Genomic DNA, 144179 nt, shown 5'->3' on the forward strand with positions numbered 1-144179 from the left:
TAATATATTATTAATGTTTAATTACGAGGAAATTTTAATTGAAATATAAATAAATTATATTTACATTTCAACTTAGTATTTATTTATATTATATGCTCTACTTATTCATGAATTTTCATTTATTATTTTTTATTTATAATTTATAGGATATATGGACTATTCATCACATTTTTTAAATTCAATTTTATGATGTTAAAACTTGCACACAATTTAAATATTTTTTTTACAATTCTTTAGGTTAATTATTTTTATTATATTGTATTGTTTCGTTTAAAAGGTTTTAAATAAAAGTATTAAAATTATCAAAACTTTATTGATTTCAATTCCATTAAACTTAAGTATTTTAAAAGGTAATAAATTTATTGGTTGGAGGAAAAATATTAGGAATTAATTCTACTATATAAGAATTTTATTTTACATTTGAAAAACTTAAAGAGAAGCAGTGTTGAAGTATCATAGTTTAGATGAGTTATAAAGTTACGAGGGTTGGTATTATAATAAATATTTTAAAATTAAGGTTTAATGTGGATTTACACACTAGCCTAAGAATTTTTTTGTTCTTCAACTCTCTTAGTGCCACAAAGATGACAAATTCTTACAACCTATGATGTTTTAGAAATAGCTTAACACTATGTTTCATTAAGGAACTCTTAATTTAATAATATAATAATAATAATAATATAATTGTTAATGTTATAGATAAGCCAAATACCATGTTGATGTATGAGAGCCCTATGATACATACATAATCTTGGAAATAATTTGGAAGTGGGAGAAATGAACAGTCACTAGATAAAACTATAATTTCTTATAAAATATAAAATGAATAGTCACTTCCTTGTATATATACACCTTTTAGCAAATAAGATAATCTTCAAAGTATTGACTTATTCCTCAATTTGACACCTTTAGGAAATAACATAGTCTTCAAAGTATTTAGTTATTCCTCAATTTGACATGATATCAAAGTTAAACATTTTCCAATAGAACAAATTTTGGTGATGCTATTCTATGTTATGCCATGTCATTCTCTTGGTTGTCAATGATCATTCATCTTGAAGCTTCTTCCTTTGTTTACATTTTTTTTTCATGCTTAAGAAACCCTCGCTTTACATTTGTGTCTATGCTTGGAGTCTATGTGTGCCAAAAAATATAGTTACAGCCAAATATTGTTCAACCATTGTCCAATGTCGCATTGTGACAAAAAATATGCAAATAAACCATGGTTAACCATGGTCAACCATGTGATAAAGATTATCTCATGGTCCAACATCACATTGTGACAACCATGGTCAACCATGTTTGTTTTATGGTTTATAATATTTTTCTTAGGGATTATATACCTTGGTTTCACATATTATTCCCTTGGGTTTAATATTATTCCATTGGGTTTTAGTATTAATCTCTTGGTTTATTAGTGCATTGGGTTTATAATATCAAACACTTGGGTTTATTAATCTAAGGATTCATATTCATATGGTATAATATTATTCATACGATTTATAATATTTATCCTAGTGTTTAGTATAAATCCCTTGGGTTTATAATTCATTTGGTTTATAATATAAATTCATTGGGTTTATTAATCCCTTGGGTTTATAATATTAATATCTTTGATTCTCAATATTAATTCCTTGGGTTTTTAATATTAAACCCTTAGGTTTATTAATTTGTAAGGTTTACAATAATAATCTCTTAGGTCTATCAATCTTAGGGTTTATATTGTTATGGTTTAATATTAATTATATGGTTCAATGTTATTCTCTTGGTTTTATAATTCCTTGGCCTTTTAATATTAATCCATCGGGTTTGCAACAAATATTTTCTCAATATGGAAATCAATCATGGTCAACCACGGTCAATCATTGTCAACAAAGGTCAATAACTGTCAACATTGGTCAAAGATGGTCGACCATGGTCAATTATGGTCAGCCATGGTCCATTGCCACATTGTGACAAAGAGTGTCTCAATATGAAAATCAACCATGGTCAACCATGGTCTAACTTCACATTGAGAAAGATTGTCTCAATATGAAAAATAAACATGGTCAAGCATGCTCAATCATGGTCAAACATGGTCACATTGTGATAAAGGTTGTCTCATGGTCCAACGCCACATTATGACAACCATGGTCAACCATGGTCCAACATCACATTGTGACAAATCTTATCTCAATATGAAAATCAACCATTGTCAACTATGGTCCAACTTCTCATTGTGATAAAAAAATTCTTGATATGAAAATAAATCATGGTCAAACATGGTCCAACATTGCATTGTGACAAAGGCTGTCTCAATATGAAAATAAACCGTGGTAAACCATGGTCAACAATGTCTATTTTAGGGCTTATAATATTTATCTTAGGGTTTACATACCCTGGGTTTATAATGTTAATATTTTGGGTTTAATATTATTCCCATGGCTTTTTAGTATTGATCCATTCGATTTATAATATCAATCCCTTGGGTTTATTAATATAAGGGTTCATATTCCTAGGGTATAATATTATTTATAGTGTTTATAATATTAATTCAAGGGTTTGATATAAATCGCTTCGGTTTATAATCATAGTCAACCATGGCCAACCATGGTCTAATCTCACATTGTGAAAAATATTATCTTAATATGAAAATGAACCATTATTAACCATCATCAACTGATGAGGCTCATTAATAGGTAAATTATATTAACCTTAATGCCACTCTCCAGCTTATTAAAATCAACTTTTCTCACATTTCTTTACATATTTTATTATATTTTTCTTAGTGATAAGGATAAAGATGAAATGTTATGTCATGTGGCCTAATGTGCATTAATTGTAGGATTTGGAGCAATTTTGGCTAATTTAAGTGCAAGAACTTGAAGTAGACAAGAAAGAGAGATTTTAGGAGATTGGATCTCTCTCCTTAACTCCTCAATCACTAGAAGATTCCTCCACCAGATCTCATCAGCTTGGAGTTACAAGAAGCTAAGCCCACCGCGGTCGTTGGAAGCCAAGCGAGTGATATTCAAAGATAAGTTAATCTCGAGTTTGGGAGCTAAATCTCCCTAATTGGAAGGGAGTTGTTGGTAGTTTCAGTTTTTTAAATAAGAAGGCCTTGGGTCTCATTAGGATTCAACTTTTTTTTGTATCCAAGAGACATGTTGGAGCTAAGACATTGCAACTGATAACTCTTATGTATTTTTGACATTTTGATAAGCATGAGAAGCATTCCCTTCATCCAGCACTGAGTTGACTAAGAGGGTTGAATATCTTGTGTTAGGTCCGAACCCTAGCAGTAGAGGTTCCTACTTCTATATATTTATGATTATATTAGATTCATAGTTAGTTGTTGAAGTGATTTTGGTTTTGTTTAATATGCAAGTATTTGGATGATTACTTAGTTTGCTTCCATTTGGGAAAAAGTAGATCAGTGGTACAATAGTGAAAGTAAACGCTTCAAAAAAGCTTGTGGTAGTGGCCTCTGCATCATCTCCCTTATGGGATTGTGGTTTGAGGGTTCCATTCTCACAGCCCAAAAATAGATTTATTGTTTAATCACTACATAAGTTAGGATTTCTTGTTGCATAGATCACTGTTTTAAATTTCTTAGAAGTACCTGCAATTTTCATTTTTGTTTCTTGAGTTTGTTATGGTTTAGAAACACTTACATTCATAAACTTAGCCATTAGCTATTAATCACTCTGTTTTTCCTAAATTTGACTCGTCTTTTCCAGATATAAATGAAGTGGTGCATAAATGAAGAAAATACTGTATGTTCTTGCAGGAGTTTCTAATTTGCAGGGAGATCTCTTCTCGTCATCCTCATCCGAGTCTTCTCCACCTACGGTGTGAAAGTCCACCAAACCTTAATCTGAATTTCTATTTTGTATAAAAGTGGACATTTTCCTTCAGCAAGTCCAACCATCTTGAATACTTGGTGATGGGCCTCTAAATAAGACATAAATTAAGGCCCATGCCTCTAAATTAGACATAAATTAAGGCTCATCTCACCATCCTTCAACACATTAAACCTCTCTTTTTGCATTAGATAATGTATTTTCAACTTTAATATGATCATTAAGAATGTTTATGGATAATTTCATGTGTGCCTAATATTTTTTTTTTTGTGGAATATTGTGAGAATATTGGCCAGTTTATGGACATTTGGAGGAGGAGATAATATAGGGCCCTGCTCCCTACTACAGGGAGATCAATATTAAATAATAAATCAACAAGATATTATGGAATTATGGCATAGATTGTGGAGCTCCAATGATTGAGAAAATCTAGGAATGTGTTCATTTCCATTTAATGCAGATTCCTAGTATTCGGAACTAGATCCACTAATCAAGGGATTTCGGTGGGGGAAGATTCCTTCTTTCATGGGGAATGATTCCTAATCATTTTGTATAGGTACCAAGTCTAATTTACCTCTACGGGTGGATTTTTATTAGTCTTCTTGTGGAGAGAACTCATATTTTTGCAGCTCCACTTTCATTTTCTACAGGGATGTAATTGTATTAATTGGAATAATGAAGATTGGTGACATCTTCAGCTTCTATATCTTGGTCTCCTTCACAGGACTCTGATTTGCCCTGGTCTTGGCTATCCTAGGAGCCTCAGAGACCTTTTGTATCATTTACTTTTCTTCTTTTCACTTTTTATTCACATGCATCTCTTGTTCTTGTCTTTTTTTCTATTTCTGCATTTAGCATTAATGATTTCTTGTTGTAGGATTGGGTTAAATGGTTGAAGTAAGTTCTTTTGCAGGATCAAAAGCATCATTTTGTCCTTGGAACATGTTTGGAAGGTAATATTAATCACTGAGCTACTTGGATTAGTTTTCTTATTCCCAAATCTAGATTTCTAGAAGTCATTTGTGGTAAATAACAATAAATTTATACTATTTTTGAGTGCATACTAATGAGCTTCAATCAAGTTGATTCCACTTGCATTAGATCACAAAAAAAAATAGTTAATAAAAAAAACTACTCCATTGAATTTTCACTTGATTAGGTTAGGCATTTGATAGATTTACTAGCTCAGTAGTTCTCGAATTTCTAGATTTTAGACTAGTAATTTTCTTCCATTTTTTAACATGGGTTAGCAGATGTATTTTTGAGTGATTCCACTTGGAATGGAGACCTAAGACATCATAGTCAATAAAAAAAGTGTCCCATCCAATTTTGATTTTATTTGGTTGGTCATTCGGTGAATTATATCTCCCTATAAAAAATTTGGTGTTTCCTATAGTAAACTATAGGAAACTATGTATTAGCCTTCCAACATGTATATGCTTGCCTAGATTCACTCAAGAAGCTTGGTGATTTTCCCTTAGGGTTGAATCAAGACCCCTAGGATCTAAATCAATTATCAGGGAAGAGTAAATATTGCTTAAGACATTCCTCTTTACCCATGCAAAACATTTCAGCGATTTGGATTAATGAACAAATTTATGAATTGGATAATACAATGATGATTTTATTGATTGCCACATCCAATAAAATTTAGTGTTAATGGATATAAACTCTTTGAAATGTAATGGTGGACATTTATCTATACTTTATGCAATTAGAATAGGTTTCTTTCCTTGTATTTTATTTCTTGCAACAGGTTAAGGTTTCCATTTCAAGCATTTCATTTTTTGCAATTAGTTTAGGATTTGATTTCATTACATGCACTCCATTACATCATGACAACAAAGGAATGAAACATTTTATGCCACACATATAGTTCTAATACTTATTAAGTTTGTATGAAACCTGGGTTGATAAGTAAAGTTGGTAGCCCTTGGAGTTGCAACATTTTTGTTGCAATACCAAGGCTCATCACTTTTTGGTGTCATTGTTGGGGAGGTGTCAAAGTATGCATTGTTTTCTTCCCTAGTTGATTCATTTCTTTTTAATTTTTGTAAAAACAAAAAATATTTGCATTAGGTATATTTCATTTCACAAACAGAGAAGTGAATTACATTAGTGTTTTCATTCAATCATAAAAACAAAAAAAAAAATCCAACACCAACCCACCCCCCCATTTGATCACTTGGTGTAGTAAGAGCCACATCACTATTCATTGTTTTGCAGGGAGAAGAAGAATAGGTGGTAAAGAATGAAGAAGAAATGTACGGAAATGATGAAAATGAAGAAGGTCCTATTGGATTTCTCATTCAAGATATGAGGTCAATGTGCATATGAAGAACATCCCTCCATCGTTTCTTCCAAACTTCCATGGTATGAGGTCAGGGGATACATAAACCTTTCTCTTTGAATTTGAATTTTTTTGTAGATCTTGTGGTTACTTATTAAACACTTAGAAATTGAGATTGTTTCCAATGACATTGAAGGATAGAGCTCTTAAATGTTTCATGAGTTCAAGGACTAATTCAATAAGATCATGGAGTGAGATGAAAATTATATTTCTAGAAAAATATAAAGATCACAATCTTAAATAATAAATCTTTAGAATTAGTAAAAAAGAATATGAGATTCTAGAGGATCTAGTGGAGAGATTCATGTGTAATATTAAGAGGGAAAATTTACATCATTTAGAATTAGACACACTAAAAATCCTTTTACTTAGAACAATTAGGGATGAATGGATTAATCTCCTTAATCTCATGAGTAGAGGTGATGTATACCAATTATCATTTGAAGAAATTTGTGAAACATGCAAACACATATCAAGAGAAAGGGCAAGAGTAATTCAATTAGCATCAAGATCGGTAAGTCAAGTTAAACTTCGAAATTTTCTTAATAACTTTAAAACAGAAATTCTTAGCAATCTAAGTGAACAAGTAGAAATGTTAAGAATACAAAATGATAAAAAATAAGATGTTAATATTTGTGTTGTCCATGAAAAATCACATGATGTTAAATATTGCTCCTCATTACCAAGGTTGAAGGAAGTTTACCAAGAGGATAATGGAGCAATCCAATTTCCAATGCAGTTAGGTTATGTAGCACCAAGAGGATCACAGCAGCCTATTCAACCTGATATGAGACAAGAGCCTAATTCACAATTTTAATCTTATGCAAATCAATCTCAAAGTAATTGGAACACACCCTTTCCTTGGCAACTTTAGCCATCTCAACCCCAAAACCAATCTTGGCAAGGAAATTATTGGAGTCATCCACAATATCCTTAACATTTTATTCAATATCCTCCATACCCAAATAAATGTTATCCCTATCATCCACCTCCACCACAACCACATCCATTCAAATAACCACTCACATGAAACTACCTGTACCACCATTTCCGAACCCACACAATGAAATAGCTCAGCCCACTTACAACGCTGAGATACAACACTTCCAAACATCTCCTCTTGATCTAAATGGTATTCATCTTAACTCAGGAAGAGTATTGCAAAAAAGAGATTATCTTAATATCATTGAATGACCACATCCAGAAGAAGAAGATTCAAATGAGAATACCAAAGGATCATGGGTTGCATTTGATGAAGAGAAGACATCAAAATCAAAGACTGAGAAAGCTCCCTCATGGTTACCATCAAATCTTCCATGTGTTCAAGAGAACAATCAACAAAAAGAGGAATATTTGAAGGTCATGGAAGAAGAAGACATCCAAGATGATCCAACTCAGCAAGTGGACCAGGGTCATCACAACTATATTGAAATATGGTTCGAGAAAAGTGTTAAGTTGTAGCAACACACTCTTCTTCAACAATTCCTAATATCATCTCATTTAAAGCATTTGGTCTCTTACATCCAGGTATATGTCAAAGAATACATTTCATGCCTACACATCAGTTTATTTGTCATCTTGTGTGCACTTCGCTTCATTGGAAGTATTCCGACACTTTAAAATGATTTTGTTTTTTCAAGTAGAGTAGGATAGGAAAATAAATAAAAAAATGAAAAATAAGAGAAAACAAAATAAAATCTCAGGTGAAAACCTCCTTTTAGGCGCCTGAGATTGGCTCATTGATTGAAAAGCTCCATGAGGCAATCAATGTGTTGGAAAAAAGAGAAAAACGAAAAAATCAAAGATCCTAGGTGAAAACCTCCTTTGAGGCTTTTGAATAATGAGTCCATACAGGCAAAGTGTATTGAAAGAGTGTGGAATGACCTGTTAAAGAGTTTTAATAACCCAACGTTTCAGACTACAAAGTGAGTCCATCATCAGGGGAACACTTCATATCTTGAGAAGATATAATGTAAAAGAGGTAATGGTTTATATGTATTTAAGTGAATAATCTTTTACTCGGCTAAATATTAATAGGATTTTTTTTATTAATTAATTTAATCTATAAATGTGTATAGTCATTATATATATATATATATATATATATATATATATATATATATATATATATATATATATATATATATATATAAGTCTATGTAGGAATTTTATTTAGTTAAACGTAGTGAAAAGAAAAATAAAAAATATTAATTAATTTTAGTTAACATGATAAGTATGTTTTTAATAATTAATGATAGTTTTAAATGTAATAGAGATTAATTTACAATTTAGGAATTTATGCTTAGACTATGCTTTGAAAAGATTAAGTATGGGAAAAAAAAATTATCATTTATTATTTCATGTAATAATTATTGTAAATATTAATTATTTCATTTTAATCTAATGATTTATGTTATCTTGGGTAGTTTTATTGATGTTTATGAGGAGATGGATATAATTATAAAGAATGATATTGTTATTTCATTGTACATTTAGCGTTTATAAGGTGTAATGGGAGTAATAATTACATTTTGATTAATCTAAATGTTGTGGGTATATTATATGCTTATTATTTATTGGATTATGTGTTTAGCATGGAATCATTACTTTATGTATTTAAATATTAGTATAAAATCTGATGAATTATTTATGTGGCATATTGATATTCTTAAGGTGTAATGGGCATACGATGAAAAGTTAATTAATGCAATTAATTAGAGAACATAGAAAATGCTTATTATTATTAATTGTTATTAATAAATAATGTAACCTATAAGTATTTGAAAGAGAGAGGAAATCTTTTAATAAAAAATATATAACCTATGAAAATTCAAATGTAATTAATATTAGTAGGAATTAGTTGGATTTAAGATTTGAATGGTTTTTTAATAAAGGTTTCAAGGTATTGCTTATTGTTAAGCCATCATATCGGTTCATGTTGTTTTTTCTCTTTTCAATTTCTATAGCTTTCTTAATTTTCCTTTTTAAATGATGGTCTTATTTTATTATGAGTTTGGATTCTTCTATACAGATGTGGTGTGAGGAAGAGAAAGCATGTTCTGCTAAGGCAGATTTGGAGGCTCTATCTCTGTAAATGTCGGTAGCATGTTCTTTGAGTCTAATGGTGAGGGATTTGCCAGTTTCTCCTATGTATTCTTTTTTGCAGGAGAAGGGGACAATGTATACACCTTTTTGTAAGCTAGGGTTTATACGGTCTTTGATAGAGTCAGTTAGTTTCCTTATTGTGTTGTGGGGAGTGAAGCCCATTGATATTATGTTTTTTTTTAATCTTTGCAATCTTTTTAGTAGTGCCTTTTATGTAAGGGAGGGAGATTTTTGGAGCATCATAAGATATTTTCTTATTTTCTTTTCTTTTTATAGTTTGGTGGATGGTTTTGTTGATGGTGTGTTTGTTGTAACCATTCTCTTCAAATACTTTACGTAGATGGTCAAGTTTAGGATATAGGTGTTCAGAGTTTGATATTCTAGAGGCTCAAGTCATTAGGGTTTTTATGATACCTGGTTTTTTTTTAGGATGGTGATGGGAATTTGCATGCAGGTATCTCTCTGTACGAGTTTTCTTCCTGAAAACTTGGAAGCCAAGTTTCCCATTTTTCTTTTTTAGAAGGATATCAAGAAAAGGGAGTTGATTATCTTTTTTGATCTCAATAGTGAATTTTATATGTTATGAGAGGCTATTAATGTGAGTGAGGAAATCTTCCAAAGTTTCTTTCCCATGGCTCCATTTAGCAAATATGTCGTCATCATATCTTTTCCATGCTTAAGGAGTGTAAGGGAACGAGTTTAAGGAAATTTTCTCAAACTGTTCCATGTAGATGTTGGTTATTATAGGAGATAAGGGAGAACCCATAGCTACACTATGGGTTTGTTCATAAATATTACCTTTAAAGATGAAATAAGAGGATTTCAGGAAAAGATTTAAGAATTATATGGTTACTTCATCAGTGATCTTTCTCATGACATTGATGGCTTTGTCTACAAGGATCATTGTGTACAAATATATAATGTAAAAACTTACTAACAAGTCTTCATCGTTTATTTCTAGGTTTTTAATCCATTTTATGAATGAGGTGGAATTTTTTATGTAGAAGGAAGTGTTTCCGGATAAAGGTCTGAGTTTTCTAGCTAGGTGTTTACCAAGCAGATGGGTAGGAGAACCTATGGTGTTTACTATAGGTCTTAGGGGGATGACATACTTATGGATTTTCGGAGCTCCATAAATTCTAGGGATGATGGAACTATTTGGAGTGATCTTCTTTTTGGTGAATGTGTCAAGCAAAGACTCTTTAATTTTCTTAGTGACTTTATTAAAGATTTTGTTGCTTGGGTCTTTATCAATGATTTTGTAGCATCCACTTTTCTTAAGATGTTCTTCCATTTTTTATCATATTTTGACCTATCCATGATTACCGTTGCATTACCCTTGTCAGCTTTTAAAATGACTATGTCTTTGTTAGATTTGAGAGTATTTAAGGCCCTTTTTTCCTCTTTGGTAATATTGCAGGTAGGAGGTTTAGCATTTCCCAGAATTTGGGCTACGTCTTGTCTAATTACTTCTATTCTATTGCACTGATATATTTTATGGTGACTTCTACGTTGCTTATGACATTTTAAACCAGTATTTTAGTAGGAACTATTGTGAAATTAAGACCTTTTTGAAGAATTTTTTCAGTGCAGTGGTATAATTCGATAGAGGATAAATTATCCACATTAGTTTCTTTAGGGTGGTCATTGTGATTTTCGATGATGAGGGGGTTGTTTTCATCGCTTTTTTCCCTGACTGGTGAATTGATAGGTGAAAATACGTAGTTATTTAATTGAGTCGATGTTGGTTGGATGAGGTGGGAGGGGCGTATGGTGGATGGTGGATTATCCTTGGATTTGATATCTATATCTAATGATGATTGGCAGGCATGGTTGAAGAGACGGGGGTTAGTGGTTGAGTGAGATGGGAGTGAGTTGGTGGAGTTTAAAACATGAGCTGCATGCCAAGGGTGTGCGATAGGAGGGCTGGAAAAATTATGCGTGTGTGGAGCTCGGTGGTAGGCACAAACGATGGTGGTGGAGTGCGATGGGAGTGAATTCACAGAGTTTGGAATAGGATCTATGTGCCTGGAGTGTGCGTTGGGAGGGTTGGAAAAGTAATGCGCATATGGAGCTCGGAAAGCACTGTTGATTGTGGTGGAGTGTAGTGTGAGGGATTTGTTCTGCGTATTGTCAGGGATAGGGATAGAGTCAAATTTACCTCTAACTGTAACATGCTATGCTTGGATGGATATGTCATGGGTGAATAAATGTCATCCGAGCTATTTTGTGAGTCGTTGCTAGATGTTGTATTATGTAATCAATTGTTTATGGATGGGATTGTTATGGATGAAAAGGAAGGTTGTGAGATAGTGAGGTTGATAGGAGAGGGAGAACCAGTAGATTGACCGAGTAAGTTGTTTAATTTTTTAATCTTATTCTTACTATCTTTCTTCAGCTCCTTTGAGGCGTCGAGGTATACCTACTAGTTGAAAACCTCATTGAGGCAGCTAATAGGCGTAGAAGAAAAAAAAAGAAGAAAAAATAAAAATATTTTCTCCATGTATCTCTCTGATGAATGTAGGTTCTCTCCAACATCTGCAAGGAACAAAAACAAGTTGGCACCAAAGAAAAGAAAAAATTGGTCAAAATTCAAGTCAAAGGAAGTCAAACTTGGAATCTATCCTCCTTTGCTCAGATATTCCAGAAGGACCAAGGCCATGCAAATCCATCACCCTCATCTATTTCCACCATCCACTCATCATTCCCAATCTCTTACCTCTCATTTTCCTTTGTGTCCTAAAATACTACAGGAATGGTCTATTTTACTATAGGAAACAAAAATACATGGAGGAGAATTTTTTTTTTTTAATATTCTCAATATTCATTTACCCATTTAAAAAATTGTTTCACAGGAAGATGCATATGGATGATGGTAACATGCCCAAGCACTATTAGTAAATTCTAGTTCATGCTTTCCAAGAAACCAACCTCCATCAACTTCAACCATTTTTATTGTTTCTCGTGATTCATGCATGCATTGGTAAAATTTGTTTTATTGGGAGGTGCATAAGTATGATGGAGACATGCTCAAAAAATTTCAGGTCAATCCATTCTACTGTTTTGGAGATATGGACGAAACAAGGTTGCTACAAGGTCCCCTGTCCTACTATGTCCTAGTTTACTACGGGAAACAGGTTGAAAGCTATAAGAAGGTAGGGAAGGTGAAATGAAGTGTGGGAAAGGTGTATAATGGTGGAATAAGGAAGGTGAACATCACCCATGGCCAAGCCGAGAACACCAAAAAGGTCGAATTTGACTAAGATAGCTTACTCATTGTAACTGTAAGACAAAGGTTTAGAATCACCAAGCTCTCAAGACCTATGAAAAAGAAAACAAAGGAAATTATCACCTCTAGAGAACCATGGATCGATCATCGACTCAATAGCATCATGCATCTATCTCCAACAACCATCAGGTAGGTACATGTATGCAATATTCTTGACCTCTTTTCTTGAGCATATTATAGTTAGAAATTTGTTGTCAATGTATGAGAGATGGGGTTTCATAAGCTAAATATGGGTCAGCAGTCTTGGCCACCTTCAAATAAGTAATTATAACTCACTCCTTCACTCATGCGATGTTGAAAAGCCAAATTATGAAGGGTGATGATTTCGAGGAATGGGGACAACAGTTAAAAGAGGAAATTTGTCACAAGGCTAAGACACCAAAGCATTCCAAACCCTACATCCACTTCATATCTACTATCTATCCATCATTCATACATCACATTTTATGAGAAAAAATAATAATTTTCAAGAACAAACCCTACACTCTATCTCACCTTGAAAATTTCGTGAAAAAACACACAGAGCACATCCTCTCCATTTTCACAAACCTACACTACTCCCTCTGAGCCCTATCATAATCCTCCAAACCTTCTACATCATTTCTCATGACTCCCATACAATTAGAAGACCCTGAAAGAGGAGGAATGACAGCTACAGAAAGGAAAAATGTTAATACAAGGAGGAAAGGAACAAATTTTTCTAAAAACAGAAACGGGAGTGCTTAAGAGAGACCTAATCAAAACAGAGAACTCCAAGGCCATTAGGAAATCATCTAGGCAACAAAAGATAAGAAGGCGACAAAAGCCAAGAAGGAATTCACCATCAAAATAGAACTCAGACTACAGTGATGAAAAGAGGCTTTCCAAGAGGTCTCTAATCTCTTTCTAGCTTTTCTCCAAGACCTAAAAGATGTTTTAGAAAGGGGAGAAAGGCATAGAAGTCAAGTTGAGAGCCTACCCTAGGCTTAGACTATCATTTCTACTCAAAATGGGTTTAAATAGGGTTTCCTATAGTACTAAAGGAACTGCTACAAGGTTTCCTATAATACTATAGGAATAGCTACACAATTTCCTATAGTTTATTACAGGAAACGCAAATTTACTACAAAATGTCCTAGTTCTCATCTAAAGGTGTTTTGAAGGTTTCAGAGGTGTCCAAATGGTGGAAAAAGGTAGCAGGAGGTTGGAAAAGGATGTGGAAGACCTGGCCAAAGTGAAAAATATTTAAGAACTCATCTTGAATAAGGGGAAGAAGGCAGGCTAATGGTTGCAAGAAATAATTATTTTTTTCTATGCACAAACAGTTTTGCAGAAATGAGTGAAAATGGAATCAAGGTTTCAAGGGAGAGGATATGACTGAAATGGATGTACAAGCCAACAGAGTTCACTTGAAAAGAGGAAAGTTATGTTTTTTCTTGAAAGACTGCAAAACAATCATGAAAAGAAGAACTACATTTTTGTGCTTTTCCTTGCAGAACTTATAGCTAAAATTCTTGAGAAAAAGGATTGAGGAATGTATGAGAGAGAGGCCACTAGGGAAATGAATGAGGCAAAATGAGGTTACTAAGTTGCTCAGAGGATGAGAAACATTTTTAGCAAGGGGTATGATGGGCCTCTAAATTAGACATAAATTATGGCCCATATAACCATCCTTCAAGACTTTAAACCTCTATTTTTTCATTAGATAATGTATTTTTAGCTTTAATATGTTCATTGGAAAGGTTTATGGATAATTACATATTTGAGCCTAATATTAATTATTTTGTGGATTATTGTGAGAATATTGGGCAGATTATGGAGATTTGGAGGAGGAGATAATCTAGGGACCTTCTCCCTACTACAGGAGGATCAATATTAAATAATAAATCAACAAGATATTATGGAATTATGGCAAAGATTGTGGAGCTCCAATGATTGGGAAAATCTAGGAATATGTTGTCATTTAATACAGATTCCTAGTATTGGGAAGCAGATCCACTAATCAAAGAATTTTGGTGGGGAAATATTCCTTCTTTCATGGGGAATTATTACTAATCATTTTGTATAAGTACCAAGTCAAATTTACCTCTAGGAGTGGATTTTGATTATTCTTCTTGCAGATATAACTCATATTTTTGCAGCTCCACTTTCATATTCTACAGGGATGTAATTGTATTGATGGAAATAATTAAGATTGGAGACATGACATTCAGCTTCTAGATCTTGGTCTCTTTTATAGGACTTTGAGTTTCATTGGGCTTGGCCATCCCAGGAGCCTTAGAGCCCTTTTGTATCATTTACTTATCTTTTTTTCAGTTCTTATTCAAATGCATCTATTGTTCTTGTCTTTTTTCTATTTATGCATTTAGTGTTAATGATTTCTTGTTGTAGGATTGGGTTATATAGTTGAGGTAAGTTATTTTGTAGGATAACAAGCATCATTTCATCCTTGGAAAATATTTGGAAAGTGTTGAAGCCTCGAAATTTGTTGCGACAACATGGGGGATATCCACATGGTTCGGACCTTAAAAGCAACTCCTTTTCCATTTGGTATAGTGGCTCTGACTGGGAATATGTTGGCATTATGACACATGTTTGGCACTATGACACAGGTGTTGTCCTTGATGGAAACTCACACAGATAATAGATCATAGCGCAGCAGGTTAGAAGCAAAGAATTGACGATGAGACTACAAGGAATGAAGAAAGAAAAGTATATACGTAGGTTCACTATATACCAAGTAGTGTATACATGCATTTTCACACAAGGAAAGGCGCGTACATGTCGGAAAACTAAGTTTTGGGTTCGTGGTATTTGGACCTATGGTTTTGGACCTTGGTATTGCGTCTGAAGTATTGAACCCAGGTATTGGGTCCCTAGTATTGGTTCTAAATGGTTTTGGACCATGGTATTGAGTAAGGCCTAAGACTATAAAAGGGGAAGGAGATCATTGGGCAAAAGCATTGACTCAAGCATTGAATATCTGATGAAGAGCAAGATCTAGAATACTAGTCATTGGGTAATTGTGCATAGCTGGATCTGAATCAAGGAGGAACCTGAGCGCTAGAAGAAGGATAAGTTCTATTGATGGGTCAAGATCTTAAGGCTTGAATAGTAGTATCTTTGTGTTATTTTGATCTGTTATATTTGGCACATGACTTGATCTATAAATCTGATAATCTGGGTTTAACTGATGTCTGAATAAGTGAAAAGGGTAAATTATCTTTTATAGATCTGTATGCAGGTTCGGCACAACAAAGGCGCATATACACGCAGGTTCATTAATTCAAAACAGCATATATGCAGGTTGGCCTTAATACATCACCGTATGTATGTAGGTTCGGCATATTGAAGTAGCGTACGTCTCATGAAATACGTTTTAGCTACTTCTGTTTATAGTTTCAATGTTCTGGGTTCAGGATTGGTTCTGGTTACGATCACTGTATTCTGGTTAGAGCTTTTTGAGAAGTGATTGGGTGATTCAGTATTGGTTTGTACAAAAGAGATAGGTTGATGTAGATATAATTGATGTTTGATTGATGTTATTCATGGATCTAGTCTAAAAATTTATGAAACGTGGTCCCTGGAAGAAAAGAGAAGGTTGTAGCCTTCTGCAGGTAGCAGCCTGCGTACTGGTATAAGACTGCACCAGTATAGAAACATTGTAAAAGAAGTTCCTAATTAAAAGAAGATAGAGACGAATTGCAGCAGGTGGTTTTCACCCACATTGGGTTTCCACCTTATACCTTGTGTTCTTATGTGTGACTGCCTGTTCTGTTTTATTATTCTTGGTTATTTGTTTATATGGTTTGATGCACAGATTAATATCAACATCTAAAGAATAATTTAAATTACAAGTCTGCTCGTTATACGCTGGTTTCCTTAACTGTAGTTGCGTACATACGTGGTTTTCACTAACTGAAGTAACGTATACAAATCTGATTGTGAAATGAAAAATAATTGACTTGATAATACTGATTCACCCCCCCCCCTCTCAGTATTATTTCCAACAATTGGTATCAGAGTAGGTCCTTCAGAAGAAGCTTGATTACTTGAAGGAAGATCTATCATCATGAGCAACTACGAAAAAGAGGAATCTATCAGGCCACCAGCTTTTGATGGGAGCAACTTCGTCTATTTGAAGGTAAGAATCACAGCCTATCTTCAATCTCATTGTACAGAAGTTTGGGATTTGTGGAAACAAGATACACATTTCCATCAACAACTCCTACAGATATGGCTGGTACGAAGCAGTATGAAACAAATGCAGAGGTTGTCAATACTCTATTAGGGAGTTTATCTCAATCAGAATTCGTCAAGGTTATGCAGCTCAAAACCGCGAAAGAAATATGGGATAAGATCGTTCTGAGCTATGAAGGAGATGATCAGGTAAAACGGGAAAAGCTACAAACTCTCAGAATTTAGTATGAAAATCTCATAATGCACAATGATGAAAGTGTGGCTAACTATTTCTTACATATAGATGAGATTGTTAATTGTATGAAAAAATTGGGTGAAGAAATAAAAGAATTTACTTTGGTTGAAAAGGTTCTAAGATCTTTATCTTCTAAGTTTGAATCAAAAGTTTCTGCCATAGAAGAAAAGCAGAATCTACAGAGCATTACCATGTCACAGCTGCACGGAATCCTAACTGCTTTCGAAATGAGAAAAGGGGGGACCATCAAACAGGAGAGAAGTTGCATTCAAAGCCTCAGGAAAAGGAGATTACAATGAGTCAAGACATATGTTAGAAGGAGAGGAAGAATCAAACTTTGTCAATAACCTTCAATGGGGTTCTGGAAGATTCAGAGGCAAGCTACCTTTCAATTTTTTTTTTCTTGTGGAAGAGTCGGTCACTATGCTGCCAAGTGTCCTCATAAAGATAAGCATGACAAAGGTAAGGAACTAGTTAGATGGAACAGAAAACAGAATGAAAGTAAGAAGAGCTATTATGGACATGAAGGCAGTGATGGATTTTCAAATAGTGATGAAGATGAACAATGTAATGATTATAGACTTTTTATGGATTTTGAAGATGATGATTTCTTGGATGCTATAGATGAAGAAGGTCTTTACGAGGAAATTTCTAAACTCAAAATTTATTTAGAAGAAAAGAATATGATTATAAATACTCTGACATTCCAACTTGCTGAAAGGGAAAAACACAATGAAAAGTTAGAATGTAAAATTGTGGGACTTAGAAAAGATATTTAGAAATCAAAAGCTCTTAATCTTAGATTTGCTAAAGGATCTGAAACTTTAGATGAGATTATCAAAGTGCAGTGTTCTCCTATAATCAAGACAGGTCTTGGATATACTGAAGAAGCATCTCAAGCACAGAAGCCATCCACCTCCAAAAGTTATCTTGATGCAGCAAGGAGAAGTGAACAGGTTGACAATCGACAGCAAAGGCATAATGCAGATCACTAGGTAAATCAGGGACAACTTACTTCAAGAATGAATAGAGATCACCAAGTAAATTGGAGGAAATCTAATTCAAGGATGAACATAAGCTACAACCAACCGCAGGTAAATCATTCTCAATTTGCCTCAAGAATGGATGTCAACAGAAACTACAAACATTTGGTCGGTAGGTTTGATAATCGTAGGAATTTCTCTAATGGCCAATGTTTCTCTTGGCATAACTTTCGACACAAAGCTACTCAATGTGTTGCCTACAAGACCACCATGACTAGAGAAGCACAAAAACAAAGGAGTATGACTGGGATCATGAAAAGTACCTACAATAACTTTTCAACTCTTGAAAATGAAATAGAATGCTCTATTTGTAACAACTTCGATCATGAAGATTCTGAATGCAGGAGTAGGTTTCGGCAAACATCTTAGAATGATCAAGATTCATTGAGTCCCAAAACATGGAGAAAGAAAGAACCACAACCAGAAATATGTGGTATAGACTTATATGTGGAAGGGCAGGAAAATCAGTTGTACATCAACAGTGGATGCTCGAAACATATGACAGGTGATAAAGAAAAATTTCAGTCATATAGTGCCTTAGAAAAGGAAAGGAAGGCCTCATTTGGAAATGACACCCCTGCACTCATAAAAGGTAAAGGTTCTATTCTTTTGAAAGAAAAAGTCAAAGATGGAAATTTTATGTATGTTGATGGCTTAAAGCATAATCTATTGAGTGTGAGTCAAATGTGTGATCAAGGAAATGAGGTAATATTTTGATCAAATGGATGTATTGTTTGTGAGCTTGATACAGGAGAAACAGTGATCAAAGGCATAAGAACTCCCAATAATTTAAACATACTTAAGGGAGGACAACAACAATGCTATCTAAGCAAGAATGATGAACATTGGCTATGGAACAGAAGACTGGGGCATCTAAGCTTCTCTCAGGTAAGTGAAGCATGCAAAGATGAATGCTGGGTCAAGGCCATGAATGAAGAACTTGAGAAAATTGAAAAGAATAACACTTGGGAGCTGGTTCCTAGACCAAATGATAAGAATGTCATAGGGACAAAATGGATATTCAAAAACAAGCTGAATGAGAATGGATATGTTATTAGAAACAAGGCCATACTTGTTTACAAAGGGTATGCTCAACAAGAAGGTGTAGACTTTGAAGAAACTTTTTCACCAGTTACCAGACGTGAAGCGATAAGAATGTTTCTTGCTCTTTCTAGCTTTCAGAAGTTAAAAGTATATCAAATGGACATGAAATTTGCATTTCTGAGTGGAGACTTGGAAGAAGAAGTGTATATTGAGCAACCAGATGGGTTTGTCCTTGGAAATGATCCAAAACTTGTATGCAAACTTAAAAAGGCTCTTTATGGCCTTAAACAGGCTCCAAGGGCTTGGTATTATCGTTTGGATAAATACCTCCATCAACAAGGTTTTACAAAAGGATCCACATATATAAATCTATATATAAAAATTGACAATGATAAGTTGCTAATACTTGTTTTGTATGTTGATGATATCATCTTTAGTAGCAATGAAGAAGACATGAGTCAAAACTTTTCCTTGGTGATGCAAAAATAATTTGAAATGTCCCTGCTTGGTGAGCTCACATATTTTCTTGGTTTACAAGTCCAACAAAACAAAGACGGTATTTTTCTATCACAAACCAACTACCTCAAGCAAATCTTGAAGAAATATGGGATGGAGGATTCGACACCAGTATGTACCCCTATGGTAACAGGATGCAACCTCAGCACAAATGATGAATCAACAATAGTACATCAACCAGCCTATAGATCCATGATTGGTAGTCTACTCTATCTAATAGGTACCCGACCAGACATCATGCATGTAGTGTGAATAGTTGGAAGATTTCAGGCAAATCCAAAGGAAACTCATCTTCAGGCAGTTAAGAGAATTTTCAAGTATCTTCAAGGAACTCAAAACTATGGCTTGTGGTATCCTAGAGATACATATATCACACTTCATTCATATACAGATGCAGATTGGGCAGGAAGCGTGGATGACAGAAAAAGCACTATTGGTGGAGCATTCTTTATGGGGTCTAGATTAGTATCTTGGTTCAGCAAGAAATAGAGTTCAATTGCATTATCTACAGCTGAAGCAGAATATGTGGCTGCTGCTTCTTGCTGCACACAACGTCTTTGGATGATGCAAACATTGCAAGACATTCAAATCACTTGTACTCCACCTATCTCCATTTTTTGTGATAATACAAGTGCAATCAGTATTTCAAAGAATCCAGTCATGCATTCAAAGACCAAGCACATACCTATCAAATATCATTTTCTCCGGGAAAAAGTGCATGAACAAAAGGTAAAATTGGAGTATGTCCCCTCCGAAGAACAAGTTGATGACATACTCACCAAACCACTGCCCAGGGATACATTTGAATACTTGAGATAGAATCTGGGAGTAGTTGATGCATCATCTTGCTGTTGAAATTATCTGTTTCAGAGAACAGTGGTTGTACGCGAGTTTAATGAAGTGTATCCGCATATATACACTGATTTCTGTGGGTATAGTCGCGTATATGTTGGTTTGAAGAAAATCAAGGGGAACAGAATCAGGATGAAAAGAGTCTAATATGGGTCTGACAGAGACCATGTGGCACAGGTTCAGGGGGAGCATATACATCTAGTAATGCATTGTTGGCATTATCTTAGAAGATCTTGGTTCAATTTCACAGCTGTTTTTGTTCAGGTGGAACAGGTGCAGAAGAAGATCATGGTTGTCAGTCTAAATGATGATTGATAGATGCTGCTAATGTTAGTTGATGATATTATATTTTTTTGTCTATATGTTGTGTGTTTCCTTTATTATTGAGGTCATGTAATGTCCTATGTTGGTTTCCCCACTATGCCTGGGATGGATGATGTAATGTTCTTGTTTATCTTATGTAAACTTTTGGTATATCCCCACTTGGCTGGGAAATGGTTGTATGTATGAATCTTTGGTGATAGGAAGGTCATGTATGATGTATAAAGTCATGTTTCTTCTTGTAGAACATATTTTTCCAGAGCTTTCCTACTGTCAGGGGGAGCATGGACAGCACAGCAGAGCAGAGATTTCAGCATGTATTTAGGGGGAGCCTAACCATTTACCCTTGATGACAAAGGGGGAGAATGACTTTGAGGAACTTGGGGTTGCCATCAAGTCGAAATGGGGAGATTGTTGGCATTATGACACAAGTTTGGTGCTATGACACAGGTGTTGTCCTTGATGGCAACTCACACAGATGACAGATCATAGTGCAGCAGGTCAAAAGCAAAGAATGAAGAAAGAAAAGTATATACATAGGTTCGCTATATACCAAGTAGTGTATACATGCATTTTCATGCAAGGAAAGGCGCGTACATGTTGGAAAACTAAGTTTTGGGTCCGTGGTATTTGGACCTATGGTTTTGGACCTTGGTATTGCGTCCAAAGTATTGAGCCCAGGTATTGGGTCCCTAGTATTGGTTCTAAATGGTTTTCGACCATGGTATTGAGTAAGGCCTAAGACTACAAAAGGGGAAGGAGATCATTGGGAAAATGCATTGACTCAAGCATTGAATATCTGATGAAGAGCAAGATCTAGAATACTGGTCATTGGGTAATTGTGCATAGCTGGATCTGAATCAAGGAGGAACCTCAGTGCTAGAAGAAGGATAAGTTTTGTTATCACTCAGGTTATTCCCTACCTCCAGAAGGGAATACGGCCGAGGTAACCACTAGCCAATCTTTTAGCTGCAGATTCTAGCCAATCTGCAACCAGAGAGGGCTCTCTCTTTATGATTTAGATTTGTTTTGTTATATGTTAGGCTAGTTATGAAGCATAAGTTTTGTTTGGTGTTTGGAAGATGAAATTCGGTAGAGCAGGGCTGTAATGTGTGAGAAGTTTGGACCATTGGGTTGATGGAGTCTAATGGAAATAAACCTCTGGGTATGGTTTCTTTGGCAATAGGAAAACTACAGAGCAAGATAATTAAGTACAAAACAATTTTCAAGATGGAATAAGATGAAGTGAAGTCAGGGAATGAAAGGCAATCAAGAATCTTTCATTATGCTAACAGAGGGAAATTGTATAAATATTATCAAGGAGCAGTTAAGAATTCCTTGATGATATTTAGAGTGAAAGAACCAGGGAGACAAGATCAGTCAAGAATTCTTGCATATGCTAGTCCTGTAGAAAACATAAAAAATTACAGGAATTAAACATAGAGTACAGCAAAGTAAATTCTGGGTTATCCTTCTTTCCTGTAACTTAGAGCATGATATTTAGATGGTAAATAAACACAGATATAGTAACACAAGAGTAAAGAAGACTTATTGATCCATGTATTAACACGAGAATTCTGCAATATATCCTTTTGCCATTGGTTCCATAACCAACAAATTCACCAGCAAATCATTCTAGCAATCTTTATTTCAGAAGAGTTCTCAAAATATAAAACATAGGTCCAGAATGATATTCACCAACCAACAACAATACATATCTTGAGGAGGTATTTATAAAAGAGTTTACAAAATATCCCGTAGGAAAAAATATCAAGTAATAAATTCATCCATCTACTTTGGCAGAGGCCATAACTGATATGGAAAAACCGCGCAGAAATGAATGAAGGAGTAACTATGCTGTACTGGCCGCCTTAGGTGTTCCGCTATTGTTGACTTTTCGGCTCAACTAGTCGGCTGGTAGCTGCTTCTTTGATTTGCGTCCCTGATGTGCTGTCACTTGCCACCTGTGCCTGAGTTTGCCTTAACGCTTTTTAGCGCAAATTCCCTCCTTTGTCAATTTGATTTTCTGATAGGTGGCTCTTATATTTGAATTTGCTAATGTGTAGCTGACCAAAGGAGAGAATGAAAATTACCTTGGCAAAACCTCAAGCATGCCCTCCCACCATTGATCTGTTGGCAGCTGGTGTCTCTGTAGTTTAATTAGTGTTTCATCAGCTTCAGTATATGTGTAGTAATTTGGCTGGACTTCAAAAAGATGATTTATTTCATGTTCAATATAGAACAAATTTTCTAATTTGTCATATAAACTCTGCCCAGAGGGAGGTATTGTCTCTTCTGTGCTGCTTGATGATGTTGTGATTTGATTGGTGACATAGATATTTACCCTGCGAGCATACTGTTCATGTGTTAACAGTCTTCCATTGCCGGTCAATAAACTGGGTAACCCCTTGCTCTGCAACACTACAAAATTTTGTCTGAAGGAATTTATTTATGTTTGCATATCTTGGCACTTTCTTTCCAAAGTCTGCACAAAATTCCTCATGGTCAGCACCTTTTTCACTAACAAAATTGTGTTTGTTATGTTCCTGATATCTAGAGCTGCTAACTGTTCTCTAGTATGAGTATTCAAAAAATGGATCATCTGGTTTTCCTATTTAGGCTTGTTTGCCAATAATTCTCTAGCCTTTTGAGTCTCAAATTGAGCTATCCCTATCAACTTGATCTGTTCATGAATAGTCTGTATTGATGTCCATTGATCGGTGATGGACTCGCCAATTTTACTCCACAAAATTGTTTTGATTTCTGCCAGAGTTTTGTGAAGAGTAAGGTCCTTCTCCAAGGCTTTTATCTTATTTTCCAGGGCCTTTACTTCTCTTGTCTTCTCAGCCACGGCCATTTTTGATTTGTCATAATTCACCTCAATCTTGGCCAGTTTTTCTTTGCTTCTTTTAATTCTGCCATTTGGAGTTCCAAAGATTTTATTTCTTTCATCAAATCCTTCATGCTCAGGCTGGAATCTTGTCCTGCTACTGCTGTAGTTGTTGCTGAAGTTGAGGTACCTGTCGTTGATGCCGGATCAGTAGAAGGGATTGCTGCTGTAGTTGTATGAAGAGCAGTTGTAAGAATTGGAGATGTTTGAGCTAGCTGAGAGGCCAAACTCTCCCTATTTTCCTTGCAGTGCTGCCTCTAAGGCTTTCTCTGTTTCTAGCAGTCTTTCATTCATCCTCATTAGCAAACTTACTACATCCTCCTCTTCTTTTTGTTGTGCAACTTCTGTGGTCTGAGGGTGCATTGTAATTTGCAGCCTGAGTTTTTTTCTGAGAGCTGCTATGTCTTCCTCTTTCTTTTTTATCAAGGCCTGTATGCCCTTGGGATCCTTGGGATCATGTCCCAGTTCCATGATAATCTCCTCCAAAGATTTAAGTCTATTGTCCTTGGCTAATGAGGAGGCTTTCTCCAATTCTAATTGGGTAGACGTATTATGAAGTGAATTTTGCAATTTGTGGGCCAATATTGCTTTATCTGCCAAGGTGGAGTACACCATTTCTCCGGTTTTCTTATGTAGTTCAATTTGGTCCATTGGGTGGATGTCTTTAGAAAGGACTTCCAGATTGGTTCTGATATAATTAGCAGCTGACTTGGGCTGCTGTACTGTAGCCCTGAAGTGACTAAGGGTCATTTTCCCTTCTTGGATATCATAGGTTGCCATTAGCCTTTGTTGATTGGTGGGAGCCATTCTTAGCAATTGGTTATAGAGCTGATACCTTACTGGCTCATTTCTGGCCTTGATTTCAGTGAATGCTTTCTTGATGTCAGAGCCTTGCTTGCTCTGTTGCCCGGTGGATGTAACCTCCACACCATGTTGCCTCTCTTGCTCTTGCTAAAAGGAGCTAGCTGATGTTTCCAGAATTGGAGGAATCTGATGTTCAGTTGTTTCCTCACCCCTTAAGTTTCTTGTTGTTTCTTCTGTAAATTCTTCCTCAGAGTAGGGGTTCAAACTTTGCCTCTTCTCCCCTTGCTATTCTGTGGATGCCCTTGTGGGTGTCTCTTCCTTCCTGTCCCTTTTCTTGGCTCTTTCCTCATTGAGAGGAGTTTGTAACACGGGGATTTCAATCACCTTTGCTTGTGTTGAAGGGGCTTGCCCTTGACTTTGCTCCTTTGCTGTATCTGGCCAGTCTGCCATTGTCTCCTGCTGCTCTGAGTGCTGAAATTCCTTACCTTTGGATGTCCCTGCAGAAGTAGTACTCTCTTTGGTAGGCTGTTGTGAAGTTGTGGCAGATGATGTGCCCGCTCCAAGGTGTTGAGGCAATGTGAAAGGAACCTGTCCAAAAGAATCCAGGTCAAGTGTTTTTTCAAGCTCTTTCATTTCATTTTTTAATTTCTCGTCATCAATAAGCTCCTCAACTAGTGTTCCTTCTACCCATTCCTGTTGATTAGCATATTGTTCAATCTCAGGGATTTTATGGTGCACATATCCTGTAAGCTTGTTTTTGACTCTTCTAAAACTTATGAAGTGTTCAGGGTCATATGGTGCCCATTGAAAACTTTGTTTCAGCTTAAGTTTCTCTCTCAGAATATTGTCAGCTTCCTTCCATGCTTCTTCCTTTTTATTGAAGATAAAAGGGCCCAATTGATGCCTTACCTTGAGCTGTTATTTTTTCCTAGCACCATAGAAATGAGTCAAATCTGAACTATTGAATTGCTGGTAGTATTCTAGGGCAAAGAGTCTCATAGGGACATATTTTGGCAATCTGTAGGGGGCTAATTCATAGCTATAAATCTTGATTACTGTGTGGTTTTGGTAATAGTACTAGTCACCAATGTTGAATCCCTTTGAGAGATGTAGGATTTTCTGCATTTCAATAGAGAGCCTGGCAGGAGGAGTTATAGACAACAAACAAGTGGCTGGATAAATGAAAAGGTCAATAAACTCACAATATGTATATGGGGAGCTATGAACTTTGTGGAATAGTGAGGTCCAAAATATTACAGACCTTCGCTCCCCCTTAGCATCCAATTTTTGAGGGAAACTGGGAAACTATCAGGTTGATAGTACAGCAACAAATGATATATGTAGGAGGTGTATTTGAACACTCTTTCTCTCTCCAGATTCATGAATTGCTCATGGATTTTATTTGCTATGAAGGTAGCATAATCATACTTGACAGCAGGGGGCTGTCCTGGAGAAAACATGGACATCAAAGCTAAGACAGTCTCATCCACAATTTCACTCGTTCTGAATCCCAGGATGTAGGAAATCATGTCTATGACCATTCTTCCAGGCTCATTAAACCAGCCATGGTGATAGGGAACTGTGTATCTGGAGTAGCAATCTGGTGGCATGAACATCTTGGCAATTCGGTCAACTTCTGCAGAGGACAACTTGGAGGCTTGATCCAACAAATGTTTCATGGAGAGAGGGACCAAAGGCTGAGTTGGCTCGAAGTGCAGCATCTCATTTATAGACTGAGGGGTGATATGAAAGAGGACATTTCCAGAAGGGTCCATTACTGCCCTTTGAGAAGGCTCATAATTAGTACAACATTGATGGATGAGGTTAGGGAAGACATTGATTGAAGGCAGGTAGTATATAGGCATATTAGAGTCCTAGATTCTAAATATGTCAGCTTTATTCCTGTAGCTATTCCTTATTTCAAAAAATCTTGAAGGTGAAGTTTGACACCCTCCATGTCATCAATCTGGAAATCTCTATCAGCAAGAGGTAGCCACTCCAACTCCTTATGTGGTGAATTCAATGGTGCAATATCCAGGGCCACTGGAGCCTCCATTTTCAGTTTGTTAAGTGACCTTTTAACTTGAAGTTAGAGCTTTTGGAACAATAGACAATAGAACACTGGTTTTGGTTTTCCTCAGGAAATCACAGACTGAGTTATAATTCTAGAAATTGTTGCTTTGGGTGAAATTCACAGTGAAAACAGAGTTTGCAGATTTTGATTGGGAAGCTGGGAAAAAGCAGGGGAAAGGGCGCTCCTTTTACAGGTGTCTTTGGGCAGAATTCGCTCAGTATTTGGGCTCTTTCAGTGATTTACAAGTGGAAATGGATTTGAGTTTCAGTTTTAAAGGTTAATTGGCAGAGGAGCAGAATTCACAAGACTTCTTTGAAAAATGGGCTAACAGAGTGATTTGCAATATAAAGATGCATAGGCCACAGTGTAATTCAACTGGAATTCTAACTGTTCGAGTGATTTTAGCAGAGAAAGTCGAAAAACAGGGCTTATCAGTGAGTTTTTTGGTAAATACTTGTTCTATGGGTGCCAGGTACTAAATGCGGGTCGAGGAGCAAGGTGAGGGGCCGAGTTTGCGGATTGAACTCCTCAGGGTGGTGGACTGGAGCTATGATGGTGAATTGGTCGTGCTTTGCATGTGGAGCAGTCATAAATCAATAGGAGGAAATAAGCAAAACTATCGCTTTCGCGACCTTTTAACGAAATTTTGGGTTTTTTCAAGCTTTTGGCGCTTTTTTGGGATGACGTCATCATGACGTAACTTTTTCCTGTAGTGGGGTATGGAGGGTGACGTGGCGGATGACGTGGTCGCTGACATGGACGGATGACATGGCGGACATGGCAGACGAAACAGTTCCGCGAGCGCTGGCGTGGGTGCAGATGTGGTGGATGACGTGAGCAGCAGGAACAAGAGGCAGTTTGTGGTTTCCATCGGACCACTTTTTGTACGGGGGCGGTTTGCGTCAGAATGGGCCCAATGCAATGGAAAGGTGACGTGCTTCCCAGGGTACGGTGGGAAAACCGCTTTCCATCGGGAGCTAACTCTCGTACGTCGGAGCGGCTCCGATATCAACGAGAGCCGTTGGATCTGGAGGGCGCGATCCAACGGTTGACGAGAAGCATAGATGGTGGAGGTTTAAAAGAAAGGGACCCGCGTTAATATTTTAACATTTTTCCAAATACATGCGGGTCAAAACTTTGGCTAAGAGGGTTTGTATGGTTTATGTGGGTGAGTTAGGTGTGGCTATTTATTTAACCGAGTGTTAAATAAATTCCAAAGATGTGGAGGGTTATTATAATGTTTCTAGTAAACGTTATAATTCCCAAAACTTTGTTATATGGCTATAGTTGCCAGGGGTAAAGATATTATATATTTTTTTGGGTTTTTTATGTATTTTTATGTATAATAGGGGAGGGGTAATATAGGTGGGAGTTATATAATAGAGTTAACATGTTAATATGAATATGAGAGGAAGTGCTAGGTGCATGAACTTGAATCACCTAGCCTTGGGGGTGTAGGGAGGAATAAAACTTTACACAAGAAATGTGGCTTTGAGCTTTTAAGTAAACCTGAAGTTTCACTTAAGTTTTTTCTGGAAATGGAGTGAAGTTAAGAGTTTGAGCAGATCCCAATCTCTTTGAGGGATGTTAGTGAATGATATTTTTGAGGGGAGAGAGGGGGAGTTAGACATGCAACATATGATCTGTCATCACACCTTTTCCATGGCACTTGAGATATCCATGAAATAGATCATATTCAAAAAGATGACACTGGTGATAGACCTGTTTCTGCAACTTCACTTTACTTACCCATTCTACAATTCCTAACATTTTTTCTTCATTTTGATTGGGTGCACTTGAACTAGAAAACCCTGATTTTCCTCTTTTCTTTGGCTGCCCTCCTATCTAAATCTATCCTTATTTCTTCCAAGGCTCAGATTAAGTAGTTGGGCCCTTTATTTCTCTATCTATCTAGTGATCTGCCAAGCTTGAACTATTTGGACAGACCTTCATTCTCCATTCTACAATAGGAAATTTAAATATGGACTGGCCCAGATTGAGCTGTTGGGCCATCCATCAAGTGTGATAAGAAACAGTGTTTCCACATTGTGAACTTGCTTTGCACAAATAGGTCAGTAGTGGCATTTTGACTGGCCACTTTCCTGGTCTTTCTTTGGGGTTCATTTTCTTTCTTTCTTGACCAATTCATTTTTCTTGCCCTTTGATTTTTCTTTTAGGGCATACCCTCTTTAAATTTTTTAAATTTTTTCTATTCTTTGGGAAATATGGAACCTTTGCAGCATGGAAAGGATGATCATATTTGGCACTTCCATAGCCAATCATGAAAAATGACACCTATTGGTATAGGAACCTAACAAGTTCTATTGAAGGGTCAAGAGCTTAAGGCTTGAATAGTAGTATCTTTGTGTTATTTTGATCTGTTATATTTGGCACATGACTTGAGCTATAAATATGATAATCTGGGTTTAACTAATGTCTGAATAAGTGAAAACGGTAAATTATCTTTTATAGATTTGTACGGAGGTTCAGCACAGTAGAGGCGCATATACACGCAGGTTCATTAATTCAAAACAACGTATACGTAGGTTGGCCTTAATACATCAGTGTATGCACGCAGCTTATACATATTGAAGTAGCATACGTCTCATGAAATATGTTTTAGCTACTTCTGTTTATTGTTGCAGTGTTATGGGTTCAAGATTGGTTCTGGTTACTGTCACTATATTCTGGTTACAGCTTTCCAAGAAGTGATTGGTTGATTCAGTATTGGTTTGTACAAAGGAGATTGGTTGATGGAGATATAATTGATGTTTGATTGATGTTATTCATGGATCTAGTCTAAAAATTTATGAAACGTGGTCCCTGGAAGAAAAGAGAAGGTTGTAGCCTTCTGTAGGTCAACACCTACATACTAGTACCTCAGCTAGTACAAGAGCTAAGGGGGTTGTAGCTCCCTTCCAGGAGAAGCTGGAGAACGAGAGAAGGTTGTAGCCTTCTGTAGGTAGCAACCTGCGTACTGGTATAAGACTGCACCAGTACAGAAACATTGTAAAAAGAAGTTTCTAATTAAAAGAAGATAGAAACGAATTGCAGCAGGTGGTTTTCACCCACATTGGGTTTCCACCTTATATCTTGTGTTCTTATGTGTGACTTCTTTTTCTGTTTTACTGTTCTTGGTTACTGTTTATATGGTTTGATGCACAAATTAATGATCAACATCTGAAGAATAATTTAAATTACAATTCTGCTGGTTATACGCTGGTTTCCTTAACTGTAGTTGCGTACATACGCAGTTTTCACTAACTAAAGTAGCGTATACAAATCTGATTGTGAAATGAAAAATAATTGACCTGATAATATTGATTCACCACCCCCCCCCCCCCCCCCCTCTCAGTATTATTTCCAACAGAATAATGGGACCAGTTTCCCAGAGAAGATAGATTTGATAATGTTGTTGGGGAGATATAAGATATAACGAGGAATGATTTAACTAAAAATGATCTAATCTAAGTAGTAAACACATGCATCTATTTTATTCTAACATTATCTTATTATAAATATACCTGGGAATAATATAAGTTATGTGATATACAGATGTGTCTTGAAGGAACTGGTAATAAATATTATTCAACTTCCTAAAGAAACGAAATCGTGAATGATAATTGTTTTGGATAAATAGTTAGACAAAAAAATTGAGAAAACTTTATCGCATACAGTAATTGTTCATGTATTCAATAAGGAATCAAAGCTGAAACATCATACAAAGGTGAAATAGTGTAGAACTATAACTCAAATTTTCTTACATAAGACAATCAAACAAAGAGTATTGCTAATGCATAAGTAATACACGATCATAAGATAAAAGTACAATATATGAAAGGTCCTACTCATGGGCTCGGCAATATTGATCCACTTTCATCCATACACTCTAAGAGTACAGAAGTGCAATTTCAGTAGAGGATGCTTCAATATTAAAAAAAATAGATCATGTTCCAATAATTTCATCAAAACCTTCACAAAAATACAAAAGTGTAATGTCTTGTAAAGTGTTTTTGATAAAATCCTGGACCCCTCTCTAAATGCTTGAGAGGGGTTTAAATACTATAATACATGCCTCAAAAATAGATTATTACATAAAAATTTGAGGAGGTTTCAAACAACCTTCCTTAGAATAAGTGAAACAAAAACTAAAAATAAAAATAAATGATGACAAGCTTTTGCAAATTGATGGCCCTATTTAGCTATTCGGTCCTTGAGCTTGCAAATGTCTATCACTAGATTAAACTAGGGAGGTTGGCCAATTCTGGATCTCACCTGTCCCTTGAATACAACATCAGTGAGAGGTGGCACTATCTTTTGAGCATAATTTGTTAAACAACGTAGAGTCATCCAATGACTGTGTGGTTTCACCAAAAAGTGCCAGTATGTTTCTGAATCGATCTTAGTGAGTTGCTTGATTTCTTTTGCATTTGTCTTGGCAGTTTCTTTCCACCATTCTTCCAACTATTTAATGTTTGTGAGAGCTTTTGGACTACATTCTCTGATAAGATTGGCAGTGTGGAGGTTTTCATTGACTTCCTCAATGATGTTGTTTGTTGTACTTGCTGCTCTTGCTGCTGCTCTCTCTGACTATTTTAACTGCATGTCCCAATCTGTAAATAAGATGTCTTTGTGGGACTCCTCAATCTTTGGTAGATCGACCTTCCTTCCTTCTTCAGATTCTTGCAAAGAAATGAATTATGTTATTCTTTTGTGGAGCTCCTCATATTCTAATCCTTGATCAATCACTTGATTGTTTAATTTTTCAATTGATTCAAAATAAGGTTTGATCATTGAAATTCTTTGACAGAATACTTCCTGCTGTTGTACCAAAAGAGAATTTAACTCAAGTTCCTCTTTGATAAATTCATCTACTTGAGGACTTCTTTTGAATTTGACCAATATAGCTTTCATTTGGTGAATCTGTGTGTTCTTCACTACCATGTCTATCTGATGTTGTACTGTCATTTGCTCAAAATTTTGTTGAATTTGTGCCAGTTGTATTTCCACCTTCTTATTGGTTCTTTTCCTTTCTTGCTCGAGTTGTCGTTCAAGTAATTTAAATATTTCTTCCTTTTCCTTTAGTAACAGCCGAACCTCTACTCCCTTATCGATTGCTGCAGTTGTATAATCTCCTGCATACTGTGATAGCTTTGTAAGGTTCTCTGATGGATCCATGGGGGTGTCTTTCCACACTATCTCCATTGGCTCAATTTCAGGAGTTTCTATTGCCAATACATCTAATTTTCTTTTATTTCTTTGCCTTTTTACTATAGCCTTATGTGTAGGACTATAGAATATATCCAAGGGCAGTATTTCTTCAATTTTCAAAACAATTTCAAAAGTTGGATGTGCCAAGATGATCTCAATTTCTTGAGTGGTTACAATTTCTTGTATTATGGCTTTTGGATTTACAACCTATTGAGTGTGTTGTGGAGTCCAGAAACTAGAAGTTCCTTTAAGAACAGTCTCTGTTTGGAGTTTTATATTAAATTTCTCCCACTCCTGTTCCAGATTCATGACTAGAGTCTGTTTTGTTTCAACCTGCGAGGGAGTAGTCTCCATGTCGTGTACAGTTGAGGATTTCTTGATCATTTCTTCACGATTTTCTTCTATATCCTATTCTAGTTCTACCTCAGGGCTTCCTTATTTATTGTTAGATTCATTTTCAGAGTCTTCAGAACCTTGAGTTGACTTCTCTTGCAATTCTTCATCAAAATTGTGTTTGGAACTCTCCTCCCAGCTTACGCTAGGAATAGGTTCTCTTACTTCTTGAATTTGTAATAGGTCCAAAGGGACCTATTTGAGCCTTTTATTTCTATACATGTGGAATTCTCTAAGGTCCTCTCGGTCTGGTTTCAGTGAATTTAAGTGCAAAACTTGTGAAAATCTCTTCGCTTTCTCAAATAAATCATCAAACAGATCTTCTTCATGACTGAATTTCCTGACTTTGACCATGGCAGTAAAATTCTTAGCAACCTGGTTGGGGTCATATTGTCTACCTAGCACGGTAGCTAGGTTTAGGGCCATGATGTTCTATATTTCTTTAGATGCATGCCTGAGATCATGCAACGCGAAAGCACCACATTTTAACGGAAAGGTTGGCCAAATGGCTTTCTTCTGCTCCTTAAGGGTTTTGGTGATTCCATCACCCACTGTCTGATAAGCTATTTCCTGTGCTAGTAGTTTATCCAAAACATAGTATGGGAGAACATGGGGAGCAGTAATACTCTTGAAAACTATGATATAAGTAAACAATTCCTCATTGAACCATATCGCCACTGGCAAGATGTCAATCTTTGATTCCTCTCAAAGCCTGGATGCTTTCTTATAAAAAATGGTTTGATAAGTAGGTAACAGACCCCATGACAAATCTTATAAAAATGGGAGCCAAAATGTGATTTCCACACTATCTTGTCGTAAATATGGATGGGTGTAGGATCTTTTAAGGTCCATTTCCAACTCATGTTTGGAAAACATGAGAAAAAACATACAACATACATGACATAAGCACTCATGAAAAAGGGAGGGATAACCCGAGTGGAGAAAATTCTAAGATGCATGTATTCTCTAATGGCCATGGCTAGATTATCCAAAAAAAATAACACTCCAGTTCAAAATGGTAGCATTTACAATTGCATCAGTCAGGGGTACCCATTTAATTGGAAATTTGGTGGTATCATCTTTTCCGAACAACCTACACAACATTGTAGCTACAAAATTCTATGGGGCTAACAAAGGTGTGATGGGGTATATACCAGTTTTCTCCCGTCTAAACTTGTTGGAGCCAAACCTCCAAACTTGCATAACATCCATTGGATCTTCATTCTCTTTGGTGATATTCTCGATAAAAGCTTTCTCATAGATCTTCTATGTTTGCAGTAGATGGTACATTTGGCTCAAATTGTCTGATTTGAATGATCCCATAACGTCTTGTTTGGAGCTTCTGACATCCACTTTGTCAATAATCAATCTTACCATATATGTATATGGTAATATTTAGGGTCTTATAGCGATCCTATGTAGAAAGGAGCATGCTGCTTTGAAGTAGGAAGCATCAGTTGAAGTCATGCCATCCATTGTTGCCTTAACTTCTAGGGGCCTTGGATTTTCTCCCTCTATTAAATTGTACATCTCTTCCCAAGTCGTAGTTCTGCCATCTTTGTTACAAGTGGTATCAAAGAATAGTGGTAGAATTTTTTATTGCTGAGGGATAGTATCCTCTATGATCTTTTTTCCTTTCTTGACCATTTCTGTGAGTGTTGTGTTCTTCAAAAACTTCCTGTAATTCAGGAAAATGGAGAGAACAAGATAAAAACGCAGAGTGGTAAATGCAAGTGAAAACATGATTATCTTAGTAAATTCAGAAATCACGAAAGGATGGAGCTTTTATTTCAAACACGAATAAGAAATATATCTATCATCTCGTGCCATTAAATGAATAAATTCCTTTAAACCTCATTAACTATACATTAAGGCTCATACAAGATTTTCTTTATGTCTTATCAAAATGCCACATCACATCTTTCAAACTAATATTTCTGATTGATTTGAATGTTTATGTAATATCTACTTTGCAATTGTGATGAATCACAATTCTCGCAAATCATAAATCGCAATTCTTGCAAATCACAATTCTCCCAAATCCCGCAAATCGCAAATAGCAATTCTCAGAGATTTATGAATAGAGTAATTCAAAGTTGCTTTATCATTTTATGATATATGATAAGCAAGATTACGATATGTCGGACTTGAATGTAGTTCTATAATAGTTTTAATGTTTCATCAAGTTTGGATGACATCGCACTTCGCATTTTAACAATGTAAACTTTGAAACAGGAACTGATACTGTTACACGTTTCGTAGAGATAGCAAAAAAATGACCCGATTTTCAAAAGTGGTGATGCAGAATACACATGTTTTATTTAGAACATGGTTTTTGGAACTTTAATTTTTTTTCATGTTCAAGGATGAAATCAAGTTTTAGAATGGTAGTGATTTTCATGCTGATTTTAAAAAGTGAGTATTCTGCATCACACCCTTTTTTTAAAAGACCTATTTTTTGACTTTTAATTTTCTAGTGTGTGAAATGTAAAAAATTATTTTCTAAATTTGATAGTTTTTGAAGTCGTCATTTTATTCATATTTTCTTGTTCTCTATCTTTATTTTTTATTTTTTTTAGGGGGTTTTTATTGTTTTTGCGTTTTTAAATTAGAAAGTCGATAGTTTGAATTTTATATAATCTAAATATTTATACATCCTTAATTAATTTTTCAATCCACATGAAATAATTGTTTCTAAAAAACAACATTTTTTGACAATGGACATAAAAATAACCATTTTTAACATAAATATAACAAAAAAACTAAACGTTTTGATAATTTTTTGCTAGAATTAACATGTCAAAATCACAATTTTTATACAAAAATATTAACTAAAAATGGTCAAATAATAGTTTTTTTTTATGAATTTCATGTCAAAAAAATAATAATAACAACTTTTTTTTTCAAAAAATAATAATTAACTTAAAAATCAATGCGAAAATCACAGTTGTGCTCTCTCTTTCTTTCACATACCAGACTCTTGATGGAAATTTCACCTCTTTTGAACTTTTCCAATCTGAGATTAGCTTCTTATCACTTAAAGCACTTGAAATATTTGTAGGCATGAGCTCAGGTGGAATTCGTTCACCAATGTTTTTTGAAGATACACCTTTAAGACTCTTTGGTCCAGAAAGATTCACAGAAATTTTCCTTGATGCCATTTTCCTAAAAAAAAACACATAAATTAGTAAATAAAAAAACGTATTAACTTAAATTAACAATAAAAATATACCATAAATTTTTTATTTGTATAATCAGAATTGCCCAGCCACCTCTAACGGGCAGGCGGGTCGATGGGCGAGCGGGAGTTCAGGTGAGGGATAATGAGGCTAAGTGCACAATTAGGCAAGTATGGGTGAGCCCCTACCCATGCGCCCCCCACAACCCCCTGACGACTACATTGAAGCCCCGGCCCCATTAACTTATTCCTCTCACGAGAGATCTCTTGTCTGGATTCACTACACATTAATAATTAAAGTAACACGCCTGATCCAATCTCCGAAAATGATGATGATGACAAATCCCTCGATATGATTACCAAGTTATTGTACTCCCTGCATCCATCAAATCCGTGTTTTCTCTTTGTTTCGTTCGCCAACTCTGTATTTCTTCGTGGTCCATCCTTTGCATGCCACGCTAGATGTTTGTTTTCAGCTGAATTTTCTGTTTGAACGAAGCTTCCTAAGCTTCCCCCCCTCCCCGGCCCCCCTCCCCTTCCCTCACCCTACCCCCTACTATCCCTCCACACTCCCGTCCCCGCCCCTGCCTCCCCCCATCCCCCCAAACCCCCTACACCCCCCAACCCCTCCCCGCGGCCGCCCCTCGCCACTGCGCCCACCCCGCCACCCCCCGCCCAACTGTACCCTTCCCCAGCCCCCACCCACCCCTACCCCCGTGCCCTACCCCTACCCCCTCCCCCCCCCAACCCCCCACCCTTATCCCCCCCCTCCCCCTACACCCTACCCTTACCCCCCCCCCCCCAACCCCCTACCCGCGCCCCCCCCCCCCCCCCCCCCTCCCCTTACCCCCCCCAACCCCTCCTCACCCCCGCCGACCCCCTACCCGCTATCTCCCCCCCCCCCCCAACCCCCTACCCCCCCCTCACATAATGTTTAAATAAAAATTGTTTTGGTGTTAGTTTAAGGAATTAAATAAAATCACATAATTCTATTTTATAGTTAGTGAATTGGACATACTTTTTAAAAGATATGTAGTTAAAACTATATTTTATTATTATAATTATTATTACTATTGCAATTATGCCAAAGTGGATATGTTACCAGGAGATATAGGGATTAACCGTTCATCTTTATTACTAAAGAAATTCAACATTCACAAACTACTCATACTCCCATAATTGAGGGTATGTTTCCATTAAGATTTTTGCAAAACAAAACAAATACGGTGTTTATATGGATTATATTAAGTATTCGCACTTCCTTTTTTGGGAAAGTCTAAGTGCTCCAAAGTGGATATGTTACTGAGAGATGTAGGAATTAACCCTTCCATTTGATTACTAGACAAATTCAACAATCACAAGCTACCTATACATCATATACTTATAGTGTCTCTCCATTAATATGTTTTCTAGACAAGTCAAAATTGGTGTTATGCATGCATCATATATGAAGAATATCCACTTCCTTTTGTATCATACTTTATTCTTGATGAAATAGCTTAATATTTGAACCATACCTAAACACATTGATTGTATATCCAAGAATTTTATCAAGATTAAAGGTCATGTTTCCATTGCAATTATTGTTGGACAAATCTAACATATTCAACTCAGTGAGATTTGTAACAAATTAAGGATTAACGCCATGAAGAAAATTATAAGCAACACCTAAAACTCTTAAGTCATGAAAATGCAAGATATCAAAGAATCTCACAAATCAATATATTTTTTTAATCCAAAATTATAATGGACCAAAGATGTACAAGTCCAAGAGATGTTATTAGATTGGAATGCATAAATCCAAAGGTAAAGTTCACAATATTCCACAACTCATGTTTCAAATCAATTAAGAATTTAGGATGAATATCCATCTAATACATATCGAATTACTCCACACTTTAACCCATGATCGAATCCCTAGAAAATAGACATATGGAACAAAGTATCGAATTGCTTATTTACCATGATGCAATGGAAAGAAAACTTTTGTGAATTGTATTCACACGGTCACTGATTACAATAATGATTTTCCTGTATAACATTAACCATAAAATATTTTCATGCTTATATTTCGAGATCCGAGAATATGTCATAAAGATAAAACATATAACTTCTACATAGTAAAACATATAAAGATAAAACATATAACTTCTACATAGTAAAACCTGCGGGTCGATTCCGGGAATCGACCAGCCGCCGGTCGGGCGGGGCGGGGGTGGCCCGGAGGTGGCGCTGCGAAAATCTATTTCGCAATGGGATCTTGAACTTTTATTAAATGATGGGAAATACCATGGAACTTTTTAATAATTCCATTCCAAGTTCTATTTTAATTGCTTATGCATTCGTTGTCTAATAATTACTCTGTGACTTAAATCACTTGCTAGAGGCACGAGCTACTTGGTTGGGATCGCCAAACAAGCTCATTTCCTCCCCCTCTACATTTATTTTCTCATATATGTTTTATATCTATTTTCTGTGATTGACGTTTTAACGTTGATTTGCTCAATCCATGATTAGTACTTTCGGATCTAGATAAAGATAAAACATATAACTTCTACATAGTAAAACCTGCGGGTCGATTCCGGGAATCAACCCGCCGCCGGTCGATTCCCGGAATCGACCCACAGGTTTTACTATGTAGAAGTTATATGTTTTAAGAGCCCATTTTCAATAAATAATAAAAAATAATATTAAAAACTTTACCAAAATCATTAAGATATGAGTTTGATTATAATAATTTTCCCTCGCCCAAAAAATCACAACACTATCGTTCTTAAAAATTCACAACTAAATTACTATAAACTATCGTGCTGAAAAAATTATTATACACTATATCCATTTTCATAAATAAATAAACATAAATATATAAGAAGTGAGAGCAGATTGTAAAAATAAAGTCAAAGTCTCCGAAAATTTGTGATCATTCCAATGTGTTGGGAACGATGCCGAGAGTGATAATGGTTTATCGCCAACCATGGGGAATGGAACGACATTCCATGTGAATGTCGTCCAGTCATTCACAATGGATATTTATGTTTATTTATGTTTATATTGTAAAACAATCTTCTCTCACTTCTTGTGAATTGATGATAAGAATGTGAAACTTCTTGTGAAGCTTGAATTGATTCCGTTTCAGTCATGCAACTTGACAACGACCACATATTGAAAAGTCTTTCATCATCATTTTTAAGGCTTAATTTATTCATGGAGGCTACTCCTAGGTCAATGAAAAAAATTGGGATACTTCTTGGCAGTCCTTTTGGTTGATGGGGTCACCCTGTCGGAGGTAGTAACCATGGTAGATGGAAACAAATTGAGATCGTAGTCGTCAAAATTTCGTCGGTCCATGGCACTGTCAGGTCGTAGTCGTCGAAATTTCTGTGGCGCTAATTAAATTTAGATGTTCCTGCACACTAAGAATAGAATGTCAAGTGGAGAAGCGGACTCTCCAATATTACATCCACTCATCATGAATTCTTATCACTGAGGAGCCAGGGATTCAGCCTTAACCTGTTGGCAATATCATCCGCCAGTGCTTTGTATCATATGGTGTACAGGGCCATGGAGATTAACAAGGGTTGTCATGCAATCATTTTCATCGTTTCCTTAACATTATGGGTGCCGAGTTCAGACGCGTTGGTTACATCCTACAGTCAGGACACGAAAACTATGATGATTCCTAGACAGTCCTACATAATTTACATGGATAAATCCATGATGCCCCACCATTTCAATCTCTACCAACACTGGTACAGTGCGATGATAAATGAAGTTTCAGAATCGAATTCGGATCCCCCTGCAATGCTATATACATACGATACAGTAACGCAGGGGTTCGCCGCCTGTCTGACCAGCACGGAGGCCCAAGCTATGGAGAATATGGACGGATGCCTCGGAGTATTTCAAGACTCTACCTATGGACTCCATACTACGCGAACACCGGAATTTTTGGGGCTGAGCTCCAGTGATGGTCTGTGGCTGAGCTCCAGTGATGGTCTGGGGCTACAATCTGCTCTCACTTCTTATATATTTATGTTTATTTATTTATGAAAATGGATATAGTTTATAATAATTTTTTCAGCACGATAGTTTATAATAATTTAGTTGTGAATTTTTAAGAACGATAGTGTTTTGATTTTTTGGGCGAGGGAAAATTACTATAATCAAACTCATATCTTAATGATTTCGGTAAAGTTTTTAATATTATTTTTTATTATTTATTGAAAATGGGCTCTTAAAACATATAACTTCTACATAGTAAAACCTGTTAATGATTTCGGTAAAGTTTTTAATATTATTTTTTATTATTTATTGAAAATGGGCTCTTAAAACATATAACTTCTACATAGTAAAACCTGCGGGTCGATTCCCGGAATCGACCGGCAGCGGGTCGATTCCCGGAATCGACCCGCAGGTTTTACTATGTAGAAGTTATATGTTTTATCTTTATCTAGATCCGAAAGTAGTAATCATGGATTGAGCAAATCAACGTTAAAACGTCAATCACAGAAAATAGATATAAAACATATATGAGAAAATAAATGTAGAGGGGGAGGAAATGAGCTTGTTTGGCGATCCCAACCAAGTAGCTCGTGCCTCTAGCAAGTGATTTAAGTCACAGAGTAATTATTAGACAACGAATGCATAAGAAATTAAAATAGAACTTGGAATGGAATTATTAAAAAGTTCCATGGTATTTCCCATCATTTAATAAAAGTTCAAGATCCCATTGCGAAATAGATCTTCCCAGCGCCACTTCCGGGCCACCCCCGCCCTGCCCGACCGACGGCGGGAATCGACCCGCAAGTTTTACTATGTAGAAGTTATATGTTTTATCTTTATATGTTTTACTATGTAGGTAGAAGTACCATAGCAAATAATCCGTCTGAATATATAAACTAGAGCTCACAAGCTCCGAAGCCGGTACGGGTCGATTCCCGGAATCGACCCGCCGCCGGTCGGGCTGGGCGGGGCGGGGCGGCGCGGGGGTGCGCAGCGCCACCACCGCGCCGCCCCGCCCCGCCCGACCGGCGGCGGGTCGATTCCGGGAATCGACCCGTACCGGCTTCGGAGCTTGTGAGCTCTAGTTCATCCCACATTTTATATTAATTGGGATCGTACGCATCCGTAGAGATTGTGGCGATTCCTCTTGCCATTAAGAAATCTCCGGTGCCTCCCACTACCGATATATCTCTGTGTTTTGTAAGGATTGGGTCCGCTCCACCGAACGTGATGGTGCCTCTGTGGTCTGTAGAGTTGAGGACAAACGTGAATCCAAGCCAGGCACTGAAAGTGTTCTTCATGTCGTAGAAGTAGAATCCCTGAGCTCTGCCCACAGAAGGGGAGTGGAAATTGTTATCCAAAGTGATGGGATCGTCAAACACCGCCAGATCTCCAAAGTGATTGTCTTTTCCAGTGAGAAGTGTGAGGTTAGCCAATGTAGAGTGCTTTTGAAATTTAGATGACAAGATTCACTGTGCAAAGCCAAAATTGAGTAAAGCAATATCGTGGAGCATGGAGATATGAAGCGGAAGCATGGAGCGTTGAAGCTTGATACCTGGGAATCATGAAGTTTTGCGTTAGCATTGAGGATGTGAACATAATCTAACGAACATGGATTCGTCCTCCCCGCGTGATGAAGGAAGGAAAGTATTCGCAAACAAGAAAAGCAGATCATCTGCATAATGATTCATCATTAGATCTATTGCTAAGGATATTGACCATCAAGTTAAATATAACGAGTTATTCTTGTACTATCACTGCAGAAAATTAGTCTTTAAATATTGACAATCAAGTTAAATATAACGAGTTCTCCCTATTGATCTTGGCGGCGTGATTTTAAGCGCCCCTTCATTCTTTAATAAATTCGAGATTTAAATTATGATTGATCTTTATGGAGTTTCATTTGTTAATTTCTTGCATGATATTATATTTATTGCTGCTGTTTCAATGATATTCTATTTGTGTGTTAACGTTTTTTGTTTGCATTTTATTCCTCCGCATTTGCATCTTAATTCATATGATATCTGTTATTGCCTCAATTTCTTCTGAATATATGTATTGGGGACGTATTTATTTAATATATAGAAAACTGTGTATGCAAAGAATAGAGTACATTGTATCACAAATCAAAGAAGCCTTAATTCAAACTGCAGGGTTTCTTGGTTGGTAACCAATTGGCAAATCGATGAATAAATAGCAAGAATCAGGAGACTTGGAGATTTGATTATTGATATCCTGGTATTTGCATCTTAATTCATATGATATGTGTTCTTGTCTCAATTTGTTCATGAAGAGAAGGTCCAGAGGTCCAGAGGTCTTGTCCGCGAACGCAACAAAACACAACGAAATAAATGAAGAAATAAGTCAATAAAGGAAAAGTTAGAACTATGGATTTTATTTGGCTAATCAAGAGGAGTGTATTCATTGGAATGACTGAATTTATTGGAATGTCCCGGAAGGCAACGAAACACAACGAAATAAATGAAGAAATAAGTCAATAAAGGAAAGGTTAGAACCATGAATTTTATTTGGCTAATCAAGAGGAGTGTATTCATTGGAATGACGGTGAAAAAATCAAGAGGAGTGTATTCGTTGGAATGACGGTGGAAAAAAATTGATATTACTGTAGATGGGTGTCTGCATAAATACGTAACAAAGGATGAATCAATAAGTAACAAGGGATGGTTGTCTAGCTGCTTGCTTTGTTTACATCCTCAAATAAGATTCATCAAATCCATGTTCGTTAGATTATGTTCACATCCTCAATGCTACCGCAAAACTTCATGATTCCCAGGTATCAAGCTTCAACGCTCCATGCTTCCGCTTCATGACTCTTAAAGACTATTGTAATATATTGTATTTTATTATATGATACTGTGAAGGATGCCTCTTAGGTCAGCAATGGTTCAAGTAGCATGTTTTTGAAAAATTAATTGTATATATTAAATTTGTTATTTATTATGTGAATGTTTGAGCAACGATATCTATATTTGGTCGAGCTCTATTATTTTCTCTGTACTCCAATTATATATAGTTAGCATTATAGTTTTGATGAAAATTTTAAGGTGACGTTAGGTTGCCTTCGCATCCCCGACTACAGGTTTCGAGGGTGGACGTCAGCTTGTATGTGCAATACAACGGACAGAGAGACAGTACGCGACAGAGAGACTCGGCAAAGTGAAAAGACGCAGACATTCTCCATTGACGGGCAGCTTGGGTTTTACCAATTCCACGCATCAAATGACGATCCACATTACCAATTCCACGCAGCGGCACCCCCGGGCCGCCCCGCCCCGTCGGACCAGCAGCGGGTCGATTCCAGTATCAACACTTTCGTTCTGAAGCTATATTTTGCAGGAAAATTTCGTAGTCACTGCCATTTTTAAAACAGCCGCAAAATTGACACCTAAAAAAATAAATCATTATTCCAGTATCAACACTTTCGTTCTGAACCTATATTTTGCAGGAAAATTTCGTAGAAAATTTCGTAGTCACTGCCATTTTTAAAACAGCTGCAAAATTGACACCTAAAAAAAAAAAACATCGTTCCAGTATACACACTTTTTGTTTTGAGCAATGTTTTTGTGGTTTTTTGGGGGTTTTTGGGCCAGAGTTCCCGTTTTGAGTTTATAGTTCCCGTTTCAAAGTTTACATTGTTTTTTCTTATGGTTTGTATGTTTGTGTCATTTTAAGAAATGTGATGCGATTGCAATAAATACCTTTGAAGAATAGTTCGAGCCTTAAGTATTATATAAGCTAAGTGCTATTTATGGGTCTTTTATGGGGATTTCATTTATCGTATCTTGTGGATTCTGCCTCATGACTAATCCTTGTTATTATCGGATCCTGTAATTTGCAATAAAGTGGGAATGTGTTATCATGAAAACGAATTTGTTTGATATCTTAGTTTATCCAAAGTTTTCTTCCAACTGCTTTACAAAAGGCAAGATTTTTTTTGCTATTTTTTTTTTGGGAATTTTAAAAGGTTCCCCATTTATTAATATAATAATTAATATTGTATTAATATATGTCGGGGGTGGGGGGTTGTTGAATACTACAACAAAAGGTCAATTTTTAGAGATAAATTTAGACTCATATACTTATTCTCTTCTCTTTCTTTTTTAAATAGTTTATTTTTCTTCTTTCTACTTAAAAGTCATTGTCTTGGTTTGGTGGCCAAATAATGACAATGCCATTCACTAGTTGTAATTTAGTTGAACAAGTTGACTCGTGATGAGACCCTTTGTCTTTTGATTAAAATAATCTCAGGCCATTACCTTGTTTTGATATAGAGTATTGGTAATATCAGTCTTTTATTACCTTATTAACATTGTAAGTCGGCTCTTAATGATACCTCTTATCTTTTAAGTTTTAGTGTATTTTAGAATTATACTCTAAAAAGAGAAAAGTTTACTAGATGGGGAGAATCATTGACTCCTTAAGAGTTTCTAGATGACAATTATAGAGTTAAAGGTGCTTATCTGCAAGGAGTCTTTGCTTTGTTAAAGATACTTTTCTTGACTGATAATAGAACAAAGATCTCTTTATAAAGTTTGGGTTTAAAAAAGAATAAATAATTTTGGTGGAAACAAGCGAATTTCAGAGAGATGGAACTTAGCTTATTTTCCAAATTTCATAATTATTTCCTTAACAATATCTACTTATGCAAGTGAAAAATAAAAAATATTTCAAGAGATTTTTATTGTAACACCAAAAGTAAATACTATTTAACTTTTCTCTTCCTAGGAAAAGTAAAGGAAATAGTGTCCAAGAGATAGAAGAGGTTATCTTCTATGAAAAATATTTCTTCAAAATCTGCCCATTCACAGGCAGAGAATCTCTCTTGCCTGATAAATCTTGCAATAGAAACATTGATGGGCTGATTTGTTCTGAAATCCGAAATGGGCTGAGCCACATTATTTGGAATTTGGTATGCTTACCTTTTTCCTCATGTGCTTCATCACGCTTCAATACAAGGTGTTCGAGTTGAAAAGATTTAGGACAATTTGCATCAAAGGAAGATTTGACTAACTATTGATGATGTGCATGTATGATCTTGGCTTTATCTCTTTCTTCTTCGAGTTTGAGGATTTGTGATTGCCTTAAATGCATATAAGAGGAAGGAGTTTCTTCAATAAATTGAACTAGGTCTAGAGAGGGAATATCTACATTTGTAGGAAGATAAAATTCTTTCCCATAAACCAAAGTAAAAGGAGAAGTGCCTATGAAGGCCTTCTATGTTATTCGATCTGCCCATAGAGCAAATGTTAAAGACTTATGTCATTTTTTCTGACTTTGATCAATAGTTCGTTTAATGATCCTTATGAGGTTTTTATTTCTTGATTTAGCTAAACCATTTCCTTGAGGATAATAATGAGTAGAATATTTAAGTTTAAAACCTCTTTTGAGAGCAAATTTTGTCATATCATTGCCTCTGAAATAGGATACATTGTTAAATATGAGGGCAGTTGGTAGACCAAATGTGGTAATAATGAATTGGTCAATAAATTCAATTTTTTTTTTCAGAATTCGCTACATTGAGTGGAATTGCTTCCACCCATTTAGTGATGTAATCAATTGTTGTAAGGATATATCTATGCTGCTTTGAAGAGTAAGGAACAATCTCAACTATTATGTTGAGTCCCCATTTCACAAATGGTTGTTCAATGTTGACCGTTTGTAATGGAAATGTGGGTTTCCTTTGTCTTCCAACAATTTTTTGACAAATTTTTCACTTCGTGTGCATCTTGGATAAAGTTGGCCAATAGTAGCCAGCATGCAGGATTTTATGTGTTGTTGTGTCTCCTCCAAAATGTCCACCAGCTATTCCATTATGGAGTTCTTGTAGAACCTTTTCTGCCTTAGATTTTTCAAGGCACCTAAGTAAAACATAATAATATTTCTTCCTAAAAAAAACACCATTGATGACTTCATATTGCTTAGCTTTTAATCTCAAAGCCCTTTTTCTTTTGTAACTGAGCTACATAGGGGCATATCCATTTTTCAAATAAAAGATGATATCAACATATTTAGATTCAACATCGTTGAGTCTTACCTCACATATTTTTATATCATCACCTGAATCTTCTGGTGCTGGTAGGTTGGATGCTCCTGCTAACGTTCTGCAAAAACCTTGAGCTCTAACAATTTTAGATGGTCTAATTTCAATGGCATATTCTTGCAGTGTTGTTACCCAATTTTCACTTTTCTCACCTAATTCTCTTTGCATCAGTAAATTTCTCACTGATGAGAATGGAACTATTACTTTAGTGTGGGTTTTAAGAAGAAAAGGTCTGAAATGTTTTATTGATATGAAAAGAGAAAAAGCCTTATTTTTAACATTTGAGTAATTCAATTCAACACCTTGCAAATTGGAGCTAAATAAATAAATTGGTTCTTCAACTTTCTCATCATTTACTTGAGTCAAATTAGTTGCATATGATGTTTCAGAAGCAAAAGTATACAAAATAAAATGATTAGAAAAAAATGGAGTTGCTAAAGAGGGAGCATTTATAATAGCTTGTTTTATAAGATTGAAATCTTCATGCTCACTGTGTCCCAATTTAAAAACATAATTTTTCTTAATCATAGATTGGAGGGGTGAAACAATTCATGAAAAGTTAGGGACAATCTTTTGACAAAATTTATCTGACCTAGGAAATATTGCATCGATTTTTCGTTGTGAGGCAAAGAGATTTCAGAAAATTTTGTTATCCTATCTCTAACTATGTGAATGCCATATTTAAATACAATAAATCCAGGAAATTTACCTTCACTTAAAGCAAACAAAGATTTCTTTGGATTTAGAGAAATTCCATATCTTTCACAACATTCAAAGATTTGTCTTAAGTCCTTTAAATGATTATTGTGCTTCTTTGAATATACATGTATATCATCTAAATAAATGACCATTGTTTTATTCACCAAACCTTTGAAACCTATATACATGCCTCCTTGAAATGTTGCACCAGCATTGACTAATCCAAATGGAATCTTTTGATATGTGTATGTTCTCCATTTGGTTCTAAATGTGGTCTTTAGTCAATCATCTGGATGTACGAGAATTTGATTGTAACCTAAAAATCCATCCAGAAAAGACATTAACTTTGACCCTGCAACTGAATGTGGTATCTGTTCCATAGGAGGTAGTGGAAATTTGTCCTTCTGACAAGCTTGTTGAGATTGTGAAAGTCTATACAAATTCGAATATCACCATTTTTTTTCCTCACTAGAACTAGGTTAGAAACCCACCTTGAATGTCGAAAAGGAAAAATGATTTTGGCTTTGAGAAGTCTATTTAATTCAGATTTAATTTGAATTTCTAAATTTGGATGAATATTTCTCAACTTTTGTTGTACAGGTTTTTCTTAGGATATCATAGGAATGGTATGTTGGATGATGGAAGTATCATATGTCTTAAGATCATCATAATTACAAGAAAAAGCATTTTTATATCTTCTCAACAAATGAATGAAGACTAATCTTTCATCAGGTGTCATACCAAGGCCTAGATAAATATTTTGAGGTTTAAGGTCAGTTCCAAGATTAACTAACTCAAACCTCAGTGTTGAGCTTTGAATCTTTGAGCTAGTTGGTTTCTTGAATCTATCCTTAAGATCATACAGATATTCCAACTTGACTACAGATTCAGGTATGGGATCTACACTTCTTTTTTGCTTGAGCTTGTTATCGTGCTGGTCCTCATCTATTACTTGGTCATCGTATGAGCCTTTAGATGTTAGAAAATTTATGATATCCGGGTCGTCATTAAAAACTCACCAATTGGTGATGTTATTGGGAATAGAAGGTCTAAAAATTAATTCTATTGAAAATCTATCAAGACTATAATCCCCTAGTAGAATGAGCTTGGATGCAATGTTAGCCAAAAGATCGGCACTTGCATTTTGAAGTCTTGGAATTGGGAAAATGTTAAATGCCAGGAATTGTGAGGTGAGGTCCTAGACTAATGATTGATAATGCTTCAAATGTCCAGAAAGACAATGAATATTATTTCTCACCTATTTGATTATAATTTCTGAGTCTCCAAATACTTGAAGGTATTTAATATCAAGGCCTATGGATTTATACAATCCTTGAACTAATGCTTCATATTCAACAATATTATTCGTACATTCAAATTCAAGTACGCAAGCCAACATATTTTTTTCTCTTTCGGGGCAAACCAATTTGCAACTTGCCCCAACTCCATCATTAGATTTAGATTCATAAAAAAATAATTTGCAAAATAAAGAATTGACTACAGGTTTATCTACAAAATTGATACATTTAGAAGAATTTGTTTGCAAATAATTTTTTATTGTGATGTAATAGAATTTTCCAAAAAGGGTTAAGTATAGGCATTAAAATTTCCTAAAAATGATTTGAATGAATAATTTCCAATGATATTTCTATTGTATGTGACAAGATCATTTGCCCTTCTAGTTTAGTGATGATATACATTAAATGTTTCTCACAGTTGACCCTTACTTGATTATGCTTACCATTGTAAGGAAGCCACATATGAGACCAGTCCATTGCGAAATAGCCATGAAGCTTTTTGGGCCAATCTCCACTAAGGATCAAGCCATAGAATTTAGGAATATCGGCCACAAGAACATCAATCACTTAACATACTTTTGGGTTTGATGAGAGTCTAATGGTGATTGATTTCTCCTATGACTTCGACTTGATATCGATCTACTTGTACATTGCGAACAATAAATTTCTGCAGTTCGACATTCAATTTTGCACAAACCATTTTTGGCAAAATATTGGATCATGCTCCAGAATCAACTAAACAATTTTGCAAATTATTATTAAATACTTCAAAATTCAAAAGAAAAGGATGAGTGTGTGCTTTGGATCTACCACCAATTAAAGCAACATCAGTTGAACTCATTTTGTCTAATGAATTATTGGGAGGCCTGCTCATTTCTTGAGCAGCCTGGGAAACTACAACAACAGGAAGAGGAGAAGTGGGGACTACTTTTATTTCTTTGAGCAATAGCTTCTGTTGATGTTTTAACTTGCTAAGCTCAAAGAACTTCATATTAGCTCCAGTATTCTTCATTTCTTTGCCGATGTTGTATTCCATCTCATCAGATACTAGCAAGGTTTTGGGTGGAGGTGAAGAGTTGGATTGAGGAGGAGATTTTTGGGTAGATTTGGGAGAATATTTATTACCAATTGATTTATCTTTGACAACAAGAGATGATGATTTTTGTTTTTGATTTGTTTGTGACGAATTGACAATGCTTTTCCTTCTAGTAGCAACAGGTAAAGATTCTTTTGATTCTTCATTATCTGAAAAAGGAAGAATGAAATCCCACATTCCATCTACTTCAACTATCTCTTCGTCATCAATTTGTTCTTCAACTGTTGATACTTCTTCTTCATCCACATCTGATTTGGCATTAGATATTGTATTTGTAGGTTTAGGATAAGAGGGGGGATTTCTTTTGAAAGATCTAAATTATTTCCTAGAAGAATTCTGAGCTACTTGCTTTTTAATGTCGACCATTTCATTGAACATGATTTTAAGTACCTTTTGCAAACTTTCATGATCAAAATGATATTTAGGTGTCCTCTTTTTGGATTCGTCCCTGAAGGTGACCATTTTTTATTTTATTTCTTCTAATGCATTCTTCTTTTCTAAAGCTAAAATTCGTTTTTCCACAGCTATAACTTATTTCATGTTTTCAGCCAAGGTGTGCTTGGCGGCTTTATCAACAAAAATAGTTGTATTTGAGGGAAGAGCAGAAATATACCATTCATTTTGAACTTAAGGGCTTGGCTTGGACAAGACTGAAATTTTGTTTAATAATTTGTTAAAATGGGAATTGAAGTCCTTAAGGGATCTTTAGATTCAGCTTTCGAGTTGGAGAGATCATTAAGAAGAGTAGTCGTTGAGCGGTCATCTCCAAACTTGGTTAGGAACTGTTCCTAAAATGCATTCCAGATATAAATGGAACCAAATGGTAATGAAAAGTACCCAGATCTTGATGATTCTTCTAAAGTATAAGGGAATAATCATATAACTATGCCTTCTTCTACAAATCCATTTAGGTTTATGGACAACATGAAGTTATTTATGTGTTCTTCGACAAGAAGACCATCATCGGGATTGAACTTATGTAACCATTTCAAAGGATGAGCAGGTAATGGATGCAATGGTCCTCTCATTTGAGCAGCTCCTGGATTTGTCCATGGTAGTTGAGCCATCATGGGTATCTGTGTGAAAGAAGATGTACCAGTGGTTGATGGTGATTGTGTAAAGGAGGATTGTGTTCCTGTACTAGTGTAAATCACGATCTGAGATGGTGAGGTGGATGATTGATTTTGTGATGAAGATGATGAAATGAATGAGGGAGTTAGTGGTGATGATGAAAGAATCTCACTATGAGTTTTAGATTCTCATTTCTTAGTTTTCATTAGAGGAGGAGGAAGAGGAAATTCAAAGGGAGGAATTCCAAATTTTTCACTTTGTGATCTAGTTAATCTTCGAGATGAAGGAAAATGTGAAGAAACACCGGCTTGAGATAATTTAGATTCTTCTTGGGACAGAGAAATGCCTTGTAATATATGAATTCAAGCCTAAACTTCGGGAGTTTCTGCAGATGAAGGGTGATTTGATTTCCTTGGAGAAACACTAGCAGATTGTAAAGGCTTTTTTCACAACTTCACATTTAGGATTTGGGGATTTGGAATGTGACTGAGAAGTTGGAGGTGATGGTGACAGAGTTTTACTCTTAGAATGGATTTTTTATTTAGATTTTCTTTCCATTCATAGTGGATGCCCTCCTTTTAGCACCAAACTGTTGAAGCCTCAAAATTTGTTGTGACAACATGGGGGAACCACCCGTTCCGGACCTTAAAAGAAACTCCTTTCCCTTTGGTATAGTGGCTATGACTGGGAATAATGGGACTAGTTTTTGAGAGAGGATAGATTTGATCATGTTGTTGGGGTGATATAAGATATAACGAGGAATGGTTTAACTAAAAATGATCTACTCTAAGCAGTAAACACATGGATCTTTTTTATTCTAACATTATCTTACTATAAATATACCAAGGAATACTATAAGCTATATGATCTACAGAAATTTCTTGAAGAAAATCATAATAAAGATTATTCAACTTCCTAAAGAAATGAAATCGTGAATGATAATTGTTTTGGCTAAATAGTTAGACAAAACAATTGAGAAAACTATATCACGTATAGTAATTGTTCATGTATTCACTAAGGAATCAGAGCTGAAACATCATACAAAAGTGCAATAATGTAGAACTATAACTTGGATTTTCATACATAAGACAATAATGTAGAACTATAGCTTTGTAATGTTGTCTGATGGATCCATGGGGGTGTCTCTCCACACTGTATCCATTGGCTCACTTCCAAGAGTTTCTATTGCAAATACATCTAATTTTATTTTATTTCTCTGCATTTTTACTACCACCTTATGTGTAGAACTGTAGAATATATCCAAGGGTGGTATTTCTTCAATTTTCAAAACAAATTCAAAATTTGGATGTGTCGAGATGATCTCAATGTCTTGAGTGGTTGCAATTTCTTGTATTATGGCTTTTGGATTTATAACCTGTTGAGTGTGCTATAGAGTCTGGAATCTAGACATTCCTTGAAGAACACTCTCTGTTTATAGACTTTTATTAAATTTCTCCCACTGTTGTTCCAGATTAATGACTGGAGTCCTTTTTGTTTCAACTTGCGGGGGAGTAGTCTCCATGTCTTGTACAGTTGAGGCTTTCTCGGTCCTTTCTTCATCATATTCTTTTGTATCTTGTTCTAGGTCTACCTCAGGGCTTCCTTCTCTATTCTAAGATTCACGTTCAGAGTCTTCAGAACCTTGAGCTAAGTTCTCTTGTGATTCTTCATCAGAATTGTGTTTGGAACTCTCCTCTAAGCTTACGCTAGGAGTAGGTTCTCTTCTTGAATTTTTAATAGGTACAAAGGGACCTATTCGGGCCTTTTATTTTTGTACATGTGGAATTCTCTGAGGTCCTCTGGGTCTAGCTTCAGTGATGATAAGTGCAAAACTTGTGAAAATCTCTCGTCTTGCTCAAATAAATTATCAAACGGGTCTTCCTCATGACTGAATTACCTGACTTTGACCATGGTAGTAAAATTCTTAGCAACTTGGTCGGGGTCATATTGTCTTGGCTCGGTAGTTAGGTTTAGGGTCATGATGTTCTGTATTTCTTTAGATGCATCCTAGAGATATGCAACATGAAAGCGCCACATTGTAATGGAAAGGTTGGCCAAATGGCTTTCTTCTACTCCTTAAGGGTTTTGGTGATTCCATCACCCATTGTCGGATAAGCTATTTCTCGTGCCAGTATTTTATCCAGAACATAGTATGGGAGAACATGGGGAGTAGTAATACACTCGAAAACTTTGATATAAGTAAACCATTCCTCACCAAACCATCTTGCCACCAGAAAGATGTCAATCTTCGATTCCTCTAAAAGCCTGGGGGATTTCTTATCAAAAATGATCTGATAAATAGATAACATGACAACATGATAAATCTTATAAAAATAGGAGCCAAACTGTGATTTCCACAGTATCTTGTGGTAAATATGGATGGGTGTAGGATATATTAAGGTCCATTTCCAACCCATGTTTGGAAAATGTGAGCAAAAATATACAACATCCATGACATAAGGACTGATGAAAAAGGGAGGGATGACCCGAGTGGAGACAATTTTATGATGCCTGTATTCTCTAATGGCCATGGCTAGGTTATCTGACAAAATAGCACTCCAGTTCAAAATGTTAGCATTTAAAATTACATCAATTAGGGGTACCCATTGAATGGAAAATTTGGCGGTATTAGCTTTTCTGAACAACCTACACAATATTGCAGCTGCAAAATTGTATGGGGCTGATAGAGGTGTGATGGGGTACATACCAGTTTTCTCCTATCTAAACTTGTTGGAGAGAGACCTCTAAGCTTGCATAACATCCATTGGATCTTCAATCTCTTTGGAGAAATGCTTGATAAAATCTTTGTCATAGATCTTCTGTGGCTGCGGCAGATGGTACATTTGGCTCAAATTGTCTGATTTGAATGATCCCATAATGTCTTGCTTGGAGTTTCTAAATATTCTATCTCAAACATCCACTTCTTCAATAATCCATCTTTCTGTATCTGTATATGGTAATATTTTTGGTCTTGTAGTGATCCTGTGTAGAAAGGAGCATGCTGCTTTGACATAAGAAGCATCAGATGAAGTCGTGGCATCCATTGTTGCCTTAACCTCCAGGGGCCTTGGGTTTTCTCCCTCTAGCAAATTGTACTTCACTTCCCAATTTGTTGTTCTACCATCTCTGTTACAAGCGGTATTAGAGAATAGTGGTAGCATTTCTGACTGCTCAGGAGCAGTATCCTCTGCGGTCTTTTTTCCTTCGTTGGCCATTTCTATGAGTGTTGTGTTCTTCAAAAAATTCCTGTAATTTAGGAAAATGGAGAGATCAAGATAAAAATGCAGAGTGGTAAATGCAAGCGAAAGCACTATTAGCATAGTAAATTCTAAAATCACGTAGGGATGGAGCTTTTATTTCAAACACGAATAAGAAAGATATCTATCATCTCGAGCCGTTAAATTACTAACCTTTTAATCTAGCTCACTTGGTCCAAAGCTACTTTATGAGAATAGAGGTCTTGAGTTCAAGTCTTTCTTTTTGTTGAGCTAATTAGATTAAGTTTGGAAAGGGGGCGAATTTTTTTTAAATATAACATTATCATTCATTTCCGCACTTTGTCCGCATCTTCAACAACTTTTCTTCAAAAAGCCATAACTTCTTCATCCAGAAGCCATTTTCAGAGCTGTTTTTTTTTAATCAGCCTATTTTTTTGATATTTCTATTGGAATACTTATTTTCATCATTTATAGCTTCAATTTCTATTAAAATGGAAAGTCCATGCCAAGTTATTCTTGACAACACCAACTACTTCCAATGGTGGTCCTACATTGTGGATTTACTTAGAAGTAAAGGTCTTTATAGAATAGCCTTAGGCCAAGAAACCAAACCGAAAGATGAAGATAAGGTAGCCAAATGGGAAAATATGCAAGATCAAGCACCTGGGTTGATAGGGATGTCTATTTCTCCAGACCTTAGATTCCATATCGGAGAACTTGATACTCCTAATGAAGCAATGAAATAGATCACTAAACTTTTTGGAACAAAAAATGAACTTAGAGCCCATCAACTCGAAAATGAGTTGCTTACATTGGACCCCAGTAATTTTTCTTCCATTGAAGATTTTCTTTCCAAGTTCAAGACCCTTAGACTTCTCTTGGAAGGTGTTAAGGTTAAGAAAGAAGATGGTAACCTTATCTATTCCATTCTTACTAAGTTGGGACCAGCCTACTCTGTGTTTTTTTCCACCTTCCATTCTACAGGAGAAGCCTTCATTTCTCAAGGACAAGACTACAAGTACCCTTCCTTTGATTCCTTTTGTGATTCTTTAATAAGAAAATAAGAAAAATCCACCTTGGTCTTCTTAATCTTGGAAACTCTTCTAAGAAATCCTTAGATTCCCAATAGCAACCAAATTCAAAGAATCCTAAGAAGTTGTATCCTAAAAAGAATGGTCCTAAATGAGACAAGGGTCCTAAGCAATTTCAGCCTCAAAATGAAAAATCATTTCAACAAAATGATAAGGCCAATAAAAACAAAGGGAAGAACATTTATCAACATTGCCACTTTTGTAATCGAGATGGCCACTTAGAATCCAAATGATTTAAGAAGATGGAAGCCTTGGAAGTAGCAATGAAGAAGCATAACATCCATTTGGAGCACTCTTCAACTTCAACTTCATCTTCAAGAATAGCACTTTCTGCATGTGGTTGTCAAACATCTTGGTCTGGATATGCACTAAATGTATCTTCTTCCTCTAATTCTCATGAGTGCCTCATTGATTCTGGAGCTTCTTATCACATGGCCAAAAACAAAGCCATGTTTTCTTCTTTAAATTATTGTAACACCAAAAATATATGTGTTGGTGATGATAGATCTCTTAGTGTTGTAGGGACTGGAACTATTCATATAGACAATAATCAATTTAATGATGTATTATGTGTTCCAATCTTATCCTGCAACCTTCTATCTATATATCAGATAACTCATTTAGGTGAAGGTAAAATCGTTGAATTTTCACCTTACGATGTTGTAATTAAGGACCTAAGAGATCCTAGATAGATTTTAGCTACTGACATTACTGATGATTCTACAAGGTTGTATAAGTTTAACAACTTTCGGTCATCAAATCTTCCATCAGTGTTTGTTGCTCATAATGATGAAGTGAGCAACCTTTGGCATAATCGATTTGGTCACTTAAACTATCGCTCGCTTTAGAATCTATGTAAAGAAAATATGGTGACAGGTCTTCCAATGGTATCTTGCAGAGATGGTGTTTGTTCTAGATGTGTATTCGGAAAACATAATTGGGATAGTTTTGAAAAAAGTGCCTCTTGGCATGCCTTAGCCCCTTTACAGCTTGTGCATAGTGATTTATGTGGTCCAATTCCAGTTGTTTCATTCTCTGGCTACAAGTATTTCTTAACTTTCATTGATGATTTCTCCAGATGCACTTGGGTATACTTCTTAAAACTCAAGAGTGAAGTATTTAACATGTTCTTGGCCTTTAAGGCCTTTGTTGAAAACAATCTAGACATCAAATTCTTAAGCTAAGATCTAATAATGGCGGAGAATATGTTAACAACGAATTCATCAAAATTTGCACTGAGAATGGAATTCAAATGCAACATACTATTCCATATACTCCACAACAAAATGGTGTAGCTGAAAGGAAAAATCACACCTTAAAGGAAATGGCTAATTGTATGCTTCAATCTAAAGGACTTAGTCTTAATTTTTGGGCAGAAGCAATTAACTGTGAAAATTACATAATAAATCACACTCCTACTAAGGTTTTAAAGAATATAACTACGGAAGAAGCATCGAGGTCAATTAAACCAGATGTAAGTCACTTTTGTGTTTTTGGAAGTGAAGCATGGGCCCATATTCCAGATGAGAAACATAAAGCTTTAGAACATAAGAGTGAAAAATGTATTTTTGTTGGATATTCTGAAGATGTCAAAGGATATAGACTTATTCCACTTAAGTCCAAAAATGTTATCATTAGAAGAGATGTAAAGTTTGGTGAAAATATATCGGCCTACGAGCCTAGTTCAGCGGATGTACCACCTCTCTCTATCTCTTCTACTTTTGAAAATATTTCTTCTACAGATGACGAAAGTGAGGATGAAAATCCTCCCCACCTTCTCAGGATCCTCCTTCATCTCGTCAGCTTAAAAAATGGGTCCATGCTACTTCAGATGCAGCAGTCGCTCTTACTGGTGATCCTACAGATCAGTGACATACACGTTCTTCGTTCGATAGAGCCTCTTCTTTACTGGCTCAAGCTTCAACGAATTATGATCCTGACACCTTTGCAGAAGCTTCATGCCATCTAGATTGGGATGCAACTACGAATGAAGAATATTGTTCATTATTGGCAAACGATACATGGGATCTTGTTCCTCTACCAAAGGGACGAAAACTTGTTAGATGCAAATGGGTTTACAAAACCAAGTATGGACCAGATGGAAAAGTTGATAAACATAAAGCTCGCCTCTTTCAAATGGAAAGTCCATCAAACAAATGTTAAATATGCCTTCTTGCATGGGGACTTGCATGAAGAAATCTATATGGAACAACCTACTAGCTTTATACAAACAAACTCCAACCTTGTATGTCGACTTAAGAAATTCTTTTATGGTCTCAAGCAAGCTCCTCGGGCTTGGTATGCCAAAATGGATAGCTTTCTTTTAGAAACTAGCTTCTCTAGGTGTCATTCTGACAATACAGTCTACACCAAGAATGTGGGCAAGTATCTTATCATTCTTGTTCTTTATGTTGATGATCTTATCCTTACTGGTAGTGATCCCAAACTTATAAACCATGTGAAGTCTAGCCTTAAAAATAAGTTTGAAATGACAGACTTAGGACACTTGCATTATTTTCTTGGTCTTCAAGTCTTACAATCCAAGGAAGGTATTTCCCTTTCCCAGTCCAAGTATGCCTGTGATCTTCTATGGAAATTTCACATGGAAGACTATAGGCCAGCCCCTTCTCCCTTTCAATCTGGAGAAAAACTTTCAGTCACTTGTACTTACCCTGAAGTTGATGCTACCTTATATCGTCAACTTGTAGGAAAAATTTTGAATCTGACCCATACTCGTCCTGACCTTTCCTTTGTTGTTGGCCTTATTTCTCAGTTTATGAAAAACCCACATGAAAGTCATTAGAAAGCAACTAAAAGAATACTTCTTTATGTTCGAGGTATAGTTCAATTTTGGATTCATTACAATGTAGAAGCATCTCCTCTATTGGTTGGTTTCACTGATTCTAATTGGGCTGGTGACCCTGATGATCGGAAGTCTACTGCAGGTTATGTTTTCACTCTTGGTTCATGACCTATTACATGGGCTTGCAAGAAACAAAATTCCATTTCCCTTTCTTTATTAGAAGCATAGTATCGTGGTGCCGTAGAAGCTAGTAAGGAAGTCTTGTGGCTTCGTTATATCTTGTCAGAGTTTCGCTTTCAGCAGCAACATCCGACTATACTTAGGTGTGATAATCAAAGTGCCATTCAACTATGCAAAGGTCCAGTCCAACATCAGTGCAACAAACAAATTGAACTGCACATGAACTTCATCAGAAAGCTCATTCATGACCATGCTCTTGAAGTGCAATATTGTTCAACAGATGATCAAGTTGCAGACATTTTTACAAAGGCTCTCATAGAGGTGAAGTTTACTAAACTTCAATTTATGGTTGGAGTTCAAGAAGTTGTCACTAAGGGGGGATAGGCTCTAATGCCTCCTTCCTTCTCCTATTGTGTCATATTTGTACATCCTTCAATCCTATCCCAAGTTGTTCTTAAGTGGGGATGTTAGGATATTTCGACACAAAGGAAATAGTTAAGTATGACTTGGTCTAGTGTAGAGTTAGGTAAAGTGTGTTTCTTTACTATGTACTTTTGTAACTTACAATCTGATGGTCATGATATGTAGTGATCCGACAGTTCATTCTCTCATCAGTATTACTGACACTTGATCTGTGGCTTAACACCTGATTGGTCCATGATCTCTATTTAAAGAGCATGGAGGGTCATTTGTAGGGTAACTGTTCATGAGAGAAGCTTATGTAAATTTTCATTTTTTTATTAATAAATTGCCTGAAGTGGCCACGTTGGCTCAAGTTTTTGATTGTTTCCCTCTTTGAGGGTTTTAACCACGTCATGGTGTATTGATCTATGATCTGTTTTTGATCAGTGTCCTTTGGTGTTCTATTTGAGGAACTTACCCTTTAAATTCCTACATTTAAACCTCATTAATTATATAATAAGGCTCACACAAGATTTTATTTATGCCTTTTCAAAATGCCACATCGCATATTTCAAACTGATATTTTTGATTGGTTTGAATGTTCGTGTAATATCAATTTTTTAATTGCGATGAATCGAAATTATCACAAATCGCAAATCACAAATCTCGCAAATCGCAATTATCGCAAATTGCAAATCACAATTCTCGGAGATTTATGAATAGAGTCATTCAAAGTTTATCATTTTGTGATATGCGATAAGCAGGATTACAATATGTCGGACCTGAATCTAGTTATATAATACTTTTAATGTTCCATCGGGTCCAGATTATATCGCACTTCGCATTTTCTTGTGGTTTGTATGTTTGCATCTTTTTAAGAAATACAATGCGATTGTGATAAATACCTTTGAATAATAGTTCGAGCCTCAAGTATTATATAAGCTAAGTGCTATTTATGGGTCCTTTATGGGGATTTTGTTTATCGTATCTTGCAAATTCTGCCTCATGAATAATCCTTGCTGTTATTAGATCCTGCAATTTGTGATAAAGCAGGAATGTGTTATCATGAAAACGACTTGGTTTGATATCTTAGTTTATCCAAAGTTTTCTTCCAACTACTTTACAAAGGCAAGTGTTTATTTGCTAATTTTTTTGGGGGAATTTTAAAAGGGTCCCCATTTATTAATATAATAGCTCATATTGTATTAATAAATGGGGGGGTTGTTGAAAAGTACAACAGAAGGTCATAGTAATCATTGAGCTACTTGGATTAGTTTTCTTATTCCCAAATCTAGATTTTTACAAGTCATTTGTGGCGAATAACAATGAATTTCTGCTATTTTTTAGAGCATGCTAATGAGCTTCAATCAAGCTGATTCAATTTTCATTATATCACAAAAGCATTCTAGGTAATAACAAAAATTACCCCATTGAATTTTCACTTGATTAGGTTAGGCATTTGATAGATTTACTAGCTCACTAGTTCTCGAATTTCTAGATTTTAGACTAGTAATTTTCATCCATTTTTAAGCATGTGGTAACATAGGTATTTTTGAGTGAATCCACTAGGAATGGAGACATAAGACATCCTAGTCAATAAACAAATTTGTCCCATCCAATTTGGATTTGATTTGGTTGGTCATTCGGTAAATTATAACTCCCTATAGAAAAATTGTTGTTTCCTGTACTAAATTATAGGAAACCCCGTAGCAGCCTATGCTTGCCTAGATTCAATCAAGAATCCTGGTTATTGTCCCTTAAGGTTGAATCAAGAACCTTAGGCTCTAACTCAATTATTAGGGAAGACTAAAGACCTCTTAATACTTGCCTCTTTACCCATGCAAAACATTTCAGTGATTTGGGTTAATGGATAAATTTATGATTTGGATAATACAATGATGATTTTCTTTATTTCCACATCCAATAAACTTTTTTAATGGATCTAAACCATTTGAAATGTAATATTTGACATTTATCTTTACTTTACGCAATTAGAATAGGTTTCTTTCCTTGTATTTTGTTTCTTGCAATAGGTTAAGCTTTCCATTTCGATCATTTCATTTTCTGCAATTAGTTTAGGATTTGGCTTCATTACATGCAGTCCATTACATAATGACAACAAAGGAAGGACAAATTTTATGTCACAAATATAGTTTCGATGCCTCTTAAGTTTCTACAAACCCCGGGTTGATAATTAAACTTGGTAGCCCTGGGAGTTGCGACATTCTTGTTGCAATAGCGAGGGTTATCACTTGGGTTGAGCCTTGGGTAGTGTGCACCTCCTTTGAGCCTTATTCCCCATCAGACACATTTCCCATGCTTTAGTATACCTTTCCTACCCCCTATAAGCTTTCGGCTTTTTAATTGTAGTAGAACTAGGACATCCTCTAGTACTATACAAAACTTTGTAGCAGACTGTTTTAAGCCCAAATTGAGAAAAAATGGTCATCTGAGCTTAGGTTAGGCATCCACATGGCTTCCATACCCTCAACCACATTCTAGACCTGCTTCCCCATCCCTGTCTCCCCTTCAAAAGAAAAAATTGGTTAAATTAGCATTTGCGTTCATAAAATTGAAAATCGAAAAGGCTTTTCTGCAATTTCTTGTTAGCAAATGCATGCAACAGTCATAGTAGTTTTAGGATAATTTCCATTCTTATTAGTCTAGATAACTAGATGTGAGATGTAAGGTTAAGTTAGGTCTTTTTTTCAAGCAATATGTGTATATGCTTAGTTATATGATTTTGTGTCACTTTATAGCACTTTCCAATATAGCACTTGCATTTCCTAGAGTAGGAAGCATTTCCTTTCTACATTTAGTTTTCCCTTTGCTATTTGGTAGTTAGACTCCTTCTGGTCAATAGAAGATTGGTTTTAAAAACACTAGTGGTCTATCGCCGTAGTTGAAAAGTGACAAGATTAGACCATTTCATCTACTGTGTATACAACAGTCACCTTCAAGTTTGGATGAACCCCGGGTTGATGAAGTAAAGTTGGTAGCCCTAGGAGTTGCAGCATCCTTGCTGCAATAATAGAGCTCATCACTTTTTGGTGCCATTTCCAGGGAGGTGTCTAAGTAGATGTGATTTCTTCTTTCCTTTTTGTTTTTCATTTAACAGATAGTCACAATCTTTGCTTTCTTTCTTATTTTGCAAGTGGTTTCATTCAACAAATAGTTGCAACCTTTTCTTTATTTCTAATTCTTCAAGTAGCTCCATTCAGAAAATAGTTGTAAATATTTTCTTTCTTTCCATTGTACAAGTACTTATGAAAAGAAAAAATTAATAATAATAATAAATAAAATAAAAAAAAATTAATAAAAAGAAAATCCTTTCATGCCTCATAGGAGTAGAGACAACTTAGGAAAAATTTTGGCAAATACCCCCATCACATCTAACAGCTAACCTTCCCACTTCTTTGGTGGTTGTGAACTACAGGACCCATTTGGCGAACAACCAAAGATCTTTGAAAAGCCTATTTGGGAAGAAGAAGAAGAGACCATTCCACCAACCCACACCATGGCTGAAAATAGAAATGGGATTGAAAATAGAGAAGGAGTTGAAGATAGAGCTAAGAGTGATTTTCCCATCATAGAAACTAATGGAGATGCTAGGATGAGAAACATAATCCCCTATACGCTTCCTCACTTCCATGTCTTAACCTCAAAAGACCTAGATACCTTTTTGTTTGAGTTTGTTGTTATATGCAGAACTTATGATTATACCTCTGATGACCAGAAGTTGAAATTGTTCCCATCCACCCTCAAAGATGTAGCCTTGCACTGGTTCATGGGTTTACCTAGGGATAACATCACCACCTAACTTCAAATGCAACAAGCCTTCAACAATAAGTACTTGGATTATTGCAGGTACAAAGATACCAAAGAGGAATTTTTTAGAATGACCTTCGGACATGATGAGTCTTTCGAATATTATGAGGAAAGGTCCCAACTTAGCTATAAAAGGGTCAGATGCACCTTTTATCCTGAATCACTTAAGCTAGTCCTTCTTAGAGGGATCGGGGAAGATCTCCTATATACCCTAAACATATTCTCAGGAGGGGACATCTATTAGTCACCCTATGATGATGTCAAGATAGTTTTCAAAAATCATTCTAGGGTAGCCAGAAAGAACAGCAGGGCTAGTCAAGCTTTGGTTAGTTCATCCTCCTCCAACACATCCATCAAAAGTTAAATCAAGAAAATGATGGAAGACTTCAAGAGTGAAATGTTGCATAGCCTTTCTCTGCAAATGGACACCATGTAGATCAAGAGGAAGTAGAAGGAAACAGAAGGTAGCAGAAAGAGCCTTAGTTGTCTGTTGCCCCAAATGCACCAAAAGGAACCCTAGAAATGAAGGTCCATTGAATCTTATAGAGATATTCTTGGTCTGTGAGGAGAACCACTCCACAGACAAGTTCCCTTCTCTGCTTGGATTGAAATATATGTATTAAGTAACTAAAGGGGTGACTAAAAAACTCTACTATATCAACCAAAGAGGGCCTCAAGGACCTCGACCATACCAGCAAGGCGCGCAAGGGGCACCCTATTCATATTACAACCCTAACCAGAATGTATCCCTTATTTGTTGGTTCCCTTCTCTCATCCTTCATGGTCCACAACTTCTCCCTAGTCTTTTTCACCTCAATACCATTCCCAACCCACCAATCAATCATTTCATCCATATGTGCCTCCACAACCTCAAGGGAATACACCATCCCATAGGTGGAGGCCCCCATACAACCAATCTCTAGCCTTACTACCTCCACCTGCATATCAACCGCATCTCCTTCACCCTACTCCAACTAAACAACCTCATATGCCTGCTCAACCAAATCTGAACCCGAACAACAGACAGGCACAACAGGTCTACAATGGGGAACATCTTACCCTACCTATGTTGTGAAAATTAAAGAAATCAACATCAGGTCTGGAAGAGTGATTCCAGATAATCGACCTCCATCTCCACCTGAGGAGCTTGAAGTGGAAAAATATGAGAGTGTTCCTCAGGCCAATCCACCTCCTTTTCCTAAGAGATTAATCCATCTTATCCAGCACACCCCAGAAGAGATTGAACTTCTAAGTGAATTGAAACACTTGTGTGTTAAAATCATGCTCCTCCAAGATATAAAGGATTTCCCCATCTACAACAAGTTAATTAAGAATAAATGCTTCAAACATCTTGGGAGGCCAAAGAATGACACCCATACCATTAATGTCATTGGACAATTGTTTGACTTAATGTTGGGGCGAGTGATCTTCCAGATGTGTCTAGATCCTGGAAGTTTTGTGGTAGATGTGCACATCAATGGTATCATTTTCTCCCATACCTTGATTGATCTTGGGGTTTCCATCAATGTGATGACTAAGGAGACTATGCTTAAATTAAATCTCCAAGGATCATTAAGGAATCCACAATAGTCTTGCAACTTGCAGACGGGTCCATAGTAGCTCCTGAGGGAGTTGTTGAGGATGTGATGGTCTCCATTGATTCCTGTGAATAACCTGATAACTTCTTAGTTCTCCAACCTAAGACCAAGTTCAATGGTTATTCTCTCATCCCTGGAAGGCCTTGGTTAGCCCTTGCTGACGCTTACATAAGTTTTAGGGCTAGGAATATGACCATTAAAAATGGGCATTTGTCCAAACAATTAGTCTTGTACCCTCTTTCTCAACCATCTCTAAATCATGAATTACCTTTATGGTTAGAAGAGGAGGAGGAAGATGAAGTCTACTCTTCCCCAATTTGTACCCTTGATTCTACTATAGGAGGGGGCCAGCCTGATAAAGATGACATGACTAAGTAAATCCTCTAGAATCAGCCCCCAACACCATGTCTCTTGAGGAGTTAGTAAAGAAAGTTGAAGATAACCCTTGGACTGATTTGTGCCAAGATGACTCAAGTCCTACTCATGTCATGATGATATAATTCGGTCTAGAAAGAACATTAAAAATCAACCCTTCTCTCTACACATCAGGAAGAGGATTTATGTGACATGCTAATAAAGCATCTGGATGCCTTTGTCTGGAGTTATAAGGAAATGAATGGAGTGCACCCTTTGGTGTGTACCCACCACATTTAAATCAAGGAAGGTTGAAATCTAGTGCACCAATGTCAGAGGAGAATGAACCGAGTCCTCCGGGATATAGTCAAAGAAGAACTGCTAAAGTTGTTGGATGCAGGGTTCATTCACCCCATCTCAGATAGTGAGTGGGTGTCTCCTCTAGTTCTAGTTCCAAATAAAAATGGGAAGTGGAGGATCTATCTAGACTATAGAGAGCTAAACAAAGCAAAAGAAAAAGACCACTTCCCTCTACTTTTCATTGATCAATTATTAGATGGTTTGGCAGGAAAGAAGTTCTTCTCTTTCCTCGATCAATTTAGTGGTTAAAATTAGATCTAGATCAACACAAAGGACCAAGATAAAACCACCTTTACCTATCCTTGGGGTACCTTTTCTTATAGGGTCATTCCTTTTGGATTATGCAATTCCCCTACTACTTTTCAGAGGGAAGTCTTGAGCATCTTTGCAGAGCTAGTCCATGACTCAGTGAAAATTTATATGGATGATTTCACCCCTTATGGGTGTGATTTCCTGGATTCTCTCTCTAACATGGGAAAATTATTAAATAAATGCACAAAAATAAACTAATCCCTTAGTCCTTAAAAGTGTGAGTTCTTGATGACTAGAGGGTTGTTCTAGGTCACTCAATATCCCAGGAAGGACTGCAAGTGGACCCAAATAAAATTACTATCATAAATAGGGTCCCTACTCCTTAGAGGTAGAGGGATGTCAGAAGTTTCTTGGGCTTAGCTAGATACTATAGGAGATTCATAAAGGACTTCAGAAAAGTAGCCTCACCTCTGTTTGGACTGTTGGCCAAGGACTCCAAATATTTATGGTCGAAAAGCTGCCAATAGGCCCTAAAAACCCTAAAGGACAAGTTTACTACTACACCTATACTCCGAGCCCCAAATTGGGATATTCCTTTCAACGTCCATGCTGATGACTCTAAAAAATCTATAGGATTAGATCTAGGCTAGATAGATGAAAAGTTACCATATGCCATTTACTTCATCAACAAAAATATGTCGAAGGTTGAATTGAACTATATTGTGACTCAAAAAGAGCTCCTAGCTATTGTCCATTCCTTAAATAAATTTAGACATTACATCACTGGTTACTAGACCTTCGTACATAATTACCATGATGCTATTAAATATTTGATGAAAAAACCTCATGTGAATGCTTGAATTATTATATGGTTGCTTTTGTTACAACAGTTTGATCTACCTATCATTGATAAGTCCGGTAGAGAAATTGTAGTTGCAGATTTTTTGTCTAGACTACCTTTGCCTGCATGTGAGGAAGGAATGGTCGATGATCAGCTGCGAGATGAGCATTTATTCACAATTTCAATTCTCTCTCTGTGGTTTTCTGACATAGCCAACTACTAAGTGGCTTCACAGTTCCCTCCAAATCTTTCCTCCAAGGAAAAGAGCATAATGATAAGAAAAAACGCACAATTCACTTGGATTGGGGGCAATCTCTTCAAGCTAGGCACAGATTAAATTATGATAACATGTGTTAGTGAGAAGGAATTTTTTGACATCCTTCTAACCTATAATGATAGGTCTTGTGGTGGTCACTTTGCAACCAAGAGGACAACATTCAAGGTACTATAAGATGGCTACTACTGGCCCACTCTTCACTAAGATGCAAGAAGAAATACCAGTCGATGTGACCAATTCCAAAGAATGGGGAACCCTACTCCCAGGGATGAAATGCCTTTGCAACCTCAAGTGACTTTTGAGCCATTTGATAAGTGGGAATGGATTTCATTGGGCCCATTGATCCACCACTAGGGTAGAAAAAGTACATAATTGTGTGCATTAATTACTTGAAAAAGTGGGTTGAAACCAAGGCTTTCAAGGTAGCAACACAAGGGAAAGTTGTTGAGTCCTTAAGAGAGAACGTGTTTCATAAGTTTCAGTACTCTAGAGAGCTAGTCATTGATAAGGGTGCTCAATTCACCTCATACCTGATTGAGAATCTATTGATACAACATAAGATCAAGCACATGAAGTCGACTTATTACCATCCTTAGGCCAATGGACAAGTAGAGGTTACCAACATAGCATTGGAAATCTTTCTCACAAAGGTGGTGAGCAACAGTAGGAAATATTGGGTTGACAGACTAGTGGAGGCCACTTGGGCCTATAATACAACTTGGAAGACAACCATTGGCTTCACCCCTTATGATTTTGTCTATGGGAAGAAGGCCCTACTCTCCATTGAGTTTGGGTACAACACTTTGAGAGTGGAAGAAAAATTGGATATGGATGTTAAAAGGGCACAACCAGAGAGGTTTCTCTAGCTCAATGGCTTCAGGATGCAAGACCTCCTACACACAGAGGTGACTCAGGTACAAAGAAAATTTTCGCATGAAAAAAACATCAAAGACACTTTTTTTCAAGAGGGCGATTGGGCTTTGCTATATGACTCCAGGTTCAAGGATTTCAAAGTAAAATTGATGACAAGATGGATGGGCCCACATGTGATAGAAAAGTGCCATGAAAATGGGGTTGTTCAGATAAGAACCATTGATGAAGAAGGTATCCCCTTACTTTTCAATGGGTATAGATTGAATGCCTACAAAATACCTCTGTCAAAGGAAGAGTTTGCTAGTACTATCAGTAAGGAAGTGATGGTGATTGGAAGTGTCTCAACTTCCAACTCACCGAATTCTTGAAGACTGTTTTATTTTTGAAAAAATGAAAAAAGAGAAAAAATAACTATAAGGGACGTAGATGAAAACCTCCATGAGGCACCAGAGACCAAATTTTTGGGTTGAAAACCTCATTCAGGCAGACCTAGAGTGAAAAAAGGAAAATAAGAGATCCTCGGGTGAAAACCTCCCTTGAGGTGCTTAGGGTAGGAAAACAAGTTGCAAACATCCTTTGAGGTGACCTGTGTGTCTTTAAAAAACAAAAAAACAAAACAAAAATGCTATGGCAGGGACGCCAAACCTGCCCACAAATAAATTTTTTTGTTTTTTGCAGGTTTTCAAGGCAACAAGGGACACCAATTCTAGAGGGAAGCAAGCCAAGAAACACCCCATTCTTCATTCATTACTTCATACCTTCCACGCCCACCATGTCTTTATTATCCATTCTCCTCTCCAAGTAGCAAAAACTAGTTTCTAGGCAATTTTTTCACTACTATAGGGTTTCATGTAGTTACTACAAGAGTTTCTTATAGTACTACAGGATGTCTTGAAACTCTACAGGAATGGAATTCTAGTTGATAAATGATGATGCAGGCATGTTCTAGGTTGAAAGAGGATACCATTGACCTCACCACATCTTACCCAACACCAAATCATGACCATGCCACCCTCTGTGTCCATAAAACAAAAATCACTCAAAAAGAAAGATATATATATATATATATATATATATATATATATATATATATATATATATATATATATATATATAAGGAAAACACATAAAATTCCAAGGGCCATACCATCATTGCCCTACCTCACCTACCCCTCCATCTCCCCCATTTCAATCCCTTCCACTACTAACTCACCTATTCCTCCTCCAAGAAAAAGAAACAAAAAAATTAAGAAAGAGGGAGCTACAAGATTTCCTATAGTACTACAGGAAACCCTGTAATAACTTATGTTATGATAACAATAGTCTCCATGCTCCTCCTTGAGTATCCATGCAGAGAAAAACTATCAGCACCCCTGCAGGCACTGTGGCACCTAGCTAGAGCTCAACAGCAGCAAAAGAGGCCAACACCTACACATCACAACAAAGAAGACAAACATATCAGCTAGGTGAAACAAAAAAAATAAGAGCAAAGGAAAACATGTACCTAAACAAGAAGAGGCACAATAGAGACACACTCCAGCATGCATAGACCAAGTGAAGGATGCCACAAGTATGGCACCTCATCTGCACTTTTTCCTGAGTATGAATATGATAAAAGTGTAAGAATATGAAAAAGTTGATTTTATAAGCTGAAGGTGGTCAGTTAACTTGGCCACCCTCAACTCGAAAAAAAAAGGTGAAATCCTATTCAGCAGGCCATGTGGCAAGGTTGCATCAAAGAAAATAAGTCTAAAAGGTGGTCAAGTTAAGTTGTACAGGAGTGGGCGATGATTACGAGGTTGCATGATAACTAATGGTGGGCCAACGGTCTAGAAGGGGAAATCACGTACACTATTAGCCAGCACAGCGCCCCAAGGAATCAACCATAAATAGCAAAAATTCCTAACTGTCATGCACATGTCGTTCATTTCTAGATTTAGAGAACTGGGACCTCCTGTAGGAGTCATTGAAGAAGAAAACTAGTCTCGGACATCCTACAATGAACATCTACAAGAAACATAGAGAAACTACAGGAAACAATGGGAATTGTCAAGAAACTCAGTAACGGGGTGCCTAGGGCCTAGCTACTCAGAAATTCTCCTCATCTAGGGCATCACAGTGAAAGGTAGGTGGCCCATATCCTCTTTTTTTTTACTTGATATCTAGGAAAGAGGAAAAGGAAAAGAAATCTTCATTTTTTTCTAGTAATTACAGTGTGCATGCGAATAGACAGAATTGTGTGGAAAAATTGTGTGGAAAAATTGTGTGGGGATAAAGAAAGAATTATAGTCATCACCCTCCTATACTCTAAACCCTTAGTCACCTTGGAAATCTCTAGAGCTAAGCCACCAAACTACCTACAGTCAGCTTAACTGAGAGGAGAAAATGATAGGAGGCTTCAACAGAAGGGAGCCCACAGGGACATCCAGAATACATCTCCATCCCCCTATGGTAGAGATATTTAGAAGGCATCAATGGTTGGGATTCTTTGAGTTGCTTAGAGGATATGATAATGATGTAGCTTTGGAATTTTCCATGTCACTCACACCTTAGGCTAGAGTCAGTGCTACTTATGTGGTGAGAGGATTGTCGATAACAATTATGCCTGAAATCATTAGCAAAATCACTACACTTCCTCTAGGCATGCAATGGAGAAAGGAGGATAAAGCTAGCAACACTTATGCCAAGAAGAACTTTTCTTGAGAGATGAAGAGTCAATTGAGGACAAAAATGGGATTAGAAGGGAGAGCCTTTCCTATCCTGGGGATGAAGTAATCTATCACATTCTGAAGTATATTTCTTGTCAGGGAAGGCTCAGTATAGTATATGGTTACCAATTTAGACTCCTCCATGAGCTGATATTTGGAGAAGAGTTACCCCTTAACAGAAGACTTAATGTACCCTACTTCTTGTTGCAATAAATAATAGATGTTAGCATAAAGGTATAGGAAGGAAAACATCAACAACTGAAACATCATGGATTAATCAAGCTCATACTAGAAGATGCCTTAAGCCATTTAAGAGTCCATATTCTATGGTCCACATTTAAGGACATGGACAAGGAGGTTGTAATTGAAGAAATTGAATATGAAAGGGACCCAACCTCTAGTTGTGAGGAGGAAGAAGAATAAGTTGAGGAAGAAGAATAGGAAGAACCTGAAGAAGAAGAGGAGGACCTGAAGAAGAAGCAGAGGAACCTAAAGAAGAAGAGGAGGAACTAGAGGAAGAATAGGAGGAAGAGACCAATAAAACAGAGGAAGATGAATAAGGAGAAGAGAAAAGTGGAGAAGAATCATAAAAGGATGAGGAAAGCCCTAGAAAACATACCAAGGAAGGGGAGGAATCTCTAAGAATGTCTCCTGAACCCATAGAGAAGAAGGTTGTTGCTGCCTTGGTTGCCCTAAGAACACCAATAAAGTCAACAGGAAAAAGGTAGAGGTAGACTCCATTATATTTCAAAACAAGGAGGAGCACTAGGATCAAACAGGGGAGACCACAAACACCTACCAAGATTCCTATCATCACTGAAGACCCAGCAAAAGGATAAGGAAAACTAGTCTCCCAAGAAATGAAACGTGAAGAGGGAACATCAAAACATTTTTCCCCAAAGTCTCCAATCACTTATGTTGGGAGGCCTGTCACTGTGTCAACCTCAGCAAAGAAAAACAAAGAACCTTTGACCCCATTTCAGAAAGGGAGAAGCCTCCTACAGGAAACATAGACAGTCCTACAGGAAACTTTGTCAGCACTATAGGAAACACAGAAAAAGCAATAGGGAGGCAGATGCTCCAAAGACATTAAAGGGAGAATCCAAAGAGCTATAGGAACCTAGACCACAACCCAATCTTGTCTCCTATTACACATTCATCGAGGGAGGCAAAGTAATACCATATAAATTTGTCATCCCTCTCTTCTTTGAGCTTGAGAAGGAGAGAGAAAGGACACATCATTGGATGCAAATTTATAAATCAAAGAATGTAAAGGATGTGAGCCATATGGAAGAGAAGCTATTAGAGATGGGAAGAGAGCTAAGTAGGAAAAGAGATAAGGAAAGAATTATGAAATCTCAACTAGAGGTTGAAAACACATCGCTAAGGAGGTAGGTACAAGAAAAAGAGATCCAATTGGCCACTATGGAAAGCCTCTCTATGGAGGCACTCCAAGGCAGGATGCCACTAATGTCATATGTTGTGTACCTAAAAGATCAATGGTTGGAATTTCAGATAAAGAACCTAGAACAATGAGGGAATATTCCTTTCCAAGGCTATAGGCAGTTCATTGAGCTCTTTGACCAAAGCACCCTAGAAGATAAGGTCGAGATATCTGAATTCTACTTACACAACTTGGCCTTAATAGACTTGAATGTGTGGAATCCCATTCCAAAGTTGGGGGACTTACAACTAATGGCCTTTGCATCATGGATGAGTGATGTGGAGGCCAGGGCTAAGGAAGTAAACAGGGTGTTAGAAAGAGAAGAAAAAGAGCCCCTTTACATTAGAGCAGAATAGATCAATTCCAAGGATGTCATTATCACCCACAACATCATTGCCAATGATCCTCGACTTGCACCAGTATACCTAGCTACAAAAGAGCAAGCAGCCACTTATTTTGAGGGCACCTTGATATTGCTAGGGAATGAAACCCAACAAGCATGCCAAAGGAGATGGGGCACCCTACCATACAACCTAAGGACCAGGGAGTGTCATTCCCCTAAAAGAATGAGGGATGCACTAGAAAGGACCCCACTATATAAGAGGGCACTACAAAGACTCAAAATCAACTGGATGGGTTTGAAACTCAGTCCACCATTTCTCCTAGGTATGTTTGTAGGAATAAAGGAGGAAGAGGAAAGAAAGTAGTGGGAGGAAATAGAGAAGCATGTAGGATTTTATCCACAAGAGGAGAATACATCAACAAAAGCCTGGGATGTTAGAGAGGCCATAAGAGCAATGAAAGACATTGACATAGATTAAATTGGTAAAAGGATGAGCAACACTTTCAGTAGGGGGTGATGATGAAGCTCATCAATAGGTAAATTATATGGACCTTAATGCCACTCTCTAGCTTATTAAAATCAACTTGTCTCACATTTCTTTACATATTTTATTATATTTTGCTTAGTGAGAAGGGTAAAGATGAGATGTTATCTCATGTGGCATAATGTGCATTAATTGCAGGATTTGGAGCAATTTTGGCTAATTTAAGTGCAAGAGCTTGAAGTAGACAAGCAAGAGGGGTTTTAGGATATTGGATCTCCCTCCTTAACTCCTCAACCACTCGAAGATTCCTCCACCAAATCTCACCAACTCGGAGTTACAAATAGACAAAATCACCGAGGTCATTGGCAGCCAAGCCAATGATAGTTAAAAATAAGTTAATCTCGAGTTTTGGAGCCAAGCCTCCTTAATTTTAAGGAAGTTTTTAGTAGCTTCAGTTGTATAAATAAGAAGGCCTAGGGCCTCATTAGGATTCAAATTTTTTTGTGATAGCCAAGAGGCATTTTGGAGCTAAGACATTGCGTCTGATAACTCTTATGTATTTTTGACATTTTGATAAGAATGAGAAGCATTCCCTTGATTCAGCACTGAGTTGACTCAGAGGGTTGAAGCTCTTGGGTTAGGGCCCAACCCTAGCAACATAGGTTCCTATTTTTGTATATGGATGCTTAGATTACATTCATCATTAGCTACTGAAGTGATTTTGGTTTTGTTTAATCTACAAGTATTTGGATGATTACTTAGTTTTCTTCCATTTGTGAATAGATAGATCAGTGGTACAATAGTGAAAGTAAACACTTCAGAAAAGCTTATGTTAGTGGCCTCTGCCTCATCTCCCTTATGGCATCATGGTTTGAGGGTTATATTCTCACAACACAAAACCAGATTTATTCTTTGATCACTACATAACTTAGGATTTCTTGTTACATAGATAACTATTTCTAAATTTCTTAGAAATACCTGCAATTTTCATTTTGGTTTCTTGAGTTTGCTATGGTTTATAAGAACATCCATTCATAGACTTAATTGTTAGCCATTAATAACTTTTTTTTTCCTAAATTCAACTCATATTTTCCATAAATAAATGAAGTGGTGCATAAATGAAGAAAATAATGTATGTTGTTGTAGGAGTTTCTGATCTATAGGGATACCTCATCTCACCAACCTCATCCAAGTCTTCTCCACTTACGTTGCCAAAGTCCACCAAACCTTAATCCAAATTTCTATTTTGTAGCAAAGTGGACATTTTCCTTCAGCAAGTCCAACCATCTTGAAGACTTGGGTAGAGCATTGGGTAGTCTGCATCTCCTTTGTTCCTTATTCCCCCATCAGACACCTTTCCCACACTTCATTCTACCTTTCCTACCCCCCTATAAGCTTTCGACTTGTTTCTTGTAGTAGAACTATAACATCCTATAGTACTACAAAAAACCATGTAGGAGCATGTTTTTAGCCCGAATTGAGAAAAAATGGTCATCTGAGATTAGGTTAGGCCTCCACTTGGCTTCCATACCCTCAACACCATTCTAGAACTATTTCCCCATACCTGTCTCCCTTGCCAAAGAAAAAATTGGTTAAATTAGCATTGAATTCATAAAATTGAAAATCAAAAAGGATTTTCAGCAATTTCTTGTTAACACATGCATGCAATAGTCACAGTAGTTTTAGGATAATTTCCATTCTTATTTAGTCCAAATAACTAGATGTTAGGTGTAAGGTTAAGTTAGGTCTCTTTTGCAAGCAATACGTTTAAATGCTTAGTTAGATGATTTCATGTCACTTTATAGAACTTTCCAATTCAACACTTTCATTTCCTAGAGTAGGCAACATTTCCTTTCTACATTAAGAATAGTTTTCCCTTTGCTATTTGGTAGTTAGACTCCTTCTATTCAATAGAAGTTTGGTTTGAAAAACCCTAGTGGACTATCACCCCAGTTGGAAAATGACAAGAGTAGACCATTGCATCTACTGTGTATACAACATTGTCACCTCCAAGTTTGTATGAACCCCGGGTTGTTGAAGTAAAGTTGGTATCCCTAGGAGTTGCAACATCCTTGTTGCAATATTGGAGCTCATCATCAACCATAGCAAACCATGGTCCAACGTTACATTATGACAAATATTGTCTCAATATCAAAATAAACTATGGTTGGCCATGGTCAATCATGGAAATTCATGATCAACCATGGTCCAACATAACATTGTGACAAAGATGGTCTCAATGCGAAAATAAGTCATGGTCAACTATGGTGAACCATGGTCCAACATCGTCTTGTGACAAATATTGTCTTAATATTTAAATCAACCATGGTTAAATATGTTTATTTTATCATTTGTAATATTTATCATAGGGTTTATATACCTTGGTCTAAAATATTTATCTTAGTGTTTATCATAGGATTTTCATGATACGAAAAATAATCATGGTCAACCATGGTCCAACATTGCATTGTGACAAGGATTGTCTCATTATGAAAATCAACCTTGGTCAACTATAGTCAATCATGTTTATTTTAGGGTTTATAATATTTGTCTTAGGGTTTATATACATTAGGTTCATAATATTAATCCTTTAAGTTTAATAGTATTCCCTTGGGGTTTTAGTATTAGTCCTTTGGGTTTACTATTCCCTTAGGTTTATAATATCAATCCCTTTGATTTATTAATCTAAGGGTTCCTATTCCTAGGGTACAACATTATTTATAGGATTTATAATATTAATTCTAGGGTTTAATATAAATCCCTTAGGTTTATAATCATGGTCAACAAAGGTCAACCATGGTTCAAAGTCACATTGTGACAATGATTGTCTCAATATGAAAATAAATCATGGTCAACCATCGACAACCATTATCAACCATGGTCCAATGTCACATTGTGACAAAGATTGTCTCAATAAGAAAATCAACCATGGTCCAACGTCACATTGTGACAAAGATTACCTCAATATTAAAATCAATCATGGTCAACCATGATCTAATGTCGCATTGTGACAAATATTGTCTCAATATGAAAATAAACCATGGTGAGCCATGGTCATCCATGGTCAACCATGTTTATTTTATTGTTTATAATATTTATCATAGGGTTTATAAACCTTTGTTTATAATATTTATCTTAGGGTTTATCATAGGATTTTCGCAATATGAAAATAAATCATGGTCAACCATGACTCAATCACGGTCAATCGTAATAACCATTGGTCAAACATGGTTTACCATGTTCAATTATGGTCATTCATGGTTAACCATGGTCAAAGTGGTCCAATGTCACATTGTGAAAATATTGTTTCAATATGAAAGTCAGTCATGGTTAACCATGATTAACGATGGCCAATATCCCATTGTGATGAAGATTGTGTTAAGACACAAAATCAACCATGGTCAATCATGGCCAACCATGGTCAATAATCATGGTCAACCATGGTCAACAACCATGGTCACATTGTGACAAAGATTGTCTCAATAAGAAAATCATCCATGGTCCAACGTCGCATTGTGACAAAGATTCTCTCAATATGAAAATCATTCATGGTCAACCATGATCAAACATGGTCCAAAATTGCATTGTGACAAAGATTGTTTCAATATGAAAATAAACCATGGTCAACCATGTTTATTTTAGGGTTTACAATATTTATCTTAGGGTATATATACCTTCGATTTAATATTATTCCCTTGGGTTTATTAGTGCCTTTGGATTTATAATATTCTTAATTCATTAGGTTCATTAATCCCTTAGGTTTATAATATTAATCCCTTAGTTTTGTTAATCCCTTGGGTTTATAATATTAATCTCTTTGGTTTTTAATCCCTAGGGTTTGTAATATTAATCTCTTGGGTTTCTTGATTGCTTGTGTTAATGATCCTTAGGGTTTATAATATTAATCCCTTGATTTTATACAATTAATAATTCTTTGGGTTTATTAATCCCCTAGGTTTATAATATCAATCCCATAGGTTTATTAGTTTAAGGTTCTATATTCCTAGAGTATAATATTCTTCATAAATTTTATAATCTTAATCCTAGGGTTCAATATTAATCTTAGGGTTTAAGATTATTTCTATATGAAAATCAACCATGGTCAACCATGGTCACATTGTGATAAAGATCGTCTCATGGTCCAATGTCACATTGTGACAATCATGGTCATCTGTGGTCAACCATGGTCAATCATGGTCCGACGTCGCATTGTGACAAAGATTCTCTCAATGTGAAAATCATTCATAGTCAACCATTCTCAACATTAATTATTACTAATATTATTATTATTTATTATTAATAATATTTCTATTATTTTAAATTTTTATTAATATTATTTTTTATTTTCATTATTATTTCTTATAAATATTAATATTTTTGTAATATTGTTATTATTTTTATTATTATATATTTATAAAATGAATATTAATATTGTGTTTATTATTAGATCTATACCATTAACACCTATTAGTGTTTTCCAACCATATTTACTAATGTGGTTGATTATCTTATTTATATATGCCTAGGGATTCACATCAACCACATTTATTAATGTGGTTGTGTTAGGATTAATATTATAAACCTTATCCTTAATATTATACCCTAGGAATATGAACCCTTAGATTAATAAACCCAAGGGATTGATATTACTAGGGTATAATATTAATGAAAGGGTTTATTAGTACAACTTGAGTGGGCTTAATGGTTAAGAACATATGTTTCCTCCTAAAAGGTCACATGTTCAAAACTAGAGGGGGTAGAGTATGTATGCCTTAGTAGACTTAGCAGTCAAATCACTACGCAGAGGTGGGTCCCTTGTCCCACAAATAAGGGGGTCTCTTGTCCCACAAATAAGGGGGTCTCATACACCAATTTGGTGTTTGTCTTGGTCGTGACCTTAAAATTGGACAATAATAACATTAATCCTAGGTTTAATATAAATCCATTGAGTTTATAATATAAATTCCTTGGGTTTATAATATTAATAGTTGCTTACATTTATAATATTCAAGGGTTTATAATATTAATCTCTTGGGTTTTCTATATTAATCCATTAGGTTTATAATATTAATCTCAATGGGATTATAAAGCCAAGGGAATAATAGTAAACCCAAGCGGATAATATTAAATCCTTGGAATATCATCCCTATGAATATTAAACCCTAGGAATATGAACCCAAGGGAATAATATAAACCCAAGGGATTGTTATTGTAAACCTAAGGGAATAATATTAAACCCGAGGAATATTTATGCTTGGGTTTGTAATATTTATAATCTATTGAGTTTTTAATACTAATCCCAATGGTTTTAACGATTTAACGATTTCTTAGGTTTACAATATTAATAATCCTTGGGTTTTTAATATTTATTCCTTTACTTTATTATTATTCCTTTGGATTCTCAATATTTATTCCTTGGATTTATTAATTCTTTGGGTTTATAATATTAATAATCCCTTGGTTTCATGATTCCTTGACTTTATAATCTTAGAGTTTTTGATATTAATCTTAGATTTGATATATTAATATATTAATTTAGAATATTAGATTTATAATATAGTATATATTAAGTTGAAGCTTAAAGCCCATATCAACCACATTTATTAATGCGGTTGTGCTAGTTGTATTTTTAGTTTATATTTATATAATTTCAGTGTGTCAAAATGTTTACATCAAATATCATAATATAATATTACAACATCTCTTCCATATTAACTAGTTTGACTCAATAAATTTTATAAAATAATTAACTTTGTGTTTTAATAGAAATTTTCTAAATGAATAAATGTGCATTTCTTACAAAATTTTCTAAATGAATAAAGTGGCATTTCTTAAAGTTTGATGGTTTGCTTTATAACCATATAGAAACAGTAGTCTAACCAGATTGCTTTTTTGCCCAAAATTATGAAAATTCTGGCAATATTTTTTATAAATTTCTACAAGTATTTTTGTAAATCCAAGTTAAAATTGTTAAATTTCAAGATGATGAATGTCGTAGAAGTTTATAATGGTGTTGAATCTATTGCCACTTTCAAAAACAACATTTAAACAATATTTCTTCAAAACTTGTTGAAACACACAATTGCTCGACCTATATAGACTTGTCCATAATAAAATAATAAAATAGTGTGAAACACCATTCATTACCAAATTGATTAATGCAGTATCCAAAGCGTTAAATCACAGGGGCATTATCCTTAATTAATCCATCAAATCCATTATCTCAGTCCTTTTTTAGAAGTATATCAATAATTGTGGAGACTCCATCTCATCATCTACAAAGTTTAAAGTGTAACGTACAAAGTGAGCGACATCAGATTATAAAATTCTAAGCGGAAGTGCTTTGACCTTAGTAATACAATGACCATTAATAAATTTGTTCTTTGAACCTGCTTGCAAGGTTGTAGCTAGACCATTCTTTAATAAACAAAAGAGGCATAAATTTCTGACCGCGCCTCTAAAACTTTGGAGATCATTAAGGGTCTGGTCCAAGACGTCTTAATCGAATATGAATATGCCAAGTGACCAAACCCGTATCTCAAAATATGCAGATCATATGCATCAAAATAGTCTTAATCAGATACGAATATGCCAAGCGGATGGTGGCGCGATACATCACATATACTCACGATGTGTAGTTTAATCGATTTTTTAGGGTTTATTATTTGTTGACCGGTTCAAATCTCATAGGAGGATGGCGGGATACATTGTCATATTATCTATATATATACACACTTATACTCATGACGTGTAGTTTAGTTGATTTGTTAGGGTTTATTATTTGTTGACCGGTTCAAATCTCATAGAAGGAGTTAAGGAGAAGGAGTTAGAAGATAAATACTAATTTGAGTATAAGTTATAGTTATCAAAATTTACAAGGAGGGGTTGAGAATCATATGACTATATATATTGGTTTGAGTATAAGTCATAATTAAATTATTCGTTGTATGGAAGAAAAATTTATAATAAATTGTTATCATTAAAATTACTAAAAGTTTAGAGGGTTTTTGGGATAGTTTAATTCCTCTAAAATAATTTTCATCTTCACCTTCTTGCTATGAAGTTAAAATTTGACTAGTGATAGCTATTAAATTTCACTCAAACCAAAATTCTCAATTCATGAGTGAAATAGTTTAGTTCTCACAAAGTAATTTCTATCCTCAATCTCTTTCCATGAAATTTTATCATAATTCTGATTAGAAAAAAAACCAAATTCCACACCTTAGGGATGAAATAGCCTAATATAATATTAAAATCAGATCAAATTCTACACCTCATGGATAAAATAACATATAATATTAACTGAATATGAAAAGTGAACGATGTTAGATTATAATTCAGGCTCTCCGAAAAATGAAAAGTTATTAGAATAAGATTATACTGATATAATAGTGATCTGGAAAGCAGGACGAAGACATCACTACTCTCAAGACAAATTTATAAAAAACTAACCATGCAATGCCTGCTTTTATGAAAAAAAATTACCATGCCATAACTGTTTTCCCATGGTATGTTTTGTATTCACAGTCCAGTTCAAGCTCGGAGAAAACATATTAATTCATTGTCCATGATCCTTTATTAGCTAGCTTATGCAAAATCCATTGTATTGGTTACATTTTTCTTCACTTTCTTGTATGTTTATATGTGAGCAATATAAACGTAACAACATAAATTGACAACACTGAGTATCGCCAAGAGCCAGTAAAAATAGTCCAACTTACACATATTTATATTATTCACTAGCCAACCTTGATGCCCTCCTCTTTTGGTTACTCCTTCAACTAAGGTTATGATGAGACTGTTGAGAAAACTGGAGATGCTGATGATACTTACATAGAAGGAAATACCCAAACTCCTCATATTATCAAGCACTTCATTATAGAAATATTCCTCTAATCCTACTAGAGTAAACACATGTGATGTTCCTCACAAAGAAAATTGTGGAGCTAACCAGAAAATGATGATAGGGATTGTGGCTTTGGGGTTGTCCAGTAAGCCATGAGTTTCTGCTACATGAATTCTCTTTTTTCCACTAGAGCTGACGTCACCATGCACAAGACAGAAAAGAAGAAGCCAATTCCAATTCTTTGTAGCACAGTTAATCCTTGTTCTTAGCCTCTTATTCTTCTATCCAGTGGCACCATATACCGGTCATATACAGTAACAAAAGAAAATCCAGATATGGTGGAAAAGACGCCAAGAGAAACCAGTCCAAAGTTTTCTTCTAACTGCTTTACAAAAGACAAGCTTTTATTTGCTAAAAATTTTTTGGGGAATTTTAAAAGGGTCCCCATTTATTAATATAATAATTCATATTGTATTAATAAATGGGTGGGTTGTTGAATAGTACAACAAAAGGTCATAGTAATCATTGAGCTACTTGGATTAGTTTTCTTATTCCCAAATTTAGATTTTTGGAAGTCATTTGTGGCAAATAACAATGAATTTCTACTATTTTTTAGAGCATTACAATGAGATTCAATCGAGTTAATTCAATTTTCATTATATCACAAATGCATTCTAGTTAATAACAAAAATTACCCCAATGAATTTTCGCTTGATTAGGTTAGGCATTTGATATATTTACTAGCTCACTAGTTCTCGAATTTCTAGATTTTAGACTAGTAATTTTCTTCCATTTTTTAGCATGGGGTAACATGGGTATTTTTGAATGATTCCACTAGGAATGGAGACCTAAGACATCCTAGTTAATAAATAAAAATTGTCCCATCCAATTGGACTTGATTTGGTTGGTCATTCGGTGAATTATAACTCCTTATAGAAAATTTGTTGTTTCCTGTAATAAACTATAGGAAGCCCTATAGCAACCTTCCAACATGTATATGCTTGCCTAGATTCGCTCAAGAATCTTGGTTATTGTCCCTTATGGTTGAATCAAGACCCCTAGGCTCTAAATCAATTATTAGGGAAGACTAAAGACCTTTTAAGACTTTTCTCTTTAACCATGCAAAACATTTAAGTGATTTGGCTTAATGGACAAATTTATGAATTGGATAATACAATGATGATTTTCTTTATTTCCACATCCAATAAACTTTGTTAATGGATCTAAACCCTTTGAAATGTAATGGTTGACATTTATCTTTACTTTACGCAATTAGAATAGGTTTCTTTCCTTGTATTTTCTTTCTTGCAATAGGTTAAGCTTTCCATTTCGAGCATTTCATTTTCTGCAATTAGTTTAGGATTTGATTTCATTACATGCACTCCATTACATAATGAAAACAAAGGAAGGACAAATTTTATGTCGCAAATATAGTGTCGATACCTCTTAAGCTTGTACAAACCCTGGGTTGATAATTAAATTTGGTAGCCCCCAGAGTTGCAACATTCTTGTTACAATACCTAGGCTCATCACCTGGGTTGAGCCTTGCGTAGTGTGCACCTCCTTTGAGCCTTATTCCCCCATCAGACACATTTCCCACACTTTAGTCTACCTTTCCTACACCCCTTTAAGCTTTCAGCTTGTTTCCCGTAGTAGAACTAGGACATCCTCTAGTACTACACAAAACCTTGTAGTAGATTGTTTTAAGCCCAAATTAAGAAAAAATGGTCATATGAGCTTAGGTTAGGCATCCGCATGGATTCCATACCCTCAACACCATTCTAGACCTGTTTCCCCATTCTCATCTCCCCTTCTAAAGAAAAATTAGTTAAATTAGCATTTGCATTCATAAAATTGAAAATCGAAAAGGCTTTTCTGCAATTTCTTGTTAGCACATGCATGAAACAGTTATAGTATTTTTAGGATAATTTCCATGCTTATTTAGTCCAGATGACTAGATGTTAAATGTAAGGTTAAGTTAGGTCTCTTTTGCAAGCAATATGTGTATATTCTTAGTTATATGATTTCATATCACTTTATAGCACTTTCCAATTCAGCACTTGCCTTTCCTAGAGTAGGTAGCATTTCCTTTCTACATTTAGTTTTCCCTTTGTTATTTGGTAGTTAGAATCATTCTAGTCAATAGAAGACTGGTTTGAAAAACACTAGTGGTATATCGCCCTAGTTGAAAAGTGACAAGAGTAGACCATTTCATCTATTGTGTATACAACACTGTCACCTTCAAGTTTGGACAAACCCCGAGTTGATGAAGCAAAGTTGGTAGCCCTAGGAGTTGCAGCATCCTTGCTGCAATACTGGAGCTGATCACTTTTTGGCATCGTTGCAAGGAAGGTGTCTAAGTAGATGTGAATTCTACTTTCCTTTTTTGTTTTTCATTTAACAGATAGTCACAATCTTTACTTTCTTCCAATTCTGCAAGTAGTTCCATTCAGCAAATAGTTGCAATATTTTCTTTATTTCCAATTCTTCAAGTAGCTCCAATAGTTGCAAATATTTTCTTTATTTCCATTCTACAAGTAATTCTGAAAAAATAATAATAAATAGATAAATAAAATTAAAATTAAAAAAGTAAAAAAAAAAATCCTTTCATGACTCATAGGAGTGAGACAACTTAGGAAAAGTTTTGGCAAATACCCCCACTGCATCTAACAACTAACCTTCCCACTTCTTCAGTGGCTGTGAGATAGAGGACCCATTAGGCGAACAACCAAATATCTTTGAAGAGCCTATTGGGGAAGAAGAATAAGAGATCATTCCACCAACCTACACGATGGCTGAAAATAGAAATGGGATTGAAAATAGAGAAGGAGTTAAAAATAGAGCTAAGGGTGCTTTTCCCATCAACGAAACTAATGGAGATGCTAGGATGAAAAACATAATCCCTTCTACGCTTCCTCACTTCCATGGCTTAACCTTAGAGGACTTAGATACCTTTTTGTTTGAGTTTTTTGTCATATGCAGAACTTATGATTATACCTCTGATGACTAGAAGTTGAAATTGTTCCTATCCACCCTCAAAGATGCAACCTTGCACTATTTCATGTGTTTACCTAGGGATAAGATCACCGCCGAGGCTCAAATGCAACAAATCTTCAACAATAAGTACATGGATTATTGCAAGTCCAAAGATACCAAAGAGGAAATTACTAGAATGACCTTTAGACATGATGAGTCTTTGGAATATTATGAGGAAAGGTCCCAACTCAGCTACAAAAGGGTCAAATGCACCTTTGATCTTGAATCACTTAAGCTAGTCCTTCTTAGAGGGACTAGGGAAGATCTCCTAGAAACCATAACCATGTTGTCAGGAGGGGACATCTATCAGTCACCCTATGATGATATCAAGATAGTTTTCAAAAATCATTCTAGGGTAGCCAGAAAGAACGGTAGGGCTAGTCAAGCTTTGTTTAGTTCATCCTCCTCCAACACATCCATCAGAAGTTAAATTGAGAAAATGTTTTAATACTTCAAGAGTGAAATGTTGCATACCCTTGCTATGCAAATGGACACCATGCAAATCAAGAGGAAGCAGGAGGAAGAAAAAAGAGCCTTAGTTGTCTATTGCCCTAAATGCACCAAAAGGCACCCTAGAAATGAATTTCCATTGAATCTTATAGAGATCTACTCAGTTTGTGAGGAGAGCTAGTCCATAGACAAGTGCCCTTCTCTGCCTGGATTGAAATCTGTGTATTAAGGAACTGAAGGGATGACTGAAAAACTCTACTATATCAACCAAAGAAGGCCTCAAGAACCTCGACCATACTAGCAAGGCATGCAAGGGGCACCTTATTCATATTACAAACCTAACCAGAATGTATCCATTCGGCGTTGGTGCCCTCCTCGCATCCTTCATGGTCCACAACTTCTCCCTGGTATTTTGCACCTCAATACCATTCCCAACCCACCAATCAATCATTTCATCCATATGTGCCTTTACAACCTCAAGGGAATACACCTTCCCAGGGGTGGAGGCCCCCTAACAACCAATCTCCAGCCTTACTACCTCCACCTACATATCAACCACAACTCCTTCACCCTGCTTCAGCTAAACAACCTCAGATGCCTACTCAACCAAATCTGAACCTGAACAATAGACAGGCACAACAGGTTTACAATGGGGAAACATCTTACCCTACCTATGTAGTCGAAATTGAAGAAATCAACCTCAGGTGTGGAAGGGTACTTCCAGATAATCAACCTACATCTCCACCTGAGGAGCTTCAAGTGGAAAAATATTAGAGTTTTCCTCATACCAATCCACCTCCTTCTCCTAAGAGATTAATCCATCTTATCTAGCACACCCCAGAAGAGACTGAACTTCTGGGCGATTTGAAACACTTGTGTTTAAAATCATGCTCCTCTAAGATATCAAGGATGTACCCATCTACAAAAATTTAATTAGGAATAAATGCTTCAAACATCCTGGGAGGCCAAAGAAAGACACCCATACCATTAATTTCATTGGACAATTGTTCAACTTAATGTTGGGGTGAGTGATTTTCCAGAAGTGTCTAGATCCTAGAAGTTTTATGGTAGATGTGTATATCAATGGTATCATTATCTCCTATACCTTGATCGATCTTGGGGTTGCCATCAATGTGATGACTAAGGAGACTATGCTTAAATTGAATCTCCAAGGATCATTAAGGAAGACCACAACAGTTTTGCAACTTGGAGATGGGTCCATAGTAGCTCTTGAGGGTGTTGTTGAGAATGCGATGGTCTCCATTGATTCCTAGGAGTAAGCTGCTGACTTCTTAGTTCTCCAGCCTAAGACCAAGTTCAATGGTTATCCTCTCATCCTTGGAAGGCCTTGGTTAGCCATTTTTGATGCTTACATAAGTTTTAGGGCTAGGAATATGACCATTAAGAATGGGAATTTGTCCAAACAATTGGTCTTGTACCCTCCTACTCAACCATCTCTAGAGCATGAATTACCTTTATGGTTGGAAGAGGAGGAGGAAGATGAAGTATACTCTTCCCAAATTTGTAACCTCAATTCTGCTATAGGAGGGGGGCAAGCCAATGTGCCAATGTCAGAGGAGAATTAACTGAGCCCTCAAGGATATAGTCAAAGAAGAACTGCTAAAGTTGTTGGATGCAGGGTTCATATAACCCATCTTAGATAGTGAGTGGGTGTCTCCTCTGGCTCTAGTTCCAAATAAAAATGGGAAGTGGAGGATATGTCTGGACTACAGAGAGCTAAAGAAAGCCAAAATAAAAGACCATTTCCCTCTACCTTTCATTGGCCAATTATTATATGGTTTGGTAGGAAAGAAGTTATTCTCCTTCCTCGATGGATTTAGTGGTTACAATCAGATCTAGATCAACACAGAGGACCAAGATAAAACCACCTTCACCTATCCTTGGGATACCTTTCCTTATAGGGTCATTCCTTTTGGATTATCCAATGCCCCTGCCACTTTTAAGAGGGAAGTCCTCAGCATCTTTGCAAAGCTAGTCCATGACTCGGTGGAAATTTATATGGATGATTTCACGCCTTTTGGGTGTGATTTCCAGGAGGCTCTCTCTAACTTGGGAAAATTATTAAATAAATGCATTGAATTAAACTTATCCCTTAGTCCTAAGAAGTGTGAGTTCTTAATGACTACATGGATCACTACAAGAAAAAGGTCATTGGTGAGGGTCATGCCTGTGACAGACCTTTAAGGTCCATCACGAATGTGACATATGGTGACGGCCTTTAAAAAAGTGTTGTTGTAAGTGTATATATTGATGGTCCTTTAAGGTTTTTCACCAAAGCCATTTTCAATGACACTTTTGGTGAGGGTCGTTAAAGGCCCATCACTAATTCTCTCTTTAGTGACACTTTGGCAATGGTCGTTAAATGCCCATCACTAATTCTCTCTTTGGTGACACTTTTAGTGACGATATTTTATTGATCATCACCAATGATCTTTTTGATTACTTTTGGTGATGGTCAATAAATGTTCGTCATCATTGATCATTCCAATGAGTTTTTTATGATGCTTCACTCCTATGACGAACCTTTAAGGTCCACCACCAATGTTACATATGGTGACGGTCTTTAAAAAATCATTGTTGTAAGTGTATATGGTGATGGTCCTTTAAGGTTTGTCACCAAATCCATTTTCAATGACACTTTTCGTGAGGGTTGTTAAAGGCCCATCACTAATTTTCTCTTTGGTGACACTTTTGGTGAGGATCGTTAAAGGCCCATCACTAATTATCTTTGTGGTGACACTTCTAGTTATGATATTTTATTGAACCTCACAAATGCTCTTTCTAGTTACTTTTGGTGACGATCAAAAAAATGTTCATCATCATTGATCATTCTAATGAGTTTTTGATGAAGCTATGTACTTGTTACTATATATTTTGTCAAAAGATAATGATTTAATACCATTTTTGTGGAGTCTACTTTATTATGTTTCCAAGGTCACAAGTCATAGGAATATAGTTTTCGTATGAGTCAACACATGATTTATCTCTATTAGGTTTATTATCTAGCAAATTCCTTTAAATAAAGTTCCACTAGCGTGTGTAGGAACTATATTATTTAATACATAATCAAGCTGCATAAATTCTATTAATGAGACAGACCTAGCACTCCTCAACACTCATGTCACACCTTAACATGATTTGGAACAGTACACTAACATTCCTTGGCACCTCGCATGTCTTGGAACATATTTGTACCTAGAACATCTTGACATGAGTAGGACGCCCAAGCACATGTTGGCATGCCATAGCATAGCATAGCACTCCCCTATCATGTGTTGTCATGCTCTAGAACACCTTGGAATAATATTGCATTGAAAAACATTAGCACTTGGCACACATTAGCACTTGGCATGTATTGGAACATATTATTAGTGTGCCTAGCATGCCCATTTTGAAAAAGATAGTCCTGACTTATTAACCCTCTTATGTGTTCATTTCCTTTAATTTTAGCTTGGTTATTCCTTTAGTTGCCTTCAAACTCCTTGATGCATATTGGCATACTATGACACCATGCACATCCTAGCATGTCTTAGCACCTGGAATACCTTGGCACTATTTGGCACATGATATCACACCCCAAAAATACCTAGCACACTATAGCACTTCTTGAAATTCCCTCATATTCCCTAGCGTGCCTTACCCATACTTAGCATACCTTGTCACTCCCTCCTTGGAATGACAGCTAGCACTCATTAACACTCCCTGACACAACCTTATATTCATTCACTTCCATGCATTTTGACCTAGTGCTCCCTTGTGTTGTCCTAGCACTCCCTAACACTCCTCAGCATGCATTGGCACTCTCTAGCACACCTTAGCACTCTTCGATATGCTCTTCCACTTCATAGCATGCATCACACTCCCTGACGCACATTGGCGCTTGGCACGTGTTGGCACTTCGAAAGTACTAGCATGTTTGGCATGCGTTGAGATGACTTGGTATGATTTGGAATGGTTTAATATTAAAGTTATTTGAGATCAATTATTGGAAACTAGATGAGAAGAAACAGAGGAAGATTTGGCACTTAGAATGCATTGACACTTAGAACTTGGCACCTATTGGCACCTAGTGTTGATTTTCCTAGCATGCCCCTCATGGAAAAGGTAAATTGATGACTTATTAACCCTATTATGTGATCATTTCCTTGTAGTTTAACGTGTTCCTCCCTTTTGTTCCCTTAACATTCCCTGGCATGCATTGTCACACCCTTGTACATCTTTGCATGCCTTAACACTTAGCACATCTTATCTTGTTTGACATGTCTTTGTACTATCTAGCACATGTTAGCATGCCCTAGCATTCCCTAACACACCTTGGAAGTCATGACCTTACAACTAGCATTACATTTTGCCATGACTTGGTAGCATTATATTCACTAGAACACCTTGGCACTCCCTAGCTTTCATGCCCTCTATTATCCTCCACAATGTCACAGGCTGATGAGGAGATTGACAGAGGTAATCATAAACGAAGCTTTTAGTTTGGTAGCTAGCCCTAACAAACTAGATAGGTCTCTCTCTATGAAATCACAACAAAGAGATAACTAGAATGTAAATGATTTTAGGCTAGATAGCTAGGCTCAGGTGGGTTTTGGAAAATTTAGGGTTTTCTTGCTGGATAAGGGAGAAAAATTAGGTAGCTAGGTCAAAGGATCAAAGGGTTACAACAACAAATATAAAAAGGAGCAAGGTAGCATTACTTTTTTGATGGATCTTAGGGTTCGTTGGTGTAGTGTAGTGTTTAGAAGAAGCGAAAGGTCTTAATGAGCATGAAACATGAATTCATTAAGCAAGAAATAAAGTAACAAATAATCATTTTTCCATTGAAATAGAGCTTTATGCGAAGAATTTTGTTTATAAACTGTAAGGAAAACCATTGAATAATTGATGAATGGAAAGAGAAGATTAATATCTTTCATTGATCCAAAATGGATTTTGGATAGACTCCTACGTCTAAGTGTTCCTCACAGAGGAAAATGAAAGTCTAAGGAAGTTCTTGCAAATAGCGCCATTGCAGAGATCTTTTCCTTCTGAATCTACTGTAACTTGAATGGACAAAAATGGACTTAGGATGCAGAAGTTATCACCAGAAAGAAGATGCCCTTTGTTCTTTGAAAAAAGAGGCAAAAATCCATAAAATGGGCAAAAATCCTTATAAAGGGAAATCGCATCGGAAAAATACAAAGGGTCAGGCTTAAGCAGAGGCAGAAGAAACCTTGATCGGCCGATCCGATCGATCGGATTAGAGACAGGCCCATATGTGATATTGGGACTTTGGACTTGGCGATTGTGATCATGCGTTATGCTAATCGCCGATGATCGAATCGGCGAATCGGTATTGGTGATGCACAGAACCCCTGGACCGTATGGGATGCGACATGCGATAGCGATCGCGATGTGCAATATTAGCTATTGGATCATGAAAAGAATGGACGGCCAAGATTTAATCGGCGATCAACGATTGCCGAAGCTTACAGATTTCAGAAGCGTAATTTATAAAATTTGAAATTCGGTAAAATGGATTTTCTGTGTATTAATGTTTTTCAGTGTAAAATCTGAAACACAAAGGAAAATGCCCAAAGGCAATAAAACGGAACCAAAGGGGAATTCTAAGCCTGATTACATAGATTTTGAGTTCTGTAAAGGCAGATTTTGGGTGGGCCTTAAGTGGTAAATGGTATTGGGCCAGCTCTTCCCAATCCCACTGACTGGTCGAAACATGGCTGGCGAAGGAGAGAGGAAAACCACCTTTTCGGGTGGGTAACCTCCGTGTTCCTAAGCTGCCTGAAAATGCATGATGACCATTGGATTGGAGATCACGTAGATCAATGGTGGAGAGTACGATAGCAGCCAAAGGGGGACCCGATACAATTATAGGGCATATTCAATAAATTTTGAAGTCTGATAGAAAACAATTTAATGGGTTTTTCAATGTTTTCCTATGTAGTTAGGATTTTGCCTAGTATGCCTGTGCGATGCAACATAACACCTAATGGCGGACCCAATAGGGATTTTAGGGGTGATTGAATGGGATTTCACATTCGAAATACATGTCTGATAGTGTATTTTCTAGAAATCATCTGTGTAATGGGATTTTCTCATATTTTTGGGTTACTGCCTGGGAAAACGACCCTGATCCCTTATAACCACTCCTAATCATCATTCCATGCTACAAGCAGACATTTTTGGCAGATGATGAGGCATTTGAAAGCCATGGAGTCATAGAGCCAGATGGCCAGTCGAATAGACAGCGCAGAGAAGCCACAAAGCCATAGGGGAATCATTGAATGTAGGGAAATGACTGGGGAGGCCGAAAAGCTAGGAAAATGCCTCAAAGGAGCCCAGAGAGCTCAATTGTGAGAAGATAGAAGCAAAAGAGAAGAGGGAGTAAAAGGCTACTGCGTAGAGTAGCCAAGGGAGTCACTTGGAGGTCAAGTGAAAAACTAGAGAGCTGTAAGTTGCAGAAGGCCGAAGCTAGAGCTGAAGAGCCAAAGCTAAGAGCCAGAGCCAAGAGCTAGAGCCAGAGTCAAGAGCCAGAGCCAGAGCCAAGAGCTAGAGCCAGAGTCAAGAGCCAGCAACTGAGAGCTTTAAGAGCCAGGGATAAAATGGTGTCTAAATCCATTGTTTCTATTTGAAACAATGGAGTTGAGCTAAGAGCTTATAAAAAGGACTTTTCCATAATCCCAGAGAGCCTAGTTGAGTTGAATAGAGCTCGAGAAGATGTAGCCCAAGAGTTTTGGGTGAAATCCATATTAAATTTTTGTCTTATGTGTTTGTTATTTGCTACAGTGTTGCACTATTACATGTATTTACATATTAGCACAAACAAGAAATTTTAAAGCACATAAACAATTAAAATAACCATAAGCATACACCATATTTTCAAGCACATATTTAATTCCGCATTGGTTAATCATAAGGACTTGGAAATATTTAAGCTTTGGAAGTGGGAGAGGTTCTTGTAGGTTAGACAAGAAGCCTAAGTGCCCCATTTTCAGATCAGGTGGTTTCAGAGCTTGAGATTGATTAACCACACCTTCAAAGAAGGTTATATCAACATGCGTGATTGACAAAGCAAAGCCTGCTTGTATAAAAGGTGTTTAAACAGTTAGAGGTTGATCGTATGTTTGTTTTGCAGACTGACTATTTTTTGAGTTTGCAGAGGTGAAGGGAAAGTTATTGATAGCTTAGTCTAGGAAGGACAAAAAGGAAGAAGGGCTGAAGGCATTCTTCTATCCCAAAGGACCTCAAAGCAATCCTTGAAGCACAAGAGGTTTGTTGCCAAAGGTTGCTTGAATAAGCTCTTTGTTAATCTTGTTTGAAGTTCTTTTGTTCATTGGTATAATGACTACTTCTATAAGTGAGTCCTCGAAACATTCTTTCTTCATCACAAGACTCTTTGATGAAGACATGAAGCAAGACTTGTCCACCATGATGGATATGGTGAGAGAAATGTATGAGGATGGAAGGAAGAGAAGCATACTTAGAGAGTAGTTGAATTCCATGAAGGAAGAGAAGCAGTTGCTTTCTGACAAATTGAAGGAAATGGAGAGGCAACTTCATATTGCAAATATGAACCTGAAAAGGATGCATCAGTTGAAGACACAACTCTTTGTTGCCCAAGAAGTCTTAGTCGAGTATCAGCTTGAAGAAGAGGAAAACCATTCCAGTTTGTCTTCAAATTCTTCTAAGAATGCTTATATTTCTTCTTTTGAAAAACATACCAAAGGCATAGGTTCCAAGCTAATGACCAAGATGGGCTATGAAGGAAAGGGCTTGGGAAAGCATGCACAAAGGTATTGTTGAACAAATAATGGTTAAGGAAAGGCCTAAGTATTTGGGTCTTGGCTATGGACAGCCTTATGGAAAGAGTTCCAAAGCTGCCATGAAGTCCATTGAAATAACTCCAAGAAGGAGTTGCATTGCAAAGTTTGAAGGTTGTATTCAGGAGGAATACAATAGCTTGAAACATATTTTGTAGGATGCAGGTGTTTAGAGGCACACACTTGAACCAGAGAGTTGGGGAGACTCTAATAGCCTTGAAGAGATTGATGGTGTTCCAAAGGGAGCCACTTATTCATTCAATTCACCTCCTCATGAAGGCAATAAAGGTGAAAGAGAAAGGTATAAATCTGGTTCTAATCATCTTCCTTTTGATTTTGCAAAGCATGATAAATTTTCACATAGATATGGGAAAAGTATTGCTTCTTCCTTTTGTGGTTTGGATAACCATAATGTTTCTAGATGTTGGAAGAGAATGGCCACATACAAGAAACTTTTGAAGGAAAAGAAGCAAGAAGCTAAAGGTGCATTGGACAAGGCAAATCATGCTATCAAGAGGATGCACATGCAATGCACTTACTGCCATAATCAAGCACATCTTGCTGAAAAGTGTTGGACTCTGAATCCAGCAGTGCTTCCACAAAAGTTGAACAAAGTGGAAAGAGAAGATGGCAGAAATGGAAGTGAAGATTCCATGAATGATGATTCATATGATGATTTTGATGTGCAGACAAAGGTAGTACCTTTGAAAGGGATTGGTAAGAAATAGTTAGAGTTCTTATCTGATTAAGATTGCATGTGTATTGATGCATCTACATTATATTTCATTTCAGCTTCGAAAGTATGGTGTGCTTAAGTGAAAATTGAAGGATGAAATGCATGCATGAGCATGAGATGCATGAACACAGGGATGTTGATGATTTCCTCGTATTTGAACATGTATGTGTAATTAACTTGCATGGTTGATTGCTTTGACATGCATGTGATGCCATGTTGACTTGGGAGAAGTTAACTTGGTCTCCAAATGGAGATAATGATGAAGTGTTTCATCTTTTGAAAAAGAGTCCTCATGGTCTTTTTCTACATGCTTGACTTGAAGGGTTATTTGTTTAAAGGCATGTTTTGTGGGCTTGTTATCCAGTGAATCATTTGTATGTAGATGTAAGAAATGGAGGTGTTCACAAGATATGAAATTTGTTTCTTTTGTTGAAGCAGGAGTTTAGGCCATCCAGTTGTTGTCTGTATTTCTGGTGTTGTTAACAATTGTTGTTGATAGCTTTTCAAAAAGGTACAAATTAAAGTTCTGTGGAGCAGTTGACTTCACATTGGTTTGAGCCACCTTTAATCAATGATCAAGGTATAAGAGTTCAAACCACCTCCTATGACCATTTCAGCAAAATTTCTGCATGAAGGCAAGAGGGAAGACAGTTCTTCCGAGGAGAGCCAGCACAGCAAGAAAGGAAAGTGGTCAGAGACTTTGGTCCAGAGTCACTATGAAAGGCAAGTGTATGGACGCTGAAAGAAGAGGGTGTTTTTACTCTCATTTACTATTCAGATCAGTATATCAGTCTTTTGGAGACCAAAAGTTCTTTAGTGGGAAGGCGTGATCCAAAATAAATTTTGGATGGACTCCTAAGTCTAAGTGTTCCTCACAGAGTAAAATGGAAGTCTAAGGAAATTCCTAGAAATAGCCCCATTGCAAAGATCTTTTCCTTTTGAATTTACTGCAACTTGAATGGGAAAAAATGGACTTAGGATGCATAAGTTATCGTAGAAACAACATGCCCTTTGTTCTTTGGAAAAAGAGGCAAAAACCCCTAAAATGGGCAAAAATCCTTATAAAGGGAAATCGCATTGGAAAAAGGCAAAGAGCCGGGCTTAAGAAGAGGCGCAAGAAACCCCTATTGGCTGATCTGATCAATTGGATCGGAGACAGGTCCGTATGCAATATTGGGACCCTGGACTCAGCGATTGTGATCATGTGATACGTCGATCGTCAATGATTAGAATGGCGATGCACAGAACCCCTAGACCTTATGCGATGTGACATGCGATAGTGATCATGACGTGCAATCTCAGTGGTCGAATCATGAAAGGAATGGACGGCCAAGATTAAATTGATGATCGGCGATTGTCAAACCCGACAGATTTCAAAAGTGCAATTTATAAAATTTGAAATTTGGTAAAATGGATTTTCTGTGTATTAACGTTTCTCAGTGTAAAACTGAAATATAAAGGAAAACGCCCAAAGGAGATAAAATGGACCCGAAGGGGAATTCTAAGCCTGATTGCATAGATTTTGAGTTCCGTAAACGTGGATTTCGAGTAGGCCTCAAGCAGTAAATGGCATTGGGTCGACTCTACCCAATCCCACTAACTGGTTGACACATGGCTCGCGAAGGAGAGAGGAAAACAACCTTTTCAGGTGGGTAACCTCCGTACTCCTAAACCGCCCGAAAATGTATGATGATCATTGGATCGGAGATCACACAGATCGATGGTGGAGAGTGCGATAGCAGCCAAAGGGTGACCCGATACAATTATAGGGTGGATTCAATAAATTTTGAAGTCCGATAGAAAACAATTTAACAGGTTTTTCAGTGTTTTCCAACGTAGTTGGGATTTTTCCCAATATGCCTATGCAATGCGATACAATGCCTAATGGCGGACCTGATAGGGATTTTAGTGGCGATTGAATGGGATTTCAGGTCCGAAATACATGTCCGACAATGTATTTTCCTGAAATCTCTATGTAATGGGATTTTCTCATATTTTTGGGTTATTTCCCTCGAAAATGGCCCCAATCCATTATAACCACTCCTAATCATCATTCCACGCTACAAGTGGGAATTTTTTGCAGACGACGAGGCATTTGAAAGCCATAGAGCCACAGAGCCAGATGGCCAGTCGAACAGATAGAACAAAGAAGCCACATATCTGTAGGGGAATGATTGAATGCAGGGAAATGGTTAGGGAAGCTGAAAAGCTGGGAAAATGGTCAAAAGGAGCCCAAAGAGCTCAATTGAGAGAAGACATAAGCAAGAGAGCAGAGGGAGCAAAAATTTACTGCACAGAGTAGCCAAGCGAGTCACTTGGAGGTCAAGTGAAAATCCAGAAAGTTGTAAGTTGTAGAATGTCGAAGCCAGAGCTGAAGAGCCAGAGCCAAGAGCCAAAGCCAGAGCCAAGAGCGAGAGCGAGAACCGAGAGCCAGAAGCTGAGAGCTTCAAGAGCCGGGGATAAAATGGTGTGTAAACCCATTCTTTCTATGTAAAACAATGGAGTTGAGCCAAGAGCTTGTAAAAATAACTTTGCCATAATCCCAGAGAGCCTAGTTGAGTTGACTAGAGCTCAAGGAGATGTAGCCCAAGAGTTTTGGGTGAACTCCATATTAAATTGTTGTCTTATGTGTTTGTTATTTTTTGCACTATTGCACTATTACATGTATTTACATATCAGCACAAACAACAGATTTTAAAGCACATGAATAGTTAAAATAACCATAAGCATACACCTTCTTTTCAAGCACATATTTAATTCTGCACTGGTTAATCATAAGGACTTGGAAATATTTAAGATTTGGAAGTGGGAGAGGTTCTTGTAAGTTAGAAAAGAAGCCTAAGTGCCCCATTTTTAGATCATTCATATAAAGCTATAACAGAGAAAAAATAACATCAAAAACTTACTGCACATGAATTCCTAGATAATAGTTGCAAATTATGTCCTTTGATTTCCAGAAAATGTCCAAGTACAGACTACCATAGTTCTCTCCTCTAAAATCCAACCCATTCTATCACTAAGAAACTGATACAAAAAGACCAAAACAACATCTCCCCACTCTCAGGGGTTGAATCAATGACTCTAGGAACTGTTCCATGAGTTGTTCTAACAAAACCCTTGTTGAGCCCTGAACTTGCATCTTTCCTATACACCTTCCTAGAATTTTTCCATTCATCTGGACCTCCTAAGCTATCAACATCATTGCATATTAATCATAAAAGAGCACTTAAAGTGGTTTTTAACAATGTTTTGTGTCTACTGTTTGAGCTAGATTTTTGCTCATTGAGCTGCGGAATCCTGTCACTTTCCGCAGCTGCTTCAACTTTGCGCAGCTGTTTTTGTTAAAGTCTACATTGCAGGTGTCTTCAGGAAAATCGAGACACATGGGCAAGTTGGAAATGAGATGGACATGGACCGAGTCCTATTGGCTCAGTCGGATTCATCAGAGGAGGTCGTGGTCAACGGTGGTCAAGCGGTGGTCAAACAGAAGAGTCCTACGGCAACAGGACTCTGTTTCCAAGAATGTGAAAGATTTTCGTGGCCGTTTCTAGATTTCTGGAGGCATGCTGACACCTATAGGCTGCCCACGATGTAAATCCAACAAGCCGCTTTCAATAGATTGCATCATCTCGATAGCCATGATGCTAGATCCATGGACGTTGTCGTTCACGTGTCCTTTGTCAGCGCAGTTTTTAGGAAATCAGTTATGTAGTCTTTTTTTATAAATAATGCATTCCTATATGCATAGGAGTTAGTCTTTTGAATGTATTGTTGCTGTTAAAGAGCCCACTGTGCCGTGACATTGTTTTGTTGTTATGACTGCATTATGAATATATGAGAAGACTCTATTTCTGAGCATAATTCTTGACTTTTAGCTATTTCCCAAGGTTGTGCAGAGGGCCCCTGCACACACCGAGGTTTTGTTTTTTTATTGTTGTACAGTTTCATGCCGTGTTTCTTTATGTTTATTATGCCATAGGTATTCACTTATGTATATTCCATTTCCTATGGTACTAATGTTTCATTTTTGTTCATAATTTTACATGCTTTACATCGCTCTTAATGCTGATCAGTGTGTATGTTCCAGATTACAGTTGGCAACCTGGGAATTTGCATATATTTTTCACAATGACTAATGACATGGAATCAGTCTTTCTGCTGACTTACTTTTCTTAGCTTTTAATTTCGGTTCTGTTTTGTTTATTTCAATTTTGTTCATTGGCTTTATTATTTAGCTTAGATATTAAATTTCTCATATCATTGTCAGTTACCTCCAAAAGCCATAGTGAGACTAATGGCGAGGGATTGAAGTATGTGTTTGTCATTTGATATTAGTTTTATTTTTTTGCAATTAGATATCAGATTGCTCAAGTTGTTGGTGATTACCTTCAAAAGCCATAGTGAGACTAACTGGCGAGGGGTCATACTATGAATTGATGTGAATTTATTTTAAGTTTACTTTTCTGCAATTAGATATCAGATTTCTCAAATTGTTGATGATTACCTCTGAAAGCCATAGCGAGACTAACTGGAGAGGGGTCAGAATATGAATTGATGTAATTTGATTTTAGCTTTATTTTACTTGCAATTTTTTGGATTTCTTTGAGTACAGTAGCTTAATTCATTTCTTTTGTATTTAGACAGCAGCAGGGATAATGGTTTCATGATCAATAGTTCACTATTTGTTTGATTATAATAGTGGCACATTTTCATTTTCTTTTAGGAATTAACTTCATCATCAACATGTTCTAAGACCTTCTAAAGTTTGAAGTTTTGGAAATCATTATAAAGGACATAATTGCCTTGAAAATTTATATCCATACTTGTCTTTTAGAATTTCCATTTCACATTAGGAGATAAACGAAGATAAAAACCCCCAAAACAAAATAAAAAATCAAAAACGACAAAAAGTAAGAAATAGATTATCTTTCACATATAGTGCGACACACTTCAACAGTTTACAACTCCCGGATTGACAATTAATATAGCAATTTAGGACACTCTAAATTGACCAAACATTTTGGCGCCATTGCCGGGGAAGTGTAACTAGGTAGCCAATTTCTTAAAAAAAAAAATATTCAAAGAAGGGAAAAATTGATAACTTCTCAAAGTATGCTCTCCTCTTGCACCTAGTGTGATTTGGAGGATCAAAAAAGAGAGTTATTGGTTCAATAATTTCTTGAGTATGCTCTCTTCTTGCACCTAGTGTGATCTGGAAGATCAGAAAGAGAATTATTAGCCCGACTTGAAGATAAAAATAAATAAATAAAATGACATGCATAGAGCAAGAGATTCTAGGGGAAGGTTTATAGCTAGGGCCAAGAGTTTGATTTTTACAACTCCATCTACTTCAAGGCATAGACAAGATACACCTCCATCATCTCCAACTCACACTCCCAGCCTTAGGATTCCTAGAATTCAAGGGGCAGCAGCTGAATTAGGAGACTCTCCCACACTATCCATCAAATCTGACCTAGGGAAAGAACCTTTCTTCACTTCTACAGGGGAACATATTGTAATCAAAGAAGTAGAATCACCTGAAGAAGAAGAGGGAGAAATTCCTCCTCGTTTTCCATTAATAGAAGAACCAGAGGACAGAGAAAACTCTGAGGAAACTATCATGACAGAGGAAGTAGAAAACGGATTTGGAGGAGGAGGTAGAGGTAGAGGTAGAGGAGGAGGAAACAATGGAGGAGGTATAGGTAACCATGGGGAAAATAGGGATGGAGATAACTCATTTGGATTCCCTATAGTTGATGAGGAAACTCATACAACAATGAAAAACATCTCACCATTTGTCCTCCCAAACTTTTATGGGTTGCGAAGTGAGGATCTTGAAACATTTCTATTTGATTTTGAAGTCGTGTGCCGAACTTATGACTATATGGAAGACTCTCAAAAACTCAAATTGTTTCCTTCAACATTGAAGGGAGCTACTTTGAAATGGTTCATGGGATTAGTCACTCAATCTATTAGGACTTGGAATGATATGAAACAAACATTTCTGAATAGATACCTAGACTATTGCATGCCCACCAACCATAAGGATGAGGTATTCAAAATGGTGCAAAAAGATGACGAAAACTTGGAGGATTTACTTGAAATATTTCAATACAACTTAAAAAGAGAAAAAATGAGTAACTTAGATGAGGAAACTTTGAAAACCCTTTTATTAAAAGCCATTAGAGATGAATGGATAGATATTTTAAACATGATGGGAAAGGGAGATATTTCTCAACTTCCACTTCATGACATAGCAGAACTATGTGTCCATCTCTCGAGGGAAAAATCTAAAACGTGAAAATGGCCTAGAGATCCTTCTCTTATTAGAGCAAACAAATCTGCAACTGGATCAGTAAGTAGGGCAGAGATTGGCAATATGCTCGATGAGTTCAAAACTGATATTCTAGGGAGCCTTAGTGAACAGCTAGACACCCTTAAAATACAAAACAGGTAGAAAGTAGAAGCTGAAGCCTTGGCCATCTTTTCTCCAAAATGTAGGAAGAAACATGCTCTAAGGGAATGCCCCTTGGATGCAAAAGTTGTAGAAACATGTATGATTTGCTCAGAAAGCCATGAGACCAAGGATTGTCCTTCAATTCCTGGGCTCAAAGCTGCCTTTCAAGAAGATCCATATTTGGTAGAATCCATTTGTTTTGTTTCAAGAAGACCATGGCAGGGGCCACAAAATCAAGGATTTAACAATCCTATGAATTTTCAGCTTCCACCAAATTGGAATTCTTGGCAACAACCTTGGTCCCAACCTCAAAATCCATATCAATCATGGGTACAAGGAATGCAAAATCCTTATGGGAGATTTGCTCAATTTTATCAATATCCTCCATCTTTTCAAAATCAACAAGCTCCACAACTTCCAAATCAAAACCCACAACTTTCATTTCCATTTCTACAACAACAACCTTCTCAACAAAATCCAAATTCTCAACTCTTGCTTCCATTCCAACAAAAGACAAATCAACTACCAACCCAGCCATTGCCAAATCCTAATAATAAAAATCCTCAGAATGCTTACATGGTAGAAGGACAACAATTTCCTACCTATATGATTGTTCCTCTTAATGATGTACAACTCAGGTCTGGTAGAATTTTAGAAAAACCTTCTATAGATGCTCAAAAGCAAAGTACTTTTGAGGAAGATTCTCTTAAAGTCAATAAAGGTTCTGAAGCATCTCTTCAAAACCCAAACACTCAAAAAGGAAAAGAAAAAAATATTTAACCCCCACAACTCCTATAGTTGAGCAACCTGCATCTTCATTCACACCTCCTTTCCCTGAAAGATTACAAATTGACAAAGGGGTGGAAAAAAAAATCTTGTTGCCTGACTATGATTTCCTAGATGAATTAGAGAATGTCTGTATCAAGATTCCCTTGCTACAAGCCATTAGAGAGATTCCTATTCTACCAAAAACAATAAATGAGTTGAGTCTCAAAAGACCAGGAAGGAAACCAAGAGAACAAGAAGAATCCACCTGGTAGGGAAAATTGCAGATATCATGATGGGAAAAATCACCATGCAGAAGTATGTAGATCCCAGTAGTCCAATTGTTAAGACACATATAAATGGGGTAGAAATTCCAAATACTTTGATCGACTTAGGGGCTGCTATCAACATTATGAGTAGACAGACAATGGAACGGCTTAAACTTCCTAATCTTGTTTTTACACCTACCTTACTGCAACTTGCAAATTAATCAATAATCAAACTAGATGGTGTATTAAAAGATATTTCAGTCTCCTTAGATTCTTGGGAATATCTAGTAGATTTCATGATTTTGACTTCCAAGAGTAATTTAGGAGGGCACCCACTCATCTTAGGAAGACCTTGGCTAGCCACAGATGATTCTTTCATTAGTTGTAGATCTGGAGATATGTACATCTCTGATGGTAATTCGATAAAGAAGTTCAATTTGTATCCTCCAGCAAAAGCAATTACAGAAGTAGGAGATAATGAATGGGTCGATGATGAGGACACTATACAACCTGTCTTTACCATTTTTGAAATCAGTGAAGATAGTCAAATTCTGAACACATTAGAAAACTTTGAAACATCTTCAGAATATGACCACACACAATTTCAGTTAGATTCTGACATTGAGTATTTATCATCAAGACAAATGTCTCTTTACTCTATGGAAGAATTCAGTAGTTCCACCATTGAGATTTTTCCAAGTAAAACATTGAATATCAATAAAAATTTGGAAAAGTCACAATAGGAAGAGCTAACCAAAATCTTGCAAAAGCATTCTACTGCATTTGCATGGGAGTATACTGATATGAAAGGTATTGACCCTAAGACTTGCATTCATCACATCTACATCGAGGAAAACAGTAGACCAATCAGACAACCTCAGAGAAGGATGAATCCAAACCCTAGGGAGATAGTGAAAGAAGAGCTCCAAAAACTACTCAATGTAAACTTCATTTATCCAATTTCAGATAGTCGATGGGTTTCTCCTTTGGTTATAGTACCTAAAAAGAATGGTAAATGGAGGGTATGCATTGATTACAGGGAATTGAATAAAGCAACTTTGAAGGATCACTTTCCTTTGCCCTTTATCGATCATGTATTAGATACATTAGCAGACAAAAAGTACTTTTCATTTCTGGATGGTTTTAGTGGCTATAATCAAATTCAGGTAGCACCTGAAGATCAAGATAAGCCCACATTTACCTGTCCATGGGGAACTTTTGCTTATCGAGTGCTTCCTTTTGGACTACGTAATGCACCCGCAACATTCCAGAGAGCAATACTAGGAATCTTTTATGATCTAATCCATGATTGTGTAGAAGTTCATATGAATGATTTTACAGTTTATGGTAATTCATTTGAAGTGGCATTAGAGAATTTGGAAAAAGTCCTTATAATATGTAAAGAAACAAACCTTTCATTAAGTCATGAAAAATGCTTTATGATGTTTACTGAAGGTATTGTTGGGACATCACATTTTAGGGGATGGGATTAAAGTTGATAGATCAAAAGTTGAAGTCATCTCCAAGTTGCCTATTCCAAATTGTCAAAAAGATGTTAGAAGTTTTTTGGGATTTAGTGGGTACTATATAAGATTTATAGAGAACTTCACTAAAATAGCATCTCCCCTCTTCAAATTGTTTACAAAAGACCGTGAATTCAAATGGGATCCTGATTGTCAATCAGCATTTGAAAATTTGAAAACAAGAATACCTGAAGCACCCATCTTGAGAGGGCCAAATTGGAAACTTCCTTTCCATATTTCTACAGATGCTTCAGATACAGCTCTAGGGGCTGTGTTGGATCAAAAGGATTTAGTTCCTTATGCCATTTACTATACCAGTAAAAATTTAACTTCCACTGAGTTGAACTATACTGTGACTAAAAAAGAGTTCGTAGCTATTGTTCATGCAATCAATAAGTTTAGACATTATATAACAGGTTATGAAACTTTTATTCATACTGATCATTCTACGATTAGATATCTAATGAAAAAACCTGTTACTAATGGCAGAGTTACAAGGTGGCTCTTACTTTTACAAGAATTCAATATTACTGTGTTGGATAGACTAGGGAAACAAAATACAGTAGTTGATTTATTGTCTAGGATCTAGAATACTAAAGAAGATTCTCCTGTAGAGGACAAGTTTCCTGATGAATACTTATTTGTAGTAACTACTAAGACTGCTTGGTTTGCAGATATAACTAACTATTTGGTTACAGGGAAACTGCCTCCACATTTATTTCCTGGTGAAAGAAGAAAGATTATTCAGGAGAGTTCAAAATATTCATGGATTTCTAACGAATTGTTTAAAACAAGGCCAGATCTTGCAATTAGAAGATGTGTTAGGGAAGATGAAATGCCTGATATCCTCAAAGCATGTCATGATGAACCATGCGGCGGAAACTTTGCTGACAAAAGGACAACCTATAAAATCCTCTCTTTGGGATATTATTGGCCATCCCTTTTCAAAGATGCAAAACAGTATGTCAAAAGGTGTGACAGCTGCCAAAGAGTAGGGAACCTACCCTTTCAAATGAAATGCCATTGCAACCACAAGTACTCATCGAACCCTTTGAAAAATGGGCTTTAGATTTCATTGGACCTATTAACCCACCATCTAAACAAAAAAAGTATATATTGGTATGTACTGATTATGTCACTAAATGGGTAGAAGCCAAAGCATTATTTTCTACTACTGAAAATTCAGTTTTTAATTTTCTTTATGAGGATATTTTTACTCGCTTTTGTGTTCCAAGAGAAATTGTGACAGATCAGGGAAGTCAATTCACATCCAACCTGGTGGAGAAGCTAATGGAAAAATACAAAATCAAGCACAAAAAATCTATTCCTTGCCATCCGCAAGAAAATGGCCATGTGGAGTCTACAAACAAAGTTATTGAAGGCATCATCACCAAAACTGTTCATCTACACAAAAGAGATTGGGCAGAAAGGCTTCCTGAAGCCTTATGGGCCTATAGAAATACAACAGGACATTCTCCCTATGAACTAGTTTATGGGAAAGAAGTCCTGCTCCCCATTGAGTTCCAAGTCAAAACTTTTAAGATGACAGTTCAGTTGGGGATGGATCTATCATAAGCCCAAAAGCACAGAATGGAGCAATTGAATGAGCTAGATGAGATCAGACAAGAGGAAATTCTAAGAACTGATCTATATTAATATCAAAGAGCTAAGTGGCATGACAAATACATCAAGGAGAAAAAGTTTCAAGAGGGAGATTGGGCATTGCTATTTGATTCCAAATTTAAATATTTTAAAGGAAAATTTCAGACTCATTGGCTTGGGCCATATGAGATTGACAAAACCTTTAGCAATGGAGCGGTAAGAATCAAAACCATTGATGAATATCAAACTCCTCTTATTGTGAATGGCCACAGATTAAAGATCTATCATACGCCACTCTCAAAAGAGGAATTTGTCAAAATGTTTCAAGATAGTTCTGCAATAAGGCTGGTTAAGAAGAATCCTTCTTCTCCACCAGCCTATCCTTTGTTCCTTTCTGTTTCTAAAAAAAAAAAAAGGAAGTATAAGCCTGAAAACTAATCACTGATTGGCAGTCTTATACAGAAAATACAGGGCGAAAATCAGGAATTCGTAAAGCCCTATATTTTCCAAAAAAAAAAAAATTCTCTCTCATTTCACAGTTTTGTGACACTCCACTTCATTTCATTTCACTCCACTTCATTTCATTCCACTCCATTTCACCCATTTCATTTCATTCCACCAATAAAAGTTTTTTTTTTTCATGACCATTTTCATTCAGTCAGTTATCACCTATCCATCTCCATTCAGTCAAATGATTGGTAGCCAGAAGCAGTTTCTGCAGCTATCACTTTGTTTTTCAAAACTAACAGTCAGATGTTAGTTCAATAATTATGAAATCAAATGCAGGTATGACCGAGGACATATTATGAAGACATGAGGCACTTAAAGCATCAACAAGGAGCAGCTGATCAAAGATAATAAAAAAAGTGGCAAGAATTCCAAGGTATGAGTAGAAATTTATTTCAAATAGCGTTCAAAGCACATTTTTACATAGTTATAAAACCATAGCTCCATTATATGCACTGATTGGCGTTGATAACTCCATAACCATTCCATGATCCCTATACGATTCCCCCACAATCCTTGCATTTATGTTTAAACAGCCTCATGATCAAACCTCCGGTTTTAACTCATGTTCAGCTGTACTTTAATACTCCACCTGTAATTATGGGACATGGTTGATTTGATCACGGCTTCTCGCCGCCGCACAAATTCCACAGCCATTTCATAAGCGTGTTTATGTCCACTCCGCAGCCATTCAGTTTAAAATTCTGCTTGGTTCACTTTACTTCCCTATTATTTTATTGAAGCCACGGTAGCATTTCCACCTTGTTCATATCAGTCTCCACTGCATTCCATGAATTCACTCCCACTACCTGTTCTCAGTTTTCCAGTCACTGTTTTCTTCTCCATAAACCCTGTTCATCACCGTAACCTAGCCGTCTTACCTTCACTAAAACCCTTACTCACGCAGATGAATTTTAAAGACAGAAGGAAGGATGGGCTTGTTGTTAAGGGCAAAACTGGAAGGGCCCAAGTTTTTGGAAGGATACCCGCAAGTGAAAAACATATTGAAAAAGGCAAGGTGGCTATGGTTTATTCAAAAATTCAAGGGCTACAACAAGGAGATTACAAAGACTTTTGCAAGGTCTTTTAACGGCCTGGACATGGAAGTTAGAGACCTCAAGTTCACAATCACCGAGGCATCCATAGCAGCTGCTACAGAACTTCCGTAGGAGGGTGAACGTTGGTTCAAGAACAAGAGATTTGACGAGAAGGCTTGGAGGGTTATCCTACGAAATCTAGGTATGGACATAACTATTTTTAAACGAGGAATCCTTGTCCATGCTTTAGAAGAGAAGTGGGCCAGTCTATTGTTGATTATTCAAAAGTTCATCACCTGTGAGGGACGTTTTGGATCAATGTATATGTATCACACTCGGCTGTTGATGAATTTCCTAGAAAACCAAACCCTCAATCTGCCATACGTTTTACTGAACAGTTTGAAAAAGATGTATGTAACCATCCAAAAGAATCTGGGGGACGTAGAAACACACTTGTATCACCATGGCCTTGTGAAAATCTTGATAGAAAAACAATTGAAAGAAAAGAAGGACACATGGGAGCAATTTCTAATCAGAAATTTCTTTCAAGATCCTCAAGAAGCCCCTGAAAGTAGTACATCAAGAAGAAGCAGAAGAAAAAGAACAAGTGATAAAATCCAAAGTACTCCTACTAACATAGTTGAAGAAACTAGTAGAGAAGAAAGACTATCTAAAAGGAGGAAGGAAAACACTGAGGGTAAGAAGCCAACAAAATCAAAAGAGAAAAGAATCATTGAGGTTGTGCATCAAACCCCAAAACCTTCCTCAGAAGAAGACCATCAAGTATTGTCTGAAAAACTAGTTCACCTTCAGGAACAGTCAGCTGTAGCCAAAAAGAAAGGAAAAGAAAAATAGAGTAGGGAGGAAAAAGACACTAGTCCACAGCATGTAAGAAGAAGCTCCAGGCTAAAAGGGAAATTAAGGACAGTGCAAACCAAAGGACCCCACTTTATTGACTTGGGAGGGGAAACACCGGAGCAGCCTCCAGCAACCTCTCCTGACCGTAGCCCACACCATACTTCCATTCCACAGCCAGATTTTGACATGAGTCCTTCTCGGCCAGATTTGGAAATCAGTCCTTCTCAACAGGATTTTGGGGTCAACCCAAGGAAAACTACACCCGAGATAGACCCGAATCAGCAAGAGATGTATGATTATCTAGAATCCTTGGAAAAGACAGCCACAGGCCCAAGCACTTCATCCACTCAGCCTCACACAGCACAAGAAGCTCTAGTCCAATCGTTGAAACAAGGAGTTTTTGAATTAGAGGTTTTAAATAGACATATTAAAAATGAAAATGAAGCATTAAAGGAACAAAGCAGATTGGACAGGATCATTCATGACAACACTATGTTACATCTGGGGCTATGGCAGAAAAAGAATAGGAAATTGAAGAAGAAATGCAAGAGGTTGAGTAAAGCACTTATCAACCTCAAAATTCAGATGCTTGATGCGGAAGCCTAAATGTTAGTAACACCAAGGAAGAGAAGAAGAGGGTTGGATGTGCTGGCAAAGGTGTCAGAGCATATGGATTGAAGAGAGGATGGTTAAAATTTTGGTTGCATGGGGACATGCAACACCTTCACAGTGGGGGTATGTTGAGCCCTGAACTTGCATCTTTCCTATACACCTTCCTAGACTTTTTCCATTCATCTGGACCTCCTAATCTATCAACATCATGCATATTAATCATAAAAGAGCACTTAAAGTGGTTTTTAACTATGTTTTGTATCTGCTGTTCGAACTATATTTTTGCTCATTGAGCTTCAGAATCCTGTCACTTTCCACAGCTGCTTCAACTTTCTGCAGCTTTTTTTGTTAAAGTCTACATTGCAGGTGTCTTCAGGAAAATTGAGCCACATGGGAAAGTTGGAAATGACGTGGACATGGACTGAGTCCTATTGGCTCAGTCGGATTCATCAGAGGAGGCCGTGGTCAACGGTGGTCAAGCGGTGGTCAAACAGAAGAGTCCTACGGCAACAGGACTCTGTTTCCAAGCACGTGAAAGATTTTCATGGCCGTTTCTAGATTTCTGGAGGCATGCTGACACTTGTAGGCTACCCACGATGTAAATCCAACAAGCCGCTTTCAATAGATTGCATCATCTCGACAGCCATGATGCTAGATCCATGGACGTTGTCGTTCACGTGTCCTCTGTCAGCGCAGTTTTTAGGAAATCAGTTATGTAGTCTTTTGTTATAAATAATGTGTTACTATATGCATAGGAGTTAGTCTTTTGAATGTATTGTTGCTGTTAAAGAGCCCACTGTGCCGTGACATTGTTTAGTTGTTATGACTGCATTCTGAATATATGAAAAGACTCTGTTTCTAAGCATAGTTCTTGACTGATAGTTGTTGCCCAAGGTTGTGTAGAGGGCCCTTTCACATGCTGAGGTTTTGTTTTTTATTTCTGTACAGTTTCATGCCGTTTTTCTTTATGTTTATTATGCCATAGTTATTCACTTATGTATATTGCATTTCCTATGGTACTAGCGTTTCATTTTTGTTCATAATTTTACATGCTTTACATTGTTTTTAATGCTGATTAGTGTGTATGTTCCAGATTATAATAGGCAGCCCAAGCATTTGCATATAGTTTTCACAATGACTAATGAAATGGAATCAGTCTTTCTGCTAACTTACTTTTCTTAGCTTTTAATTTCGGTTCTCTTTTGTTTATTTCGGTTTTGTTCATTGGCTTTATTAGTTAGCTTAGATATTAAATTGCTCATATCATTGTCAGTTACCTCCGAAAGCCATAGTGAGACTAATGGCGAGGGATTGAAGTATGAGTTTGTAATTTGATATTAGTTTTATTTTTCTGCAATTAGATATCAGATTTCTCAAGTTGTTGCTGATTACCTCTGAAAGCCATAGTGAGACTAACTGGCGAGGGGTCAGAATATGAATTGATGTGATTTGATTTTAAGTTTACTTTTCTGCAATTAAATATCAGATTGCTCAAATTGTTGATGATTACCTCCGAAAGCCATAGCGAGACTAACTGGCAAGGGGTCAGAATATGAATTGATGTAATTTGATTTTAGCTTTACTTTACTTGCAATTTTTTGGATTTCTTTGAGTACAGTAGCTTAATTCATTTCTTTTGTATTTAGATAGTATCAAGGATAATGGTTTCATGATCAACAGTTCATTGTTTGTTTGATTAGAATAGTGGCACATTTTCATTTTCTTTTAGGAATTAACTTCGTCATTAACATGTTCTAAGACCTTCTAAAGTTTGAAGTTTTTGAAATCACTATAAAGGACATAATTGCCTTGAAAATTTATATCCATACTTGTCTTTTAGAATTTCCATTTCACATTAGGAGATAAACGAAGATAAAAACCCCCAAAACAAAATTAAAAATCAAAAACGACAAAAAGTAAGAAATAGGTTATCTTTCACATATAATGCACCAAAATTCAACAGTTTACGACTCCCGGATTGACAATTAATATAGCAATTTAGGACACTCTAAATTGACCAAAAAACCCTAATGCCTAGGGAAGTTAAAAATGACTTCTACAATTAACTTTGACTCCAACCTCTCTCATAAATGAGGTCAAATTTATATCAAAATGGCTTATAAATACTAACCACCAATTATTTACATTTACTTTTACCCCTCACATTCATCTACTTCACCCTTTTGACTTTTACCAAAGTCAAACTAGGAATTACAAAAAATTACACAGTGAAAATTTTACAAAATTCTCATAAATTTCTAGGTATATAGCGAGCAGTGGAGGCCATTTTTGAGTGCCTTTCTGAAGTACAAATCTAGATTTGAAGCCTTTTCTAGAAATATCAGAGAGTGTAGATGTCTTTAGAGTATTTTTTCAATCAAAATGACCCATTTTTGGCTGAGATATGGCCATTCTCCCAAGGTGTCTCCAGGTACGCAACGAAATGGAAAGAGAGGGGCATAAAGGTGATTTTTGGCCTCTTTTTTTGTAAATTTCTCAAAACCTGAGCCCCAGACCAAGAAAGTGGGAAAATGTGGTTTGAGATGGGGTCATATGCTTTCCAAAAATTCTAATTTTACATCATTTGGAGCCCTGAGGAAGAAGCACAGCGTGAGCTCACTGGTCTCCTAGACATAAAATTGCCAAAAAGTTGCAAGTCTAAAACAAAACACAAAATTTTCTCCAAACCCTCCCAAAGTTTGTCCAGAGATGCCTCCTTAGCACACCCAAAACTTGCTAACACTCCCTATCATACACTATTATTCATTAATTTCCATGCAATTGAAGCTAGTCCTTCCTTGTGTTTCCCTGACACTACCTAACATACCTTGTCAATGCCTCCTTAACACACCCATAACTTGCTAACACTCCCTACCACACACTCTTATTCATTCATTTACATGCAATTGAAAGTAGTCCTCCCTTGTGTTTCCCTGGCACTCCTTAGCATGTGTTGGCACCACACCCTAGCACCTAAAACCTCTTGGCATGCCTTAGAACTTGGCATGTCTTGGAATGACTAACATGCCTTGGAACTTTCTAGCATGTGTTATCACTTCCTAGCATTCCTTGCACACCTTGTCACTCCCTAGCTATCATGCCCTCATAGATAGTCTTACTTTTTTTGTGACTTGGGAACCCAACCAAGTCATTGAAAAAATAGTGTTTTCCCTAGACAAAGTCTCCCTTTGTATAAAATTTCTTTTCCCATATCCTTATCGTAATCGTAGGCTTACCTATTGCAAGTCCTATTATGAAATTATCTTAATACACTTCATCCTTGGGACACCTAGAAGACACTCTTATTCGTTTGTTTCCATGCACTTTGACCTAGTTCTCCCTTTTGATGCCCTCACACTCCCCAACACTCCTCGACATGCATTGACATTGTTTGGCATGTGTTATCATGCCTTTTCATTCCTTGTCATGCCCTAGCACTCCTTAGCTATCATGCCCTCATAACTACCCTATTGATTTTAAGAATTGGGAACCAACAAAGTCCTCCTTCGACTACAACATCTTGACGAGGTTATAGTTACTACAACTATATTATCCCTTGCTCACCTAAGAATGTCCTGTAACTCATCTTAGGCTACTCATGTCCAATCTTAGCTCATCCCATTTAAGAAGTTACCAAGTCAAGGCTCACATCTGACCATGGCCATAAAACAACTAAGAAACATAGTTTACATCTTGACATGGCATAGCACCTGGTATGTCTAACAATCCCTTGGCGCTATGTGGAACATGTTGGCATTCCCTGCATTCCATGGAATTCTTTAGCACTCCCTATCATATCGTACCACTCCTTGACATGTCATGGCACTCTTGCATGCCTTGGAACTACCTAACATATAACTTTGTCACTCCCTCCTGAGCACACTTGGAATTTACTGGCACTCCCTATCATACACTCTTATTCGTTCATTTCCATGCATTTTGAACTAGTTTTCCTTTGCGTTTATGTCGCACTCCCTAACACTCCCTGACATGCATTAGCACACCCTGACATGCATTGGCATACCCTAGCATGTCGCCCTAACACTCTAGCATTTCTTGGCGCCACCTAACATACCTTGTCATCCCCTCCTTAGCACACCTATAACTTTCTGACACTCATCACACACTCTTAGTCATTCATTTCCATTCATTTTAAACTAGTGCTCCCTTATGTTTCCCTGGCACTCCATAACACTCCATGGCATGCATTGGCACACCCTAGCACCTGACACATCTTGGCATGTTTCGCTGGCTTCTAACATGCCTTAACACTGCCTAGCATACCTTATCACTCCCTCCTTAGCACACCTGGAACTTACTAACACTTCCTGTCACGAAATCTTAATCGTTCATTTGCATGCATTATTTTAACCTATTGCTCCCTTGTGTTCCCCTATCACTCCTTAACACTTCCTAGCACATGTTTTTAATGGACAAAACACTATATATAGGGCAGCTCATCCTCCATTTGTGGACAAGAAAAATTGGTTAGGAAAGTCTCTAATAAGAAGTGTGAAGATAACCAACCAAGAGAAGGAAACAAAGAGAAGATTTTGGTGTTGTTTATGGGTATGTCTTAGGGTTAATAGATCCACATGTGCGAAGGAAGGAATAACTGTCTACTGCAGAAAAGGTTGAAGATCTTGTTGTTGTCTAAGAAGTCGAATGAAGGAAGAAGATAAAAAATGTTACACGCCGAATTATAATAAGAGTTCATACCATTCAAGCGAAGAAGATCAAGGTTCAAAAGGTTGGTCAACCACATGTTCTAGGGTTTATGCAAGAGGGCCAAGAGCTAAAGATCTAATCCATGGAACTGGAATATGAAGGATAATCGAGTTATTGAAGGAAGAAGCTTGATCATCGTTGACTAAAGGAAAAAGAAGGAAGTTGAATCAAGGAGGCTTGTGACTTGGTCTTGGAGAGGTCATTGAGTCAAGGGTCTAGGCCATGGTCTTGGTATTCGTCAATTGAAGTCTATATAAGAAGAAGATCCTGTTTGGGGTTTCCTCTCATGTTGGAGAGGTTTTGGCTCTGGTTGATCAGGTATTCGATGTGTCTCTTGTCTCCTCATTGTTTATGCATTGGTAGATGTTTGATGAAGAATATTTTTTTGAGCATTGTTTATTATTGTACATTAGTCTTGAATGTGTTTGTGTATGAAAAATTGGTTGGGTTTGTAAAATATGAGTAGAGCAGTGTTTGATTGATGCATGCTTCCTACAATAAAATGTGTCTCTTACTTAAACAATTAATTTAGTGGAAACATGGGTATTTGGACAATTATTTTGGAATTTATGCACCTTACAAGTACATCAACTCATATAATACATAAATATAATGGAAAGTTGTAACGTGTTGCAACATAGAAAGGATGTTGATAAAATCTGATAGCTTAAATGTACATGATAGTTTGGAAAGGTGGGGAATAACTCTTATTTAGTCATAGGTAGCCTAATCAATTCATTTTTTAATCTGTAAATGTCCATGATGATTTTGAAAGTAGGTGGGTAGCAATTCTTACTCATGTCATAGATAGCCTAACGAGTACTTTTCTCTATCTAGAATGGTACTAGATACAAAACATTTTTGTATTGTGTGCTTCTTCAATTTTTTATAATATATCATGTTATAAAAACTTTAAAATAAGCTTCTCACTTTGGTTCTTGCATTTGTGGTAAAATCTGAACCCAACTTCTAAAAGTATTGTTATTCTAGAGGTCGGCAACAATATTTTTCACTCCATAAAGGTTTTAACCTATCTTTAGTCTTTGATGAGTTTTTTGGATGATTGTACTTTAAAAATAAAGATGAATCTGTAGTTTCACTTTCTAATTTAGAATCAATGAAAAAGATCAAAATAATTACTTACATTTATTTGTAGAGTTTACCTGAAATTGATGGAACATGGTGATTACATCAAATGAGTATGAAATTGAATTTTGAAATTTTTTTAATGTCATAAATGATTGGAAAATGTTATGGGATCTGATGATAAGTTAACATGTAAGGTATTTAGTGAGACATTGCTTCTCTTCTAAGAAAAGTATATCTAAACCAAGTGCAATACCAGGGAGAGAGAGGATTTTGTAGTGTGCAAAGCTTAGGAGAGAGAGGATTCTGTAGTGTGCAAAGCTTAGTTGTGTGGGTTTGGGGCTAAGGCATAGTTGCTCCATTTAACTTAACTAAAATGAGAGGAAATGAGGCAATGCATACTTTGTAAATATTAGCTATGAGGATTTGGGGTTCAAGGCTTAGTCACTTCACAATTAAAATAAAATGAGATCAAATGAGACAAGGACTTGCAAATTATTAGTTATATGTAATGACATTAAAGTGAGTAAACACAAAGTATCAAAACTTGAAGTAGAATCAACCCTTTTGTATGAAAATTCAGTCAAGCATTTTTTTATGGCTGAATTCCCCCTCAAATATACATTTGATTAGTGCAAAAGCTTAGAAAACCACATCTATGTAATTGAGGTATCCCTCTTAGATGCACAAACCTTTCCCCTTGGCTTCCCATTGACTTTGAGGTTGTGTTCCCCTACACTCCTATATGCTTACTAGGAATACTACACTCCAACATGATGGATTCTAAGATATATTGTGATAGGGGGGACGAGGGTTTCGGAAATTCTTCTCACCATAGGAAGGTCTTGCCATGTTTAGTTCAACAATACGGAAGCAAAATGCTCATGTAGAAGGATTTATGGTGCTTTTTCAATTGTGAGAAATAGAAATTCCATACATTATGGTTCTTCTTGGTACAATATTATTGATTCATGGAGAAAGATCAATGGTTCCTTGGGTGGAACTATACCATGTGTGGATGGGACCAGGCTCATGAGATTCATTTTTTACTACCATCACAATGAACTACAACCAAATTGAATACAAAGGATTTATGTGAAGGCAGAACTCATAAGATTCATTTTTTACTGCCATAACAATGAACTACATCCAAATTGGTTATAAATGATTGCATTGTTAAAAGTGAATTTTTAGCTTTAAAGTTTGACATAACAATTATAAAACCAAATCTCATTTGTTGTATAACATGGAAACCCATAATATTAGTATTAGATAATTAAACATTAATAAAAAATATTTATAATTTTTTTGTTTAATTATATAAAATTCAAATCTGAATTTGTTTAAAATTTTTTTTTTACTGTAACGGTTATGATTTTTATTGCTTGGCGGCAAAAAAGCTACCGCGTGCTGGTTACATTGAATTAGGTTCTCAAATTTCTTGATCCACCGAATTCTCGATTCAAGACGAATCCATGGACAAGCTTGGATTCTTAAACTTCTGATGGGGAAAAAACGCAGCGACTCTGCCTATCAGATCTGGACATCAATGATGGAGCGATGGTCCACACGATCAAAGCCTGAAACTTGATGCCCCTGGGCGATTTCATAAATTGACCTGCTTAAACCTGGAGTGTATTACGCTGACCACTGAGACGACTGCCAGAAGATCGATCGGATCAGAGTTTCTTCAATTGATTTGTCGACTTCCCGTTTTAGACATCAATACATGATTTCCTCTGGACAAATCTGTAGAATAGTAATGCATTTCCTTGGGCGATAACTTGCTGTCTATGACTGATTAATCCGAGGCTTTATTAGGCTCGCTGATTAGAATGGCAAGCACTTACTTGATTCAGCGTTCCCTTTGCAGAGGTCCGGGCGGGAACCGATGGGGAGGAGCAAGCTGTTACCGGATCCTCTTTCTGATGATAAACAATAATCTGGAGAGGAAAGAGTTGCTAACAGACTCTGCGGATTTGTGGACTGATACAGAGGAAGGCCCCGAATAATGCTGCCATTCAAGGCTTTTTCCAACAGTGGGTTTGGGAACCAGAAGGAGAAACTTTTAATACTTCCAATAGCTCACCTGTACCGTAGAATTGACCAAGCAGTCACGCATCGTCCATGACAGTTCAGTATTCTGCTGGAGACAGAGTCTAATAGACTGCCAGAAACAGAGAAACCAGAGTAACAGTTTTCCTTGATTGCCTGCCCTTGGAGTTTGGTGAAGATGAACCTGGAAACCAGAGCAGAACAGCAAATCCTGAAGGGGTCCAAGATTGTTGTCTCAATAGCTGATCCCATAAACTTCAAGATCAATAGCCTGGAAAAGCCTATTAAGGGATACTACAGAGAGAATCAACCGAATTGACTGAAAGAGTTCTTTGGCTTTTGCCAGAGCCAAGATTTGCTTCCGAATCTGCCTCAGAATTTAGCTGCCTCAGAATGTGGTAGAAGGATATTTTCCGAATTTTAGCCACTAAGGGTCTAATTTTCTTGAGAATATGATCCAAATGAATTTGTAAAGGATTTGAATGTGAATTCATAGCTTGAATGATAATTCGAGAGTCTCCAAAGACTGTCAGGGATTGAATATTCCAGGTGAGAGCGAGAGTCAGCCCCTGCCATAAAGCTAGAGCCTCTGCTCTATTGTTAGATTCGATTCCTAAACCCCAGTGAAACCTGAATAAACAGGTGCCATCAGGTTTCAGAAGAACTCCACCTCCACCCGCAGCACCCGGATTACCTTTAGAGGCCCCGTCAAAGAATAGACAATGGTCATCTAGGGCCGATCTCCACTTTAGAAATTCCTGTTCTTCTAGACGAATTTCCCACATTGCATGGCAAGAGGCTGGGGAAGTAGTGATGGATTGATTTTTTGGGACAATTTCTTTCAGCCAGAGCTCCTCCTCACTGTCAAGCTTCGCTTCATTCCTTAAGGCTGGCTTGACCTCCAACGTTTCTCCCAATATAGCTTTAATTTTGGAAATTACGCTGTTTGCTGTGCAGCTTTCTCCTCTAAAAATTCTGTTATTCCTTTCCAGCCATAACTTCCAGCATGTGAATTTAGGGGTCCACATCCAAGCAGTTTTTAACAGATTTTTTTTATTGAGGCAAAAAGGTGATAGCTTGGCCCACTCATGGAGGAGATTTGACACATTACTTGGCAGCTCAAACTTGTTCGCCATTGAACTCAGAACCCCCTTCCAGACTGTCTTGGCAAAGGGGCACAACAACAATAGGTGATCAGCTGATTCTTCCTCTGAAATACATAATGGGCATCTAGTTGGCCCTTCCATTCCCCGTTTTCTCAGGTTGTCTCCTCTTAGCACACTGTTATGGGCAAGCGTCCAGCTGAAGAAGTCGATTTTTGGAAGAGAAGGGAAGCTCCATATGAGTTTCCATGGCGATGGATCTGGGGGAACATTCTGAATAGCAATCAATCTTTTGTATCCTTCAGCTGCTGAGTAGGTACCTGTATGGGAGCCCCACCCTCTTTTGTCCTTGGCTGTAACAGACAGAGGAGATTTCCCTTGCAGATTGTCTAACAGTAAAGAAGCTTCTGTATGCAAATGTTGTGGAACCTCTCCTAGGTTCCAGCTGTCCCATCTTCTGTCAGCAACCTCCGTCCAGTTGGAAATGTCCCAAAGGGTTTCTTTATTGTTGGATTGCAGCCATAGTTTAATATTTGCCAGGCCTTCTTTCTGGTGTAGAGGTTGATCTCCAAGAATCTGATCTTTCCATATTCTAATTTTCTTCCCATTGCCTGGGATCCAGTAGAGATTGGTAATGAAGTTCTCCAGGGCTGCGTTACATAGTTTGGAAATAGGGGAGCCTTTGGATTTTTTTGGTGGAAGTTCCAGACATCTCAGACGTTGACCTTGGTAGTATTTCTTCCACAGTACTTTTTTTCTCCAGCTTATTTTCCCTGCCACAATATTCCACAAAATTTTTGAACCTAGAGCAATATTTTGAGCTGCCAAGTCTCTCATTTGCAGACCTCCTTCTATGAATGGTTTCTTTATGGTATCCCAATTTACTAAGTGAAGTCTTCTTTCATTGTTTTTCCCCCCTTCCCACAGGAATCTTCTCAGTAAGCCTTCCATTTTATTGAGAAAGGTTTTGGGGGCAAGGAGAATGGAATGCTGATAAAGAGGCATGCTTGTTAGGACAGATTTTATAAGTATTGTTTTCCCGGCAGTGTTCAGCCAGGAGGCTCCCCAGGCTTGTATTCTGAGCTTTAACTTGTCTAACAAGGGCATCCAGTGGGCGACTTTAGGATTGGATCTGAAAATTGGGATCCCAAGGTATTTGAAGGAATCCCAGTCCTGACAGATTTTCATTTCCAGAAGCCTAGCTATATCAGCGAGATTTTTGGCTGAGCAGTTCCAGCCATAGATTGTACTTTTTGAGTAATTTATTTTACTGCCGGATGCTTCCTTATAGATGTCCAGTTCCTTTTTGAAAACTCTGGCCAAATTAATGCTCGCTCCACCTAGCAGCAGAGTATCATCGGCAAATTGAGCATGGTTTATATCTTTGACATTATGCACCATTCTAAGGCCTGGCAGAATTTGGATTTGCTGGCAGAATTCAAGCTGGAAACTAAGAACTGATGCTTGAATAGCATAGAGCAGCGGGGACAGCGGACAGCCTTGTCTTAATCCCCTGGAAGCTGTAAAGAATTCAGTCGATCGACCATTAACCAACGGTGCAATCCAAGGAGAGGCAATGCAGGCTTTCACCCAGTTTATGAAATTTAGTGAGAAACCCATTTTCATCATAACAGCAAACAGAAAGTCGTGCCTCACCCTGTCGAAGGCATTAGCCAAATCTATTTTTATTACCATTCCTTTCTCTTTTCTCTGGCCACTTGAATGGACTGCCTCTTGAACCAGCACTATATTATCCAGGATCTTTCGCCCTTTGATGAAGCCTCCTTGGTTTTCCGGTATGATGTCCGGCAAAATATTCTTGAGGCGATTGGAGATTATTTTGGTAATCAGTTTATAACTAGTATTACACAAAGATATGGGTTGAAATCTACTGAATTCTGAGGCTCCTTTCTCTTTCGGAATCAAAGCAAGGAAGGCTGAATTGGTACTCCCTCCTATCTTTGCACAGAGTTGGGACTTCCTGAACATTCTCAAGAGGTCTTTTTTGATAGTTGACCAGCAAGATTGATAGAATCTAGCTGAGAACCCATCAGGCCCTGGCGCTTTGTCCGGTTCCATGCCATCCACGGCTTTCTTAAGTTCTTCCATGCTGATCAGAGCAGTTAGCATATTATTGACAGAGTCTTTCACACAGATGGGGATTAGATTATATGGGTAGGCTTGAGGGTCAATCGGCTGGTCATCTGGCGCTGAGTAAAGATCTTTAAAAAAGGAAAATGCTGCTCTCTTGATACCTTCAAAATCATTAACCACTGCCTCTTGGAATCGGATTTCTGAAACATTTTTGAATTGCTTTCTAGCTTCGGCATGCCTGTGGAAGAAACTTGTATTTTTGTCTCCGGCCTGTAACCATAAATTTCTAGATTTTTGCCTCCAATACTCTTCTTCTTCCCTACTAGCTTTATGAAGGGCTTTTTGCAGCTCAACTTCTTTTTGGAGAAGACTTTGGGTAATAACTGAATCCTCCATTGATGATTGATGAACAGCAAGGTTTTCTAAAGACTCTTTTCTTTTGGAAGCAGGGGTTTTCAAAGTTTTAGCCCATTCCTTTAGTCTTCTCTTAAGAGCCCGCAACTTTTCTTCCCACACGAAGAAGGGAGATCCCTTTATTTTCCGATTCCATTCTTCTGAAACCAACTCATTGAAACCCTCTTGCTGAATCCATAATGGACTAAATCTAAATGGAATTGGGCCCAGAGAATCATCCATGGAGAGCTCGAGACTTATGGGTTTATGATCGGAAGTGCAGTTGGGCAGAATTTTGGAAGAAGCCATAAGCCCGGAGGTGAGAAAGGAGGCTTGGACAAGGAATCTGTCCAACCGAGCAGCTATATGGGTGGGGCCTAGTCTTTTATTAGACCAAGTGAATTTCCCAGCTGATGGTTTGATGTCCTCCAAATCCCAACCAATTATAATATCATCTACCCATTCTCTGGACGGATCCCTTACCGGGGAACCTCCTTTTTTCTCTTCAGCTGCTAGAGTAACGTTCAGATCCCCTGCAATAATGATATTTTCTGGGTTGTGCAAAACAAGAAATGATTGGAGCGAGTCCCAACAAATTTTTTTCTCCGATGGAGAGACCGGAGCATAGAGGTTAAATATACTTACTTGTTGACCAGAATCTTTGTGGAGGAGCTGAGTGAAAATCCAGTGCTGGCAACTTTCGTCCTAAATCAAGTCGTATTTGGAGCTGTCCCAGAAGGAGGCAATCCCACCAGAGGCGCCTCTAGCACTGACAGCTCTACCAGGGCCTTTGCACCAAAAGGTTTTGCTGGTTTGGAGGAGAAGAGTGTCCTCCAGTTTTGTCTCCTGGATGAGAAAGATTTCAGGCATATGCAACCTCACAATATCTTTCAGGGCCTCTTCTTTCAGCCTGCTACCTAATCCTCTGCAATTCCAGGAGACGTATTTCATTATTTATTGGAGTGGGGGGGGGTGGCCCCTTTTGGAGCCTTGTTATGCTTGCGCCCAGATCTTGTGTTCATCATTCCCTTTAGAGTTTTCTGAGAACCTTGGAGAACATCCATGTAGGTTTTCTCCTCTCTCTGTTTTTTCTTGGATTTCCGGCCCCTGGTCGATTTGATAGGAGTTATTTGTGTGCTGTCTGATTCGGAGTCTCTTTCTTCTGAATCTTCCCCTGATTCAGAGGCAAGGCTTATGTGTTCATCATTGCCTGCTTTTTCCCCTTGATCTGCCTTGACTGGTTGGGCATTTGATTCTTCTTCGGTGTCCTTCCTTTTCTTTGGTTGATCTTCAGTTTCTTCATTTTTCTCTGAGGTCTCCCCCTTTTCAAGGGAGGTTGGGCCTTCATGTGAGACTGGATTGGTCTTGTCATTGATCTGGGGATTTACCTTTGATCCTGATTGCTTTTTCTCATTCGGCTTTGTGACTACCTTTCCCTTTTTTATTTCCTTCCATCCTTCTTCTTCCTCTTTGTCCCCTGAAGGTGCTTTGGGGCAGTTTCGTTGAAAATGGCCATGCTCATGGCAGATTCTGCATTTGAATGGCAGTTGCTCGTAGTCCAACTTCTGGTAATGGTGTCAATCTCCCACTGAAAGCTTGATGGCTTCCGGTAGCCCAGCTTCTAGGTCAACTTCCACGCATATTCTGGCGCAAGTGTATTGGCCCTTGTTATCAGCTTTGTCTATGAATCTACCCAATCCGTTTCCTATCTTTTGCAGAGCTTGATAGCTCCAGCAGTGTATTGGCAGGTTGGGGAGCCGGACCCAAACAGGGAACTCCTTTGGGACATCAACTGAGGGGTCAAAGTCGGGCGTCCATTTATTCAGGAAGAGACCTTGGTTTCCCATGAAGTATGGACCGTTTCTGAACACCAGATCTCGGTCTTCTTTGGTAGTGAATTCGAAGATGAAGAAGCCCCTTCCAACCGCATAGCTGATCACATTATTGGGGAGGAGAGGTCTCCAGTTTCTTTGCACCCATTCATCGGTCGATTTTGAAGTTGGCCACCGGCCCATAAATTGCCCTACTAAACCTCTATCAGCCAAGGCAAGGGCGATTTTGATAGTTTGATCTTCTGGCAAAGCTATTTCTGGGATTTCTTCCAGCTTTTTTATAAATTTCGGGACTTCAGGATGATTTCGGGGTTTCCCTCTCTGCGAAATTATGCGTCTGAATGCTTCTGCTGGGGATATCGGAGGGGTGGGAGAGGTCTCCGCACCCCCTGGAGCAGCCATGGCGGCGGCAGCTGATCTCTGACCTAGTTGAACGCAGCACAGCGCGCGTTCCTCCGCTCTCGCAAAACTTGAATTTGTTTAAAATTACAACTTACAACATGGTTAATTATTTTGTAATTTTGAAAAATAAAAAATATAATTTTTTGAAATGAGTATACAATAAGATAAGAAAATATACATTCCATACATTTTGATATATTCATAAAATATAATGTTTTTAAAATATGTATATATAAAAAAATAATAATTATTATAATTAAAAAAATTAACGATCATCCAAATTAAAAATTTAATTTGTGTCGCATTTTCTTTCCCACATGTTGAGTAGTTGAAAAAAAAGGAAAGACCATTCTGTCATGTTTTCTTCACTGCCTTAGTGTATTCGAATGAATGTTGAGTAGTTGAAAAAAGAGGAAAGACCATTATGTCATGTTTTCTTCCCCGCCTGAGTGTATTCGAATGAATCTTGAGTAGTTGATAAAAAAAAGAAAGACCAAAACAAGTTTTCTTCCCCGCCTTAGTGTATTCGAATGAAGGTTGAGTAGTTGAAAAAAAAGGAAAGACCACGGGCATGGTACAATCTAATTTATGGCTATATGGAAACAGGTAAGGGTGGCTCGATCGATTTTTAGGGTTTTTAGATCGATTGCCATTCTTAGAATTGATTTGAAAATTTGTTTTATATTTTGACATGAAATGTTTGGATGCAATGAGAGATCAGATTAGGAGGATCTCTTCAATGGCTTGCTCACAAATCATGGATCTATTTTCCCTGGGCAAATTTGGACCACGATGGAAGGATCAGAAGCCTTAGTCTCCTTTCAAGAGCCCAAGAAAATACTTGCACAGGTACCCTTTCTTTCCTTTAATTCCTTCCTTGATTTCAATTGCTTCAAACAATCTACCAACTTTTTGACCTAAAATTAGGTTACTTGGGTTTTGTTTTTTCAAGAATTTAGCTTCAAATGAACTACCCCACAGTTACTATAGTGGGAATGAAATTTATATTAAATATAGGCTGAACTCTTATAGTAGTTTGGTAGTATAGGACACTAGAAATTACAAAAACCAGCAAAACCCAATGGGTAAAACGGTGAAAAAAAACAACAACGCGAACTTCTCATGGTAACTCCCTGCCATCCCTCATTTCAATGCAACACAAAAAGATTTTCTTGCTCTCTTTCCATTTCACGGTGGTTCTTAATCAGAAATCTCAATTTCAAGCTCTGTTACCAGAAATGGAATGGAAGTATTCCTTTTTGAAAAAAACTATATAAAAAATGGAACGGTACGGAAAACAGTGTTTTATACAGTAGTTTTCCATTTTTAATGCAAGAAACTAGGTTTTCCAAAAACGGTTCATTTCTTGAAACTGTTTTATGGAAAACATTAATCTGACTCATTTGCAATATGGGTCTCTTCCCGATTGGACGTGACATGAATCATAAAAAGCAAAGTGTGGTTTTCATGATAGTTTTCGAATGCATTTTCATAGTCTATGGTTAGAAGTCAACCATATATAGCTTAGGTGCTAACAGAACAGATTTGTTGCAAATAGGTTGGGCGTTCTCCCTAGTGACAACACCCACCAATAGTGCTTAATATATCTTTAACAACATTGACTATTTAGGGATTTTATTAGTTAAAGTTATGTTATTTTTTAATTGTAGCCATTGATGTGTAGTCGTTTATGGTTAAGGTTTTACAAAAAAAAATTGTTATTTTTGTGTTGATTTTATTTAAAAGTGGATTTAGTGATTTTATCAACCACTAGACTATCTATAATATTAAATATCATCAACCAAAGACATTAATTTAATATGTAAAAAATAATAATTATCTATTATCCATCCCAATAATAGTTTTATCCCATAAATACTTTTTTCATCGGTGATAAGAGAGATTATGTTAGGTAATTTGCAATAATAAAGCTTAAGAGAAACAAGCTATTGATTAATATGTCTATAATAAAAACATAATCTCAACTATGATAAATATGGAAAGTTTCATAATTACATAAAACTAGTGATAGAAATAATTGTAAATTTATAAAAATAAACAAGTCTCAGAAATCAAAATATCAAATAGAAATCCATCATTTAATAAATTTTAAATACAAAACAAATAGGAGTACTACTACAAGAAAATACTCCTCTTCATTTATAAATAACCAGTGTAGATCTATCCAGAGAGATCAAATCTCTCTCTCTCTCTCTCGCTACAAACCTCTTTAATTGAAGATATTTCATCCTATGAATGCTTGATCCACAGTTAAAATGGATCTAACCTTTGAATAGGCTACATTGTAGAAAAATACCATGGACAAAAACTATGGGTTAGGAGTACCATGCGAAAAAACCATGGACAAGAAAAAAGCATGCGGTGGAGAACTTTATGTTCTTTAATTTTTTTATTTGATTTTTTATTTTGACTGAGTTAGAATGCCGAATATTATAACATATTTCCCAAGTGGAAAGGGTATCTTGGCACAAAAATCTAACAACCAAAAATATATTAAGAGGGGCCTAGAATAAATACCTAGATTATGACATTTCTTTTCAAGACTTCAAGGTCTCTCTCGCTTGTTTTAATTCATGAAAGAAAATTGATGAAAAAAACTAATAAATTAAATAAATATTAAGTACAAAACCATGGAATCTAACAAAACCATGTGCAAAAACTAGCAAATTAAATGAATATAAAGTACAAAACCATGGAATATAACAAAACTATTGGCGATAACATTTTTTCAAAAGTTATTTTAACATAAACAAATCTAGGGACTAAAAAAGAATGGTTTGGTAAGTTCTAACCATGGGTGATAACATTTTTTTAAAAGTTATTTTAACATAATCACATTTAACAACTAAAAATGAATGATTTGGTACGTTATAACAACAACTAATATTTATATATAATATTTAACTAAGTAGAAATTAAAAAAATCACAATTTAATAATTTATTTCACTTATTTATATTGATCAACCACACTTGTTAATTGGAAACATTGACTCAGATAACAAATTTTAATGGATCCAAAAGAATAAAATCAAAATTAATAAAAAATAACTAATATCAAGAAAGAATATCTAAATTTAACTATTAAAATTTAACATAAAAATAAATTTACTACACAAAACCATATATATGATGCATTAAAATTATTAATATAAAAGATGACTACATATAATAATCATTTAATCAATGCAAATACAAATATGAGACAACCATTATACACTTTAACCATAATTATGGTAAATAATACATACTAGCCTAGATCCATCTTAATTTCGGATATACCAACACCCTAAAGGGATCAAATCTCTTTTATAAATTGGTAATGTATATATATATATATATATAGATATATAGATATATATATATATATATATATATATATATATATATATATATATATATATATATATATATATATATATATATATATATATATATATATATATATATATATATATATATATTTATAAATTAGTAGTTAGATAACTTTGTTATTTTTTTTCTCACAAACTAGCAATTTAATATCTAGTTCAACTATACTTTTAAAATATATTATTTTTATTATTATAAAGATTAGTTTTCTATTATAATGGATTAAAGATAAAGTTTTCAAAGCTTTCTCTTTAGATTTTGTCTTCAAACACATGTTGTAGTATTTATGATTCTGCAAGTGGCAATAGTTTGAGACAACCCTCTATTTTTGGCTCTATATCCAATGGAGATCAACTCAATCTCCACCATCTTGTTACCCAACCATGAAAATAATAACCCAATAACTGTGTGGCAAATGCTACAATAGATCCCAAATTTGAGGTCGACTCAAGTCACATCCAAGAAGATATACAATGTATGTGGGATCATGTACTCATCTGGAAAATGCAAAGGCTAAATCAAACTTGAATTCGGTGCTAGTGTTTCTTCACTAATGTATTTTCCAGCCTAGAGGATCAAACATGGGTATTCAATAATGGCTTAGATGAGCAATGGAAGCTTTTTTGATAGCTATAAGTATTAATGAATGGCCCATGTGAGCAGTTGAAGCCTATGAGCAACTACCTATGAACCATAGTATTCGAGAATGTTAATGATGAATGCTTGGTTTTATGTTTCATATTTTTCTTGTTTTTTATCTCTCCTCATTTCTTGAATGTGAAACAAATGCTTAGTTTGATGTTTCATATTTTTCTTATTTTTCTCTTTCCTTGTTTCTTGAATATGAAACCTCCAAACTCCATTTCTCGTCCCATTGTCGTTTCTCATTTCGTTTCCTCTTTTTGGTTTCTAGTAACATAGATTTCAAGCCCTTCCTTCTAGCTTTGGTTGAATTTATGCATTGCCCTCAACTCCAATAGCAGGTGATATAAAGGATGGGTAGAAAGCTTGGTACCCGAGATAGAGTTAAAGAGGAAGAAACATTGAGTCAGACACTACAAGATTCCTCTCGTGGGGTAAAAGGATCACAACAAGGCCACAGTAAGCCCCCAAGAGAGAATGAAGATGCTACCACATGCAGTGGTAATAATCAAAGTATTGTGCAACACTGTATATTAAGGTCCACCAATAACATCATATTAGAAAAAATATAAGCATGAAAATAGATTGAAACAGAAACAAAAGGGAAACCCTCACTAACTTGTCAGGCCCTTTCTCAATAATCGAGCAACATTTGGGTATGAAAAAACAGGAAACCCTTCTTCAAAGTCCCTATTTGCTTTTATAGATCTCTTCATATTTATGGATGGCTTTGACCCTCCTTGAATGGCCATTGGATGAGTACTGGACAGTTGCATTCGTTAAACTTCCTGGCAATTGTTTGAAATTTTTTTAATTTAAAAATTTTATACAGAACTTTGACATTCGCATTTTGTAATTTGGTGCACATGTTTTTTGCTCAAGCCACATTTGTTTAAATAAACTACATATTTATTTTCTTTTGATTATGTTTCTCAACTATGGCAGTGGATTTATCCTAGACAAGTAATGAAAATAAGATATGTTCCAGGGAATTGAACATATGTTTTTTCATCACTTGTATCGATATACTTTGACAGGATGAGCATGGAAACCTGAACCCCTGGCTTCATCGCACTATGATCGATAGAGACTTTCCTAGATGTTGAGCACAAAACATAGCCCATATCATTCAAAGATATACTGGTGTTATTCTTTCACCTAGAGTTGGATATATATTTGTTTTATTGTAGCACGGAAACAACTGCTACATTACAATACATCAACTATACTCAAAGGCAAAAACTATTTTTCCTGTACAACCACATTGAGAGTAATAAGTATCTTCCCATCTGTCATCATAGCAATAGATTCCATTTTTCTAATTCCTCGTGTTTCTCATTCTAGTGTCTGTCATTATTGTGCAAGTTTCTCCTGTCACTTTTTGCCTCCATGAAAGTTGATAATAAAATTCTAAGACAATGCTAAATGTCAAATTTTAGCAGACATTCTGAAAACCTTTTTGATCCATTTTCTAACATGGTCCACAATTTTCTTTGATAGTACTATGATGTATCTCTTCCAAAACTTGATTGTCTTTCATAGCTGGACAACTAATTTGATAAATGATCTCTTTAAATCTATCTTGGACTTGAAAGTTATTAGATGTTCTTGAATATGGGCAAAGTGTTCACCCAAAACGTCCAAACATGTCAATGACAACACATAGTTTAACATAAATATTCATCCTCATCCAATTATTAAATGCGTAAATATTCCTCTAAAAGCCTAGATTTCCCATACACTGGGCCTATTACTTATATAACCCCTCGTTTTAGTTTCTCTTGCATGTTTGGAAATTCAGTTGGAATATGTCAAAATATAGAGTTCCTTGATATCTTCACTCCAACTTCTTGGATGCCATCTCAAACAAAGGCTCAAAGGATATTCCAAATATTATCTTTAGAGGTGGCCATTTTGACCCGAAAGGCTAAGTATCCATGCCATCAGTCACACTCTTCTATGCATGTGTACATTACCAAGCAATTTATCATCAATAAACATTGTTGCAAGACAATAATTATTCAAATAAATTTCTGAGACATTCTGGATATCTAAAGAGATTTCCTTATAAAGCTCAAGTTCAACAAAGCATCCAACATATGGATCATGAAATAGTGGATCCTCACACTAATATATTCGTCATGGGATTGAGACAAAGATATACCAATTGTAAACTCCCTCATGTAGATGAGAAAGTGGTGTTGGAAACTCTCCACGTTAAATTTCTCAGACTGAAGGGTGAGGGAACCATGAGTACCATTTAGAATTGACATTCTTACCATATTCAAATGGTGTCCTTCCTCAATGTAAACAATTATTCAATAATATGGCCACTCTCCCACATGTGTCACTTCTCCCAATCCTCACGCTTAATTGGCACACTGCACCTATGCATTTCATTTGACAATGCGTATGTCTTTAGACTTTCTATCCATTGTAGTGGGCCTTCATCCCTCTTTTATTACAAAGCAGACTTCTCAGGGTAGGGGAAATCACAACTCCCTGCCCTCCCTCATTTCAATGCAACACGAAAATATTTTCTTGCTCTCTTTCCATTTCACAGTAGTTCTTCAATCAGAAATCTCAATTTCAAGCCCTTCCTTCTAGATTTGGTTGAATATTTTCATTTCTCTCAAGTTCAAAAGCAGGTGATAGATATGATGGGTAGAAGGCTTGGTACCCAAGCTAGAGTTAAAGAGGAAGAAACATTGAGTTAGACACTATAAGATTCCTCTCATGGGGTAAAAGGATCACAACAAGGCCACAGTAAGCCCTTGAGAGAGAAAGAAGATGCTACTCCATGCAATGGTAACAATCAGGGTATGGTGAAACACTGTATATTAAAGTCCCATTATCATGCCCTCAAGACTTCGATTGTTGAAGAGAGAGAAAATATTTTAAAAATAGAATCTGGCAAATTTGAGGCTATAATTAGCAAAGTGGAAAGCTTGCACAATCTTGTTTAGAGACCTCATGAGCAAGTTGCAGATGCTGATACACTTTTTGATATCACATCCACACTCCTCGCCACTATTAACAGATCACAAAACAATGATGTTGGTACTCCAGTTGATTTCATTAGTAGTGATATTCTAAGAAACTATAGTGACCAGGCATATGGAAGCAGGTCTTTGGAGGGAAATGTCGTTCAAACCCAAATATCATGGAGAAATCTTGGGCTTTTAGCTGCTTCTGTTTTCCAGGATGTGGCAGGAATTCGCACTATGCTTGGACCAATTCATAATGAACCCAAGAAAAGGAAAGCTATAGTATAGAGAAAACATACTAAACTGACAGAAAGCACTCGACCTAAAGCAGTGAAAGAGTCCCCAAAAGATGAAAAATTAGAAACATACAAGAATATGGAAAGCATATTTAACATTTTGTGAAAATAGAAGCAAGCTGGATTAGAGAATTTGGTTCTAAATAGAATATCATTTTCCCAGACAATAGAAAACATCTTTACGTTATCATTTCTAGTAAAGGATGGTAGAGTTGAAATAAATGTCGATGAAAATGGAAAACATTTTTTTGTCCCCAAAAATGCTTCTAGAGCTATAGAAATGGCATCTGGAGAAGCTTCTTACAGCCAATTTGTTTTTTGGATTGATTTTAAAGAATGTAAATTGATTATGGAAGCTAGTGGTGAGGAGTTGATGCCTCACAGAACCAATCCACTTATGATTCCTTGTTCTGAGAAGGCTGCAGAGACTCCTATAAGAGAGATTTCAAGAAATAGGGGCGGAATGGTACCTGCAGCTCTTGAGTTGTAGGAGGATGAATGTGGAAGTGATGATGATGGTTGAGGTCTTCAAGGCCCAGCACCGAAGAAGAGAATAAGTGTCTCCTATGACTTTTGCTGCTTTTTTGGGTGCTTTTTGTTGGAAACTATCTCTGTTTCTATCAGTGCACTATAATTCATACAAGAAGCTAAAATTAAATTTAAGCAATATGTTATATAAACAATGTTGTCTTGTTCTCATAATTAGTTATAATTAAGTTAACTGGCAGTGCAAACCCCTAGTCATGTAGTACACCCCTTTAGCCATGGTTCCAAGGCCTGGACAGAAGACTGGCATCACATAAAAGGAAATTGTTAATGTCAGATGTCAAGTTTGATCTGTTAAACCATAAGTAGTCTCCTTGTGACAGTATGTTGTAATTTTATGTTTGAAAAGTATTTTGAGATACCACACAAGAACAAAGTTTTCGATTGTGTAGTTGGTTTAATTTGAGAATACATAGAGATGAGAGTAGGGTAAGGCCAAGTGAAAATAGATGTAAATACAAAGGTTCAAAAAACTAGCTAGCAGCCCTTACCATACCCAAACCCTTTTGTTGGCACTACAGGGATAGAGAGATCCACCCGGAGGCATGTGGAGAATAAGTAGGGATATGCATGATCTGGATTGACTAATTACTTGAGCCTGGCTCAAGCAGGCGCAACTAGCAGATGGAAAGAGATTGGGAATATATATCTATTAAGTATGTGTATATGAAATTCGTTATGTCCCCTTTTGATTTTCAAGGTGGGAGGAATGCAATGGAGAAAGGGAGGTCATATTTGTCCTCTATATCCCACCTATCAGGACACTGGGATAAGTCCCAATAATAAGAGTTGAGTTCGCTCATAAGTATCTGATTGTAAAAGGCCATCATGAACTTTATTAAGCTAAGTCATCCTTTAGTTGAGTCTCATCCTTTAGTTGAAGCTTCAAGCAAGATACTCGACCTCTTTTCAGCCCTTCAGTCTTCTTGGAATGGCTACAGAACAACCTTATTTCACCAACGTTGAATGCCTTTTCTTGCTATGATCTTAAAATTCAAACTTCAGCCTTTCTCCCTACAATAGAACACAAGAACAACACTCAAAACAACCTCTCTTTCACACATTGTACCTACAACAAAACATAAGACTTCCACGTTGCTTCTAGGGCTTCTTTCTTGTTGTCTTAATGATCCTTCTTACAGTGGCTAGGGCCTCCCTTTGAGGGTGTCTAGGGCCTCTCTGAGTGCTGCTTTAGACCTTCCTTGACCATGGCTATATGCTTCTTCTTGATGTCTGATAAGGGCCTCTCTTTTGCTACGGATTAGGGCCTCCTTTGCTGTGGATAAGAGCCTTTCTTTTGTTGCATATATGGCCTCTCTTGACTGCATCTTAGGCCTCTCTCTAGACTGTGTCTTAGGCCTCTCTCTTATTGTGGCTAAGCCTCCTTTTGACTGCAGTTAGGGCTGCATTTTACTGCAGCTAGGGCTTCCTTTTTTACTATGGCTAGAGCTCCTTCAAAACTGCATCTAGGTCTCCCCTCTTGACTGTAGCTAGGGCCCCTTTGTGACTGCAACTAGGGCTCATACTATTGCATCCTACTAGCCTTGCACTTCCCAGGGACTCCTGCACTATAGCACTCTCTGTTGCTTCATCCGCATCCATCTCTACCCACATATGCTAATCCTACTACTCTCTCTTCGAGGCTCCTATAGCAAGGTATAATCCAAGAGGTTGGGTACCTCAAGGATCTGCCCCTCATCACCTGTAGTCCTCCTGACTATAGCTCAATGTCTCCCCACCTCTTCCCTAGATGTACATGAGCACTCCTTGTAGTCCCTAACATGCCCTAGGACACTACAACATGAGCACTAGTGCATTAACTATGCTAAAAGGTCACTTTCTTGTTAATTTGACCATGAATATCTCTTTTACAAAGCAATATTTTTTAGCTTTGTTTACATTACTGGTTTGATAAGAACATTTCTATAGTCTTTTCACTGAATTTCTTAAATTTTTTACATTTATGCTTTTTGACAAAAAAGGGCTAACATTTACCCTAGCTAAGTAAGGATTCTTTAAATAACCTTCTAGCTTGGTTCCTTTTTGTTCAATCTAAGCTTGGAAAAGTGTCATGAATTTACATTGAACAATGTAAGAATTTGGTCTTCTCCAGAAACAATCAAGCTAACTCTTTCATTTTGCAAACTACCTACTAGTTCTGGACATATTCTTTGAAATTTCTATGTTGAAGGTGTTGGATTTAGGTAAGTGATACAGAATGCACACCTACAGTTCTATTGTTCACCTATTAGACCAGTGCAAATTATAGGAAAACTTGGAAGGGCTGGACATGACTGTTCCAACCATACTCTTATTGGCCTGCAATACATATATTCATAACACATACCTACAATACTATTGTTCACCTATTCAGCTAGTGCATATTGCAGGAAAACTGTTAAAGGTTGGACTCTTAAGTTCACACAACAGTGCTAAAGATGCAACGTATTGTGTGCATCCTTAGATATGTTTGAGATTGCAAGCTAATTGTTTAAATAAATGCATGTATAAAATTTCTATATTAGCAAAATAACCATCAATATTTTTTTCTAGCATTTTGGGCTGAATTCACAATAGCATGCTAAAAAGTGTCATTTCAATTCTAGAAATTAGGATATATAAATGTGAGATATATACTCTACGTCTTTGGGTTATATCCTTTTCAAATATGAGCTTTTTTAGGCTACATGTTAATTGTTTGAACTTTGAACTTTGAATAAATTCCTGAATGGACTTCGTAAATACTTGAATGAATGGACTTCATAAGGTAGTGGTACCATAAATTGTGTTATTTCAAAGATTTGACTTCCATATTTTCAATAAATACAATGTCCTCACTAAATACTTAATGTATAGATACTTATGTTTAGGATTATATATGTGTTGGAGCGGTTCCTTTATGTTTTACTATAATCCTGATGCTAACAAGATTTAGCTAACTTTTTTCATCAATTGTTCATAGAATATGCAAAAGATTTCATTGCCAAAATGTGGCAAAAATTACATTTCTCTTGATTTATTTTTTTATTGTTCATGACAAGATAATCATGTTGCAGGAATAAGATATCCTAGATTTTGTTCCAATTTGTGGATATTTTTTTCCTCCCATTTTCTTAGAAGGATGTAGATTTCATTTTCATGTTGATGGTTTTTGCATGTATCTTATCTAGACCTGAATGCTAGTAATGGAGCGGATCTTGAGAAGTAGTCATGGAAACAAACTATAAGAGGTTAATGTTACAATACCACTTCCACCTGGGATCAAAAAAAGTTTAATGGTAAGTGACATAAAGAAGAGTTATTTAATGACAGAGTTGAAAGGGAAACTGTTATGAAACCAGCTCACAAAAAGATAGAAAAGAGAGATCCACGCCTTAGAATTCAGCCTCTTCGAGGGGGCAACCTCCTTTACATTACATAAATGAACAATTCTTGGATGATACAAATGACAAAACCTCCTTTCTATATATAGGAGTCTAAGGAGTCACAATATAATCTAGCCGACCTAACAATAATAATATAAAGCCACAAAAATAACAATAGAGGGATTCTAAGGGGCACAGAAATAACAATATGGGGGTAATAGGGGCACAACAATATAAATAGGGGTATAAATACAATAGTAATGGGGTAATCACTAGTATTATAGGGACCCAACATGCCCCTCTCCTTCAAAAAAGTGTTGTCCTCAACGCTTGAGCAGTTCTGGATACTTCTGCATAAAATTCTCATCCTCCCATGTGGAATCTTCAGCGGATAAGTTCTTCCACTTGATAAGATACTCTGAAATTGATCGATTTCGTAGCTGTCGAGTTCTTGTTTCTGTGATTGCTTCCAGTTCCAATATAATTTTTCCTTCCTCGTCAAGTTCTGGCAATATTGTTTGAATTGGGAGCTTGTCACCTATAACCTTCTTTAAACATGAAACATGGAAAACTGGGTGCAATCGAGAAGCTGCAGGAAGCTCCAATTTGTATGCCATAGTACCAATCTTTTCCAACACCTTGTACGGACCATAATACTTTGGTGATAATTTATTATCCTTCTTAGCTTGCTTTAGGGACATTTGCTTATATGGTTGTAGCCGTAGGAATACCCAATCACCTACATCAAAACTTCTTTCACTGCGATGTTGATCTGCCTGTTGTTTCATTCTATTTTGTGCCAACACGAGGTTATCCTTTAAGAGTTGGAGGACTTGTTGTTGATGTTCGATGTGATGTTCCACTGCCTGAACCTTAGAATTTTCTCTTAAATATGATGTGATGGATGGTGGTTGATACCCATAAAGTGCCATAAATGGGGTCATTTTTGTTGCTGTATGGAAGGAAGTGTTATACCACCATTCAGCCAGAGGCAACCATTTGACCCATTGTGTCTGTTTATCAGATACAAAGCAACGAAGATATCCTTCCAAACATTTGTTTACTATCTCAGTTTGCCCATCAGATTGAGGATGATAAGATGAGCTATGAGCTAACTGAGTACCAAGACAAGAAAATAATTTTGTCCAAAAATTTCCAGTGAAAATGGGATCTCTGTCACTTACAATAATCTTTGGGTTTCCATGTAGCTTTTGAACTGTTTCCATAAATGCAGTAGAAACTGTACTGGCTTTAAATGGATGTGATAATGCACAAAAGTGTGCATACTTGGTAAGTCTGTCAACTACCACCATGATGACACTCTTTCCCTCAGACTTGGGTAAACCTGTGATAAAATCCATTGAAACCTCCTCCCAACGTTGGCTTGGAATGGATAAAGGTTGTAATAGACCCGGTGTCTTAATTGTTTCAACTTTATTTTGCTGGCAAACCAAACATTCCGCCACAAACTTTTGAATATCTGATTTAAGGCCATCCCAAAAAAATTCCTTCTTAACCCTGTGGTAAGTTTTTAAAAATCCTGAGTGCCCTCCTAAGGGAGAAGTGTGCAATTCCATAAGAATCTTTTGTTTTAGCTGGGAATTCTTACAGAGGTATAAGCGATCTTTGTACCATAACGAATCATTTTGCCAGCTAAATGTATCAGAAGTACTGGAATCTTGTTGTAGCTTTTGAATAAGTGCCCACACTTCTTCGTCATTCTTCCATTCCTCCCTTGCTTCGTTTATCCAATCTGGTTGGATAATAGAAATGGCACACAACAATGCTTCCACATCCTCATCCTTTCTTGAGAGTGCATCTGCCACCACATTTTGCTTCCCTTTTTTGTAGATGATTTCAAAGTCATAACCCAACATCTTTGTGACCCACTTTTGTTGCTCTTCAGAGGATAATCTTTGTTCTAAAAAGTATTTAAGGCTATCATGATCCGTTTTTACCTTGAAGTGTCTTCCCATTAGGTAGGGTCGCCATTTCTTAAGTGCATGGAGTATTGCCAACATTTCCTTCTCATAAATAGCTTTGCTTAAAAACTTTCCCTTGATTGGACGACTTTCAAAAGCAATGGGTCTTTCATCTTGCATTAGAACAGCACCAATTCCATTTCCTGAAGCATCACATTCCACAATAAAGGTTTTTGTGAAGTCCGGTGTAGCTAAGACCGGTGCTTGGCACATTGCCTCTTTAAGATGTTCAAAGGCCTTTGTTGCTTCCGAAGTCCATGAAAATGAATCTTTCTTCAATAATGTTGTTAGAGGTGCTGCTATTCTCCCATAATTCTTAACAAACTTGCGATAATACCCTGTCAACCCAAGAAATCCTCGCAGATGCTTTATGGATGTGGGGATTTTCCATTCCTTAATGGCTTTAATTTTGCTAGGGTCTACCTTAACTCCTTCATGAGATACAATATGACCCAAATATTCCACCTCCTGGACTCCAAAGAAACATTTGGATCTTTTTGCATATAATTGTTTCTCCTCCAATAGTTGTAGCACCCTGTCAACATGTTCAACATGATCCTTCCAAGACTTGCTGTAGATTAGTATATCATCAAAAAATACTAACACAAATTTTCTAAGGAATGGTTTGAAAATTGAATTCATCAAACCTTGAAATGTTGAAGGTGCATTGGTAAGGCCAAAAGGCATGACCAAAAATTCATAATGACCCTCATGAGTTCTAAATGCCGTTTTTGGAATGTCTTCAATCTTCATTCTGATTTGATGATATCCCGAACGAAGATCCAACTTGGTGAAGTAAATTGATCCATGCAATTCATCCAGTAATTCATCAATAACAGGAATGGGGAACTTATCTTTAATAGTGAGCTTGTTGAGCTCCCTATAATCTGGACACATGCGCCATGATCCATCCTTCTTGTGCACCAATACTACTGGAGCTGAGAAAGAACTTTGACTCGGTTGAATTATACCAGCCTCTAGCATTTCTGCAACCATACGTTCAATTTCACTTTTTTGGACATATGGATATCTGTACGGCCTGATGTTTGGAGGAACACTTCCTGGAATCAGATGAATAGCATGATCATGATCACGCATAGGTGGGAGACCTTTGGGAGTCTCAAATACCTTGGAATGATTGTCCAGGACTTTTTGGAGATCTGGAGAAATAGATGATTCCAATGTGGAAACATCTAGCGAACATAATTGTGCAATTACACCTCTTTGCTCCTTTTTTAGAAGCTTTGTCATACCATTAGAGCTGATTATCTTTCCTGGTTTCCCTGCAATACCCCTTAATTCAACTTCCTTTCCTTCCATAGAAAATTTCATGAAAAGTTCTTGAAAATTAAAAGCTATTGTACCCAAGGATTGTAGCCATTGGACTCCTAGTACAACATCAGCACCTCCCATTGGAATGGAAAGCATTGGGCTAGTCAATACATATTCTCCCATGGATAGCTTGATATTATGGCACTTTCCAGAACAATTTATTGTTCCTCCATTTGCAATCATCACTTGACACTCTGGTGCTGGATATAGGAAGCAATTCAATTCTTTTGCTACCCTACAATGAATAAAATTGTGGGTGCTTCCTGAATCAATCAACACTATTACCTTTTTCTTCTTGATTTGTCCTTCTATCTTGATGGTTTGAGGAGTGGTAATTCCCGCCAATGCATTACAAGATATGGTCGGATTTATTTGTTCTTCATCTAGGCTTTGTTCCTGGAATATATCCTCTTCTTTTGACCTTTCTTGCTCCTTTTCTTCTTCCTCTTCACAATCTATGTAGAATAATTTCTTCTCAGCACACTTATGACCTTTTGTGTATTTGCTATCACAATTGTAACAAAGCCCTTTTGCTCTTTTTTCTTCCAATTGTTGTGGTGTCAACCTTGTAGGTTGTGGAAGACTATGGGCAACAACACTTCCGTCTTTATAGTTGTGAATGGTATGCTTCCTAGTTGCCATAATTTTGCTTTCCATTTTTCTTGCTAACCTGAATGCCTTCTCTAATGAATCAGGTTCCCAAAGGCGCACATCATGTTGGATATTATCCTTTAAAGACCCTATGAACACATCAATCCTATGCTCCTCTGGAATATCTTTTACCCTTATGTTCAATTTTTGGAACTCCTCAATGTGCTCCATTATTGAACCCTTTTGTTTGAGACTTATCAATTGGCTAAAAAAAGTGTTGCTTTTTGTATCCTCATAATGTGCTATCAATTCTTCCGTAAAAATTGCCCAAGTGATAAATTGTTTACGAGAACAAAGCCATTGATACCATACAAACTGATTTGGTTCCAAATATAAAGTTGCCATACGTACCTTTTGTGTGTTTTGCACATTATTGAGATCGAAGAATTGCTCCATCTGTAATATCCATGTGGCGGGATCCTTGCCATCAAACTTCCTCATATCGATTTTTGGAACATGGTGAGTCTTTGATCCAACATTAGAGTCTATGGAATCATGATTAACATTTCTTTTGTTCTCATCATGAGTTTCCTTTACTACCTTTTCACCATTAGTGACCCTTTCTTGTAGCAACTTCTTCAATTCTTCCATGTTTGTATTCAAATCTATCTTCAAATTTGCCATCGAATCCTCCATCTTAGCTTCCATGCCCTTTATCTTAGATTCCACGCCATTTACCTTAGATTCCACGCCACTTATCTTAGCTTCTGTTAGCTTTTGTGAGCGTGACATTTGTTGCACTTGTTCTTGTAATTTTGATATATCATGTAGCATTTCTTCCTCTTCTTCATGAGTCATGCTAGAGCTTTCAGGTTCCTTACTAGGTGTTTGCATTTTCTTTCCTCGGGGCATCAGTTACCGATAATAATGCTTTACTATGCCCTTTGAATTCTGTTAAACCAAGCTTACAAAAAAAAAAAAAAAAAAAAACTACACACCTTTTTTCACTTTATAGAAGCCTGATATTGAATCTGATGTATCTCTGTAATTTCGGATCATCCAATTCTGAAATTGCTACCTGTAGTAGCCTTCTGCGTCCTCTTTCCAATGCCACAAGTCTGAGCCAAATTGGATTCTCCAAGGAAGAGTTATGTGAAATCTCCCACAGTGACTTGCTTTTAGACTGTTTCAGTAGAGCGAACTTGTACGACGTGCCACGAGTCACTGTTTCAACCTTTGAATTTGAAACACACATACAAGAAACTACAGTCTGTCCTCTTTCTGTACCTTCTTACGAAATTTCAATCCGATCCTCAGAGAGAAAGTTATGACGATTTTCCCCAGGTCACCTGTTTTGAATGTAATTCAGGAGTCTGCAAAAAGACCAACTTCCTCAGATCATATCTCCGCAAATATCACGCGAAAAGCTCTGAAATTCAGATCCAAGGTTTAGCGAGATTTCTTCTCAAATGGGTTTTTTTTGCGACTTCTGAAACGTCACAGAAAAAAAGTTATAGCGAAAATGCCACGATGACCTGTTTGGAGCAGCGAAACCCTAGAATCCAAAGCTCTGATACCAAATGTTATGAAACCAGCTCACAAAAAGATAGAAAAGAGAGATCCACGCCTTAGAATTCAGCCTCTTCGAGGGGGAAACCTCCTTTACATTACATAAATGAACAATTCTTGGATGATACAAATGACAAAACCTCCTTTCTATATATAGGAGTCTAAGGAGTCACAATATAATTGAGCCGACCTAATAATAATAATATAAAGCCACAAAAATAACAATAGAGGGATTCTAAGGGGCACAGAAATAACAATATGGGGGTAATAGGGGCACAACAATATAAATAGGGGTATAACTACAATAGTAATGGGGTAATCACTAGTATTATAGGGACCCAACAGAAACCTCATGTCTTAGTTCTAAGTCATTTATTTTCATTTCTTAGCTCTAAGTCATCTATTTTTGAGCTTTACCATATCAATTATTTCACTAATCCAATATGCATGGATTGTATTTGTCACCCGATGTTAGTTACTTGACATGGTTGATATAACATTCAATTCTAGGCCACTTTTATTTTAAGTTAGAGATTTTATTTATTAAAAGGATGTTCATATTTTGATTGGTTTACTTGGAGCTTGATTTTAAAATGTTTTGTAAACTCCACATGGATGTTATTTTTTCAAGGTGAGATCTTTGCACTAGTAAGGTCAGATGAGTCCTAGCACATAGGCATACAATAAGAACATCTTTGGCCTTTGTTGTGTATCTTTTATTCTTTATATCATTGATGGATGACTAATGATTATGTAAAACAGAGGATGGGAAGGTCCTGCCAACTCTCTTGACAAAACAAAATAAAATGGAGTGGTAGAATTGTGTTTTAAAGGGTGAGCCAAAAATCAGTACTTGAGAGGTAGAACTTGAGAACGGCAAGCTATTTGATCCGGATCTAGAGAGACAATAGACCATGGAAAAAAATGATGGTCTTGATGAGTCTTCCCAGAAAATAAGCTCTAATTGTTAGACCACTGCCCAAATTTCAGTTATCTACAATGGAAATAGTGACTCTAGATTTATTTGTATTAATAACGACTTTGGCCATTCTCCTATTCATTTCCTATGAATGATTCTAATTTTCAAACTCCAACTAGTTTGTTGTTAAATTAATTAAAGCTTTTATGAAAAAATTATAGTTTTCAAAGCTCTTTTCTAAATCTATTTTCTTAAGCAAATCTGTCTTTTTACTTTAGGTATTGTAGATTTCTACTGTGTCACATATGCTATGATATAATTACCTGGATAAATAGACAGAAGTGTTGTACAACATAGTCTTTTTTAAATCTAAAGAAACAATATTTCCAAATACAAAGTTTATTAATTAAGAACATCTTTTAGACTTCTTTGATAAGTTATGATTATATTTCAGTAGGGGATTTTGTGTATGCTGATATTGTGTTGTCTCTTTGGTTTTTTTTAGGTTACAATGGTTAATAAGGAATGTGTTCTTGAGCAGTAGGCACACATCTTATTCTACTATCAACATGGAACTCCATGGTTTTCAGACATGGCAAAAAAAACGCAGATGTTAGTGGGATATCAAAAGTCTATGTTGGATGAATTTAATACTAGTGATGATTTTGATTTCTTGTCAAATAAAGAATGCCATGAGTCAAATTCAAATAAATAGAATCAACTCATGAATGAAGGTGAAGCTATTTCTTTCTATCCAAGTCAATTTCCTTTATTTGTTGGTTGATGTCATGTTTTGAGTGCGCACTTGTGAAATTCCAAGTTGCATGTTGGTTTATGTGAAGGGGAAATATCAATGTTGTTGTTTTTTGGTGTTTAGATATCTGAATGATATCTAAACGTTTGTGCAAATGTAATGATAAAAAAATTTATATATATATATATAATTTTTTTTATCATTACATTTGCACAAACGTTTATATATCATTCAGATATCTAAACACCAAAAAACAACAACATTGATATTTTTCTTTCACTCAACCTATAAAATATTGCATTTGTCTTCATCAATGTTCTTCTTCCATATGTTATCAACTTATGAAATTTCATTTGCAATATTTGGTGCATTTTCTAGTTATAGGTCATTTATAGATTATAAATGTCTTCAGAGTTTCACTTTTAATTGAGTATTCAACTAAACATATTGATTCTCTTATACATAATTATTTTTCCCTCCACCCACTTCTCATAACTTCCATAACTATTAGGTAGGGACTTGGAGCTTCGATGTTTCTTTGCTTGTTTAGTAAAATATTGTCGAGACTTTAATTTATTGAAAGTTGTAGAATTTAGAATTTATGAAGTTTCAAGGTCTAATTTTTAAAAGTCTAATTCTTTAAAGGGTGCTAGCTCAATGGAAGAGCACCTGCTTTAAAAGCAGGAGGTTGGTGGTTCGATTCCATCATGCTCTAACATGATCCATATGGAATGAGCTTTTGACCATCAGCAATGAGCTTTGGTGACATTTTTCAACCCTCACCAAAATATGAAATAGTCACGGTCAATGAACGCCACCATATATATGGATCAATAGTGATGAACCTCAAAGGTTTGTAACCATAAATCATTGTTGTTGATATGAAATGGTGACACTTGATGTCCATCATTATAGTCATTATTCGTGATGGACCTTCAATGTCACCACAACGCCTATACTTATGGAAATGTGGCTTTTGGTGAGGGTCAACGAACATCACCATATATATGCACCAATAGTGATAGCTATGAAAGATCCATCACAATAAATCGTTGTTGTTCATATTAAATTATGATAGCCACTATCTATCATTATAATCAATATTCATGAAGGACCTTTAATGTCACCATAACACCTATACTTTTTGATCTGAAACGAATATTAAATCAAGAAGAAAAGGTATTACAGACTCATGTGCAAGAAAATGCCTATATAACTTAGTGCAACGGATCGAAAAGATTGCAAATAATATAGACAATTAACAGTCATAAACCATAACAGACACACACATCAACACAACAAATAATCAAGGAGTTCACGAGACTTCCTCGCTACATCTCCTGGTCCAACTTTTAGTTTCAACCTCTATATTATGTCTTCAAGAACAGAGTTTACAGGTGTGAGCTCAATCGGAGCTATAACACAATAAACAGTGATATTACACAGGTATTTCACTCAAAAACCTCGAGTCTAAAGAGTGCATAGACTCTCCTTCTTAGTGCCTCTAATCAACTGTTCGTAGTTGTATGTTTTCTCTAACTCTCTGTCTCCCCTCTGTCTCTGACCTCCTCCTCTCTGTGCTGCCATTGAATGGCTTTTAAGCCTATTGGCACTATCGGTTCAATCCCCTTCTTGGGCTCTCTGGCTACCGGCGGTGTCCCTTCATCTCCCTGTTGAGTGTTTAAACAATCATTGCAAAAACGCTTAAGGCATTGAGGCCACCTGCTTATGAATGTAAGGATCGGGCACAGATGAAAATCCTTGAGAACACACTTTTCCATTTACATAGGGAATACACAAAAATATACTAAAACGGTGGAAATCTGATCGAAACGCTGAAGTCGGACTTCAAATGATATAAAGTCTACCCTACAATCCTCTTAGGTCCACCCTGATCGCAATCGCAAGTTGCAATAACTACGGTTCATAATCCCTTTGTATTCCACACTGTTGATCTGCCTTCAATCCGATAGTTCTCATCCAACCCGATCATCCAACCAGCTTGTGCCTTCTTCACTGTCTGATCTATGATTGCTAATCCAATGGCTGACCGCCATTTCAGGCACCCCACTTGCACGGCGAAAACCCATGCAAAATGAGTGGTTTTCTCTCTCTTACGCCATGTTATGTGTTTGCCAGTGTATGGAATTGGGTGAAGCCCTTCCAATACCACTTACCACCTGTAGCTTGCCCAAATTACCGTTTGCCACGGAACTTAAATCCTTTGTTGTTTAATTGATAACTCCTTCAGGTCCGCTAAAAGCATTCTGCCTGTGTTAAGTCGTCCCTTTAGAATTCTGCGATGTGATATCTATAATCTCTTATTAGGTCCCTATAATACTAGTGATTACCACATTACTTTTGTCATTGTATTCCTTATTGTCATTGTTGTGACCCTATTGTCCCCATATTGTTATTGTTGTGCACCCCAGAAGCCCACTATTGTTATTTATGTGGCCTTATATTATTATGCTTAGGTCAACTTGGGTTATATTGTGACCCCTTAGACTCCTATATATAGAAAGGAGGTTTTGTCATTTGTATCATCCAAGAATTGTTCATTTATGTAATGTAAAGGAGGTTTCCCCCTCGAAGAGGCTGAATTTTAAGGTGTTCAACTATCTTTTCTATCTTCTAGCGAGCTGGTTTGATAACATTTGGTATCAGAGTTGTGGATTCTAGGGTTTCACTACTCTAAATAGGTCATCATGGAATTTTCACTATAACTTTGTTTTTGCGATGTTTTAGATAGTAAAAAAAAACCCATTTGGGTAGAAATTGTTTTAAACCTGGGTTTCGAATTTCAGATATTTTCGTGCTATATTTTCGGAGATATGATCTGAGGAAGTTGGCCTTTTTGCAGACTCTCGAATTACATTCCAAACAGGTGACCTGGGAAAAATAGTCATAAATTTTGTTTTGAGCATCAGATTGAAATTTAGTAATAGGTTACAGAAAGAGGATTAACTATAGTTTCCTGTGTATATTTTTTAGATCCTAAGGTAAAAACAGTGACATGTGGCACTTCATAAAAGTTTGCTCTTCTTGAAAAGGTATATAATTAGGTTATGTTGGGAGATTGTGCATAACTCTTTCTTGGAGAATCTAAATTTGATCAGACTAGTGGCATTGGAAAGAGGACAGAGAGGGCTACTGCAGGTCACAATTTCAGAACTGGAAGATCCGAAATTATAGAGATACATCAGATTCAATATTGAGTGCCTACAAAGTGAAAAAATGTGTGTATTTTTTTTAAATATTTGCATAAGCTTGGTTTGAAAAATTAGTTTGAAGGAATTCAAAGGGCATAGTGAAGCATTATTATTGGTAATTAATGCCCCGAAGAAGGAAAATGGAAACACCTAGTAAACAACCTGAAATATCTAGCATGACTCATGAAGAAGAAGAAAAAATGCTACATGATATATCAAAATTACGAGACCAAGTGCAACAAATGTCACTCTCACAAAAGCTAACAGAAGCTAAGATAAATGGCGTGGAATCTAAGATGAATGGCATGGAATCTAAGATGAATGGCATGGAAACTAATATGGATGGCATGGAAGCTAAGATGGATGGCATGGAAGCTAAGATGGATGGTATGAAAACATTGTTACTAAAAAGGCTTCCTAATGGGAAAAAGGTAGGAGAGGAAACTCATAATGAGAACAAAAGGAATGTTAATCATGATTTGAAGAATGACAACATGGAATATTTGAAGAAAGACGTTGAAGGATTGAAGGAAGGTTTGACAAAGTTGCTACAAGAAAGGCTTCCTAATGGAAAAAATGTTGTAGGGGAAACTCATGATGAGAACAAAAGAAATGTTAATCATGATTTCATAGACTCTAACATTGGAACAAAGACCCACCATGTTCCAAAGATCGATATGAGGAAGTTTGATGGAAAGGATCCCGTAACATGGATATTACAGATGGAGCAAATTTTCGATCTCCATAATGTGCAAAATACACAAAAGGTACGCATTGCAACTTTATATTTGGAACCAAACTAGTTTGTATGGTATCAATGGCTTTGCTTTTGTAAAAAAATTGTGACTTGGGCAATTTTTATGGAAGAAATGACAACACATTATGAGGATACGAGAAACAACACTTTTTTTAGCTAATTGATCAACCTCAAACAAAAGGTTTCAATGAGGGAGCACATTGAGAACTTCAAAAAATTGAATATAAGGGTAAAAAATATTCCAGAGGAGCATGAGATTGATATGTTCATAGGGAATTTAAAGGATAACATCCAACATGACGTTTGCCTTTGGGATCTTGACTCATTGGAGAATGAATTCAGGTTGGCAAGAAAAATGGAAAGCAAAATTATGGCAACAAGGAAGCCTACCAATCACAACTATAAGGATGTAAGTGTTGTTTCCCCCAGCGATCCACAACCTACAAGGTTGATACCCCAACAATTGGAAGAAAAAAAGCAAAAGGGCTTTGTTATAATTGTGATAGTAAATACACTAAAGGTCATAAGTGTGTTGAGAAGAAATTATTTTACATAGATTGTGAAGAGGAGGAAGAAAAGGAATAAGAAACACCAAAAGAAGAGGATATACACCAGGTACAAACCCTAGAGAAAGAAGAAATGAATCCAACCATATCTTGTAATGCATTTGCTAGAATTACCACTCCTCAAACTATCAAGATAGAAGGACATATCAAGAAGAAAAAGGTAATAGTGCTGATTGATTCGGGAAGTACCCATAATTTTATTCATTATAAGATAGCCAAGGAATTGAATTGCTTCTTATATCTAGCATCAGAGTGTCAAGTGATGGTTGCAAGTGGAGGAACCCTAGATTGCTTTGGAAAGTGCCATAATATTAAGCTATCCATGGGAGAATATGTATTGAATAGCCCAATGCTTTCCATTCCAATGGGTGGTGGTGATGTTGTACTAGGAGTCCAATGGCTACAATCCTTGGGTACGATAGCTTTTAATTTTCAAGAACTTTTCATGAAATTTTCTTTGGAAGGAAAGGAAGTTGAATTAAGAGGTATCATAGGGAAACCAAGAAAGATAATCAGGTCTAATGGAATGACAAAGCTTCTAAGGAAAGAAAAACAGGGCGTAATTTCACAATTATGTTCGCTAGAGGTTCCAACATCAAAATCATCTATTTCTCCAGATCTCCAAAAAGTCTTGGACAATCATTTCAAGGTATTTGAGACTCCCAAAGGTCTCCCACCTATTCGTGATTAGGATCATGCTACTCATTTGATTCTAGGAAGTGTGCCTCCAAACATTAGGCCTTCCAGATATCCCTATGCCCATAAAAGTTAAATTGAACGTATGGTTGCAGAAATGGTAGAGGTTGGTATAATTCAACCTAGTCAAAGCTCTTTCTCTACTCCAGTAGTATTGGTGCACAAGAAGGATGGATCATGGCGCATGTGTCTGGATTATAGGGAGCTCAACAAACTCATTATTAAAGATAAATTTCCCATTCCTGTCATTGATGAACTATTGGATGAATTGCATGGATCGATTTACTTCACCAAGTTGGATCTTCGTTCAGGATATCATCAAATTAGAATGAAGACTAAGGACATTCCGAAAATAGCATTTAGAATTCATGAGGGCCATTATGAATTTTTGGTCATGCCCTTTGGCTTTACCAATGCACCTTCTACATTTCAAGGTTTGATGAATTCCATTTTCAAACCATTCCTTAGAAAATTTGTGTTAGTATTTTTTTATGAAATACTAATCTATAGCAAGTCTTGGAAGGATCATGTTCAACACGTTGACAGGATGCTCAACATATTGAAGGAGAAACAATTATATGCAAAACATTCCAAATGTTTCTTTGGAGTACAAGAGGTGGAATATCTCGGTCATATTGTATCTCATGGAGGTGTTAAGGTATACCCCAGCAAAATTAAAGCCATTAAGGAATGGAAAATCCCCACATCCATAAAGCATCTACGAGGATTTCTCGGGTTGACAGGGTATTACCGCAATTTTGTTAAGAGTTATGGAAGAATAGCAGCACCTCTAACAATATTATTGAAGAAAGATTCATTTTTATGGGCTCCAGAAGCAATGAAGGCCTTTGAACATCTTAAAGAGGAAATGTGCCAAGCACCTGTCTTAGCTACGCCAGACTTCACAAAAACCTTTATTGTGGAATGTGATGCCTCGGGAAATGGAATTGGTGTTGTTTTAATGCAGGAAGAAAGACCCATTGTTTTTGAAAGTCATCCAATCAAAGGAAAGTATTTACACAAAGCTATTTACGAAAATGAAATGTTGGCAATACTACATGGACTTAAGAAATGGCAACCATACCTAATGGGAAGACACTTCAAGGTAAAAATGGATCATGATAATTTTAAATACTTTTTAGAACAAAGATTATCTTCAAAAGAGTATCAAAAATGGGTCACAAAGATGTTGGGTTATGACTTTGAAATCATCTACGAAAAAGGGAAGCAAAATGTTGTGGTCGATGCACTGTCAAGAAAGGATGAGGATGTGGAAGCATTGCTTTGTGCCATATCTATTATCCAACCAGATTGGATAAATGAGGCAAGGGATGAATGGAAGAATGACAATGAAGTGGGGGCACTCATTTAGAAGTTACAACAAGATCCCAGTGCATCTGATATGTTTAGCTGGAAAAATGACTCATTATGGTACAAAGATCATTTATACGTATGTAAGAATTCCCAGCTCAAACAAAAGATTCTTATGGAATTGCACACCTCTCCCTCAGGAGGGCACTCAGGATTTTTAAAGACTTACCACAGGGTTAAGAAGGAATTTTTTGGGATGGCCTTAAATCTGATATTCAAAAGTTTGTGGCGGAATGTTTGGTTTTCCAACAAAATAAAGTTGAAACAATTAAGACCCCGAGTCTACTACAAGCTTTATCCATTCTGTTAGCCTCCTATTGCAATAGGTTTCATATTTCATGATTGATAGTGGAAGTGCCAAAAATGTTCATCTTTTCCATGCTGAAAAAGTTCCATTTTTGAAATATTTCTTGATTAAGGGAAGGCCAAACAGCTTAATCTTGGCTTCCCTAGGTTTAAATTGCTTGTTTTAGAGATAGAGAATAAATGTCTGTCCAAACTGTTTAATTTTGGAAGATTGTTAGGTATGTAGAGAAATGAAGGAGCCCAACTGCTTAATCTGGGCCCTTGGAAGCTATAAGGCTAGATTCAGATAGGAGGACAGCCAGAAGAAAAGTTGAAAAGCTGGGTTTTCTAGTTCAAGTGCACCCAAACCAAAAAGAAGGGAAAATGCTAGGTAAGCAAGTTGGGTAGGTAGTTTTGTGGTGGCAGAATGAGGAATTGTGATCCATCTTATGTTTTCAAATGTTATATCCATTGTGATCACAAGTATGAGGCAATTTTCCCTTGGAGCAGCTCAAGCAAGGCATGTCTAACTTTCCCATTCTTACTTTCCCCAAATCATTCACTAACTTCCCCTAAAGAGGTCAAGATCTGCTTGATATCTCTTAAATTCATCATTTTTCATAATATTTGCCTAAGTAAAGATCTTCTTTACTTATGGATCTCATATTTCTTCTACAAGTCCTATTTCCCCTTTAGAGCCTAAGATTTCCATACTTAGCACTTTCTTCATCAATCCCATATTAACTTCTAATTCTATTTATATAGCTCCCTAGCTACTTCCCCATCCCTAATTGCTACAAAAACTATATAAAATCCCAAAAATATTACATATCCCACCCTATAGCACTATAGCTATGTACATACAGTTCTGGGAAATAATAGTCCACCTGGGACTATTATGAACCCATCCGTGTTATAACTCTGGGATTGGTCTAAACCTCTGGTTAGGCCAATAACCGATATCTACCCCTTCACCCTTAAAACCTTACTATTCTACCATTTCGCGCTCATTATTTAAGTTTAGTGTTTAAAAGTTTCAATTGAACATTAAATGTTACCCCCGCATAACACATA

The 144179-nt window shown here is 36.6% G+C and overlaps 1 protein-coding gene and 1 non-coding gene across 2 annotated transcripts; one reads left to right on the plus strand and one right to left on the minus strand.

Annotated features, from left to right (window-relative positions):
• Nucleotides 1-40431: 40431 nt before the first annotated feature.
• On the minus strand, nucleotides 40432-115919 carry LOC149247545 (uncharacterized). Its single transcript, XM_089444535.1, has 4 exons — nucleotides 112332-115919; nucleotides 112055-112132; nucleotides 111816-111908; nucleotides 40432-40773 (listed from the first exon to the last, which is right to left on the minus strand). The coding sequence occupies exons 1-4, from the start codon at nucleotides 115917-115919 to the stop codon at nucleotides 40432-40434; spliced, it is 4101 nt and encodes a 1366-aa protein (XP_089300661.1).
• A 20942-nt stretch (nucleotides 115920-136861) lies between these two features.
• On the plus strand, nucleotides 136862-136933 carry TRNAL-UAA (transfer RNA leucine (anticodon UAA)). The gene has a single exon. It is a non-coding gene; the product is annotated as a tRNA-Leu (tRNA).
• Nucleotides 136934-144179: the final 7246 nt, after the last annotated feature.

Source organism: Pinus tabuliformis, chromosome 7 (genome assembly GCF_031772625.1).
Source record: "Pinus tabuliformis cultivar Carrire ecotype Pingquan chromosome 7, CPIR1, whole genome shotgun sequence".
Taxonomy (NCBI): domain Eukaryota; kingdom Viridiplantae; phylum Streptophyta; class Pinopsida; order Pinales; family Pinaceae; genus Pinus; species Pinus tabuliformis.

What these genes read in the sequence shown, in the direction of transcription:
- LOC149247545 (XM_089444535.1), bottom strand. Translation starts at nt 115,919, where the DNA reads ATGGCTTCTTCCAAAATTCTGCCCAACTGCACTTCCGATCATAAACCC. An exon ending in GAACTCTTTCAGTCAATTCG is followed by an intron (nt 112,133 to 112,331) that starts GTTGATTCTCTC and finishes TGTTTCTGGCAG; the next exon opens with TCTATTAGACTCTGTCTCCA. An exon ending in CAAAGGGAACGCTGAATCAA is followed by an intron (nt 40,774 to 111,815) that starts GTAAGTGCTTGC and finishes AAATTTCAAAAG; the next exon opens with CACTCTACATTGGCTAACCT.